This window comes from Neovison vison, chromosome 7, assembly GCF_020171115.1.
Source record: "Neovison vison isolate M4711 chromosome 7, ASM_NN_V1, whole genome shotgun sequence".
NCBI classification, from domain to species: Eukaryota; Metazoa; Chordata; class Mammalia; order Carnivora; family Mustelidae; genus Neogale; species Neogale vison.
Genome location: NC_058097.1, coordinates 21591401 through 21735579, shown reverse-complemented (window position 1 = coordinate 21735579; position 144179 = coordinate 21591401).

Below are 144179 nucleotides of genomic sequence, written 5' to 3'. Positions count from 1 at the left end.
GTAGGGATAAACCATGAAAGTTGGAAAATGATTAAACTTAGAAAAAAAATGTGAGCATTAAAAACTGGATTTGATTGTATATATGATACATTTAGAGTTTCTGTAATATATCCAGGTGGAGATGTATAATAGGCAGAAGTATATACTGGACAAGTGTGAAGGGTATACTACTAGAAGACCTGTAGCATTAAAAGATCTGTGGATGATCTACAGAAGACTGTTCCCTTAACACACTAGCTCCATCCTTCAGGCCAGATACATCCCTCTGTTATCACCTGATAATCCTTGAAGTTTACATGGCTGTCAATTTTGTATTTTTACTTATATGTTATTTGTCTTCTGACTATCTTCCCAAGGAGAGGGCAAGTTCTATAAGGGATGATTCTGTATCCAGCTCATTTGCTATTACATGTTCAGATCCTGGACAGTGCTTGATGCTTATTATTTTTGGATGAGCACATAAATGGTCAATTTGAATAATTTTTATTTATTTGGGTTCTTAAATTTAATTTTATTTTAAAATTATTTATGTATTTGAGAGAGAGAGTACGCATTGAGGGGGTAGAGAGAGAAGGAGAAGCAGACTTCCCAGTGAGCAGGAAACCCTATGCAGGGTTCGATCCTAGGACCCTGAGATCATGACCTGAGCCGAAGACAGAAGCTTAATGGACTGAGCCCTCCAGGCACCACTAAAGATTTTATTTTTAAGTAATCTCTATCCCCAATGTGGGGCTTGAACCCACAACCCCAAGATCAAGACTCCCAAGCTCCACCAACTGAGCCAATCAGGTACCCCTGTTTGAATAACTTTTAAACAAAACCACAATGTTCAACTAAATTTTCTCCTTTTGTGTAAACACAATGTTAAGAAAAAAGGTATCTCGGCACATTCTTTCACCACTAATAACCCAAGAGTGTTAGAAATAAAATATTTTTATTCTATAATGGTGAAACCTAAATATCTACAATTAGTCCCATCATAATTTTGTCTTATCTTACAATAAAATGTAATATATAAATCATCAGAGTTGCTAATTATAAAACAAATACATTAAATGAATATGGCATATCTCCCTGCTATGATATACTACAAACTGACTTACAGTGCTGCTATAAATTAACTCTTTTCAAAATATGAAGACAACCCTGGGAACAATTTAAGGGATAAACTTTAAAAGTAACATATTAAATGAGACAAACAGAATGTTAAATGTAATTTTCACATCCTTAATTATACAAGTTATAGAAGCAAATGTAAAATTTGTATTGAGTAACATATGTTAGCAAATTTATATTCTGTTCTCTCAAATCAAATGATACAGCCCACTTCTACAGCTCTAGGAGTACTTTATTCTATGGAACACTGAACTAATGACCAGATAAAGAATTTTCTGCTAGCTTTAACTTAGCTCTGAAAAGTCATAGCAAATGCAATAAAATTATATTGTATCTTGTATTATTGATATTTGTGTTATTTCCTCTCTTTGAGTCATTTCTTTTTTTACATTCTCACTAAGGTGAGATATGAAAAAAGACAAATCATGCAACCCTCTCTGTCAAGTGTATCTAATGAGAATGAATGAATGCATGGATGAGAAAGGAAACCTGGTCTTCAATACTTCTGACAAGAGTGAGCAGGTACTTTAGTCAGTCCAGCTACATCATTTTATATGGATGTATACTTAGACCCAAGTAGTTGGGAGTGCTGACTCTAAAATCATATGTTTAATTAGTTAAGGATGATACACTAAAACTATAATTCAAGTCATCAGATGAACTTCTCCACTATAACTGAGATACTAGTGCCCGGGAAATGGTCAAGCTAGGAGAGATTGTGGTCTAATACGTTACCTGTGCTTAATGGGTATTTCCTCTATTTTATTTTTTAAAGATTTTATTTATTTATTTGACAGAGAGAGACACAGCAAGAGAGGGAACACAAGCAGGGGGAGAGGGAGAGGGAGAAGCAGACTTCCCACTGAGCAGGGAGCCTGATGCAGGGCTTGACCCCAGGACCCCAGGGTCATGACCTGAGCTGAAGGCAGCTGCTTAATGACTGAATCACCAAGGCACCCTTATTTCCCTATTTAAAAAAATTTATTTATTTAAGTAATCTCTGTACCAAACATGGGGCTGGAATTTACAAACCCAAGATCAAGATTTGTATGCTCTTCTGACTAAGCCAGTCAGGTACCCCTTAAAGGACATTTCTTTAAGGAAGGGAAGCACACTAAGGAGGAGTGTCACTTGTTCACAATTTAGCATTCTCCTCCAACCAAGAAGCTAGTAAAATTTTAGATTTCAGGAAAATTAAAAAAAAAAAATTCTCCATCAGGGGAGTGTTCTGATATTTCTATTATCACAAACAAAATTTACAGCTGATTTCCCCATTCTCCATGAAAGATGGCTCATCATTTAGTTTTCATTCACTCAATGTTTATTAAGAATATACCAAAAGGCATTTGTTAAGCCATTCACAGATTAAAATTTAAACAAAGGACAAACAGTTTTTGGCAAAGGAGAATGTAAACTGAACCCAAAGAAATTAAGTAAATGGCCACATTTTATAATTTTTACTTACAGATATATAATTTTCAGGTATGAAATTTTTCTTTACTAATGTAAATTTAGACATAAAAGACACATCTGCTCAAATCCAAGAAAAATTTTGCTATAGGTTTGCTTTCTGCCATGAGCAACTAGGTAACTCAACAAAATATACTGAAGGCAAATATTTAGACACTAGACAAAGGTCAAAGAAATACTGCAAGCCTAAACAAAGGAATAAAATTTGGGTAAGCCTTATGTTTGTCTTAGTTAATGACCTGGAAGAAATTTTCAAGCCACAGAGAAAGGGAGGGTGCAAACAGAGTATGATGAACTTACTGAGTAGAGGATACAGAGATTAGAATTTGGGGAGGCTGAAGCAACTAGAAGGCTCAGGTGGCACTTCAAAAAACAAAACAAAACAAAACAAAAGAATTGCATAAGCAGAGCACTCTTAAAATTTGAAACTCTGGTTGGGTATTGATCTCTATAAGTTGCATAAGACGAAATTACCCATGGCCAGAGAAAGAGCCACTGCAAAGCAATAGACCATGCATCATCAGAACTCACACAAGCTTAGCAATAGCTGGTGATCCTGGAAGCCAAAGTGGTAAGACCTCTTACAAAATGAGGCATTGGTGGGGTGCCTGTGTGGTACAGTCAGTTAAGCATCCAACTTGGTTTCGGCTCAGGTTGTCTTCTCAGAGTGTAAGACTGAGCCCCCGTTAGGGTCCATACACTGTGCAGAGTTGGCTCAAAATTACTCCTCCCCCTCATTGCTCTCTCAAATAAAATAAATACATCTTAAAAAAAAAAAAAAGAAAAGAAAAGAAAAGAAAATGAGGCATTTGTTAGATTCAACAGAATGGCATTACTTTCAGAGTGGGACTACTGAAATCCCAAAATGAAGGCTCTCTGCAAATGCTGTAACAGAGACTATATTGAAGCAAAATTTTAAAGCCTCAAATTGGTCTAAAGTTGATTATATCCCACAAATAATATCTAATAATCTTTAAAGAATACAACAAAATCCTGTAAACGTTAACATAAAATTTAGAACATTTGATATCAAACAAAAATTATCAGGCATAAAGATTAGGAGGGAAATATGGATATACTAGGAATACTGATCAATGAAAACACCCATTCATAATTAAACTTCTTGTCAAACTAGAAACTACAGCAGTACTTCTTCATTCTACTAAAATACATGAATGAAAAACCAACATCACTGGCCAATATTGAATGAAATCCCAAGCAAAATCCTAGCAACTCATTTTATGAATATTGACAAACTAATTCTAAAGTTTAAATGTAGAGACAAAAAACCCACAGTACTAACACAATACTAAAGGAGAACCAATCTGGAGGTCTGTTGTTATCTGACTTTAAAACTCATTATAGGGGCACCTTGGTGGCTCAGTCAGTTGGGCATCTGCCTTCAGCTTGGGTCATGACCCCAGGGTGCTGGGATCAAGCCCCACATTGGGCTCCTTGCTTAACGGGCAGCCTGCCTCTCCCTCTGCTTGCAGCTCCCCCTGCTTGTGCACACTCTCTCTCTCTGACAAGTTAACAAATAAAAACTTAAAAAAAAATTAAAACTCATTATAAAGCTATAATAACTAAGACGGTGTGATATTGGTCAAAGAAAAGACAGAAAGATCAATGGAACATAATAGAGGGCCCAGAAATAAACCCTCATAGTCAATTGATTTTTGATAAAGGAGCAAAGACACTAAAATGGAGAAAAGGTCATCCCTTCAACAAATGGTACTGGAACAAATGATATCCACAGGCAAAAACAAAACAAAACAAAATTATTTGAGAAAAAGATCTTAGTCCCTTAACAAAACATATCTCAAAATGGATCACAGACCTAACAAAACATAAAGCTTTAAAACTCCTAAAAGATAAAAGGGGAAAACCTACATGACCTTGCAAATGGTAATGCCTTTTTAGATAAAACATCAAAGAAATGATGTATAAAATCATAGTTAAGGTAGATTTCATTAAAAGTGAAAAATTCTCTTCTGCAAAAAGCAATGTCAAGAGAATTATAGGGGCACCTAGGTAGCTCAGTCAATTAAGAGTCTGCCTTTACCCTGGGTTATGATCCTTGGGTCCTGGGATTGAGCTCTGCAGGGGGTCCCTGTTCAACAGAGAGTCTGCTTCTACCTCCACCCTTCTGCCCCAGCTCTCTCTCTCTCTTGCTCTTTCTCAAATAAATAAATAAATTCTTGTAAAAAAGAAAGAATTAGAAGACATGCCATAAACTGGGAAAAACTATCTGCAAAGTGATTACACGTGATAAAGAACTGTTACATTAAATATGCAAATAACTCTTAAAACTCAACATAAGAAAACAAAAAAGCCCAATTAAAAAATGGTCCACAGACTTTAACTCCTCATCAGAGGAGATACAGAGATGCCAAATAAGCTTCTAAGAACTACTTCACATCATATGCCAATAGGGAAATACAAATAAATAAAAAACAAGGAAATACCTATACATACTTATCAGAATGGACTAAATCCAGAACAATGATAACACTAAGTGCTGGACACAATTGGAAATGATAGGAACTCTCATACATGTCTAGTGTGGATGTAAAATGGTACAGATAATTTTTAAGACAGTTTAGTGATTTCTTACATACCTTATGATCTAGAAATCATGCTCCTTAGTATTTATCCAAAGGTGTTGAAAAAGCCCCTGCCCACCAAAAACAAAACAAAACAAGACAAAAACAACAACAACAAAAGAAAACAAAACCTGCTCACTGATGATTATAGTAGCTTTATTCATAACTGCCTAACCTTGCAGGCAACCAAATTGTTCTTCAGTACATGAAAGAATAAATACAATGTGTTATGTCCATAAAATGGAATATTATTTAGTACTAAAAAGTAATGAGCAGTAACTAGTGGGGCCTGCCAGCAAGTTGGATCAGGAAAAGAGTTAGTGAAAAAGAGCCTTGCTGAAACCATTATCATCCCAATGATTGTGCACATGCACAAAACAGCACCATCTGAGGAGTAGCATCATAAGTTTCACATTGCAAAGGAAATATAAAATGGCCTAACTTGTTAAAAAGTACAACAAAAAGCAAAAGTAACAACAAGCCTTAGAGGAAGAGGGATTCAAATCAGCCAAATGTGCTGGATAAATTACCTAAAATGTTTAATTTTAAACACGAAGTGCTAAGACATGCAAAACAACAGGATAATGTGACCTATACATAGGAAAAATTATCCTCTGAGAGAATGCAGCTGTTGAATTTAATGAAAACATCAAAGCAGCCACTATAAATATGTTCGAAGTACTTAAGGAAACCATTACTTAAGCTTAAAGAACAAAAAGAAGGCAAAATAACAATATTTCTTCAACAGAGAATAACAAAGTTTTTTTTTTCAAGATTTCCATAAATGGAAATTATGAAGTTGAAAAGTAGAATAAGTGAAATGAAAAATCCACTAGAGGAGATCAAGATTAGATTGAACTGGTTAAGAATAAGAAAACTTAGATAGATTGATATAGTTTATGGAATCTGAAAAATAGGGGGAAATGAATGACAATAAATTAAAGAGCTAAAGAGAAATATGAGATACAATTAAGAATACCAACATACACATAATGCAAGTACAGGGAGAGAAGAGAAAGAAGTGGAGGAAATATTGAAGAAATATTAGCTATAAATTTTTAATTAACATTAATCTCCACCCCTTGTAATGTCAGAAACCTCAAAAACAGATAAATGCAAAGAGATTCTCACACACAAGGATCATAGTAAAAATGCTGAAAGAAAAATTTGAAAGGGTAAAAAGAAAAATGATTTATCAATATGAAGGAACCCCAATAAACTTAACAGCTGCCATCTCAATCAAAAGAATGGAGGCCAAAAAAAAAAAAAAAGAATGGAAGCCAGAAGACAGTAGGTTGATATATTCAAAATGTTGAAAGATTAAAAACTGTCAACAAAGAATTTTATGCCCAGCAAAACTATCTCCCAAGCTGCTAGCAAAACAAAAACATTCCAAAATAAACATGAAAAGTGATCTCTTTTCTAACAAATCTGCCTTAAAAATATTTTTGATGCTGGAAAGTAAGTGTTCCCAAACTAGAATGCAAATACTTTCTCTTTCTCTCACACTCGCAATTGTGCATGCACACACACACACGCACACACAATATACATGTGTATTTCACCCCTTTCTTTAATTGCTTAATAAGCCATTATAAACAAATATGCATATAATTGTATCACTGGCACTATACCATTTAGAAATGTAATGTATTTGAAAATGGCACCATGAAAGAAGTAAAAATACATCAGCTATAAATCAATTCCAGAAGGATAAATGAAGAGAATGTTAAATGGTAAATGAGAAGGTTAATATTAAAAACACTGTTTACAGTGTATTTGCTCTACTTTCTTCTTTTAAAGACATAAAATTATAGGAGCTAATAATTATAATAGTGCATTATTTTGTTTTTGACACATACACATGTAATCTGTATACAAATAATAGAACAAAAGGAAAAACAAGGGCTAGAGCTCTATAGGAATAATGTTTTCATAACTCAACTGGAATTCAGGATGTATGGTCTCATAAATTTGCATGTATATGATCAAAATTAACTCCTAGAGCAGCTATAAGAAAATAATAAAGACAGTAAAAACATCATTGAATTAAAGAAAAAACTAGAAAATATTCACTTAATACCAAAAAATGCAGTAAAAGAGCAAAAGGGATCAACAAATAAATGAAACATGTAGAAAACAAGAATAAAATAGTAGACACAAATTATATCAATATTAGCATTAAAAGAAACAGGTAAGGCAATCTAGAATACCATAATCCAACTGTATGATGTCTACAGAAGACCAACTTTAAATTCATACTCACTGACCCTTGCCCCAAATTTTCCTTATAAGAACATATAAGTATTTTCAACACTTTTGAAACATTGGTCTGTTGTCTTCCTACAGCTGGCCTCACTGAAATTAATTCCTTTCTTTTTTCACCACTAAAAACAAACACTATAATTTTTTTTTACACTTACTAGAGATAAAGGACACATTTTTAAAGGACCTATTTTACAAGGATAAAGGAATCAATTCATCATAATATTAAGAATTATAAATAAATATGCACATAATAAAATACACCATAACACATGAGACAAACTGACAGAAATAAAAGGATGAAGAGACAATTCAACACCACACTTTCAATAATGGATGTAACAATAACAACTAGATAGAAGATCAGTAAGTTATCAAAAACTTGAATATGAAATAAACCTATATATAAGTTGGAATATAATGGACCTAACATCTGTAGAATATTCTACACGACTGCAGATTATACCTTTTCTCAAGGATATTACCATATGCAAAACGGAAAAAAAAGTTCAATACATTTAAATATTACAGAGCATGTTTCTGGGCCATAGTATAGTGAAATTATAAGGCAATATGAGGGAAAAATCTGGAGAAACTCACAAATATGAGGTATTAATTAGCTAATTAATACCATATATTTCATGTATTTCTTTAAGAGAATCTCCTTATTAAAAATGATACCATTCCAAATGAGTAGAACACACCCCTACTGAGTTTGTGTGTGTGTGTGTGTGTGTGTGTGTTGTTGTTGTTGTTAGTTTAAGATTGAACATCCCAAAGAAGGGAGATCATATTTGAAATGGTAACTGAAAAAGAGCTGGAGTTGTTATATGTACAAATTTGTGAAGATCACTCAGATAAAATTTAGTAGAGTACATAAATTATTTTATAAAGAAATATCAAAATCCAAATATGAATTCTAACTTATATCCTAGTTTCTGGCCAGAAATATCCATTACTGAAAATCAAATATAGTCTGTTGCTAATAAAGAAAAAAAATTAAGTGGCACCTTGGAGGCTCGGTCAGTGGAGCATGTGACTCCTTGCTTCAACTCATGTCACGATCTCATGGTCATGGGATGGAGCCCCGTGCCAGGCTCGGTGCTGAGCATGGAGTCAGCCTGCAGACTGTCTCCCTCCGCCCCGCCCTCCCCTCACAGGCGCTCACTCAAGCGTTCTCTCTCTCTCTGTGTCTCTCTAAAGTAAATAAATAAGTCTTTTAAAAAGTTAAAAAGATTTCCTATTGTCAAATGAGAAAGTTTGTAGAATCATTTGACAATACCAAAGGTGTCCAAACAAATCTTAATCTGCTACACTTCTATAAGCATAGTATTAAAAATGGCAGTGGGAAACCTCGGATACAAGGTCGATGCAGTCGATGCACCTGGTTGGCGCCATTGGTTAAGCATGACTTGATTTCGGCTCTGGTCCTGATCTCGGAGTGCTGAGATCAAGCTCCGTGTCTGGCTCAGTGATCACTGCGGAGTCTGATGAGATTATCTCTCCCTCTCCCACTGCCTCTCCCACTTGCGCTCTCTCTCTCATTCTCTCCCACCACGGTTTGCTCTGCTCTGCCCTCTCCTTCTGAGAAATGCATCATACCATCAATGATCTTTATGTTCAGATACTCTGACAGGATTTCCCACTGTGCAGTTCTTAGCTCCACACCCACATTCAAACCCAGTATCTGTGAAGCTGAGGTATTATTTCTTCCCTATTATGCATAATAAGAATTACAATTTGTTTGTCAATGATTAATTACTGCTCTTCCCAAGAGACAAAATGCTGAGTGTTTTCATATGCTAATATATGCCAAGCTGCCAGTACTAACTCAGTTCTCTAATCCTAAAACTCACCTTAAGTGAAAGATTATCACTGTTTATTGCCAAAGTTGTCATTCGCCTGGAAATGAAATAAATATCTAAGAAGCATTTCAATGATAGATCTGCCTTTCAGCTGCCAGATCACTCCTTGTTATCAAAAGGCAAATATATGTCAAAGTGTGCATTGCTTAAGACTCATGAGATAATTGCTACAATTTGCCTGACAATCTGATAATGTCATCTGCACAACTGTGAATGGTGTCAACACTGAATGAATGTTCTTGAATGATATTAAAGGTGTGAAGCACAGTTGGGGGGAAAAAAAGAAGAAGAGGAAGACTCCTCTTGAAGGGTCTTCTGCCAGATGAAATCCTAGATAGTAAACTTGCCTGCCTTTTCAAAAGTCTGTGTCTTTGACTTAAATTTGATACCGGATTTATCACCAAATGAGAGAAGAGATCCAAGATGCTAGATCTCAGACAACGTATAGGATTTCAATCACTGTTTTTAATTCAAAATTGTATTAATTCACATTTTCAATAATGTCCATATAGTGAACAGGAATCTACAGATAAGAAGCTATATGATGGTTGTGCAAGAAGCTTATGTTCTAGAATCAGACGCTTCTCATCTTGAACCCCTCTTCTACCATTAAGTTTCACGATGTTGGCTATGTTTTGTTTTGCTTTTTAAAACCTTTCTAATTATAGTTTTCTCATTTGCTTAAATGGGTATAATACTATCTATTACTATGGAATTTTATGGAGATTAAATGTGCTAATAAATGAAAAGCAATTATTACTATGACTGGCTCAGGTTAAACATTTAGAATATTTTAACTGTTATTAACGCTATTCATGTATATTCAATCAAGTTATTAACTTTTGTAAGCCTCAATTACTTCATCTATCAAATGGCTCCCATAATAAATTAGATGTAATGCTGATTTCCTTGAAGTGTTGTGATAGTCACATTAGATACATATAAATATCTTAGCACAAAATGATTGTGGGAAAAATGTTTATTTTCTGCAATCAACAATGAAAATACAAAAAAATTATATATTTCTCATATGAAAGCATTGGCAGGCTTCAAAATTAAATGCAATATATTTCTATTTTATTATTCACCTGAGCTGGCACTAGCAACAGATTCTGCCTGGAGTAATTGTTCAGATCAGTGGTCTATGGCCAAGGACAGAAGAAATGAGACTTTTAATTAATACAGAGTGGAAACCAGAGAGATATAATAGTTGGGGCATCTGCTAAACTATAAATCTCTGAATGGAAATGACCCTTTATTTGAGTGCAATTCAATATTTGAAAATTATGGATGCAACATGAAGTTTATCTCAAATAACACATTCTTATTTAACTTAGAATGTAAGCCTACCATGCATTAATGCATGTGCAACTGAATTTTATCATCAGAGAATTTTTAAAAATCAGGCTTAACATATTTTATTCAATTTATGTATCCATCACCAAGCCACCAACTAAAACAATAGTAGATAATTCATTTTTTTTCTTTTTAATTAAAACACTTGACTACTGAAAGAATGAGAAAGAAGATATTTGCACATGAGAAGAGTCAATACATATTTGGAAGATTTTAGGCAATTATATCAATGTTAATTTTCTAAAGGGAGGGTAGAAGATCAGAAATTAGAGGCAGGGATATGTGATGGTTGAAGGATAAGTGAGCAAGAGTCAGCTTTCTGACTGCACTATTCTTCTCAACATAGGTCTTGATGCAGAGACACTAGCCACAGAGACTGGGAGAGGTGTAATTATTAACAGAGGTGCTTAAGTGCATTTCTACTTGCTGAAATGTGAAATTCATCTTACCCAGAATCTCCCTCTGCTATTTAGCTCTCAAGTTTCTGGCAGCCAGATTTAGTGAGCCCAAGTTGGAGATTGGGGGAATTTTGTTTGTTTGTTTTTGCATAACGGAATACTTCCAAGGAAAAAGATTTTAGTTCTCTCCCTTTACCCTATAATGAGTTGCACTGGTTGACAAATACGAACCACCACTGAACCAGAGCTAACTAGAAAGCACTTACTGATTTTTCAATATGAAAAACAATCCAAATATCAGCAGATAGTTACAGGAGGGAATCTTCTATAAGCTGGAGCTCAAAACAAAGAAGACAAAGGAAAGAAGTAAGATTAAATAAACATAGTTTTGAGAAGAAAATCAAAACCTCACAATACTGGCAACACATGACATTTTTAGCAAAAGACAAAATACATATTACAACTAAGAAATATGAAGAAAATGCTACATAAAAGAAATAGAAAATAGGAAACAGTTCTGGGAAATTAAAAATAAAAATTATACAAGTGTTAGGTGATAATGTCAAGGAAATCACTCAGAAAGTGGCACCAAAATAATCAGGGAAGGACATCAATAATAATATACAAAGAAGCTCACTGCAGTGCCTTTTTCAGTATAAGATACTAGAAATAATACAAATGACTAAATACAGTACAGAGTCACACACACACATGCATGTACACACACACACGTACACAACATACTTAACAACTTACTTTCCAATGGCATGTGACAATTCCCACATAGAGGAACTGAAAAACCCATGAAAGACGTATAACTGTTAACAATGGTGTTAACAGTTAGGATATAAGGTAACACATGGTTTTATTATTATTTTTTTTTTACTTATCTTCATTTTTTAAATTGTAGATAATTAATGTATGTTGTGTTTACCTAAACAATCTAACATATAAAATAAAAAGAATTTTTTTCAATTCCAGATTCTGTATGCCCTTTACTAATTTTGTTAATTTCTCCTTTGTTTATGAAGGCAGTGTAAATTTACTGAGCACTTACTATATGCTAGATGTACTAAGCACTGAGAGTAACAGTGTTCACCAAATATGCCAGTTTTTGTTCACATTCTAAAAGAGAAGGCAGTTAAGAAAGATAAAGCAAAAAACCTAAAAAAGAACATCAACTTATCAAAGGTGCCTAGATGGAAAACATAGGTTTATAATAGAGAATATCAACTGGGTGATCAGAAAAGCATTCTCAAGAAAAACTGACTTTCGATCTGAGAAATTAGATTATGGAAGCATACTAAGAAGTGCTAAAGAAGAAAAAGGGACTGCAGACATTAACCTCCAAAGTCAGGAAAGTCTCAAAACAATCTATAAACAAAACAGAGGGAAAAAACAATTAACAAAGAGAAGATAAGTGGGTGTTAAAAAGAAAGAAAGAAAGAAAGAAAGAAAGAAAGAAAGAAAGAAAGAAAGAAAGAAAGAAAGAGAAAAGGGAGAACCAGGAGAAATTATAGAAACTCTTAATTGCCAGGCTCCTTTAATTTAACCTAATATTGATATGATACGTTTTACAAATTTTGAAGATCATTCTGGTTCTCTGGTGGTACATGAATGAGATGAGAGAGCAAAACTAGGAAACACTGAGAAACCACCGCATTACACATGCAAACAGGAGGGCAGCCTTACTCCAGTTACCCATAAAAGATTAATGGTTTCTATTCCTGCAAGACATGGTTCATCATAGAGTCACAAAGAAATGCTGCAACAGACATCTCCTGTTCCAGGTTCTGTTTTAGAAGAAGAGAGAACACAGACCGCTTTGAAGGAGACTGCAGGTACCAGGGCCTGCTCCGCTACCTGGAAACACATGGCTTCTTGCTCACTAAGTATGTACGAAGTTTCGGTAATGACGTTAAGCAGCACAGCTCCAGGGGCTGAGGGGAAACACTGTAAACACAGGACTCTGTTTTCTGTTCCTAATCTAAGCCTATCTTTTCATTACATCATCATCATCATCATTATTACTATTGACTATAGAAAAGCAATGCTACCTACGCAACAGAATCATTTAAGATGTGTTAGAACACAAGTTTGAAGGACCAATTCTCAGACCTGCTGATTTGCTAGGGCTAACCTCCTGGTTGCTGGATTCTAACACACTCATGACACATTTTTCCCTAGTGGTTTGCTAACCTGGCAGATACACTTGATCTTAGCCAAAAGGCCGAGAAGTGATTGCTAACCTGGCAGATAAAGGAACCGTTCTTCCAGGCCACATGGCAGCAAGCTGCCTTAACACAAATCACTCATGTGCCTTCCTTTTTTTTTTTTTTTTCCTTAAGCTTCAACAGTTACTACCACCCAATGCTACGTTAAAAAGTAGAACAGAATTAGGTTTTGAAAGTACTGCCCTTTCCCTATGATTTTGAATTCCATTATATTCAGAATTAATTTAGATAATGATCTCCAGTATAAAATAGGTAAGAGTGTCCTCATCCAAATGGTAATTCAAACTCTTAAGAATAAATGTAGTTTCTTTTGAAATTTGCCTATCTGATCCTGAAGAAAATTCAGAAACTTACTTCAAGTAAATGTTTTCTTAAAAAGGACACTTTGTAAAGAGGAACAAATGTAGCACTCTTGATGTCAACATAATCTCGGTCGTGACACCCTAGAAATCAAATTATTTATTTTGTGTTTGATATACTTTGCCTTTTTTCTTTTCCTCTAAGAGGTAAGGATTTGAATAGATGTTCAGCTGTTCGAGTAGATAAAGCATTACTTTAATGCAGGCATTATAGACTACAAAGAGATTGATAATTCCTGGTCCTAGCCATCAAGGGGAAGACAGCATAATCAAAAGATAGTTCTTACCTTAATATTCTCTGATTCTAAAATTCTACTCCTGTTGCCTGTCCTGGGAAAATCACATGCTCCCTTTCAGTCATTTCAACATATAAAATGAAAGTGGGAGAGAACAAATGCCCATTTAGTGCATTCTATACACAAACACTGTGCTTGGAGCTTTATGTGTGCTGTATCATTTAACCTTTGTTAAAATGCAATATGGTAGTATTATTCTAACAATCTTTCATGTAAAGAAATCGAGTCTTAGTGTAGTTAAATTATTTGGTCAAGGTCATGCAGAACTTATAAAAAATCCACTTTGGCCTATTTGCCTGGCTTATGCTTTTCTTGGCTATGTCAAATTATCTTCCAAAATGAGTCCTTTTTAATTTTCTTTTCTGTAGAATAAACTAAAGACCTTCATAATAAATTCTAATGCTCCATAGGGGCACAGAAAGGACAAAGTTTCACGTGTTGTTTATGATTTCTGCTTTAGTGCAGACCTATAATAGAGCTACACATCAGCCAGAGGAAAGATAGGATAACTTCTGTAAGCAAAATCCTAATTCACCTTACATCACAAAGAATCATGAAGTGCTGAATATTGGGGTTAATCTATTCATGGGATGGTAAATAAGTTGTATCCCTGTGGTAACTCTAACCCATAAATAAAAATTTCCAGGAACAATGTGTAAGAAAGGATCTAAAAATTGTAGAAGAGATTTAGCAGAAAACATTACCAGGATCAATTTGCAAATTCTAACATGGAGGCAGTACGGAGGAATGATGTTTATTTCGGTAATTTCCAGCTCTTTGTTTTACTGGTGTTAAAAACAAGACAACAGGTTATGGAGCTGCTTATACTAAGCCCCAGGTCACCTAACTGAGATTTAATTAACAGTGTCAGCTCTCCCAAAAATGGAATCTTAAGCTAGTCAATCAGCAATCAACTGATCAGCAGTAGTTAGGTAATGTGCCTGATAGACCTCTGCCATCCCTTAAAGGAAATTAACATTGCAATAAGTAACTGACTTTTCTGCATAACTTCCTTGTTCCCACTCCTTCTGCCTATAAAAAAAAGTCTTTCATTTTGTACAGCTCCTTGGAGCTCCCTTCTGTCTTAGTTTAGATGATGCTCAAATCATGGATCATTGCATAAAGCCAATGAGAGCTTTAAAATTTACTCAATTGAACTTTTTTTTTTTTAATATCAATTAACATTTTTTCTTCTTCCAAAAACTCAAATATTTTAAGTCTCACATCCCTGGACCATTCCATTAAACTCTATCTTGTCTCATAGGTTTTGTTTCATGACTCAATCATTGCTCAACATAATATTACATATTTATTTGTTTTCTTATTTACTGTTTAACTCTACTAGAAAGTAAGCTCCTTAATGACAAGAAATCCATCTAGTTTATTCCACCGCTTGAATCTCTGGTAATTATAGTAATACCTAACCCATATATTTAACTTCATATTTTGAAATAATTAAACACTCAAAAGAAGTTGAGAAGAGCACAATAAAGTCATACTGTGTACCTATAACTCAGTTTTCCCTAATGTTACTATCTTACATAAATTTAGTACATTATCATAACAGAAAATTGACAAAAAGGTACTAAACAATTAACTAGACTCTTGATTTTACTGAGGTCTCACCAACAAAGGAATCAATTAATTTTTGCATGCCTTTCTGTATTGCTTTATGATATTTAATTACATTTACAGATTTTAACAACCACCACCACAATCAAGATACAGAATTATTCTTTCATCTTGAAGTACCCTCCTGTTACTTTAAAATCATACCTTCTCTTCCCTGAAAAACTCTGATATGCTGTCATTTGTATTAAGGTTCTCCAAAGAAACAGAACCAATAAAATGTACATATATATGTATATATGTGATTATATGTAATAATAGAAGATAAATATATAATGTGGGATATATATATTACAACCAATAACATATATATGTATGTTATATATATATATATATATATATATATATATATATATATATATATATGTAGAGTTATTAACCAGGAAGCAAAAGGGGCAAATCTCTCCTTCACCTTTTTTGTTCTTTTCAGGCCCTCCACAGATTGGGTGATTCCCAGTCACATAGGAAAGGCAATCTACTTGACTGAGTCTACTAATCCAAATGCTAACTTCATCTGGAAACGCTGGACAGACACACCCAGAAGTCCTTTCAATCTCAGTCTCCCTTGTCCTCAAATTAACACACAAAATTAACCATCACACCATCTTTATAATGTTGTCATTTGAGGATGTTATATAAGTTTAATCACATTAATTTAATCACATTTATTAATTTTAAGACTATTTTTACATAGCATGATACCCTGGAATCCATCCAAGTTATTATGTGTACCAATAGTCTATTTCTATTAATTGCTAAGTATTTTTCATATTTGCATGAATGGTGTCATTAAATAAATCCCATTTTCTATGATCTATGCTGTATTTTTTAAAAACATGTAAAAATTTTTGTAATGTTATCACTTGGGATTAACACAGTAACCTGCTGCTACTCTTGACAAGGACACTGTATATCATTTAGCAAGGGGTGGAAATTCCTAAAAGGAAACTTTGACTAACTTTGATATCAGCTGTCATCCAAAGGAGGTTCCTTCCATCTTAATGCTTCTGATGCTTCAATGTATATGGCTTTTCAGTGTTTCCCAGAGTTGACATACATCAGTGTCAAACACAATGGAACACATTTTCTATTTATATCCTCCTGCTCTTTTTTCCCTTCTTGTTTCCTGATCAGGCTACTCTTTAAGTGGATTCAAGGGGAAAGAAAATCCTCACTAAACTTTTAAGGGCCTATTTAGCCAGAGTGGCCCCACCTTGTTTGAACAGCCATTTTGCTGTTTTTGCAGTAAAACTAAAACTGACCCTGCCCCCCCACCCAAGGGGAACTCACTTAAAAGCAAGTCCAGGAAACCAGTCCCAGGTAACAAAGCCCAAATATAAGGGTGGGTCAGGTCAGGTGGAGATAACAGCCCAAATGCAGGGATGAGTCGGGTCAGGTGGAGACATCCAATCAGTAAAGCTCTCATACTATCTCCCTAGCTACCAAGGAGTATGGGCCCTGCCTTTTGGGTGCCAATTCTAACCAAGGCAATAGGCTAGCTCAAATAGTTACTATGGGGTGAATTGTAGTTCAACTGGCCACCTGTGTGTGACCTAGCATGACTGTGCAGATTTCTCTGTGTATTGCAATCTCATTGGCCACTTGTGTGTGGCCAGGCTCAACCACATGGCCTTTGCTCTATAAAAGTTAGTCTGTGAGGGTGCCTGGGTGGCTCAGTGGGTTAAGCCTCTGCCTTCGGCTCAGGTCATGATCACGGAGTCCTGGGATCGAGTCCCGTATTGGGCTCTCTGCTCGGCAGGGAGCCTGCTTCCCCCGCCCCTGCCTGCCTCTCTGCTTGCTTGTGATCTCTCTCTCTGCCAAATAAATAAATAAAATCTTTAAAAAAAAAAAAAAAAGTTAGTCTGTGAGGCAGGGAGGGGTTGCGCTCTCTGTAAGAGGCATGGCTCCAGCAGGTTGGTTTGATTCTCGATGCTTGGTGTGAAATAAAGCTTTGCTTGACCTTCGCTTTGTATCAGCCATGCTCCTTTAATCACGGACCCATTATTGGGGGACCCAACAAACTGATAATGCAGTTTTATTTTCTCTCTTTAAAACACATCTCAAATTTTTTTTCTTCTTAAAAATACATAATAAGAAGGACAATCCCTAGAAGTTACTATTCAGCAGATTGTAAGAGAGACTCTGGGATATAAATTTTAACATGCTCTTCCAGACCCACAGTCTGAGAATTATTGGAATTATTCAAAAAGCAATCAAAAACAATAACAAAACAGAAACAACAATGACAAAACACTCAGCACTGGATGACAAAGACAAAACTATGCAGATTAAATCCATTTAAGCTAATAATTCTCAAACTTCAATTAGTGAGTTATTTTGGAGGGATATAAAATAATTTTTCCAAGTTTCCTCCTCCAACCCCCCAGTATTATGAACATCACTCATGACATGAGCCTTCTGGTACATCATAATAAGAAGAAAAATTGCAACTATTTACCAAAAAATAAAAAATAAAAATAGAAGAGATGAAGCCATCCTAAAAAGGAAGAAAGATACTTGAACTGATAGTTACTAAATAACTAGTGTTTCTTATCTTACCATACACCTGTCACCATATATACTGCTCGTAAGAGTTCTTTAGGATTCACATTATTTTCCCTATCGTAAGCCAGTAAAATAAGGTTTAGAGATATTCTATGATTTGCCTAAGAGCCCCAAGCAAGGTGGAGGCAAAGCTAGGACTGCAACATTAACTATCTGGCTACCAGCCTTGTATTCCCTCTTATTTACCAACTATCACCTATGCATAGGACTGTTCTCCAGAGAAGAAGACTTAGATTTTTCTGGGTCAAATTCTGTAAAATTTCTGTATAAAATTCCAGAATTTAAAAAAAAAAAAAGGAGAAAAAGAAAACATCTGATCGTAAGAAAACAAAAGCCAATAAAATAATATAAAGTTATTGTCAAAAGATACGAATTTTTTAAAAGGCCTAAAGGACATAAGAGATTTGTCTTCATGCCTTCTACTGAAAAGTTATTCACGACCTTTGTTAAAGATAGTTAAGGAGGGCTTTAATGAAGAGGGAGGTAGTGTAATGGGTTTTGGTGTAGGTAGAGGAAAGAGAGAAGAGTTCAGTTCTGGATACAATAAGGAAAAATGGGCATTTATAGCCACGTGGGGGGAGGAGGGCAGGAAGATGGAAACTTACTAAGAGGTAGGGTAATTCCTGGTGAAACTGCTCTAACAGTTTTTGCTGAGAGCAGGTCAAAGGGTGGAGGATTTTTGTGGAACTGGAGTAACTGGGCCAAGGACAGGATCCAAGGCTGGGGTCTAGTAAGAAAGAAGGCTCTGTTTCATCATCTGAATAATAAAGCACTTGGCCTAAAGGAAGCTCTGTATCATCATCTGAATAATAAAGCACTCAGCCTAGCGAATTGCTAAGCTTTTCTAGATGATGCTCATTTCTTTTGGTATTGGAAATGCACTCAATCAAGATGTATTTAATATTAAATTAATCCCCTTACAGAAACAGAATGTAAGAGAATTCAGCATGACATTTATTTTTCAGTGAGAGATATGTAGAAGAGTTTAAGAACTTAGCTAAGATTCAGAATTGGATAAGGATTCAGTATGGGGGGGGGCCCAAATATATATATATTTGTGTATGTATATACACACACAAATACATATATGCACACACATAAAAACACATGTGTAGCCTCTGATCTCTACCACCCACGTTCCTAGGTTACATGCCTTATTTATCAGTACAGAGGTCAGAATCAACTTCTTCATCTCTGTCCTACTTAGACCCATAGTCTGAGTAAACATCTCACAAGATACTGAGAAGAACTGGTGAAGAACTTCTCTTCACAGATTCACTTTTCCTATTTACACAATTATTCACCTATTTTCCAAATATGCTGGAGAAGCAAGAGAAGGTAAAATTCTACAAGAAAATGAAAACACAGCCACACAAAGTAGAAAGAATGTATAATGCATAAACACAGAAAGAGAAGGACATTGAAAATATAACAAACTGAAAGTAGTGGATATCAATTACACATCAATAATAAATATAAAAATAAATAAATGAAACAAAAGCGGTTTGGATTTGAAAATACAGCATTATTATTTTTTTCCATCTAGAAAATAAATATGTTGTCTAACAAAAAAAAAACATTTCTTGCTTCCCATTAATTTCAGTATGCAAACTTAATTGTATGGCATTCTAGATATCTATGATCAGGTCCTATCTTTGATAATAAAGTCTCCAAATAAAATACAACAAAAAAGCAGCAAAATGGCATAGCATAATGTGTATAATCCTGAAATAGGTCAGTCAGTATCCAAATATACCCTCCAAAATTGTGAGACCCTGGGCATGTTATGTAAGTATCTGTATCTCATCTGCATCAATGTATAGATTCTGCATCTGTAAAATGGGAAAATTAAGAGTATTTTAATTGTGTAAAAGGGCAGCAGAGTGTCAGATTGAATGATCTCATTGTGGGTTGTTGATCTTCTTGTGTGTGTATGCTAATCTAAAGTTTAGCTTTCTCTTGCTTTTCTGAAGTGCAAGACAGATTTCTTGGGACATAGATTTGCTTGATAAACCCCAAATATCTCTCCAGTGGGCTGTTTCAAAGTAAAAACTTGAGATGGGGGGCAAGTTTTATATATAGTTAATAAAAACTTCTGCATATTTTGCAATCAACTCATGCTTTGCTAAAGTGGTATTTTTATATCTATCTCCAGTTCTCTTGCGTCTTATTCCAATACTACCTCTAAATATAAGATAGAGGAGAGTTTCTTGCAACCCACAGAAAGCACTACCATCTTCATCTAAATATTACTGTGAAGATTAACTGTATGAGAATATAAAAATGCACTCAGAACAGCACTGGTTCATCCTAGGACTACAAAGATGGATATAACTTAATGAACATTTAGCCGTACCAAATTCTGTCCATTTTCCCAAGATATCACTCTTATGCACCTATGCATATTTATATATATGATTTTTCTCACCATTTTAAAATTCAGTATTCAAATTCTCCTTCATCTCATTACATTTTAATCAAGTCTATTTATTTGTAAGGAAAAAAATACATAAGAGTTTGTACAAACAGGAAATGTTTGATTGGAGGGTCAAAAGTACAAAATCATATACTGTGGCATCCTTCTCTCCCACTCTGTGTCACACACACACACACACAAACATACACTTACACAAAGAATTCTCTTTTTACTGGTTAGGTGTCTGCTCAACTTTCCTCTCTACAGGTGATATTTTTGTTTATTTTAGTTTGTTTATCCCCTATAACTTATCTTGCATGTGGATTTGGATTACTCTGATGTATACGAGTCCATAATCTACCAGCTATATCAGCCTAATGTCTCAAAGCTACCTGTATCTGTAAGCATGTGTATGTGTGTGTGCACTATGTATGTGACGGATTCTTTGGAAAAGAAAATGGGTTTTTCAAATAAAAATTCTATAGCAAAACTTAAGGACATTAGGAGCCATATACATTTTTAAACATTTTAATTATAAATTCCACATAACAAAATTCCCTAATTTTCACGTACAATTTAAATGTACAATTGGATAGATTTTCACAAATGAGTGCAGTCCTGAAATAAGCACTGTAATCAAGACTTAGAACATACTCATTATTCCAAAAAGTTCTTTGCTGTTTCTCTGTACCCAAGTCTCACCACTGACTCTTCACTCCAGGCAACTACTGCTCTGTAATAATAACTCCTGCACCTCTGGTCTTCGGGTTTAGCTATAGTAGTAGATACAGAGTGGTGGCTAACCATGGTTTTAATTTGCAATTTTCCAACTACTATTAATTTTGAGCCTCTTTTTATGTTCGTATTTACTTTTACATATTCTTTGGCTATGTATATACCTGAGTCTTTACCCATTAGTAATAGATGGCCTTTTTCCCAGGAATAAAAAATGTAAATCACAACGTTTTCACTGTAGTAATGGAATAAAATAGCTTAAGCAAAATCAGAAAGAGATACAGGGCAATATCACCTTCCTTGACTTTCATACACGTGGCTTCAAATATTGAACCTTCTGTTAGAGTTTAAGTTTCACATTTCATGTTTCACTGAACACTGTTCTACATGTTCACAGGTGTGTGTTGGTATGGGGAGTGGAAGTAGCAGGTAATACATTTTTGTTGTTGTAAGCTGACAATGTTACAGTAGTTAGTCAAGCCACAATAAAAAACAAATCCAGGCAAGACAAAATTTTTATTTGTTTGGATTTTGCAGGTCATAAAGTCCTGTTGAAACTATTCAACTCTGTCATCGTAGTACACTATCAGCCATAGACAATATGTAAATGAGTATTTATGGCTATATTCCAATAAAAACTTTTTATAAATAATATTGTGAATTTATATGGCTCATAGGTCATAGTTCTCAGACTTCTAATCTAGAAAAGCTTTGAGTCAACAGATATTGTTTAGGAATTTTTTCATTAACCCATTTGAAAATGGGAAACAACTGGATGGTTTTAGCCATTTCACACTTTAAAAATATACTCCGCCTAATATTTTGATAACGGATAACAGAATGGGGTAAACCAGAGTGAAAACTGTAATTTGTTGATTATTGTAGTTGGTAGCTTCTGCCATGAGGATGATGGTTACAAGGATGATGGAGAATGTGTGTGTGTGTGTGTGTGTGTGTGTGTGTGTGTGTGTTTCCATTCACATGCATAAAACTTCCCTTAGAAGTTGTACATTTTTGACATTTTTGCTTGGTGCAAATAAGCAGATTCTGAAATATTTGTAATACAACTGTAAAGAAAGCGGTTGAGCTTTATCTATGAAGAATGACATCAGAGTGATTAAACGATTATTTCCTGTATGTAGAGGATTTACATGAGTTATAGGGCAGATAATAGTTCTACTGATCGTGTGATTTAATGTTCTCTTCCTAACAACTTGCAAAACATTATGAGATAGTGAGAATGATATCACCAGAGGCATTTTGGAACTGTCTGAAATTGATCACCGCTAGACAATAGCTTCCTTTTTCCCTTGCTATTCTCAGCCAGTGTTGTTTGAAATACTATTTTTGAAAGCCTTTTTATTGGAATGCTTTCTTAGGAATGGCATGGTCTCTTATATAACAAAGTATCCAACCCCCGACAGACACACAGTAGGCATTAAAGTAAAAGTTAGTGGACTCAATCTAATTTGGCTGAAATGAAGTCATTTTTATATTAAGTCTAGGTTTAAAATACTAAAGCAAAGTCCAGAATTATGGTAAAGACCGTATTATTTAGAGCCCAACATTACTTTTCTTAACAAGAAAATATAAAAGGATACGAGAAAAAAGTGTTGGGAGACATTTCTCCATGTGTCTCTAATATTCCTGCAAGTGCTTCTGAGTACCACGGCTCAATGCCCGGCCGCTCATTACCCCAGCCGTTTTTCAGGGTTGTGCTTATAGCAAGTAACTGAGGGGAATGTCTCCTTGACGAATGAAGGTTCACTTATTTGCTGCTTCCTATAAAATAAGTTTCTTAAGCTCACTGTTCGTCCTTTAGAATATAACCCTTGTGTATGGGGGCATCTGTCAAGGCTTTCCATATGGGACTTGGGGGACAAGAGGAAATGATACAAACATGATGATAACCGTCTTACTTACTGTGCTGTGAATGACAGAACCCTTTGTCTCTGACCAAGGAGTTTCATGTCTTCTGCCAACATCTATAAAAAAGTATCAGGCTTAAATTATTAGACTGTAAGTAGAGAATAATCAAATCTCAGTCCTGAGAAAAATGCTTTAAGCTTCATATTTTGCATAGATATTCCAGACTTACTTCTTCTAATTATACATTCTCACACATGCACATACGCACACATAAATACATAACTCAGCTTTATTATTCAAATCTTATTTCATCATGGTGAAATTTTAAAATTTTATGCTAATTACATTTTCCCACATACTTATGAAATAACATCAATGTTAATGATATAAATGATAACAGTTTTGTCATTTGCAAAGTACTTTTTAAAAGTATGTTTTTGATCATCAAACTATAAGGCACATATAGGGTATATTATTACTACAAATATGAATGAGAAGTTATTATTCAGAAGGTTTCTACAATTTTCTCGAAACAGTGTACTGTTTAAAACCTAAGTCTTATACTTACAACTTGGAATTGTCCATTCTCATATACAAAATATCATTAAAAATATAGGAAACTTGGGGCACCTGGGTGGCTCAGTGGGTTAAAGCCTCTGCCTTTGTCTCAGGTCATGATCCCAGGGTCCTTGGATCAAGCCCTGCATCAGACTCTCTGCTCGGCAGGAAGCCTGCTTCCTCCTCTCTCTCTGCCTGCCTCTCTGCCTACTTGTGATCTCTGTCTGTCAAATAAATAAATAAATAAATAATCTTTAAAAAATATATATATAGGAAACTAAAAACTACATCATTTCAAGATGACTTATTTATTCATTCATTCATCTATAGCATTTCTCAAAACTCACTGTATGATAAACATATAACTTTATATAGTATTTATTCTGCATGTGTCAATGTACATTAAGTTTGTGTATGAAAGAAAAAGAAAGAATAAGAAGTACACACAGTGCATAGTACATATTAGGTAAATAAATGGTTAAAATATTTGCATTCATTTTATAGTGTTACCATGTTATTTTTTGGTTGTTAGACTCAAACATGTTTATTGAAATAATTTTGAGAATTTTAATTATGTTGTCAGTGTTTGAGTAGAGAAAAGAGAAAGGAGACCAGGGTAGGGTCAGGAATGAAACTGAGATTCATGAGCTCATATAGATATCTGGGTATCAATTTTAGACTAAACCAAACCTCAAATTCCTTTGTTTTCCTGGGAGGAAAAAAAATCATAAAACTTATTTAAACTGTCTATGCAGGGTCGCATGGGTGGCTCAGTTGGTTAAGCTGTCACCTTCTACTCGGGTTATGATTCCAGGGTTCTGTGACAGAGCCCCACGCTGGGTTCCTTGCTTGGCAGGGAGCCGGCTTCTCTCTCCCCTGGCTGCTCCCCCGCTTCTGCACTCTCTCTCTCTGACAAATAAATAAATAAAATCTTAAAAAAATAAAATAAAGTACATATGCATATGTTCATATATAGCCCGTAAAGCCCTGAATACCTTATTTCAGGTTTTTTTTTAAGATTTTATTTATTTATGACAGAGATCACAAGTAGGCAGAGAGGCAGGCAGAGAGAGAGGAGAAAGCAGGCTCCCCGCTGAGCAGAGAGCTTGATGTGAGGCTCGATCCCAGCACCCTGGGATCATGACCTGAGTCGAAGGCAGAGGCTTAACCCACTGAGCCACCCAGGCGCCCCTTATTTCAGGTTTATTAATAAACTCTGTATGATCTTATTGTGACAGCCTTGGATTCCTTGACGCAGTGACTAGAATTGCCAATTGTCAAGGCTGAGAGACAACTAAAGGACTAAGTTGGTGAACTACTCTAAGCCAGAGACAAATACTTGCTCATCTTTCAGTTCTTGGTGCCTAGATAGCACTATGCCTTGCCAAGAGGAAGACACACACACACACACACACACACACACACACACACACTTACATAAAAATAGAAAAGAGAGAGTAAGAGAAGAGTGAAAGAAGAGGTTAAGAAGACTCTTCAAGATAACTGACGAAGCATGAGTCTTAAAACAACCTTTGGATGGATTCCTCCAAACACGAAAACCCGTCATGCTCAGAAAACAATAACTATTAAGAAGTCTGCAACTCCATAATTACAAGGAGGAAGAGAGTAGTAGAAAACAGGTAAGTAGGTTAGGGTAGGGAGGGCAAGTTACATAAAAAACAAAAGAGGGGCTAAAAAAAGAATTAGGTAAGAAAAAATGGAAACTAAAACAAGTAGAAAGGCGGAGAGGAAGAAAGGTGGAGAGAGAAGCTGGGAAGGAAGGAAGGGAGGGAGGAAGGGAAGGAAAGTAGAGAGGGAGGAAGGAAGGAGGGAGGAAGAGAGAGAGGGAAGGAAGGAAAAGAGTCAAACTTACTTATGCCAGCCTCACTTTCTTTCTACATGATTAGTCAATCAACTAGAGATTCAGCTGAACCTTACCTTAGGAGAGGAGAAAATGGCTGCTTTTTAACCACTTGACTTAAACATGTGGGGCCCTTTAACTGGCAGCTACTGCATATTCCCCTGACAGCACCTGGAAAGGGTGCCTGTAGAACTCCGAAAGGGTGGTGGGAAAATATGACATGTGACACCAGGGCAAGATCTGATCCTCAACAAATGAAATCTGTCAGCCATCTCCTCCAAGGCTGCCACCTTTCATATCCCTGCTTGGCTGAGCTAGCTTTATACAGAGACTTATTGTATTATTCAGCTGGTTTGATTTTCCTTTTTATGACAACCCTCCCCTGGAGACCATCCATCTCTTTACAATCTTGGAGAATGACTCTAACTGAATGATATTTCAATGTAATTTATAACTGTACTGTAAACACAAATAGGGATTGTTCCTTAGCACAGGAAAGAATGCTAATGGCTAGTTTGGGGCCACTATTACTTCGTATGAAATTAGTACCACAACAATTAATGAATTTAGATGGACAAATTGAGTGGGAATGGAAGATAAAAGAAAAATAGAAACAAAGCAAAAGAAAACAAAACAAAAAAGCAAACAAACATAAACAACCAGAAAGAAAAAAAAAATGGAAAGGCTAAGTTTCAGTTTTCTGAGGTCGTTAGTTAATTTTATATCTATAAACGTCACAGGCAGCTGGGAAGAATGCATAAAAATCTATGATTCAGGGTTATTAACAAAGTTGTAAAAATAAACAGTATCCAGAATTGTATCATTTTAAAAACACAAGAAACCTTAAAATGGACCTACTCCATCAGAAGACCCAAACTGCTAAACTTTCAATTCTCCTCCAATTTATTTGTAGATTCAAGACAGTTCCAGTTAACAGAATAGAAGGCTTTTGTTGATTTGTTTCTAGGAGCTGAAAAGATTATCTTCAACTTTATATGAAAATGCAAACACCCTGAAAATAGCCAGGACAATCTTGAAGAGGGAATAATTCAAGGGCTTACAGTACCTGATTTGAAGATCTTTTATAGAGGTGCAGTAATTAATAAAATGTGGGTGGCAGTAGTGACACCAGCGCTGCGCACCAACCTGCCTTTCCCTCATGGTTGCTTTTGGCTCCTGGGAATAACTGATTGCAGGGCTTCCGCCTCTCCCAAAACCTACACCACCCCTGCTGCCTGCCTGCCTGGAGCCCACCTCTTCCAAGGCGCACCTGCGCCGGACCCTTCGTCGCCCTCCCCCACTCCACTCCCTCAAAATAAGTATCACACTGGCTTAGGAACACATACAAGTACAGTCACTTGATTTGCAGCAGAATCATCAAAGGAATCCAAAGTGTGAAGGAAAGTATTTCAAATAAATGGTAACGTAATACAACTGGATATATAACCACGTGTGGAATTTCTGTGTCATCAGGGCTATGCTTTGCTTTGTCAGTAACTGCCAAAGAACTGTACAAAGTGACTGTACCAGAATTGTTAATGCCCCTCATTATTTCCAATATTTAGTACTATCTAGTTCACTACACAGGTAGCTGGAAGGTGCTATCACACTGTAGTTTTGATACGCATTTCCGTGATGATTGATGAGGATGATGACCTTTCCTAGACTCCTCAGTCCTTTGAATCTCCATGTGTGTGAAATGCCTGCCTAGAGTGTCCTTTCTACTTTACAACTGGACCACCTGCTTTTTTTTTCCTGATTGATTAGTAAGTGTATTCTTTTATGTATTCTGAATATAAGATTCATAATGTATCTCCTATCATTCTGCTGGGTTGTTTGGTCACTCTCTTAAGGGATTCTTTGGATAACTGAAGTTCTCAATTTTAATATAACCTATTACACACATTTTTACTTCTTTAATGTTTAACATTTTTATGGACTTTTTAAAAATTGCCTGCTTCAAAGAAATATTGATATTTTCTCATGTTTTCCCTAAAAGATTCATTATTATCCCTTTCATATGTAGCTCTACAATATATGTGGAATTGGTATTTGTTTATAATGTGTGGCTGAGCGTCTCAAACTGCCCCCCCACCCTCCCATGGAGGGTAGGGAGAGACTAAAAATAGAGGCAGACCTCCCCAGTTGTCAGGCAGAGAGTTTAATAACCAAAGGAATTTACATAGGAGGCTTATTTTGAGTGGTCACTCAAAGTAGATCTCTCCTTCTGCTGCCTGAAATCTTAAGAGTTGGTACAGAGGCCCTAACAAGGTTTGGGTTACATATTCAGTCCAGATGACCTCAAGACTATGTCCTTCAACCAGGTCTTACTGTGGAAATGGTCGGTGGAATATATATTCCAAGGACAGGAGAGAGGGCAAGGAGCCTACTATTGCCCAAGTCCTGCACTCAGGTCAGCAAGCGGTTATGTCCTCTCAATGACATGCTCCAACAGAGAATATTTTTTTTGCCCATATAATTTTCCATTGACCCATCACCACTGACTGAAAAAGACTTCCCTCACTGAACTTCGGTGTTATTTTTATTTTTATTTTTTATTTTTTTTTTTTATTTTTTTTTCATATGATTTTACTCTTTATTTTTTTTTCCCAATTTATTTATTTTCAGAAAAACAGTATTCATTATTTTTTCACCACACCCAGTGCTCCATGCAAGCTGTGCCCTCTATAATACCCACCACCTGGTACCCCAACCTCCCACCCCCCCGCCACTTCAAACCCCTCAGACTGTTTTTCAGAGTCCATAGTCTCTCATGGTTCACCTCCCCTTCCAATTTACCCAAATTCCCTACTACTCTCTAACGCCCCTTGTCCTCCATGCTATTGGTTATGCTCCACACATGAGTGAAACCATATGATAATTGACTCTCTCTGCTTGACTGATTTCACTCAGCATAATCTCTTCCAGTCCCGTCCATGTTGCTACAAAAGTTGGATATTCGTCCTTTCTGATGGAGGCATAATACTCCATAGTGTATATGGACCACATCTTCCTTATCCATTCATCCGTTGAAGGGCATCTTGGTTCTTTCCATAGTTTGGCGACTGTGGCCATTGCTGCTATAAACATTGGGGTACAGATGGCCCTTCTTTTCACGACATCTGTATCTTTGGGGTAAATACCCAGGAGTGCAATTGCAGGGTCGTAGGGAAGCTCTATTTTTAATTTCTTGAGGAATCTCCACACTGTTCTCCAAAGAGGCTGCACCAACTTGCATTCCCACCAACAGTGTGAGAGGGTTCCCCTTTCTCCACATCCTCTCCAACACATGTTGTTTCCTGTTTTGTTAATTTTGGCCATTCTAACTGGTGTAAGGTGATATCTCAATGTGGTTTTAATTTGAATCTCCCTGAGGGCTAATGATGATGAGCATTTTTTCATGTGTCTGATAGCCATTTGTATTTCTTGATTGGAGAAGTGTCTGTTCATATCTTCTGCCCATTTTTTGATGTGTTTGTCTGTTTCGTGTGGGTTGAGTTTGAGGAGTTCATTATAGATCCTGGATATCAACCTTTTGTCTGTACTGTCATTTGCAAATATCTTCTCCCATTCCGTGGGTTGCCTCTTTGTTTTTTTGACTGTTTCCTTTGCTGTGCAGAAGCTTTTGATTTTGATGAAGTCCCAGAAGTCTATTTTCGCTTTTGTTTCCTTTGCCTTTGGAGACGTATCTTGAAAGAAGTTGCTGTGGCTGATATCGAAGAGATTACTGCCTATGTTCTCCTCTAAGATTCTGATAGATTCCTGTCTCACGTTGAGGTCTTTTATCCATTTTGAGTTGATCTTTGTGTACGGTGTAAGAGAATGGTCGAGTTTCATTCTTCTACATATAGCTGTCCAGTTTTCCCAGCACCATTTATTGAAGAGACTGTCTTTTTTCCACTGTATATTTTTTCCTGTTTTGTCGAAGATTAATTGACCATAGAGTTGAGGGTCCATATCAGGGCTCTCTACTCTGTTCCACTGGTCTATGTGTCTGTTTTTATGCCAGTACCATGCTGTCTTGGTGATCACAGCTTTGTAATAAAGCTTGAAATCAGGTAAGGTGATGCCGCCAGCTTTATTTTTGTTTTTCAACGTTTCCTTAGCGATTCGGGGTCTCTTCTGATTCCATACAAATTTTTGGATTATTTGCTCCAGCTCTTTGAAGAATGCCGGTGGAATTTTGATCGGAATGGCATTAAAAGTATAGATTGCTCTAGGCAGTATAGACATTTTAACGATGTTTATTCTTCCGATCCAAGAGCATGGAATGGTCTTCCATCTTTTTGTGTCTTCTTCAATTTCTTTCATGAGTGTTCTATAGTTCCTCAAGTATAGATCCTTTACCTCTTTAGTTAGGTTTATTCCCAGGTATCTTATGGTTCTTGGTGCTATAGTAAATGGAATCGATTCTCTAATTTCCCTTTCTGTATTTTCCTTGTTAGTGTATAAGAAAGCCACTGATTTCTGCACATTGACTTTGTATCCTGCCACGCTGCTGAATTGCTGTATGAGTTCTAGTAGTTTGGGGGTGGAGTCTTTTGGGTTTTCCATATAAAGAATCATGTCATCTGCAAAGAGAGAGAGTTTGACTTCTTCATTACCAATTTGGATACCTTTTATTTCTCTCTGTTGTCTGATTGCTGTTGCTAGGACTTCTAATACTATGTTGAACAAGAGTGGTGAAAGTGGGCATCCTTGTCTTGTTCCTGATCTCAACGGGAAGGCTGCAAGCTTTTTCCCATTGAGGATGATATTTGCTGTGGGTCTTTCATAGATAGATGTGATGAGGTTCAGGAATGTTCCCTCTATCCCTATACTTTGAAGCGTTTTAATCAGGAACGGATGTTGGATTTTGTCAAATGCTTTTTCTGCATCAATTGAGAGGACCATGTGGTTCTTCTCTCTTCTCCTATTAATTTGTTGTATCACATTGATTGATTTACGAATGTTGAACCATCCTTGTAGCCCAGGGATGAATCCCACCTGATCATGGTGGATAATCTTTTTAATGTGTTGTTGGATCCTGTTGGCTAGGATCTTGTTGAGAATCTTAGCATCCATATTCATCAGTGATATTGGTCTGAAATTCTCCTTTTTGGTATGGTCCTTGCCTGGTTTGGGGATCAGGGTAATGCTGGCTTCATAGAAAGAGTCTGGAAGTTTTCCTTCTGCTTCAATTTTTTGAAACAGCTTCAGGAGAATAGGTGTTATTTCTTCTTGGAAGGTTTGGTAGAATTCCCCAGGGAATCCGTCAGGTCCTGGGCTCTTGTTTTTTGGGAGATTTTTGATCACTGCTTCAATCTCGTTATTAGATATCGGTCTATTCAGGTTGTCGATTTCTTCCTGGTTCAATTTTGGTAGTTTATATTTTTCCAGGAATGCATCCATTTCATCAAGGTTGCTAAGCTTATTGGCATATAACTGTTCGTAGTAACTTCTGATGATTGTTTCTACTTCCTTGGTGTTAGTTGTGATCTCTCCCCTTTCATTCATAATTTTATGAATTTGGGATTTCTCTCTTTTCTTTTGGATTAGTGTAGCCAGTGGCTTATCGATCTTATTGATTCTTTCAAAAAACCAGCTTCTAGTTTCATTGATACGTTCTACTGTATCTCTGGTTTCTCCCTCATTGATCTCAGCTCTAATCTTGATGATTTCCCTTCTTATGTGTGGAGTTGGTTTGATTTGTTGTTGATCCTCCAGTTCTTTAAGGTGTAGAGACAGCTGGTGTGTTCTGGATTTTTCAATTTTTTTGAGCAAGGCTTGGATGGCTATATATTTTCCCCTTAGGACCGCCTTTGCTGTATCCCATAGGTTTTGGACCGAAGTGTCTTCATTCTCATTGGTTTCCATGAATTGTTTCAGTTCTTCTTTGATCTCCTGGTTGATCCAAGCATTCTTAAGCAAGGTGGTCTTTAGCTTCCAGGTGTTTGAGTTCCTTCGGAACTTTTCCTTGTGATTGAGCTCCAGTTTCAAAGCATTGTGATCTGAGAATATGCAGGGAATAATCTCAGTCTTTTGGTATCGGCTGAGTCCTGATTTGTGACCCAGTATGTGGTCTATTCTGGAGAAGGTTCCGTGTGCACTTGAGAAGAATGAGTATTCTGCTGTTTTAGGGTGGAATGTTCTGTATATATCTATGAGGTCCATCTGGTCCAATGTGTCGTTCAATGCTCTTGTTTCTTTATTGATTTTCTGCTTCGATGATCTGTCTAATTCTGAAAGAGGCGTGTTAAGATCACCTACGATTAGTGTATTCATATCAATATGACTCTTTATCTTGATTAACAGTTTTCTTAAGTAATTGGCTGCTCCCATATTGGGAGCATAGATATTTACAATTGTTAGATCATCTTGGTGGATAGTCCCTTTAAGGATTATGTAGTGTCCTTCTGTATCTCTGACTACAGTCTTTAGTTTGAAGTCTAATTTATCTGATATGAGAATCGCTACCCCAGCCTTCTTTTGAGTCCCATTGGCATGAAAGATGCTTCTCCACCCCTTCACTTTCAGTCTGCGTGTATCTTTAGGTTCAAAATGGGTCTCTTGTAGACAGCATATGGATGGGTCCTGTCGTTTTATCCAATCTGCAACCCTGTGCCGTTTTATGGGTGCATTGAGGCCATTCACATTGAGAGTGATTATTGATAGATACGTTTTTATTGACATCGAGTTACCTTTGAAGTCTTTCTTTCTGTAGACTGTCTCTATATTTCTGTTCAATGCTATTCTTGGGATTTTTCCTCTTTTATAGAACCCCCCTTAATATTTCCTGCAGTATCGGCTTGGTGGTTGCATAGTCTTTTAAGTCTTGCCGGTCTTGGAAACTCTTTATCTCTCCATCCATTTTGAATGTCAGTCTTGCTGGATAAAGTATTCTTGGCTGCATGTTCTTCTCATTTAGTGCCCTGAATATATCTTGCCAGCCTCTTCTGGCTTGCCAGGTCTCTGTGGACAGGTCTGACGTTATTCTGATGGGCTTCCCTCTGTAAGTAAGGAGCCTCTTTGCCCTGGCAGCTTTCAAGAGATTATACCTACAATTATAATTTCTCAATTTGACTATCAGGTGTCGTGATGTTTTTTTGGAGTGTATAATCTTGGGTGGAGACCGTTCAGCCTCTAGTACATGAACGCTGGTTTCATTCGCGAGATTCGGAAAGTTTTCATGAAGGACTTGTTCCACGACATCTTCTAGACTTCTTTCTTTCTCCTCCCCTTCAGGAATTCCAATAATTCTGACGTTGGAACGCTTCAGGGCATCACTTATTTCCCTAATTCTGCTTTCGTGGGATCTAAGCTGTTTGTTCCAGGCTTCCTCCTGATCCTTTCTCTCTATCTGTTTGTCTTCCAGATCACTAATTCTATCTTCTGTCTCAGTTACCCTAGCTTTGAGAGAGTTTAGATTGGATTGGAACTCATTGAGAGCATTGTGGACCTCCTCCCTGGTAGCTTTAAGCTCCGCCCTAACATTGTGAACATCCTGTCTGGTCGCTTTCAGTTCGGCTCTAATCAATTCTGTTTGGTCATCCATGGCTTTCTCCAACCTAGCTATTGCCTGGATAATTGTTAGCCTGAATTCTCTTTCCGACATATTGTCTATGTTGATAGCCGTTAGCTCTGTTGCGGAAGGTCCATCCTCTGTATTTTTCTTCTGTTGGGCATTCCTCCTCCTAGTCATTTTGGTGGGAGAAGACTGAACAGATGTAGCTGGATGTATCAACTCTGGTGCAGTCAAGGTGCACCCTGGAACACTTCCTGATCTCCGTCTCAGAAGCCTCAGTCTGGGTGCAGAAGCTGAATAAATTCCCCCTTGGACGCTGGCAGTGCAGGTTCCAAGTTAAAGACCCTGGGGGCGCAGGATCTTTTGCTCGTCCCCAAAGCCAAGGCAGTGGCGGCTGTCTGGGAGCTCCTGACCGCCAGAGAGGTTCCAAGCAGCGATCGCACACTGAGATTTTGCCGCTGGCCGGGGCTGGGAGTGCCCGGCTTGCGCGCACCTCTTTTCAGAGGCGGCTGTGGGTCGGGCGCGCGTCTGGGGCACTGAGAACGGGGCGCTGGTCCGTAAGCCGCAGGCTGGGCTTTTGCGAGCCTCTGTCCGGGGAAGAGTTTCGCTGGCGCGAGGCTTAGACTTTGAAACAATGGCCCGGGTCTAGAAGCGCCCCAGGGCCTTAGAAACCCAGGAGAGCTGGAGCGACGTGCACGCGCATCTCAAGCTTTGTGGTAGGGCTAGCGCGCGTTCTGCAGACCGGCTCCCATCCCCTCACAGGAGCCGGAACCCCGCGCTCTGGGGCACGCTGGCGGCTTAGGGACCAGGAGCCGGTTTCTCCGCCGCACTCTCTCTGCCTCCGCGCCGGGGAGGCCATCTGGGACCGGGGACTCAAGCCCCTGTCCCTAGCCGCCCCGATTCCCACAGTTTGCCCCCGCGATCCTTTGCTCTTTTGGAGTGCTTTCAACCAGTCTCCGAGTTAATGCTGGTCCCCAGACGCAGGGCACTCTTGCTCGTATCGGGGTATTACTTTCCCACCGGTCGCCTCTGGTGGCTCCCTCCCCCTTTTGTTTATCTTCCGATCTCAGTCCGCTGTTCCCATTCCGCTTTACCTGCTCACTGGCGTCTTCTGCCCCTGTAGAGATCCAGACGTGTATAATTCTGATCTCAGGCTGATTTCATGGGTGATCAGAGTTCTTTGGTAGGTAATCAGCTCACTTTGGGGTACCAGCTGAAAAGACGCCTCTTCCTAGTACCCCGCCATCTTGTCCCCCCCGGTGTTATTTTTAGAGAATGGTATAAGAGGTCAGAAGTGAAGGGTATTGACTTTATCTAGATAGTGCATAAACATATGACTTAACCTAAATAACTTAAAATTCATTAAGCCAGGAAGTAAATGTTAGTGCACTTTAATGCATGTGAAGTTAAGCTTCTGTACAAAAGTAATGGCATATGTGTATTGATATTCATGTAATATTGGCAAAGATGCCTTAAAATAATGGTACATGTCTTTCAATTCTCTCAGGTTATATAAGGATAAAACAAGGTGCCTCTAAGTTGCTGAAAAAACAGAGTTAATAACCTGATAAGGCTTAGTAAAGCTTTTTTGATGTAGTTCCCAGAAATTAAGGAAAATAATGACTTCAACTACTGGGAAATAAGTTTGTTTGGAAGTCAGATGGTTTTCAGTACTTTTCTTCGAAAAAATTATACGTGACATTATGGAGATGTCTATGGAAAGATCACCGAAAACATTTTGGTAATAGAGAACTATGAATTTTTTCATATTGCAGCTTGGATGGGGTTTATAGCATTGAGGGGTTTTTACATGGCAAAATTCTTCTTATTCCCTTCTACTTATCTGTGTACATGGAGTACTTAGAAGTTATCTTTTAAAAAAAAAGATTTTTTTTTCTTTCTCACTCTACCGATTAGAAATACTATTCTGTGAATAAACGCTCTAATTGACAAAAAGCACTGTTCACATTATTAAGAATCCAATTTAGCAAATATATATATGATTGATAAGCTGATTGTAAATTTTACTAATATTAATTGTAACATAATACTAATCTAATTAATTTTACATACTTAAAGACTATCAGCTACCAGATGCTATAATATAAAATGCATTTTAATGCATAATTTTTAAGTATTTTAAAAGTGCATTTTATTATAAAGTGTGATATGACAGAAAAATAAAACACTTTCAGGGATAATCAATTACATTAGGATAAACTTTCGGGAGACAGTGAAATAAGAGTTCAAGTAGAAAGAAAGGGCTATAAAATCTGTTCACAGAAAAAAATAACTTGAAAATTTATAAAATGACAGAATGGTGTATGATATTGTGATTTGTAATAAGAAATACAGTAGTCCCCCTTTATCTAAAGGATGTATGTTCCAAGACACCCCAGTAAATCCATGTACAGTACTGGATTTACAGTATCCTGTATAGACTATTTTTTATCCTATACATCCATACCTATGACAACGTTTAATTTAGAAATTAGGGATGGCAAAAAATTAACAACAGTAATTAATAATATTCAATTATAACATTATACTATATCAAAATTTTTTGTGAATGTGGTCTCACTCTCTCTAAAAACATCTTACTACACTGTACTCACTCTCTCCCTTCCTGGCTGTGGGATAGTAGTTGTCTGCCTCAGGAAATGAAGTGAGGTATATGACGCAGCTTTGTGACGTGGGCTTGGTGATGTAGATGTAGGTTGTTATTGACCTTCTGATGATTCGCCTGGAGAATCTACAGCTTCCAGATAGTGGTTTAGTGGTTGATTGCAGGAATTGAAAATGAGAAAATGAAACCCCGGATAAGAGGGACAACTGTATATACTGGATCTCCCTGCCCATCTCTGGCACAGAAGTACTTGGAATTTCCTAAGTGTGGAGAGTAGTAAAGCCTTATGTTATGTTAATGAGGTAATCAGACCTCCCTTTAGGGCCAGTGCTAGTGCATAGGAATACTAGGTCCCACCCTCCTTGGGTGGAATATCTGGTCCCACCCTCCTTGGTCAGAGGTTTTATCAAGAATGCCTAAGTGAAGAAGCCTTCATAAAGTTCCAGAAGGACAGACTAGAAGATTCCAGGTTGGTGAACACATGGATGTGGGAAGAGGGGTGGCCCTGGAGAGGGCATGAAAGCTTCACATCCTTTCCTTATACCTTGTCTTGTGTATCTCTTCTATTTGGCATTCCTGAGTTACATCCTTTTATATAAGTTCGTAATCTAGTAGGAAAAATGTTTCTCCGAGTTCTGTGAGCCACTTTAGCAAAGGAATGGAACCTAAGGAGAAGGTTTGTGGGAACCTCTGATCTGCCAGTAGGTCAGAAGCAAGGGGGACACCTAGGTTTGTGACTGGCACCTAAAGTGGGATGGGAGGTAGACAGAGTGGTGGTTGGCCAATTGTGTAGGACTGAGCCATCCGCTTACCGGATCTGAAGCTCGGTCCAGGTAGATACTATAAAAATTGAGTTAAATTTTATGATACCTGATGTCTGAAAATTGTTTGCTGGGTGTGTGGGAAACCCCCCTCCACACATTGAAATTAGGTCCGTGACTCCAAAAGAATGGTTATCAACTTACTATATGGCTTCCATTTCCTTGGAATATATTTATAAGAATGACCTATGTGTCTTATTTTAAAATTTTCACCATTTACTATGTGCCAGGAATGAAAACATCTACAACTTTCTACACTTAAAATAAATGTTACAAGCCTATTTAAATATTTGAGAGAGCTGAGGTTTTCATAATCCTTTTGGAAGTTCATAAACAAAAAAATTTGAAGAGTGCTGTCCAAGAATGTAAGAGCAGTCATGCAGACAGTCGGTGCCTGAGAGGCACAGAATTCCCTCTCTCAGGCACAGTCTTTCCAGGGTTCCTCTGCAAATTTCAGGATGAAGTTCATCCAAGAACAAGATATGCATCATAGGACCTAACCTGCTTCTGCAGCCTCATTTCCTTAGTGGTATTTTCCACACCCGTGTAGATTCATACTTGAAAACCAAATGTTTGGCACTTTTCTAAAAGGACCCTACACATCTCCCCGAGGTCGTCTTATTTCTGCCTCATTCCAAATGGAGGCAGAAACTCCTTCTCCTCAAAACTCACCTCAGCATCATCCCGTTTTCTGGAAACACTGCTGGGTGATTACATAAAACTTTGTGCTTTCGTTAGGATTAGACACTTCTGAGTTAAGTTTTCACTGATGTCAAAGCCTATGGATTCCTTCAAAGCAAGGTTGTTGTGGGGTTTTTTGTTGTTGTTTTGTCTTTGGACTTTGAACTTTGGAATACCATCTGTATACAGTACACAAATGAATTTGTAGAACGAGTAAATTTAGGAATAAACATTGAAAATACTTTTCTTTTTCAATAGAGGGAAACAGACTCATTTGAAGTAACTGAGGAAGATATATCTGGATTACCTGAAATCCTTAACTTCATAATACCTGAAAGGTAAATCTCTGTTTTATTTTTAAAATATTAAAGTTATTTAAAAAATACTACATAAATGGAACACCTGAGAGACATGTTAATTATAGAATTAAAACCAGGATAATTCTATAACTATTACTCCTTTATTCTCTCAGTAATATATCTTCCTAAACTGTGACTATTCTTCTAAATATGCTGGCATCCCTTCTGCAAACTTGCTGACTCTATTAACATTTTGCAGTACAGTGTCTCTTCTGATGATCAGAAGTTGCAACATGGCGCAGTCTTAAATATCCCGTCTAGTTGGAAAATCTATAATGGAATAATTCAGTTTGCTCATGATGTTTAAAATTATTGAAAAAGTAAGCAGTAAATCAGAGCAATCTTAAAAGCCAAACAAAGCTAAAAACCTGGACAATACCTCTCTATAGCTAGATTTGAGGACTGACTGGCTAATAGAATTGTTGCTACATTAACAAATGATTTGGATGCCTGGCTGCCGAGCTGAAAGAAGAAGCTTACTGACTTGCTCAATCATTCCCTGGCTCAGAGGCTCACTGGCTGGTTGACTAGCTGCCTCTCCAACTGACTAGTTAACGTGCAGGCTGATTGGTTGACTATCTGCATGAAGGCCAGCTGACTAGCTAAGTGTCTGATTAAAGGGAGGATCGCTTGCATGGGGGCTGGATGCATGGGCTTGAAGGCTGGTTGGCTGATGGTCTGTCTGACTGACAGTGTGCCTGACTAAATTAGTAACTGGTACACAACAATGCACATATTCTGGAGGTATTTTCAGCTGCATACTCACACTCATTCAGACTGTAAGATTATGCAAAAATCCTGACCTTATTTGCGTTGTCTGGGACTGCATAAAATTCACAGTTCCACTTCAGGAGATGTATTGTACTTGAGATATGAAAAGTTCTGACGTTTAATATTGCACAGCGACAGACCGTTAGGGAAAAATTAGGGGCTCTGTGGATGATTTTATGTGCTAGAGCAAAAATAAAAATAATCCCTAGGGTGTTTGCTGCAATCTGGAGGAGCCTAGCCTTAGGCGATGGGCGTGCAGGTGATCATGAGTTAGCTGCTTCCTCACAGAAGGTAGTTTCTTTAGTCCCTTGTTAGTGGGCTGGGTAATTAATTTCCTGTGATGACACAGATTTATATAATCAGTCCTCACTACATCTTTCAGGTGGTAAATCTTATAAAAAGTAATAATAAATAAGAGATTAAAGACAATCCAACCAGCATTCATCTTTCCATTAGGGAACTGCTTCTCGCTATTCCATGTTCTGATAAGACTATATATTTTTCTGCCTTGCCCACTTACCACCTGATGACTCCTGTCCAGACTCTTTCCAAAGAGTTAGAAGATGGATTTAACAAGAAACACTATACTGTGTTCTTACTGAGGAATTCCTCAGCTCTAAAGACCAGTTTGACGTCAAGTTTCTAGAGGCCCTCTTTTTGCCCTAAGGTCCTACCCAACAGAAAGTAAAGACAATTAAAATAAGTAAGAGCTGAGAGAGAAGAGAGGGAAGAGAAAAGGACTAGAGAAGAGAGGAGAGGAGAAAAGGAAAAAAGGAATTCCCAATGGTTCAACCACAAATCTATTCAGACATAATCAAATTTATCATTGGACTTCCCAATAATATGATTCAATTTGCAATAAATATCTTCTTATCCTGAGCTAGTTTTGTCACTTGTAATCAAAAGAGTTCTAATAGAAATCCAATTCCATTAAATTAATGGAGAGACGCTGATTCATTGTTTTAATAAATATTAAACACCTACAGGGTACGGGTAATACAGTGGTGTATACATTGTATTAATGGAAGGTTGTATACGGAAAAGATAACTATTACTATCATGAACTAAAATATATAAATACATAACAATTTATGAAAAAATAAATATCACTATCATAAAAATAAATATAACTTAATAGACCCTATCAAAAACAGAAGTGATATACTGAAGGGCTTTGACAAGTTTGCATAAAAAAATAAAAAAGTTTGTGATGAAAATATTTTCAACAAGACCATTTCTCTTTATTTTTTGACTATGCCAATGAAGTCATTGCTTTTATTTCTTCCACGAAGAAATTAAATATCTAAAGAGTAATCAACACAACAACAAAAATAATCACTGATTTTACATGGATACTTCTACTTTCTGCTATTTTCTCACAGAATACCTTTCCCCACATGTATCTTGGATTATTGTGTGCTTCTTTATCAGTGTTTCTGAGTCCTTTAGTTATCTTTTTCAGAATGTATCACAATTCCTCATAGTAACTATTGTATATATGTTTCTGTGTGTCTCACTATTAGATTGTCTTGGATGAAAGGGATTTATTTTATATCTTGTATTTCTCACGTATTTGTCCAATATTCAATTTGTATCTCATAGTCTTTGACTGCTAATTATATCTTAACTAAATAAAATATGTTAAAGTATATAAATAAATAATATATATTATATATTATCTATAACAATAAGTAAAATATATTAGTTCAAATGCCAAACATGAGCACTCCTTCAGTAATCTGTTTCTTTCATGATTATAGACAAAAACAAAATTAGCTAATGGTAAATACCTGTGTAATTCATAATGGATATAGTTCTTTATCTCTTATTTTTCTTGAGTTTGATTATTTATCTCTTATCTTCCTTGAGTTTGTTACTAATTTAAAAACTCTCTAAGAATAGGGCGGAGGAGTCAAGATGGCAGAGAAGTAGCAGGCTGAGGCTACATCAGCTAGCAGGAGATCAGCTAGATAGCTTATCTAAACACTGCAAACACCTACAAAATCTACACCAACAACAAGACAGAAGAAAGAGAAATCAAGGAGTCAATCCCATTTACAATTGCACCCAAAACTATAAGATACCTAGGAATAAACCTAACCAAAAAGGCTAAGAATCTATACTCAGAAAACTATAAAGTACTCATGAAAGAAATTGAGGAAGACACAAAGAAATGGATAAATGTTCCATGCTCCTGAGTTGGAAGAATAAATATTGTAAAAATGTCTATGATACCTAAAGCAATCTACACATTTAATGCAATTCCTATCAAAATACCATCCATTTTCTTCAAAGAAATGGAACAAATAACTCTAAAATTTATATGGAACCAGAAAAGACCTCGAATAGCCAAGGGAATATTGAAAAAGAAAGCCAAAGTTGGTGGCATCACAATTCCAGACTTTGAGCTCTATTACAAAGCTGTCATCATCAAGACAGCATAGTATTGGCACAAAAACAGACACATAGATCAATGGAACAGAATAAAGAGTCCAGAAATAGACCTTCAACTCTATGGTCAACTAATCTTTGACAAAGCAGGAAAGAATGTTCAATGGAAAAAAGACAGCCTCTTCAATAAATGGTGTTGGGAAAATTGGACAACCACATGCAGAAAAATGAAATTGGACCATTTCCTTACACCACACAAAAAATAGACTCAAAATGGATGAAGGACCTCAATGTGAGAAAGGAATCCATCAAAATCCTTGAGGAGAACACAGGCAGCAACCTCTTCGACCTGAGCCACAGCAACATCTTCCTAGGAACATCACCAAAGTCAAGGGAAGCCAGGGCAAAAATGATCTATTGGGATTTTAGCAAGATCAAAAGCTTTTGCACGGCAAAGGAAACAGTGAACAAAACCAAAAGAAAACTGACAGAATGGGAGAAGATATTTGCAAAGACATATCAGATAAAGGTCTAGTGTCCAAAATCTATAAAGAACTTAGCAAATTCAACACCCAAAGAACAAATAATCCAATCAAGAAATGGGCAGAAGACATGAAAAAACATTTCTGCAAAGAAGACATCCAGATGGCCAACAGACACATGAAAAAGTACTCCACATCACTCGGCATCAGGGAAATACAATTCAAAACTACAATGAGATACCACCTCACACCAGTCAGAATGGCTAAAATTAACAAGTCAGGAGATGACAGATGCTGGCAAGAATGTAGAGAAAGAGGAGCCCTCCTACACTGTTGGTGGGAATGCAAGCTGGTGCAACCTCTCTGGAAAACAGCTTGGAGGTTCCTCAAACTGTTGAAAATAGAACTACCCTATGACCCAGCAATTGCACTATTGGGTATTTACCCTAAAGATACAAACGTAGTGATCCAAAGGGGCACGTGCACCCGAATGTTTATAGCAGTAATGTCTACAATAGCCAAACTATGGATAGAACCTAGATGTCCATCAACAGATGAATGGATAAAGAAGAGGTAGTATATATACACAATGGAATACTATGGATAAAGAAGATGTGGTATATATACACAATGGAATACTATGCAGCCATCAAAAGAAATGAAATCTTACCATTTGCGACGATGTGGATGGAACTAGAGGGTATCATGCTTAGCAAAATAAGTCAATCGGAGAAAGACAATTATCATATGATCTCCCTGATATGAGGAAGTGGAGATGCAACATGGGGGGGTTAAGGGGGTAAAAGAAGAATGAATGAAACAAGATGAGATTGGGAGGGAGACAAACCATAAGTGACTTTAATCTCACAAAGCAAACTGAGGGTTGCTGGGGAGAGGGATTTGGGAGAGGGGGGTGGGGTTATGGACACTGGGGAGGGTATGTGCTATGGTGAGTGCTGTGAAGTGTGTAAACCTGGCGATTCACAGACCTGTACCCCTGGGGATAAAAATACATTATATGTTTATAAAATTTTTTTTAAAAACTCTCTAAGAATCAACTTTAAAAGCTTTTATCCCAGATAAAATCCCAGATTGTTTCATGAGTGAATTCTACCATACTTTCAAATAAGATGGTACCAATTGTCTACAATCTGTTTCAGAAACAAAGCAAAAGCAAACTTCCCAACTCATTCAATGGTTTGGCTAATATAATTTAAGTAGATACTGAGTTCACAAAAGACAGGATATAATTCCTCATTCCTTAAGTGTGGCTATGTATACTGGTTTTTCCTCAAAGAAAATAATACAGAAAGGGAAGACAATCAATTTATAGTGAAAAGACTAGATAAATATTTCAAGTCAGGTGACCAAGATTGACATGAACAATGATAAGTCATATTGATTACAAGTACCCTTTCCACATGGTAATGTAAATGGCACCTTTTTCCCACTGTCATCTTCTCCCACAAATCTGTGCCCTCTATAAAACCTATACCCCAGTCTAATCATCAGAAAATCATCAGACAAAAGAACCAACTGAAAGAAATTCTACAAATACCTACCAGTAATCTTCAAAAATGCCATAGTCTCCAAAAACAGGAAAAACATGAGCAACTATCAAAACCAAGAGGAACCAAAAAGGTTGACAACTAAATGTCATGTGGGACCCTAGAAGAGACTCTGAAAAATAGAACATCAGGGATGATTGCAGAAATGTAAATAAAGTATAGACTTAAAGCTAATAACAATACCAAAATCACCTTAATTGTAATAAATATTCCATAATAAGGTATGGCTTAAAAAAATAGGAAAAATAGGAGAACCTGGGTATGGTTTATAGAAGAATTCTCTCTACTTTCATCCTAATAGCTTTGTACATCTAAAACTATTGTAATTAACTATTTATCTATCTGTCTACCTACCTACCTACCTATGTACCTAAATGTCTAGAGGCAAAGAGAGCTACTAAGGTCAATGTGTGAGGTGAGATTTAGGGGAATAGGAATGGACATGGTAAGAAACATGTTTAGAAGCATTTTGAAGCAAGTGTTTTAGGAACCAGGGGGAAAAGTGGTAAGCCTAGCAAGGGGAGCCAGAGAACAGAGTATGTGGCAAATGATGGATCTGGTGATGCAGGCAAAGGTCATTTAGTTAAGAGTCTTAGAAGCTATTTAAGGGGTTTAGACTAGTGGAAAATATCTGATGGGTCAAAAAAGATAACAAACCTCATCAGATTTTTATGCTGGAAGGATAATGCTGTCGGCCAAACTTGTGGGCAAGACCAGGGTGTAATACAGTTCAAGCTAATTATGATGGGTTGCAGATATGTCTAATGATGGTGGGAATCCAAAAGAGTGGGCATCGAAGAAAAATTATATGTGATACTGATGAAATATTGAATACAAAAAATGAGAGAACTGCAAAATCAAGAATGATGTTCTCCTCTCTTAAACAACAAGATTCAAACCAAGCTTTTAGACAACAATGCCACTGTTCTGTTGGTCCTCCTGCTATGCCACCTATGATGAATATATTTAATCTATGTTGCATTTTATAACCATTGCAGGATAAGGTTTATATGCATGCTGGAGTAGGTGATGGGGAGCAATAGGCTATGTTTATTTCGAGATTTCCACGATATTCCCTATCTCTGTTCCATAGTACCAGTGAGATTTGAGGGCTCTCTCGCTCATACACAAACATTTTCCTAAAGGGACTGAACCATCATTTGTGAAGTATGTTCCCAGTGCCAAGCAAAACATTTTAAAATGTGTTCCCATTTAATATTCCCAGTAAGCTCATTATATGTGTGTGTATGTATATATACACACATATACACATGGTATATGTATGTATATATGGGAATTTGCATGTGTATATGTATATATGCGCATATATGTACACACACACATCTCCATTTTTAGACATGAAAAAGAGAGTATGATAGGATAAATAAATTTGTAAGGAACTGTAGTTATTCATCGTGATAGAGTTTTAAGATTAGTTTTGCCTAACTTTGAATCTTGTTCTTTTACAAAACATCACATTGCCTCCCAGTAATAAAAGCACTTGCAGTTATTTCAAGAACAGTAAATTCAAGGGAAAAGGGTTGCCCCATATAAAAAAAAAATCCTTCGAAATTTTCAATTATATATATTTATGAGTTGACTTAAATAAAGACTAGTGAATAAAGTGCTTTTTCCTTGTCTTAAATGATAGTTCCCAAGACTTGTTCCTTCAGATGACTTGAGCCATTTCTCTTTGAGTGGTTCTTGGCGGAAGGAATGAAAGAGCTTCACGATGACACAGTTCAAGAGTCACTGCATAAATCAGGCAGCATGAACGATCCCATTATCTGGTCATGGATCCCTGGCTGCAAGGAGCTTTTGCTAAAGGTAAATCCACAAATGCATCAACATTGGGAGGACCTTCTAAAAGTCAAGGCCTGATTCTAATATAAGATGATGGGATGTGTGCGGTGACACAGGACAGATAGGAGTCCTCTATGGTAGGAATTTATCACTTCAGATATGGTTTCCCTTTGCTCTTATATAAAGGTGACAAAAGAATGCCATAAAGCAAATAGGAGTAAGACATCCAAGTAATATTAGGAAGAATATGGAGATATTCAAGGGGCAAGAAACATCTCAGGTTAGGTCTCTGGGCCAATGAAGTAAAGCAGAACACCGCATGGTTAACTTAAACATTGGGATTCACTCTTCATTATCTAAAACTTCTTCTCTGACCATAGATTTAATAATATTCCTAATGCAAATGTATTTGTATTTCGATTATTTTTTTCATCCCTAAAATGTAGTTCATAGAACTTGACATAACTAGTATTTTTTGGATGAATTCAGTTAGGTCTGGCATGAGAAATATTGATGCTAAGATTAAATAATAAGATAAACAATAAAGCTAATAAAAGGCTTAGCTAAACTTTGATCAGGATACATGATGATCCAGGTATTATGTTAAATGTTTCATGTGAGTTTTCTTAATCAAAAATTTTAAGTCCCTGGGGTGTGCCTGGGTGGCTCAATTGGTTAAGCATCACAGTTCAATCAGATCATTATAGAGTCAGTAATTTAAAAAAAATGTAAGTGGGGCGCCTGGGTGGCTCAGTGGGTTAAGCCGCTGCCTTCGGCTCAGGTCATGATCTCAGGGTCCTGGGATCAAGTCCCGCATCAGGATCTCTGCTCAGCAGGGAGCCTGCTTCCTCCTCTCTCTCTCTTTGCCTGCCTCTCGGCCTACTTGTGATCTCTCTCTGTCAAATAAATAAATAAAATCTTTAAAAAAAAAATGTAAGTAACATCCATTGTTAGCTTTCTGTATGCCAAGGGCTCTGTATTTTATGTCTTCTTACTTAGGTCATCTATAATACTTTACTAGTTCTTACACATTTGGATCATTGTCCTCTGTTTATAAAATAGCAGAAATGTGTTTTTGAGGAATAATTTTTAAAAATTACATCAGATAGTCAGTAAGTGGGAAAAAAAATTTCTACAAAATTATTTCAAAGTCTATGCCCTTTTCAATATGTCATAAGTAAGAAAGTGATTGGTCCTGCTCCTGCTAGATACTTGATAAAATATGTTTGTGCTTTTTTTTTCCTGTCCTATTTACTTGTATTTCCAAATTAGGGGGGGAAAAACTATGTTTTTTCATCTCATATTTGTATTGTGTGAATATACACAATGTTTTGCATATTGTAGACACTCAATATTAATTAAATGAGTGAATGAGCATGTAATGGAGAGACAGACATAATTCAGTGATTCTGAAGTTTTAATGTTCTATGCAGAATCATGGTCTAGTTTCATGATAAGTGAGTAGTAAGGGTCAGATTAATTTTTTCCCTCCTGCTGCTTCTGTACTGCTAAGTCTCAGAAGGTGAAAGTCCTAGAATCTGTGGCAAACATCTGTGGGAGCTCATATCAGTTGTTCAAATGAGAGCTTTATTTTATTATGGCATTTGTTGTTCTTTATTACACTTAACTCTCTGTCACAATTAAAAATGCTTCTGAATTTTTATGAAGTGTTCTAGGAGCTTTAAAGTCATAAAGATAACACCCTGAGTTCAATTTGTGATTTAGTTTGCTGGTAGTCTATGATTCTCTTGAGCACCTGCTGTTTGGAAAATGTTTATTTGTTGTTATTAGAATATTTTGAATTTAAAATTATGTTATTTTCCAAGGTCCTTAAATTGGTATTTTAATATATATAGATATGTAAAGTTTTTTAAAAGAAAACTTAATATCTGGGCACACAGTTTGATTTTCTTCCTTAAGAAGTATTATTAGAGTATTAGAAGTACTATTAGAAGTAATGTTAGAAGTATTATTAGCTAGTAGGGGCTCAGACAGCCCTGGCAAAGCTTGATGGCTAAGAAGTGTCTTGAGATTGCTCTGCTTGGGTTCAAATTTGCCATTGTCTGTTGTAACCTTGGGCAACCTACTTATGCCCTTTGTATCTCAACTTCCTTCTCTGTGAAATGGATTTGACTGCGGCATATAGCCCAAAGATTAAATTTGCTGCTACACGTGAAGTACTTTAAAGACCATCTTATTCATAACAAGTGCTTAGTAAATGTCAGTTGTTTTGTTACTCCTGTTAGAAATAACCAAAACTCAACTTTTGTTTTGGTGTTTCTTTGTTTTCTGCCACAATAACTCATCATACATGTAACTCCATACTTGTTTAGATCTCACAGGCATTTAAATATTTAAACCTTGTACTAGCTTGGTTATTTTGTTTTAGTTCATTTTACTGGACTTGAATTGCACAAGGTTAGAGTAATCATATTCTCAGTTTATATTAAACTATTAACATCACAACATTATTAAGGCATATCTTATTTATTTTCCCCTTCAAATCCAATCACCTTTCCCTTACATATCTCTAATAGAAACTTTCATCAACTGTGACTTGAGAAAAGGCATTGCATATAACCGTATCTCAATATCCTTTATATAATAAATTGAGACATTTGATGGTTTACTATAATATTCTGATTAAAATATCTACAAATCTAGCATATACTAAGTCTTACCAATGCTTAGTAATAAATAATCATATTAATAATGATGTAACATTATTAATGTCCTTAGTATCCTACCATTTACCAAAGGCTAAATTCTTCATCTACGTGAACATTAATGTGGATGATATCAGACTTATCAAATCATTTTATGTGCATTGTGATATCAGTGTTACTTTTTATTGTTTTGAATGGGTACCCACTAGTTCTCAAAGATGAGATCTTTATAATAATGTTTTTAGGAAGTTTTTATATATCAATTCTATGGTAAGTGCGTTATCTGAAAAAATGACAATCAAAATGAACACCCTGTGTGTTGAATGAAAATATGACTACTATGCTACAAATAATTAAACTTTGCCACAACAATTTTCATTAAAGTGCCCAACTTTCACATAGTTTGATCTGAGATTTAAACTCAGGCCTGCCTAAATCCAGAGCTTCTGTGCTTTAAATATTAGGCAGAACTCATGACCAAGAGCATTTTCCTTCTGCTATAATAACCGTAGAATGAAAGGACATTTATGCAAAGTTTTTAACAATTAGTGGAAGAGAAGAAACAGGCAGCAGAACATTATAAAGAAAAATGTCTTACTGTCTGAGGCTTCCATTTAATTGAAGATTTTTCTCTCTTTCTTTGTTCTGTTTAAGACTGTTAGCTTGCCATTACAATTCTCTTCAGAAACTAAGGGAAAACAAGCGCTAGAGTAGAATTTGTTTATGGAAAGGTGTTCTACAGTGCTGTCAGCTCAGCCGCATGAATTGAAGAACTTACTGTGTGAGTGGGAATTTAATGCTAACACCTTGGGACCCATTGCCCAACCATGGGTTTTGTCAGGCAAACATATGCAGCCGCTGGGAAAACGCATGTACTTTAGCAAGAACTTTTTAGAGTCATAGTTTGAAACTTTCATGGGTCTAAAAGTGTCTTACTGCCTTCTCTTACATTACATGGACAGCAGTCATAATTCATTCGTACTTGCTGCAGAACTCATTCATGATTTGTGCTACATTTGGTCATAAACTTTCTGACATGCTTTTTATTAGAGCTAATATAAATTACTCACTGAAGACTACACTTGGGTTGCAAAATGGTAAGCATATTTTGGTCAAGCTGCCCGTTCATTTATCCTTGTTGTTTTCAGTCTCAGTATTCAGTATGTGATTTTTTTCCTGCCTGGTCAGAATACGGTGCCAATGAATTTTATATCCTGTCACAGGACTACACGTTCCTTGAAGGCAGAGACCAGGTCAGGTCATATGTGCAGAATGACCAGGGAGAGGTCAGTGAAAGTTCAGTGGAGAAATGGAAAGCAAGTGGATGCGGGTGGCCAAAGTTTTAGCTTCGGCTCAGCAGTTATTATATGTGTTATGAAACAGAAATCACTCTTTTCTCTCTACTTTACTCATTCCCCCCAGTGGTAGGTGGGTAGAGACACTAAGTGAGGCCATACTTCCCTAAAAAAGTAAAACAACAACAACAACAACTAAAACGCTTGCAGATCCTAACGCAGTACCTCTTAACACTCTCACCAAGACGTGTGGTCCCAGCAGTGTTCATGTTCTCCTCATCAGGAAGGTCTCTTATTTCCTAACTCGAATGACTCGTTGAGTTTGTGTCAACTCATTCCTTCTCCATGATTTCCACAATAAAACAACAGGAGAAATACTAACAACAAAAATAAATACAAATACAGCTTTTGCACTGCTCAAGTGTTTATAAAGCTTTTTTAAAGAAGATAATCTAAATCACATCCTCAAAACCCAGTAATCCCCAATTGAAATTAGAATAAAATATTTCTCTAATAATATTTTAGTATTAGCATACTAAATCATATTTCTGTTTTTAGAAATCTGTAGGAAATGTATGGCACAAATTATCAAGTAATTTGTCTACTTAATTTCTATGTCTCCTCTAATCTCTCTACCTTCTTCAATCATTTCCCTGCTTTTCCTTGTCCATCCCTCACTTGTGTATCTTTCCTATGTTGTTCTCTCCCCCTTTCTTCCATAGTAGGAATCATATCTAAGCAAGAACAAACTTTATTCACTTATTATCTGTATTGTTTTCCTGTCTATACGTACATTCCTAGTACAATATAAGCCGAAAGAGGAATTTGATTTCTGTCTTTATTTTTCACTTATGGATCCAACTACTTACAATAATAGTTCCTTACTCACAATAATCACTTGGCAAATATTTGTTTAGTGAATGAAGAAACCATTCACTGTTGAGAAATTCTAAATTCTTTTATGCCAAGCAACTCAGGACATATCGTCACTCTACTAAAATTGAAAAAATTAGTCTTTTTTTCTATTTCTTTTCTTTTCTTTTAGGTTTTCTTTTTCCTTAAACGAATGTCACCATTCTTGAAATGTAGTTTGGTCTTGGATAATTTTGTTTATCTGATATCTTTCTTTTTTTTTATTTTAGGTTATTACATGCATAGTGTCTACCTTGGTCTGTGATTTTCAGAATGCAAACACTAATTGTATGCGGGAATGGCTTTTATTTACATGTGAGCACAGTTTCTGCTGAAGTCCTTACCTTAGATGAGCAGCCAACTCCTAATCAACATACTAGTTAAGAGTTGGTTTTGCTAGCCTTGCCTTGATTTGTTTCTTCAGTCTACATGAGGTGACAAAACTCTTAAAAGTTAACAGCAGATGTTTCTGAGTCATAATAAGAAGTAAAATTTGCACTTACTTTTCACCTGTGCTGGAAAACTGACTTTAGCAAGAAGTTCTACCCTGCACACCAGATGTCAGTCATGCTTCTATTATATACCAGCACATTTTCAAGAATCTTTCTCTTCTACCTTCATACATCTGTGAATTTTTAAAAAAATATAGTATGTCCATACATTTGTGGACATTAATAGGGTTTTTTCTTGCATTTTTAATTATTTATCCAAATAATATTATATATTGTATATATATAATATATAACATATATAACATACAACATGTATATTATATATTATATTATCCAAGGATCCTGTAGTATAGTGCTTAAGAGCATGAGCTTTAAAATTATAGAAGACTATGTTCAAATTACGTTTCTGAAGATTATTTTCAATTGTGTCAAAACCAGTGTGAACTGGGGATGCAACCCATGTGTTTACCAATTCCCGTGCACATAACGTAGGGTGAAGGATGTTACATATATCATGGGAGCTTTTTGAGATGTTTGGGTGAGATGATACACATAGAGGTCTTAGCAAGTCACTTACAGCTAAATCTCATTAAGTAGAAGCTATTAGTTTTATAAATATGAAGTACCCCTTTCCGTACTCATTTCGTATCAAAGAAGTATAAATTTTCCCTAAATTTTATCAGCCATTTCAAATAGGGAGTTTACCTCTTTGCAGCATACATGTGTGTACATGATTATGTACACACGACATAAACAATATCAGGTGACCTAATGACTTTTTCTTAAATCCCAATATGCAGAAACCAGAAGCTTAAAATCCTACACATAAACTTTTGAAATAGAAAGCATGAAAATGATGTTGCTAGTTCTTCCAATGAAATGAGACTATGTGGTCATGTCCTAAAAAATGAAGGACAAGATGAAGTGGATTATGACGGATGTTTCTAGCTCTTGGCAAAGTAGAGATCTGAAGTTTCACTATAATGACATTCCTCCCTGATGGATATATGATTCTTTTTTTTTTTTTTAAAGATTTTATTTATTTATTTGACAGAGAGATATCACAAGCAGTTGGAGAGGCAGGCAGAGAGAGAGAGAGAGAGGGAGGGAAGCAGGCTCCCTGCTGAGCAGAGAGCCCGATATGGGACTCGATCCCAGGACCCTGAGATCATGACCTGAGCCGAAGGCAGCGGCTTAACCCACTGAGCCACCCAGGCGCCCTGGATATATGATTCTTAATATATTCTCTTCTCTGGTTTAACTCCTATCTTTTTGTTGTCTTCTTTGTTCATGTGCCAACCTCACTATTTCAGTCTGTTTCAAGCTCTCAGTGCACCATAGTGCTTAATGGCACAAATTCTGATGTCAGATGATCCAGGTTCTAATTCTTGGTTAGTGACCTACTTATTGTGTTACTAGGGTCCATTACTTATTTCTCTCTTTGCCTTAGTTTCCGTATTCATAAAGTGAATAGATCTTTTAGGATGTGTACTAAAGAAAAAAAAATGAGTGAGCATACGCAGACCTCTTAGAAGAGGACAAGCTATGCACAGAATGATAAACAATATAAACTATTAATAGGGTATATTTTAATATCTGGCATGGCAAACTTGACTTCACCAATATCATGCTATTTAAGAAAATGAGTATTCTATTTTGTTTTTTACTGCACATAAGATGTAGACTGTTTATTAAAGTGCTTCTAAATCTCAGTAACCACACTGTGCTTTTAATTGGAATTATATTAAATCTATATATCAATTTGTGAAGAATCAAATTTTCATTGGTTATTAATTACCTCTGAATCTAGCAAGGAATATAGTATATCTCTCAATTTATTAAAATATTTTAATATCCCCAAATTTTATAAGTACTTTACATATCCTCTACATAATTCTTATTAATTTTAATTTTAATCCACATTTTACTTTTTCAGATGAAGTCTTTGTTATGATTTATTTTTTTTAAAAGATGTATTTATTGGGGTGCCTGGGTGGCTCAGTGGGTTAAAGCCTCTACCTTCGGCTCAGGTCATGATCCCAGCATCCTGGGATTGAGCCCTGCATCTGGCTCTCTGCTCGGCAGGAAGCCTGCTTCCCCCTCACTCTCTCTGCCTGCCTCTCTGCCTACTTGCCAAATAAATAAATGGAAATAAATAAATGTCAAATAAATAAATGAAATCTTAAAAAAAAAAGATTGATTTATTTATTTGAGAGAGAGAGCAAGAGTGAGCGTGGGTGGGGTGGGGAGGTGCAGAGGGAGATGGGAGAGAGTCCCAAGCCGACTCAACGCTGAGCGCTGAGCCAGAGGCCAGGCTTGATTCCATGATTCAGAGACTATGACTGGAGGAGAAACTTAGTCTGACGCTCCATCAGCCGTGCTACACAGGTGTCCCTTTATGATTTATAAATGGTTCTTGTAGATGTATAGGAAATAGGCTTTTATCCACATGCATGTTTATTTTTTTCCCCCAAAATATGCCTGAACTTCCTTTTTAATCATAACTGGTTTCTAGTTGCTTCAGTTGCATCTTCTAAGACTATCATACCAACAACAAATACTGATATTTGTTCTATCTTTGTACTTCACATGTCTTTCTTTTCTTACAGTAATGTGCACTGTAAGGATAATGTAAGTTAAAGTACATTTTTACCATCATTCATTTTGTCCTGATTCTAATATGATTATCCTAAATTTTCCTCACCTCCCTTGAATGAAATACATAATTTGATCATTCAGTGTGGCTTAGAAATAATCTATTCCTGCGGCGCCTGGGTGGCTCAGTGGGTTAAAGCCGCTGCCTTCGGCTCAGGTCACGATCTCAGGGTCCTGGGGTCGAGCCCCGCATCAGGCTCTCTGCTCAGGGGGGAGCTTGCTTCCCCCTCTCTCTGTGCCTGCCTCTCTGCCTACTTGTGATCTCTGTCAAATAAATAAAATTTAAAAATAAAAAGAAAATCTATTCCTAATTCTTATTCTATAGGGGAGAAATCAAAAGCTCACAAGATATACAAATAGTGCAAGGCAACATGTGAAGCTGGAGATGTAAATTTACTCATAACCCAGTTTTTCTTAGTTGAGACAGTCCTATTTTTGGTATCTTATTCTGAATCTGCTTAATTTATTGTTTTAGTAAACCACTGTGGTTATTTATGCTTGCAGACACAATAGTAGGAGAGCTTGTTCCCCTTTGTGGTCTGAAAGGGAGACATTTTTGGGCTTTCCCAATTTGTAAACAACATGCATTTTACACATTCATCATCACAAAACATCTAATAAGTAGTGAAATCTTAAAAATTCTCAGAGTCCCGGTTGGCAAATTACCAGAATTCAGAATCTAAGCATCTGAAATTCTCTTTCTCCCTGACAAATGGAACAAGTTAACATGTGATATGGATGGAACTTAAAAGATTTTACTCCAAGGATATTTTTGTTCAAGAAATCAAAGTGTGGCCTTAAGATAAAGTAAATTGGATCAGAGATGTGTAGAGCAAATTGGGCCCACTCAGTACAATGTGTCTCTAGGGTGAAGGGAGTCAGCTGAGATTTCTTCAGGAAATCATATATGAAGTAAAAGAGTTAAAAGTTATATTTTTATTCCACTCAAATTCAAATTATTGAGTTGGCATGGGAATCAATTTTTTTTTAATTGAGAGCCTACTCTGTGACATGAACAGGATTTTTTTTCTTATATAATAAAACTTTTTTTCACGAATAGTTACATGAGTTTTAATACATGTAAAGGTTTATGTAAACTTCAGAACAATCAAGATACAGAACAGGTTCATTGCCTCCTGAATCCATGACCCTCCCATCCCTGTCCCCTAGGAATTACTAGTCTGTTTTCTGTCCTATCTGCAACAAACTTTTCTAGAATGTCTAGGTGCTATCTTAAACATTAGGATTGCAGAAAGTATTAAAAACTATTGGATTATAAGCAATGATTTCCAAATATGGTCCCAGAACCATCAGTAATAGGATCACCTAGAAACCTGCTAGAAATTCAACTTTTTGGGTCCCATCCCAAACCTATTCCTTTAGAAGCTGAGGTTGGAGACTAGCAATCACTGTTTTAATAATCTTTCTAAATAATTATGATGTACCTCAAATTTGAGAACAACTATGCTAAAAGGTTATCAGCCTGCTCCAATTTCTAAGGAGTTAATATTAACTTTTCGTGAGGAACAACAGATAACCATGGGCTTTGCTCGTTTCTCTGAGAAAACTTGTGCTCATGTCGGAGGTTTTAACCCTGGTCACCATGTTAGAATTACTTGATATTTAAAAATGCAAATTTTCTATTACACTGAAATCCTTTGAGGAGGGGACTAGTATTCCAAGATACATATTTTTAGAGGTTATTTCATTATGCCACCAGGGTTGATAAACATCGTGATATGTTACAGGACCATGCATTGTTGATTCCCATGGCTACCTCCGAGTAGTAAAATAAGGCTTAGTTTGTAAACTTTTTCAGTTATTTATTCTTTCTTTTCTTCATTCATCCACTCAATCATTCACCCAGCAGTCAGTCCCTTCGCACCTGCTATGTGCTAGGCACTCTGAATATCAACAAAGCAGTGGAGTGCAAGACAGACACATACTTTTTTAAAAGGAATGCATATTATGAACATGGGGCCATCTCTTCAGGCTGGCCCCACTATTTGCTCTGTCTCATTGTAGTTGGATGGCTTGTATCTGATTCTGCGTGTGGAATATGGAGGATCCATGCCGAGATTTCACTTGTAGGTGGCTGGTCCTCCCAAAGCTCCTCCTAAAGGCCCTGGGAATATGCCAGCCTTTCATTCAAGAGCCCCAGTGAGTGAAAAGAAGTAGGCTTTGGAAGGTGGTTATTATCAGTATGAGAATGGGCAGCCTAATGGCTAACAACTTAGTATTATGGAGCATTATGACTATAAGAATCTCTACACAGTTAATGGCTTTCTTGAGTGACGAGTCGAGTTACTACTTTCAAACACCTACTTCAAATAGATTCAAATACCTTCACTATTCTCTGTGAAAAAGAAATTCAGTGAACTAATGGAGAGCAAAGAGCTAATAATTTCACCATATCTTACGGGAAGGCAGATTCACAAACAAAGGTAGGGACCTGAAATGTTCATTTCCTGTTTGAAAAGGAAAAATCCCAAGTTTGTAGATCACCTGTTCTCAAGGATAGTGGGGTTTACTTTGGGAATTCTCAGGTCTTTTCTCCAGTGAAAAGACTCTGATGACTCCAAACTCTACGTAGAAGGTTTGGATGGAAATAAAGCAAGACCATTCTGAAGATAGAATGGTATGTGAGGCATGTCTCTTGATACTTTGTGATACTTTGTTAAAGCAAGTGAGCTGTGGGCAAGCAAGGGTGACATTGGTACCCTTCAACACTTGGTATAACTACTGCTACAGGAATTACATTTTTTTTTAAAGATTTTATTTATTTATTTTTCAGAGGGAGAGCAAGAGCGAGCACAGGCAGAAGAGTGGAAGGCAGAGTCAGAGGGAGAAGCAGGTTCCCCACGGAGCAAGGACCCCGATGTGGGACTCGATCCCAGGACGCTGGGATCATGACCTGAGCCGAAGGCAGCTGCATAACCAACTGAGCCACCCAGGCGTCCCAGGAATTACATTTTTAAACTTGAGGTTTTTTGTCTTTGAAGATAAAATTAGGAAGATTCAGATAGTCAATGCCAATGTACATATCCTATAAATGAACAATTTTATAATAAGGTCCTTGTGTTCTGGCTAAACAAAGAATGTGTTAATAGAAGCCAAAATTGTAGACAAGACATCAGGAGGTAAGGTAAGAGGTGACATGTCATCAAGAGGCTCATGAATACAGAAATCTTTTGTGAATGTGGATATGCCTTGCATGACGCAATGTATCTCATTAGATGTATCCAACTATCCTAACTCTCTGATACAACCATTATAATTAACTATGCCCAAATTTGATCTATAGAGAAGGGGATAAAATAGGTTTAATCGGTTGGGCAATCTCCCTCTTGTTTTTCTTTATCTAAGAATATCTCCAGCTAACTCTGGAAAACAGCATGGAGGTTCCTCAAAAACTTGAAAATAGAGCTACCCTACAACCCAGCAATTGCACTACTGTTTATTTACCCTAAAGATACAAATGTAGTGATCTGAAGGGGCACATGCACCCCAATGTTTATAGTAGCAATGTCCACAATAGCCAAACTATGGGAAGAGCCTAAATGTCCATCAGCAGATAGATGGATAAAGAAGATGTGGTATATAGTACAATATATATATTCTATGATATATATATATAGTATGATATATATATTGTATGTATATATATTGTACATATATATGTATGTATATATATTGTACATATATATACACATATATTGTATGTATATATATAGTATGATATATATAGTACAATTGTACAATATATATATTGTACTATACAGCATATAGTACTATGCAGCCATCAAAAGAAACAAAATCTTGCCATTTGCAACAACGTGGATGGAACTAGAGCGAAATAAGTCAATCAGAGAAAGACAATTATCATATGATCTCTCTGACGTGAAGAATTTGAGAGGCAGAATAGGGGGTGTGGGGAAAAAAGTGAAAGAAGATGGGAATGGGAGGGAGACAAATCATAAAAGACCCTTAATCTCACAAAACAAACTGAGGGTTGCTGGGAGGTGCGGGGGGTGTAGGGAGAGGGTGGTTGGGTTATGAGCATTGGGGAGGGTATGTGCTATGGTGAGTGCTATGAAGTGTGTAAGCCTGATGATTCACAGACCTGTAACCTTGGGGCTAATAATACATTATACGTTAATAAAAATAATTTGAAAAAAAAAGAGTATATATGGCTAAATAAAAACATTCTATCCCTCCTCTTCCTAATTTTTCACATGATTGTCAACTTTGTGATGTGTATATACATCCCTGAACTCTGACGGAGGTGCTTGTGACATTTGTAAACTCACTCCAGCAATGAATTTGAAAGTATTCCAAGTGCCTGGTAAGATAGAAGGGATCCAGACAAATGATGTTCAAGTCTTTCTAGTACATGTGCTTTCTGTCTTTATCTAGTTAAAACTGCTTGCACTTAACAGTCATTTGCATATTATATAGACATTTCCCCTGATATTTTTAATCTTTGACACCTCGTATCATTATTAAACCAATTACTGTAACACCTACTTCAAAAAATGATACATTATATCCCTTGAGTTTATCAATCATAGAACAATCTCAGTCCATCATCACATGAATTATTACAATACTGTTTGATATGTGTCCCAAAAAGGAAAAAGTAGTCTCTTATCTTTGAACTTTTTAAGACAATCGCGTTAGGGCTGAACTGTACAGCACTCTCATGTCAATTATAAAGACATTATTCAATGGCTCTACTCAATCCATTTGACTTACAGTTAACCCCACAACTTTACTATTAACTTTACTTTCTACTTCTTTTAATATTTGACGCTTACACAACCTAAAAGATTGGTAGGATCTTTGAAATAGAATTAGAAATCAGCTAGCACAGGGTTTTCCAGAGTGGGGGATGTGAAACCAGGGTGTAAATCAGAATGATTTTTAGTGGAACACAAGATGGTTTCAGATGACATGCTGGCAAGGCAATAATTAACCTTGAATCTTGTAGTGAGAAAGTTATTTTCATCTCAACTTTCTTTCATTCCCTCTGGACACATCAAGAAGAATGAATCAGTGTGTTGCTAATGTGTCTTTAACACTTACATGTCTTTAACACTTGCTATTACAACCAAGATAGAGTGCTCCTCAGGCTCAGCACCTTATGCTGGAGCAAGACTAAAGTATGTATTTTGTCATTTTTGAAGTTTTAGTAATTTTCTTTTTATATAAGGTAAGTAAATATAACTGTTGTCCATTATGGTAGTGAAAGAAAACTCCTTTTTAAGTATAATTATAATTTAAACACTAATTCCATTTAAAAATATCAACAAATAAAGACAGTATACAGAAATAGTCAAAATCATGACAATATGCCAATGACTAATATTTGGAAACAAACTGATCTAGGATGACATACTCATTTTATACTTGAAAGACTGAATTCATGAGCAAACAAAGTTGTCAGGGACTGAATTGTGTCCCCTCCAAATTAATATGTGGAAGCCTTGACCACAAATTCCTACAAGTATGACTATATTTGGAGACAGGATCTTCAAAGATGTAATTTAAGTTAAGTAAGGTGGTATGGGTGGACCCTAATCCAATCTAACTGGAGTTCTTTTAAGAAGTGGAAATTTGTACACACAGAAGAGACACAAGGAATATGAATATATAGAGGAAAGGCCACATGAGGACAAAGCCAGAAGGCAGTCATCTGCAAGCAAAGGGGAGAGGTGTTAGGAGAAACCAAATCTTCCAGCACCTCAGTCATGGATTTTCAGCATCCATAACTATGATAAAATGTCTGTGGTATTTTGTTATAGCAGCCTGAGCTAACTAATACAGTAGTCAAAAATTTAATCAGAAGAGGGATGCAATTTGAACATGTTTCCTGATTCCTTTTTAGCCCCTCATTGAGAGTTACTTGTGTGTTCTTCATTTGTGACGCTAGATTGTCTTGGGAAACAAATGAAAGTAAGACAGTCTTTGCCTTGATCCTATTTGAAATATACTAATAACTGATAATTAATAAATATGTACAGTCTTAATAAATACATCTAATGGAAATATAATTTCTTTTATCAACAGTCTCTTGATTATGGGTGATAATTATAATGTCTCAGTAATACACACTATGGTTCTCAACTAGAAGTATTATTGTCCCCCAGGAAACAACTGGCAATATGTGGAGACATTTTTGGTTGTCACAACTGGAGGTGGATGGTGGGGCTCATGGCATCTTGTGGGTTAAGGTCATGGAAGCTGCTAAACATACTACAATGACAAAGCCACCCTCCACACAAAGAATTATCTGGCCCCAAATTTCATTAATGTTGATGCTGAGAAACTCTGATGTAAAAAGAAGAGAATGGTAGACAATAAACCCAAGTTTGTATGAATTTCAGATCCATCCTCTTGTCATGTAATCTAATGTCAATGCAGAACTGAAGACATTAAAAACATGGCCACTTGATTAAAATGTGCTCTCCTTTTTTTCTTTTATAAAACAATAAAATATTTCTTCCATATCAGAGGCATCAGGATGTAATAAAACTTGTATAGGACATGTACAACCTGATGTAAATCATCCATTATTTCAGTTATGTTAAATAGCATAGACTGCCTATTTCTTTTATTTTTAAAAACTTATTTATTTATTTATTTATTTATTTTAGAGAAAGAGTGTGCTAGGGGAGAGGCAAAGGGAGAGGAAGAGAGATAATCTCAAGCCAACTCCCAACTGAGAAGGAGCCCAGGGCAGGGCTCAATCTTATGACCCTGAGATTATGACCTGAGCTCAAACCAAGAGTATGATACCAAACTGAATGAGCCACCCAGATACCCCAAGACTGACAGATTCTATAGAACTAGGATTTATTTATGTTTGTCCCAAGTAGTGGATTTGAAGCTAGATTAAATCACCCAATTAGCAAGTGAGTGGATACACAGAGTGGTACTCAAGTTAAGCAGCCTAATTCATCTCCTGATTTTATTATCAAAGTTTAACATCTACCTGACGGAGGTGGTAAAAATGTAGGCCAGAATCTGACATAGGGTAAGACAAATCTGATATAAAACTCATATTTTTGGTTAATTTTGGTAGATGTTCACTTACACTGAAGTGGTACCTTAGAACACTTGCTTTTGTGAATAAAGACACATACAAATTTATGGTGTGTTTTATATGCTTAATTCATCAATTCAAATAGTTGCAGAAAATATTGTTGAACTGGCAGACAACTCCTTTTTTCTTTCATCTCTTGTTCTTTCTCTTGAACAGATGGTTGGTTTGTGATCCCATTGGGTGCCCCAGTGCTGCTCATTAAAATTCTCTCACTTTATGGGCTGTGTGGGTTCATGCCTCCCATATGTCTACTGAGTAGAGAAGATATCCTTTAATATTTAGCTACACTCCCTAGGACCTACAATTGAATAATGCCACTGAATGACTTCCACATATCGTTAATACTAACACAAACAAAGAAAAGTATACATAAAACTAATTTCAAGCCTACAATGTAAACTCATCTTGGAAGCCAACAGACAACTACTTTTTTCTTCTAATTCTTAATGCATAATTTAAATGTACTCACTAGCAATATTGAATTATTGCTCTACATATACTTGTGTTTGTGAATATAGGTAGATATTGCTTTGGAAAATTCTAGCTAATTTTATTGAACATTTACTATGTGCTTGATGCTGCTAAATGTTACATTTAATTTCATTTTCATAGCACTCTGAAATTTAATGATTACTATTCCAATTTTTAAGAATGAGAAAACTAAGATCAGAATTAAATATTATGCACATAGTTATATAGATGTAAGGTAATAAAACTTTGATTCAAATTCAACATGGGAGTAAAACAAGACATAATAACTCTCCTTTAGTGTCATTTGGACAGTAAAAAAGATAACAATAGGAAATTCTAAAGTAGATAGGTACTAATGTTAAGCCATTTTGTCAGAATTCTAAAATGATACCACATCCTATATCAGATATCAGACCTCTATTTTCAGAGATAATCTATTTCCTCATCCTGTTTGTTGTTCTTGTGCTGTTTCCTACTTTCAACATGACAGTTCTTAAAAAATAAGCAGAAAAATGGATGCATCAGTCTCCAGTTTGATAATAAAGTGTAAACAATAGGCAATTGAGTGTGTCCTATAGAATTACTGAAACCTGAGCTCAAATTCTGAAAACATCATTTATTATCTTCGTGTCTCTGGAAAGTGACCTTCTGTTTTTTCATAGTGACAACTAGCAGTAATTGTTAATAAAATATTTGTGTGAGGAATTAACTGCTTAAAACTAAGACAAAACAAAACGTAGTGTCTGATGTATACATACACAGCAAATGCTCTCTGAAAGTGGCTGGCCTTTCATGCCCCATACATCTAACTCAGGTACTTCCCAATCACCTCATTGAAATCCTGCATATATCCTTGGTGAGATTAATTGTCTCTTAATGCAGGAAAACTGCCAACATGGAGGTAACAAATCTAAATACATAATAAACCTTAAACTAAAAATCACCTCTGCCCTAACAGGAGTTATTCAGCTGCTACTTCTGTATGGATTTTGGACAGAGCTCTGTTGTCCTGAGGGAGACATACAGCATTTAAAACCTTCACCAGCATTTGCTGGCTATATGTCTTCTCTGTCTCTCAGTCTCTTTTTCTCACTCTCTCTATATAGTTATATTTACATTTTGAGTCCACCTTAATAGTCAAACAGTCGTTACCTTGTGATATCAGTAAATTAAGAGATGAATTTAAATAAATTACCTAACTGTTGCTGCCAGAGGTGTTAAAATTTATTTTTTGACTTGAAGAAGTGAGAAGTTCCGTGACATAAAATGTGACAATAGCTTCGATGGTGTTGCACTTGAGGAAACATAATACACCAGAAAGGAATTAGTCCTGGGAGTCAACAGCCCTGGGTTCTTATTCTAACAAAACTCACTGAACGAAGAGAGCAGAAGAAAAGGAGAACTGTGAATACTGGTTAAGAGCATAGGCTCTGAAAGCAGACTATGTGGGTAATATGCTATTTCACTCATAATATTTCTGTGACCTTGAGTAAATTCCTTAGTATGTCTGAGCTCAGTTTCCTCATCTGTAAAATGAGGACAGTGATAATATCCTCATTGTTGTTGTTGTTGTTTGCAAAGGTAGATGGCAATAATGGATATAAAAACCTTAGGACAGTAGGTGGAACATGAGATCTCTTTCATAATAGTATTGTTGTTGTTGTTATTATTATTATATTCCAAATCTACTTTATTTGAAATATGAGAGAACTTGGGTTGACAAACACTAATGGAATGTTCATCTGTTATATATACTGTGGTCGCTTGCTTACTTGCTTGCTTCCTTCCTCTGTCTCCACCCTGCCACCATCTCTCTCTCTCTCTCCCCTTCACTTTTTTCCCTAAAAATCCACTTTTAGTTATCAGAGCCAGTGTAGATGGATAAGGATTTTTCCTGTTTACTGATGACTTTTACTACTGAAAATAGCATCTGGTGATATATTCAATAAATATCAATTGAATGAGTACAAATTTATGGGCACCAAGTGGACCTAATCAAATCAACATCTGAGACTGATACTTAGAATTTTTTTTTTTTAACGACCTTCTTAGGTTCCGTTGTGTTCAACCTGTGATCTACACTTAGAAAAGCATAGTTTTAGTGAATCTAGTATGTGGAGATAATTAGACTGACCATAATATACATTGTCAAAATGGGGACAATTTTAAGTGTAAACTGGGATCTTAATGATAATTATGACAACAAAGGAGACATAAATCTAGACTTTATTCATCATGGAGAAATGCTAGAGACACCCTAAAAGTGATAGTGTTTCAGGCATTAAGAGGATGAATGATATACAGCTGCTGACTAATCCCAAGGAAACCTTTGTAAATGCAGATCTCTCTAAGTGTATTCTCCTGAGCTGAGGTTTTTGGAAGCCACTAGAGATGGCAAAGTTATAAGACTCTGATATGACCCAGAGGTGGGGACTCATGTAACTATTACATTCTTAATTTTTTAAATTTTTTTAAATTTTATTTATTTATCTGACAGAGATCACAAGTAGACAGAGGGCAGGCGGGGGGGGGGGGGGAGGGCAGGCTCCCTGCTGAGCAGAGAGCCAGATGTGGGGCTCCATCCCAGGACCCTGGGATCATGACCTGAGCCGAAGTCAGAGGCTTTAACCCACTGAGCCACCCAGGTACCCCTATTACATTCTTAATGTAGATATGTAAGATTTTGTAATTATGTAATCATATAATCATGTAGATATGTAAGATTATATAAGATTTTTTAATAATAAGCAATAAGTGATGCAAGTGAATTCAGTCAATCTTGCAAATTTAACACAAATGATTTTTTTTTAAATTTCAAGGTAGGTTTAAAGATACTACATTTACAAAAAGTATTCATATAGACCAGTACTTCCAAAATCCTGCTTAGTACTTCTGTAAATTCAGGCTCCTCACTGGCACTTGGAATGAGAATGTAAAGACCCTCTCCCCATCAGAGCCCAGGCTGCCTTTAGCAACTATTTTTTTCTTGCTGTGCACTCCCTCCAACTGAAATATCAACAGTTTAGTTATGTCCTTTCATCAGTCATGATTTTAGTCTCACTCAAAAGGGGGATATGTGATACTGACATCAGGTCTAATATTAGTTACCTATACTGAAGAGAAGAAGATGCAGTTGGGGCTAACACGAAACTATATAAAAAACATCAGGAATGAAGTTAATACTGGTATCAGGTTCTAAGTCAGGTATTCTTTGTTTGGAATGCCAAAGTAAAAGCAAGGAAAGCAGGCAAATGCAAGCATAATAATGCAAAATCAATTCAGCATTCAAGGGACACTCCAGAATATTTAAGATGTACACAATGAGTTGGCCAGATTCTCATCCTAGTGGGTACTGCTTACATCGTATGTGGATGTATGTGTGTGTGTATAATTACTTTGGTTTCCTACTTTCATTTTAGTATGCGTAAGTGTGTTTCTCTTTTTCTGCTCCCAAGACTTTATTTCACAATGAGCCAAATAAGGATGTAGAAAATGTTTTCTCATGGTCGTGAGTCTGAAAAGAAAAAGGGGAAAAAAAAAAAAAAGTGAAAAGAAAAGTGAAGCCCACTGCAAAAGGCATACTCAGGATACCCAGACAAGACAGGGGTGATTACTGGCCACTTCAGGCATCTGGATGTTTGGTGTTTCAAATAGAATCATCATTCCTCTGCAGAGTGTGTCTCTGTGTCTAGCAGCTACAAATAGATCCAAGACTTGCCAGAGTTTCTGTCTTCTGATCTCATTATACAAACCACTAAAATGAGCAAAGGAATAACTCCCAAAAGCTTTCATGTAGTTAATGGCAGCAGGGGGAAGTCTGCCTTTGATATTCACCTGTTCGGCATACCTAACTCACTTTGTGCCTCTCTTTCAAAAGCTATTTAAGGGGTGGGGGTGGGAGGGGTATCTTTCTTTCAAAGGCAGTATCATAGGGATCTTATTGGCCAGTTTCTATGTGTGTGTGTATGTGTGTGTGTGTGTGTGTGTGTAAAAGAAAAAGATGGAGAGAGAACTGAAAACAACTTCAATTTTTAGGATAAATGGTATTGTGTTTGCAAAATCAAGTTTGTAATTAAACCATAATAATATTGTCCAAGCACATGCATCAGTACGTTTTCTGGGTATGTAATGAGAAGCTGGAGTCTACAATCAAACTTTACTGTTATGTCCTACCCATACATCTATTTAACAAATATTTCCTAATATTTAAATTTTATAATGCCTTGCCGAAGAGTGGGGTGACAGTTAATCAAGAGGTACCCAGAAGTGTGAAACAAGAGGTAGTTTCTACTCCTAAAGAATTTATGACTAAAGAGGGAAACCCAACCTCCCTGCAGCTATGATAAAAATTGGGATGAATAATGTTAAGTCCAACGAGTCAGCAAGGACTGTGAAATAATTCTGACTGGGTGTGGAGGCTGGAAAGAAGGATGCCAGAGGAAGTTTCACAGGAAAACGGTCCATATCACCAGGTGAAATGAGTAAGTTTGATCAGGAAATGATGAGGGAGAAGAGCCTTACAGAAGGGGAGATAGAGGCATTTGCACTGGGCTGAAATAGTGGGTTGAAAATACAATAAAAAGGGAAAAATAATAACCATGTTGGTGTGTTCTAAGCCTTGTGAACAAATTTGCTAGAAAAGATGATACTAGAATTACTTAGAATTAAGTTTGGAAAGGTCCGCATTAGAAAATAGGGTGAAATTTCATAATTTTTCTGTATTCAAAGTGATATGATTAATTTTTCAAACAGGCGAGCTGTGTTGGTGTTTATTCTTTTTCAGGTTCAGAACACTGTGTCTTTGGAATTTTATTTTTGTTAATGTTATTGTGTTCCCACTCATGGGTTACTTGGTTAAACCTCCATGGCAGTAGAATTTTTGTTTTGTGATATTATGATGGGTAGTACTGGAATCATGAAGTGGGGCTTTGATGAACGAATTGAAAACCAAACGAGTACGAAACAGATAGCTTCTGCTTCTCTCGGTACTTCTGAGCATTTGCTGGAAGTCAAATACCATTAACAAATCGAGTGGGTGCTTCTTGGTACTTTATTTTTCAATAGTCATCTTAATTGTTAATAATTCCTAAGAGCACTGGAGTGAAATATGAATGGGTAGCTATTTTGAAAAAATCAAGTTTTTACAAGGAAGCCAAGACCTAGAAATATTTACTAAAGCTCTAGCATAATGAAAGGCAAAACTACAATTTAAAAGTGAGATACAACTCATTGAATATTCATGCCAAGGATGGAACTTGACCAAAAAAAAAAGTATCATTGCCATTGCCTGGTACAAATATGTAGACTCATCAGGGCCAGAGGACTTTTAATGACCTCAAGGATTAGTGTGCAAAGAAAGATGATGATAATGATGGTGATGATGTTGATAATATTTCTCAACATTCCACATATTCTCTCTGTAACATTCGATACTATTCATAACTCTCTGTGGTAGACCCTATTATTAATATCTCCATTTGACTTAAGAGGAAATTGAGAAACAAAAGAGGCTTAGTAATTAGCTCAAGTTTTCACAGCCTTTAAATGCAGTCCCGGCAGAACTAGATTTCTAAGTTACACAGTCTGGTTCCAGGACATGTCTTTAAATCATGCTCTGCTGCTCTCAGTGAATCTGGGTGTAGGGCACCTAGCTAATGATATATAATAGCTAACATGTATCTAGATGGTGCATACACCAGGGACTATACTATAGATTTATACAAACACTTAACTTATTCGATCCTCAAAACACACCTGTGAGGTAAATACCAACCCACCTCACCCCAATCCACTACAAATATCAATGATGCTCAGAGGTCTGATAATTGGTCCACAACCAATGAATATGAGAAACAGTTTTCAATCTCATAACTATTGCCATTGGCAATGGTTTGGCAATAGTTTGTAATGCTTTACTTCCATAAATGAATCCTGGCCATGCATCTCAGAGACTGTGCATTATATCATACACTAAGAGACCAAACTTGGTCATTTATTTTCTAAGCTGTTTCCCTTTTCAGAGTGAAATGAGAGGGTTGTCACAATTATTTTGAGATAGTAGCCCAAAACTGGATATTTCCTAGGTAAAGCTTCTAGAATGTACAGACTTTCTTCATATAGAGTTGTGACAGAGCACTGGACCCTAGATCTAAAAATCTGTATTAGTAACCCACAGGTAAAATCTACAAGAGGTCATTCAATCCTGAATGAATTTTCTGTTTGGATCTTCATGTCCTCACCAAACAAAGAGAGGGGTGATGCCTTAGGCCAGGCTACTATAACAAAATACAAAAGACTATGTGGCTTATAAACAACAGAAAAGTACCCCTTGCAGATCTCGAGACTGGAAATCCAAGATCCGGGTGCCAGCAGGATTTGCTTCTTGTGAGACTGTTTCTTTGGTTTATAGACTGTTGACTTCTCATTTTATTCTCAATGCAAAAAGAAGGCAAGAGAGCTTTCTGCTGTTTCTTTTGTAAGGACACTAATCCCATTCATGAGGGCTCCACGCTCAGAACCTAATTATCTCCCAAAGGCCCTGCCTCCTAATCCCATCACATTGGGAAACAGGATTTCAACATTCGAAGTGTGCAGGAACACAAACTTTCAGTCCCTTGCAGTTGGCAGGATTATTTCTTTATTTTTTTTTTTCAGATCCACAAATTCGTCTCTAGGAAGTCTTCCCTAAACGCTTTCTCTTCCCTCTCTCCTTTCCATCTTCTGCATCCTCTGCCTCCCTCCTTTAGCTCCAATCAGACAGTACTTGTATTATGTGGGTACTTGTTTGTCTCCTCAGTTAGACCATAAGGTTTGGGAGGCCATAAAATGTCTATCTTAGTATTTCATCTGCCTAGTACAATGCATGGTACATAGTAGGAACCCAATGCATGTTTAAATGAGGGAGGGGAAAAATAAGGTTTCTTGGTGACTAAGGTATTTTCATATATAAGCTAATTTTTTCTTCAGTACTACATCAGAATGTAGGGTCAGCTTTGGCAAGGAGAGACTTTCTGATTAGGGCATGAAATTACCATGTATTAATTTATTCATATGTTCATTCACTCAGTCTCTCATTGTAACTGCCTGCAGTCTTTCAGGCAGTAAATGATGAACCTGCATTTGATTAAAACCGTAGTCCAATTGTGCAATGTGGTAGTGAATCCATTCTAAACTACCTCTGACTGGGAGAAAGGTTCCAATCTCTTGAGTGATAAGGTGATTTGATTGGCTGAGCCACCAGAATGACATTAGGGGGTGGTGCTCCAGAGTTTTGCGATCAGGTACTGTATTGGAGTGAGTTGGCAGCCTCCCTTGGTAAAAAAAAAAAGCCAGCATTCCTTTGGCTATATAGGTTCTGGTCTATTTGTTTAACAATTAGTGACATTATGTTTCCCCATAACCTTTATTAGACCCCATTCAAGCGTTTAATCAACCTGTGCTTAAAGAAGAGCTCCAGGAGATTGTGTCCTGTCCCACTGCTGCTTGGGGGAATGGGAGTGGCACACAAGTATTCAGTATACTCCTCAGTAGTCAGCATTCTGGGGGTCTTTCCTGATAAATAACTTGTCCTATTAAGTCTTGTCTTTTCTTTCTTTCTTTCTTCTTCTTCTTCTTTTTTTTTTTTTTTTTTTTTTTTTTTGTATGAACAAAAGAAACCATTTGTGTCTGGTTAGATAAAGTCTCTTAAAAAGTTGTTTTTCCTGGGGGATGTGGGTCCCAGGAGACTATAAAGTAGTAATTTCATTTGAATTATTCACAGATACCAAGTAACATTTAAGTAAATTAGGCTATTACCTCAACTTGCAAATTAGAGACAAACATACTTTTCAAGTCAATAGAAAAGTTCTATTTGTTTGAGATAATATGGTTAACTCAATACATATTACCAGTTATTTCTTTTGGTTGTTGTTCTATAGCTGAACCTAATAATCCCAGCCCTCATGTTTTATGCCTAATGTCCCACTGCATGAACAATCCGTTTGGGCATCCATATTAATTTTCTATCCTGTTTACGTCTGTATATTTTTACTTTTATTTTCTTTAAAAGTGCATTCTTTTGGAGAGCTTTCCTGTCCCCTCCTACCAAATCCACTATAGGCTTAAAAATTCTAGTAAATTAAATTTGTGCTAGCAAGTAGACAAAATAAATAAATGGCTTAAAAACATCACAATCAAGTATGATAATAGCAAAGTGTTATACTTTTAATAAATGATTAGGAATGGTTGTAATGCAAAGATTTATTTCACAGAACAAAAGCACTTAAGCAGGAGTTTATATGGCTGCTATGCTTCAGTGATGATAACATTGGGACTTCAACCTGCGTAGCTACAATGATTAATTAACGGCCTTGTTCGGGATGAGTGAGCACCATTATTGTTCTTAAATAGGAAAAGGCAGATAACCATTACTGATTATTCCTCAATTCCCAGTCTTACTTGTTAAGGACTAAAGGATGCTAAAGTAGGTTGTACAATTTCAAAGCTGCTATGAGAAGCAGGAAATAATAGAATTTCTATACTATGTATATAGGTGAAAGTTGGATTAGTTAAAAAGATTCAAGTTAGCAGTGAGATTTATCCCGAAAGGTCTGAATATAAAATTTATTCCTATTAATAACATTCTAACTGCTTCAAGAAGAAGTAATTGAGATCTCCAAAATATGGTCAAGCTGTATTTCTATGTCCAGGGAAACTACCTCTCTTCAAAATAAAAATAGTAAGAAAAAGAAATAACTTACTGATCGAAAATCATAAACTTGGTCAATCTAATGAAAGCAGTTTCCAGAAGCATGGAATTTGTTCACTTATTATTTTTATTTTGTTTTGTTGTTTTCTGGGGTATAAATGGGTGATATCAGTTCTTTCATTCCTTCTTTTTTAAAAATCATGTGACTGCATTTATATTTCTGAGGCAAATTTATTTGGGCAGTTCAACAAAGTTTAGAGACAGTTTCTTTCTGCATCTTGGAAATACTTCTACCAAGTCTCCTCTGGAAATTCTCCAACTAATTTGAAGAGGGAGAAGTAAACACTTCTTTAGAATGGTTCTGAAGGAATACCCTCTGGAATTCTGTGGCTGGCAGAGCATACCAGTTATAGCCATTCAGTGCTGTTGAGGGCTCCTAGCACTCCTCTGAGCTGAGATGTCCTGACTGTAGAGCAATATAGAAACATGTCTTTTGCTTTGCCCACCAGACAGGATGTTATCTGTGACTATCTGAATTCAACAAGAGTGCTGCCTTGATAGTTGCCACAATCATCACTGAAAAGACTCCAATGAGAAGAATTTGACTGATTTTACTTAAATTAAAAAAAAGGAAAAAAATATATGTATGATTTTTTTCAGTATTTGAAATATTCCTTTATACTTCTGCTATTTAAGAAATAATGTTCATTAATTAATTTATTTGAGAGAAAGAGAGAGAGAGCATGCACACACACCCATTTGCACAAGCTAGGGAGGTGCAGAGGGAGAGGGAGAGAATCTCAAGCAGACTCCTTGCTGAGTGCGGAGCTCAATATAGGGCACAATCCTAAGACCCCAAGATCATGACATGAGCTGAAATCAAGAGAAGATGCTTAACTGACTAAGTCGGTTATCAGGCGCCCCAATAATTTTTTTTTAAATATTTTATTTATTTGACAGAGAGAAATCACAACTAGGCAGAGAGGCAGGCAGAGAGAGAAGGAAGCAGGCTCCCCGCTGAGCAGAGAGCCCGACGCGGGGCTCGATCCCAGGACCCTGGGATCATGACCTGAGCTGAAGGCAGAGGCTTTAACCCACTGAGCCACCCAGGCGCCCGGCGCCCCAGTAAATTTTTGCTCTTTTCAAAGAATAGAGTCACATATTTTTCCTCCAGGATCACAAAGTTCATCAAACCATTTTGCAGAAGAGAGAATGGACCCTGGGAAGAATTCATCCTCTCTTGCACATCCAATAATGAAAAGACAAGACTCAGACTTAGGTGACCTTCATAAAGTCGAAGGTTAAGAATGTGCTCTTCTTCTACAATGTGTAATATGACCAGAGAAGATGGTTTTATTTGTTCAAAAGTCACACACTATCTAAGTGCTGTGAAGTGTGTAAGCCTGATGATTCACAGACCTGTACCCCTGGACTAATAATACGTTATATGTTAATAAAAAAATACTTAAAAAACACACACTATCCAGTTCTAAAGCATATTAGAAACTATTTATAGACTATGACTATTAATAAGAATGTGGATTATAAAAATAGCAAAGACTTCAAAGTATCTAATTTTTAGAGAAACAGTTAATTTGAGTACATTCATACTATGGAATTTTATATAAACATTACAAGTGAAGAGATAGATCTGCATACCTCACACTATAAAAATTTTTATACCAGGGTGAATACAGGTATCAAAGATGTATTAACTAAGAAGAGCAAATCACCTGATAAGATTGAATGTATGATCTTGTGTATATGTTACATTGTGTATATATGTTAATGTTCTTATACATGTTCATGATCTGAAGTATTTTATGTTTGACACTAAACTATAGATACCTAAGGCATGTTCAGCCATATAGCCATATAGCATCCAAAATATTAAAGGTGGTTCGTTAAATTTTAGTTCATATTCTATATTAATCTTCAAAAACATACTTTATCTTTCCTTGAAATTAAGGACAAACAAAAAAAAAAAAACAGTAGCCACCTCTATAAGAACCACTTTTCATACAGAATACATTAACAAACAAGGTTACTTATTCATAACAGTCTGTACAGTTCTCCCTCTCTCATTAGCCCTCCTTGTAGCTCTACATTGCCCTAATGAAATACTTAATTTTATCATATTTTTTATATCTTCAAACTTAAAACTTTCTCTCAACCCAGAACCCTGCAGTTGGAGTGTTCTGGCTAACACAGGGCACTAGCTGAAGAAATTTTTGAGAGTCTGACCTTTTTCTGCCTGGTCTGACTCCTAGTCAGTGTTTTCCTAATGATATTTTGGGTATTAACAATGATCCCCCAAGTCTGGCTATACTTCAGAATCATCTGTATTGGGAGCCACCGGTAGCTGTCAGTAATTTAATTTTCTGGCTGGAAGGATATTTTGAACTGAAGTTGCTTTTTCTTTCTTTCTTTTTTTCTTTTTTTTAACATATTAAAAATCATTGACTTTCAGTTATTTGAGGGACTTCAGACTATCCTTCAATCACTTAATTTGACAAATATTAAAACTGAGGTTCAGAGCAGTTAAGTGTATTTTCCAAGGTCACAGAGCAAGTTATTGGAAATCATTGTTACATATATCAGGACACTCTCCTGCCTTGTTAGCTACAATCTAATGAGCACAATTTAATCTTTCTGTGATCCTTAGGGCTTTTGCCGGGCCTGCAATCATTAAGAACATCAGTGATTAGCATATAGGAAAGTGAGCTGAAAGATGGGTTAGTGTTGGAATTTTTTTCTCTCGTCTTTCAATATTTAAGACGAGGATTTGTTTCCCCACAACTACTCTTCTTGCCAGTTTATCCTTTTCTCCTAAATACAAATTTGAAAAATAGACTGTTTTTAAATACCAAAGAAAGTTCACAACGGTCCATGTTATGGGAATTTGACCTTCTGTTGCTTTTTAATTTAACTTCATAGAATTTATAGTTACCATTTGTAACACTGACTTTTGGGAATCTGTTCAGTTCCTTTAACTCTTTGCTCCTTCAGATACTCTTTTATAATCTTTTCCAAAATAATTAGTTTTTTCTTCCAAGACAACAGGTAGTAGTTGTGGTCAGGCTTCTAAAAAGTTCAATGGACCCAAAATCTAACACTTTTATTCTGCCTCGGGGTCTCTGCTAGTCGAGAATGCTTGTGATGATGAAGAATGAGGACCTATGGGAAGATATTTATCTAACTCTCCAATGTAATTTTTCTAGAAAATACAGAAGAAGGAAGGGCAAAACTTATTTATAAATATATTTTTCAAAATAGATTGGCATTTTCAGCTACATGCAGAGGTAAATATATAGTTGTATTCACATAGTTATCTTTATGGATACCAGCTAATTACAATAGAAATGGTCCATGTTTTAGTTTTAAATAGACAAAAAAATAATTTTTTTTAAAAGATTTTATTTATTTATTTGACAGAGAGAGATGACAAGCAGGCAGAGAGGGAGGCAGAGAGAGAGGAGGAAGCAGGCTCCCTGCTGAGCAGAGAGCCCAATGCGGGGCTCAATCCCAGGACCCTGAGATCATGACCTGAGCCGAAGGCAGCAGCTTAACCCACTGAGCCACCCAGGCGCCCCAACAAAAAAATAATTTTAATGAATGCTGTAAAATAGATTTATAAAACGTAATGGTTTCTGTGCCTGAACTTTTTATTTGTAAAAAAATAAAAATAAAAATAGCTTATCTTTTCCATCACTGAAAAGAAAAGAAAAGAAAAAAAAAGACTTGTTCACATATGCTGAGATTTCATCTGCTAAATCTCAGCTATGTTTGTCAGATGTTGGGCTGCGAGGCTCACACCAACTCAAGTAAGTAGGCATTACGAACCTGTACCCATCAACTCAACTTTTGCTCCCTCAGATTCCCACTTCTTAGTTTTTAATTAATCCCCACCTCCCTAATCCTTCAGGGTCATATGAGTGCTATAATTGTTGTAATTATTATGTATGAGCACCTGCTTGGTGCAGGGGCCTGTGTTCTGTGCTACATGAGACACGAGGGGCCCATAAAAAGGTTCGCACCCCTAAGACCATGTAAGAATTATTTGGGTCAAACTCAGGATGGAAATGAAGAAAGCACACTTCTTCCTCTTTCATGGTATGCAACTTCTCATCTCTTGTGTTCTTTGCCTGTCAATCAGAGGTACTTCTAAAAGGCAGCATTTAGAGACAGTTTAAACTCGGATAACTAGGACAGAGGTATATGATAGAATTTAACAACATTTGCGTTTTTGCCTACAATTAAAGGATATTAGCCAGCTTGAGTACTTTAGTAGTGACAAACTTGATATATTAATATCCACACTTTCTATTTAGCCCTTTTAGTCTGTCAATTGAGAGTCTTTGAATCAAACTTGATAATGTTCACATAAAGGACAGTTTAGAGTTTAGAGTAAATTAGATCCTTACATGAAATAAATAAATTAGATTTATCTATTTATTATTATTTATTTATTTATCTCAGTAAATTAGATCCTGTCATGAAAACTGTTGTATACCTTCTGCCTTTTGGAACTGGACATACATGGAACTTGGTACAGTTATCAGTGTAGAAAGTTACTTTAAAAATCCCAACCATAAGTGGACAGAGATACTCCACAGAAGACTGAGGACTCAGCAGTCAAGACTAGAAAAATCCACCTGCAAGTAATGGTCTTGGTCTATTTTTCTTTTACGTCATCCATTTATAAATCACAGAATTCTAATCAGCAGAGAAAAAGGAGCAATTGTGCCCGGTGTATCGCGGTGAGGGGATGAGCAGGTCTGTGAATGAATAATCAGTGATGTGACCGAAACCCACAGGGCATGACACAGACGGAGTGGCTAGATCTCAAAGGACGGATTGCAGTGGTGTTCCTGTGGTCTGAGAATGCTAAACGCTGGGCTGTTTCTTGACCATTTAGATGCTTTCGTTTGAAAAGGCGCTGAAAGCCTTAACTGCTGTATCAATACACTATTTTATTCCTTAATGCAGAGAATGGAAAGGGGAAGGAGAGAAACAAGGTAACTCATATATAAAATTTGTATCAAAACACTTGATTATGAGACTCTTTAAAGTTTAGAACTCTGGCCGTAGTATTGCTCAGTTAAGGGACTGTTCCAAGTTACCCCAGATAAACCACCCGAGAAAACAATATGTCCTCCCACAATCTGCCATTAATGAGGCCTCCTCTGAACCCACTCTTTCACTTGCCTTGATTGGTATGTGCTCAGTCTTTTACAAAAGACTTTAGTCTTAGTCTCTTGCTGAACTTCAGAATCTTTCTAGATTCAGAAAATCAACTCTTCTACTTCCCCCATACCCAAGGCCATTCTTTATTTTTGCTTCACACTTCCTGACTTAACTTTTTCTTTCTGTGAAAAGATTCATGTATACTGAACCCCCATGAGCAATACTCTTTAAGACTAATACTCAGTGACTACAGTAGTGTTTTCCCTATTGTAGAAGCTCACTATGTATTTATTAAATGGATGAATGAATGCAAATTTCCTATATCCTATATTCAACAGTTACCAGATGAGTACTCTCTTGTTGCAGGCACAGTTCTAAGTGCTGGAGGGGATGAGAAACTTGAAGTGTGTTTATAGAGACATCAGCCTGGCTTCCTTAGACCATAAGGGTAACCCACATGGCTTCTGCATATAATCCTTAGGTGGATCACATCCTCTTCCTTTTTAATTTCCACCTTCCTCTCTGACATGGTGCTGAAATGACATGGCTTTTGAATACAGAAGCACAGAATGAGCTAAAAATGAAGAAGATCTGATATTCTATCTACCAACACTTGCAGATTGAAGTAACTGTGCATCTAAAAGGTAAAGGAAGTTTCCCAGAATTATAAGGCCATTTTTTGGTCTTATTGGTAGAATCTTCAATGTTTCACATCTGGGTCCTAAGACACTGAGGCTCCTGACCTTCTCATTGTTTTTTTTTTTTCTGGAACCTGAGTTCTAATTCCTAATGGTATTGGCTTATATCAGTGACCAGGTAACCCCTCATTTTCTTTAGCCAACAAACTTAACAGAAACTGTGCCTATGGTTAGCCTTGATATGCCAAAAAGCTCAATGTTCCTCTGGGCTCTGTGGCTTCTTTTCCCTCCTGAAGCAAAAGGGTTGCCTGTCCTATGATTCAGAGATACATCTCAAATCCTGTTTATGAAACTGAAACTCAGAATTAATTTTGGATTGGTATAGGCATTGCTATATTCCTCTTTTTTTTTTTTTTTAAAGATTTTATTTATTTGACAGAGAGAAATCACAAGTAGGCAGAGAGGCAGGCAGAGAGAGAGAGGAGGAAGCAGGCCCCCTGCTGAGCAGAGAGCCCGATGTGGGACTCGATCCCAGGACCCTGAGATCATGACCTGAGCCGAAGGCAGCGGCTTAACCCACTGAGCCACCCAGGCGCCCCACTATCTTCCTCTTTAGTTTTAGTTCTAATTAAAGGCAATCAGAAAGACTATCTAATGTGAAGGCTGAAGGCATGAGCTTTGAAACTATCTCTGCAATTGGCTGTGAGACCTTGAGTAAACCTACTTTTATCTCTGAGTCTCAAAGTTGGGATCTGTAAAATGGGAAGTAACACAGTGTTATTTTTTGGAATCAAATGAGAGACCACATGGGAATATCAAATACACATGTGCTACAATCAGTGTGTGTGTGTGTGTGTGTGTGTGTGTGTACATTTAGAGAGAGAGAGAGCCTGTGTGAGCACGAGCTGTGGGGGAGGGGTACAGGGAGGGAGAATCTTAAGCAGACTCCGTGCTGAATGCACAGCCAGACATAGGGCTCGAACTCACAACCCTGAGATTTTGGGCCTGAGCCAAAACCAAGAGCTGGACACATAACCAAATGAGCCACTCAGGTGCCCCTCACATTTTTAAAGCATCCATACACTCATTTGCCTCTGGTGCTCCTAATAACTTCCTGCTCATTCTTGGGAAACAAAAATGATCTATACTAGGTCTGTCAATTTCATGGAACTGATTCTAAGCCTTGCCTTTGTCCCCCACCAAGGCCGCATTGTTTATTCCTATCATACCACATGTCCCTTACTCCCACCCCACTGTCCCTAGTGACACGTTTCTTTCATGTCACGCATTACACATAGCCATATGTGAGACTTGTCTACTGCCCACAGCAATACTTTGTATGGTCATTCTCTTGTGTCATTATGATACCTTCTGGAAGCAGAAGTCATTTATCTGCTTAGCACAGTTTATTCAGCATAGTTTTTATCACAGTAACTCCCAAATAAATCCTTACTGATCAATGAATAAATTGTTCCTGTTTGCCAGGACGTGCTCTAATAGTTTGGGACACCGGCTTGGAATTTTAGAGATAGAACACAATCAGCATGGCGTATAAACTCTTAACCTAGAGTCAGTCTACCTGGCTTCTATTTTTCGTTCTGCTACTTATTTCATGGAAATATGAGGAGGACATCTAGCTTCTGGATGTCCCAAATAATTACCACAAAATAACAGATTAAGGTTAATCATGTACAGTATATGCAGACACTTATCCATCTATTTATCTATGTGATGGGGATGGATTCTGGTTCCAGATTTAACTAATTAGGGCTGAAAAAACACGGAGGTTTTTTTCACTCGTGTCCTGGGAATAAGAGGGCAGAGTAGCCATGCATATGTGACATATTTTTCAATCCTGAGCGCTTTATTTCACTAATGTCAAGTGTTAATCTGTTTCTTTTTAAAAATAATTACAACTGGACTCCGAGAGATCATACCTCTTGGACAAGGTTGTATACAGAATATGTAAATATGTATTTCCATAGTATGGACTTCAGTGTGGAATATCACAAGGTAGCCATAGTTTTGTGTTGTTGATGTTGTGGTTGTTGTTTTCTTAACATGGATTCGTTATCTCTACTCTTCCATTCTACATGCCACAAATAAAAAGATCATAAACAGAAATTCTATTAAGAGTATCTTAAAAGAGATTCCTTCGTTTAAAAACAAAGGTAATGAGGAGAGAAGGAAGAAAAGGTGGTCAGAATTGGGCAAGTGGAAGCATTTTAAAATACAGCTTCCTACAAAGCGGCAAAAGGTAGAGACACAAACGTAGGGATGGTTCCTCAGGGGTCAGAATGCTTCACTCTGCCTTAGCTTTGGAGTTTGCGGCCGCTTAGTTGTAAGCCAGCAGCACCATCTAGAGGCACAGAGGAACCCTGCACATGAAACAAACAGAATGGAGCCCGTCTATTTAATTTGAGCAATGGCAAACCATTGCTTCATTTTTCAATATGTATATATAGCCCCTTACAGAAGGCCTGCAAAGGAATTGCTTCCCATTCCCATCAAAAGATGACTGCAGAGTTCATTACTGGGAACACTCAAGGCTTCACTTCAGAAGCTAAAACTTACCTCCACAACTTCCCTACTGAGAAGAAAGCCTCCGACTTTCAAATTAGTTAATTCATTCCATATATCTAACTGGATACCTGCCATGCCTCAGGCTTTGTGCTAGGCACTAGGGGACACTGACAAGGATACATTACTGACTGGCCCTCTATACATACCCTAGCCTGCGTATCTACACCTAACCACAAGGATAAATCTTCTTCTGTCTTCTCCTTTTAAAATGGTTTCTGAATACTGAAAGTAGAAATATTTTAAAGCAATCATTATATTTTAAAAATACTTGTTCTGTGTAAAACCTCCAGAATGTCTTGTGTGAAATCATAGGGGTCCTACAGTCTTAAGAGCAGTCATTATCAAACTTTGGTGTCCATGAGAATTACCTGGTAGACTTTTTATTACAATACAAAATCCTAAGCTCCAAGCCCCAGACATTCTAATAAGGAAAACACATGTGTGGCTCAGGATATTTTATTGCATCTATATATGTTTATCTGGTTTTTATAACGGAAGTGAGAAATGGGCCAGGCTTTCAAAGGAAAATGCTCTAATTTTTATTTGCCGGGAAGCTAATGCCAGCACCACAAACCAGAGGGTATCTTTCCTTATATTTTTCTGATTTCCTTAACGGCCTTTATCTATTGTTTAGACTAGAGAATACCTAAGAGCCACACCTATACTATAATCTGGCAGTGAGTGCCAAGGTTTTACCTACGATCCCTTCTCTTTACATTATAGCTCTAATTGTCACAACTGGGTCATGGCTACATACTTAATTAGAAGATTTGAAGAACCATTTTGTTAAAATATAGACCCTTAACTTTATGAGGATCCACATTTTGATCTAGGTTTTCTTTACATGAAAACATGCTATAGAAGAACATTTGCACAGTAAGCCCCTTGTTGGATTAAATTGGGGACCTATTATATTAGCAAACTCACAGGTGTGAGGCTGTGTGGGTGCAGGAGAGCTGAAAATTAGAAACTTGAGTGGATTTCAATACCTAATTCCACACCAAACATAGGCAAATTAGAGCTGGGGGAAAAAAAAACACAAGTTGAAGGCAATTTAGCTTTCCACTCTTTTTCATTTCAGCAGTCCCTGTTTTGAAATATGTCCAACTGTAAATCTTTGGGATTTAAAGAACTAAGCTTTTCAAAAGAAACTTGTAAGAAATCTGTGATAATAAATATCTTTCATGGATCTTCTCTTCTCTGTTCCTCCTTGCATTGCCATGGAAAAGGTCCCCATTATATCTCAGTGGAACAATAAAGTACCTTAGTAACAATGACATTCTCAATCTTCCAAATCCCCATATTTAACTACCAGATCTCCACCAGGGCGATCTTTCTACACTGTTGATTTGATGGTGTCACTTGCATAAAATCTTCCAAGGTGCTGCGCTGATTCAAGAAACAGAGTCCGAAATGGTAGCACTCATTTGTGATTTCACTTCATGCCTAGTTCATGGATCTTAACTCCAACATGAATGCCAGGCATGCTGAAGACCCCAATTATTATTTTTTTAATGATTTTATTTATTTATGTGACAGGGGGAGGTGGGATGGTAGAAGCAAAGGGAAAGGGACAAGCGGACTCCACACTGAGCAGAGAGCTTAACATGGAGCTCCATTTCACAGCCCTGAGATCACAACCTAAGCTGAAATCAAGAGTTGGCTGTTTAACCAGCTGAGTCACTCTGGCACTCCTGACGTCCCCAATTCTAGCAACTCATTTCTGTGACTTTACATACACATTTTGTCCTACTAAACTTTGACTTGTGATAATCACCAGGATAATTTAGTTCAGCCATTATCTGCCCAATGGAACAGTGTTCTCAACTCTTCATGAGTTTAGATGGCCCCCGTCCTGAATTTCTCAGAAACCTATATATTCTATCATCACAGCAGCACAGCACAGAAATGAGATGTGGGGCTTAACCCTAAAAGTCTTAAAAACCACAAGATTTATGATTCTTACTTGCAATTATCATTAGAATTCATCAAAGTTATTCATCAAAGTTCATCAAAGGCAGAGAATACGATTAACCTTATATTCCCTTACTTTAATCTCAGTAATTACTTGTTGAATGTGCTTATGAACACGCCTGTATAACTATTTACCTAAACACTAATAATCCTAAAACAATTGAGATGATTTTCTATAGAGTCAAACTTATTAATAAATAATTTGATCTGTGACTATTGTTTAAAAATCAAGTTCTAGAGATACAAATTCAAAGGGGAAAATATGACTCAGGGAAATATTGAAATCACGATGGATGGAAGATACCTTAGTTCCAAAGAAATATTATTTAAAAATTGTAGAATTAGTAATGTGTTGTTTAATTATTTTGGAATTATTTATTTTGAAAATTAAAGTATAATTGGTATAATTTTAATTTTTATTGGCATAATTTGGACTACAAAATATATTTTTCTTCTTGCATCCAGATTCACTTGTTAGAATATCCAATTGCTCTGGGTAGCCAAAACCATTCAGAGTATTGCTATTGTCATTTCAAAACGTATTATAAGAAATAGAGCCAACATCTCATCTGCTAAAACAGTCCTGTTTCACATATAAACTACCAAAATTGAACCAGGAAGAAATAGAAAGCCTGAACAGACCCATAACCAGTAAGGAGATTGAAACAGTCATTAAAAATCTCCAAACAAACGAAAGCCCAGGGCCAGATGGCTTCCCGGGGGAATTCTACCAAACATTTAAAGAAGAACTAATTCCTATTCTCCTGAAACTGTTCCAAAAAATAGAAATGGAAGGAAAACTCCCAAACTCATTTTATGAGGCCAGCATCACCTTGATCCCAAAACCAGACAAGGATCCCATCCAAAAAGAGAGCTATAGACCAATATCCTTGATGAACACAGATGCAAAAATTCTCACCAAAATACTAGCCAATAGGATTCAACAGTACATTAAAAGGATTATTCACCACGACCAAGTGGGATTTATCCCAGGGCTGCAAGGTTGGTTCAACATCCGCAAATCAGTCAATGTGATACAACACATCAATAAAAGAAAGAACAAGAATCATATGATACTCTCAATAGATGCTGAAAAAGCATTTGACAAAGTACAGCATCCCTTCCTGATCAACCCTTCAAAGTGTAGGGATAGAGGGCACATACCTCAATATCATCAAAGCCATCTATGAAAAACCCACTGCAAATATCATTCTCAATGGAGAAAAACTGAAAGCTTTTCCACTAAGGTCAGGAACACAACAGGGATGTCCATTATCACCACTGCTATTCAACATAGTACTAGAAGTCCTATGTACTAAGGACTAGTACTAAGTCTAGTACTATGTTGACTGCTATTCAACATAGTACTAGAAGTCCTAGCCTCAGCAATCAGACAACAAAAGGAAATTAAAGGCATCCAAATCGGCAAAGAAGAAGTCAAATTATCACTCTTCGCAGATGATATGATACTCTATGTGGAAAACCCAAAAGACTCCACTCCAAAACTGCTAGAACTTATACAGGAATTCAGTAAAGTGTCAGGATATAAGATCAATGCACAGAAATCAGTTGCATTTCTCTACACCAACAACAAGACAGAAGAAAGAGAAATTAAGGAGTCAATCCCATTTACAATTGCACCCCAAACCATAAGATACTTAGGAATAAACCTAACCAAAGAGGCTAAGAATCTATACTCAGAAAACTATAAAGTACTCATGAAAGATTAAGGAAGACACAAAGAAATGGAAAAATGTTCCATGCTCCTGGATTGGAAGAATAAATATTGTGAAAATGTCTATGCTACCTAAAGCAATCTACACATTTAATGCAATTCCTATCAAAGTACCATCCATCTTTTTCAAAGAAATGGAACAAATAATTTTAAAATTTATATGGAACCAGAAAAGACCTCGAATAGCCAAAGGGATATTGAAAAACAAAGCCAAAGTTGGTGGCATCACAATTCCGGACTTCAAGCTTTATTACAAAGCTGTCATCATCAAGACAGCATGGTACTGGCACAAAAACAGACACATAGACCAATGGAACAGAATAGAGGGCCCAGAAATAGACCCTCAACTCTATGGTCAACTAATCTTCGACAAAGCAGGAAAGAATGTCCAATGGAAAAAAGACAGCCTCTTCAATAAATGGTGTTGGGAAAATTGGACAGCCACATGCAGAAAAATGAAATTGGACTATTTCCTTACACCACACACAAAAATAGATTCAAAATGGATGAAGGACCTCAATGTGAGAAAGGAATCCATCAAAATCCTTGAGGAGAACACAGGCAGCAACCTCTTCGACCTCAGCCGCAGCAACATCTTCCTAGGAACATCGCCAAAGGCAAGAGAAGCAAGGGCAAAAATGAACTTTTGGGATTTCATCAAAATCAAAAGCTTTTGCACAGCAAAGGAAACAGTTAACAAAACCAAAAGACAACTGACAGAATGGGAGAAGATATTTGCAAACGACATATCAGATAAAGGACTAGTGTCCAAAATCTATAAAGAACTTAACAAACTCAACACCCAAAGAACAAATAATCCAATCAAGAAATGGGCAGACGACATGAACAGACGTTTCTGCAAAGAAGACATCCAGATGGCCAACAGACACATGAAAAAGTGCTCCATATCACTCGGCATCAGGGAAATACAAATCAAAACCACAATGAGATATCACCTCACACCAGTCAGAATGGCTAAAATCAACAAGTCAGGAAATGACAGATGCTGGCGAGGATGCGGAGAAAGGGGAACCCTCCTACACTGTTGGTGGGAATGCAAGCTGGTGCAACCACTCTGGAAAACAGCATGGAGGTTCCTCAAAATGTTGAAAATAGAACTTCCCTATGACCCAGCAATTGCACTACTTGGAATTTACCCTAAAGATACAAACGTAGTGATCCAAAGGGGCACGTGCACTCGAATGTTTATAGCAGCAATGTCCACAATAGCCAAACTATGGAAAGAACCTAGATGTCCATCAACAGATGAATGGATCAAGAAGATGTGGTATATATACACAATGGAATACTATGCAGCCATCAAAAGAAACGAAATCTTGCCATTTGCGACAACATGGATGGAACTAGAGCGTATCATGCTTAGCGAAATAAGTCAAGCGGAGAAAGACAACCATCATATGATCTCCCTGATATGATGGAGTGGTGATGAAACATGGGGGCTTAAGTGGGTAGGAGAAGAATCCATGAAACTAGATGGGATAGGGAGGGAGACAAACCATAAGTGACTCTTAATCTCACGAAACAAACTGTGGGCTGCTGGGGGGAGGGGGGTTGGGAGAAGGGGGGTAGGGTTATGGACATTGGGGAGGGTATGTGCTTTTGGGTAAATTGGAAGGGGAGATGAACCATGAGAGACTATGGACTCTGAAAAACAATCTGAGGGGTTTGAAGTGGCGGGGGGGTGGGAGGTTGGGGTACCAGGTGGTGGGTATTATAGAGGGCACAGCTTGCATGGAGCACTGGGTGTGGTGAAAAAATAATGAATACTGTTTTTCTGAAAATAAATAAATTGGAAAAAAAAATTTCAAAAAAAAAAAAAAACAGTCCTGTTTCAAATACATCTCAGTAATACACAGAGTCAGTCTTTCTACTGAAGAACAGGAAACCCCGTCACTGGATAACAATTAAGCACGTGATGCAAAACTTGGGCTTGTAAATACCTCCTCTCTGTTGGATTTGAAAAGAAGGCAGTGTTGATCATCCCTTCATGCACGTTTTAAAAAGAACTATAACTTCAGTTTCACAACATGGTATATTTTATATTCTTTAGGCTCCTGTTAGCTGTGAATCTGAAATTTATGCTAATTGACATTGTTGGTTGTTTCTCCCATCTCCCTACCTCAGCCCTAACCTCAACTGTCAAATTTCTCAGTCTTTATCCCCTCTTCCTTAGCCTTTCCCAGGCTACCCTTCTGTCTGAAGTACCCTTTCTCTCCGAGCTTCCTGACCAATACCTATTGCATTTATAAAAAAGCAATTTGGCAATATGTATTAAGACATTAAATATGTTCATATGTATCTTTGCATATTCATTCTACTGTAATAATATGGATACAAAAAACCTTATAAGTAACAGAGATATTTAGGGTAGAGTTAAAACACATTTTACTTAATAAATTCAAAATAGCAAAAAGATAAGGTAAATTAAAAATTTATTAATCCTCAGTATAGAAAACTAAAAAGTCATGAAAAATTTATTATAAAATAGCCAAATGCTAAGTTGGCAAAAAGAAGACAAGAGATGTGACAGTATATTAATTTAAAAAATAACAGAATGCATAAATATACAAAAATAAGAAAAGAAAGAAAAATCATAAAAAAATGTTGAGAATTCTCACATGGTTACTTATGGATCTTTTGACAATGAGTGATAATACTTTCCTTCTAGAATTTGCCCCCAATTTTCCTTTTTTTTTTTTTTTTGAGATTTTATTTCTTTATTTGACACAGAGAGAGAGAGACAGCAAGAACAGGAACACAAGTAGGTGGAGTGGGAGAGGGAGAAGCAGGACCCTGGGATCATGACCTGAGCCCAAGGCAGACACTTAATGACTGAGCCTTCCCTGCCCCCAATTTTCTATATTGAACAGTTGTTACCTTTATAATGACCAAAAGGAAACAAAGAAAATACTATAATGAAATTAAGATACAAAGCAATAGGGCTTTAAAAAATTGTGTAGGGTGAGAATATCAAATTAACATCCAACTCGGATTTTGTGACCTAGTCCCAAGATGCTATTTACTTATCTGTGCAACATATTTGTATCTATCTCCAATCACCCTCCCCATACCTGCCTTTCTGGACCCTTCATTAGCCACTGGCCAGGTCATTTTTTAAAACATTATTTTTTTTCCTCTGACGGATGAATGAATGTGCTTATTAATTGTTCTTTGGGCACATGTGGGATATGGCATATCCTACTGGAAAGTGTCTAAACTATTGGAAGCCAGCACCAGAATTAAAATATCTTTGACATTTATTAAGGTGTCTGGACACAACTTGTTTCATCTCACTGAGCTGGAAGTTTGTCCAGTAAAATTGGGGGTAATGCATCATACCTTCTAGTGTTATAAGGAACACAGGTTTTTTTTTTTTTTTTTTTTTAAAGATTTTATTTATTTATTTGAGAGAGAGAGACAGTGAGAGAGAGCATGAGCGAGGAGAAGGTCAGAGAGCGAAGCAGACTCCCCATGGAGCTGGGAGCCTGATGTGGGACTCGATCCCGGGACTCCAGGATCACGCCCTGAGCCAGAGGCAGTCGTCCAACCAACTGCGCCACCCAGGCGTCCCAGGAACACAGGTTTTTAAAAATTTAAAAAGTGGGGGCACCTGGGTAGCTCAGTTGGTAAGTGGCCAATTCTTGATTTTGGCTCAGGTTCTGATCTCAAGGTCCTGGGATGGAGTCCTACAGGGGGCCCTACCTCTCAGCACGGAGTCTGCTCAGGATTGTCTCACGCCTCTCCCTCTGCCCCTTCCCCTACTCATGCCCTCTCTCTCTCTCTCTCTCTCTCTCAAATAAATCTTTTTAAAATTTTTTTTAAAAAATGAACACAAGTCAAAGTCTCTAGCATAAAGGAGATCTTTCATTAATCAATGAAAGTTCTGTCCCCTTGCTCATTGGGCCCAGTGTATTTTAGGGTCCAGTGTGTATTTTCCATTAGCAGGTAGAGAACAGGTGTGAATAGGAGCAGCTCCACCAAACTGCAGATTCTGATTCTTTTTTTTTTTTTAAAGATTTTATTTATTTATTTGACAGAGAGAAATCACAAGTAGATGGAGAGGCAGGCAGAGAGAGAGAGGGAAGCAGGCTCCCTGCTGAGCAGAGAGCCCGATGCGGGACTCGATCCCAGGACCCTGAGATCATGACCTGAGCCGAAGGCAGTGGCTTAACCCACTGAGCCACCCAGGTGCCCGCAGATTCTGATTCTTGAGGGACTTTCGGGATTACTCTTGTTCCTTTATTTTATTGTATGCACCCAGAATCTCACAAACTAAGAAAAGAATTGCACATCAATAAAAGCTGAAAATGCGATGATACAGTTACAAATACTTTGTCAGCATAGATCAGAGAACTTGAAATAATATATTAATCTTTTATTTTGATCCTCATAGAAATCTTATATGGAAAGCAAAGAGGACTTAAATTCCCACTTTATCAATGGGAACACTGATTCTATTTGCTTTTCTACAGGCTCACAAACCAGCGATGGTGGTAATAATGCTCTATCCATAATAGTAATAATTATAGTAGTAACTGATAGCGATAGCAGTGATGATAACCAGAGATAAGTGTTTTCTATTTGTTCACCTCTGCTCATTGTTTAATAGGTACTGACTCATTTAAAACACAACTAAATTATGTACTAGTATTATTCCCGTTGGGCCAGTGACTCACCTAAAGCACAGAAAGCTTGAGTCAAGTACTCAAGGCTGCCTAGCTAGTAAGTAATGACACCAGATTCAAAACAAGTGTTTTGATCCTAAAACTTCTGCTGTGGTACCTCTCCAGACATGACAGTATTAGAATAAACTTCAATCTAAGACACAACGGAATGTCAAGATTAAATAAAACTGCAAGGAAAATAGCTTAATGGATATGAAGGGAGCCAGACTACACAGGTTTGAAATCCAGGGTTACTTACTGTGTGACCATAAACAAGTGGGACTGTTTGCTGGAACTTCAGTCTCTTCCTTAGTGACATGGAGACAACAGTAGCACCTATGGTATAATGATGATATGTACCACATTAAGAGCTGACATACATTAAAATGATCAATGTATGGGGCACCTGGGTGGCTCAGTGGGTTAAGCCGCTGCCTTTGGCTCAGGTCATGATCCCAGGGTCTTGGGATCGAGCCCCGCATCAGGTTCTCTGCTCAGCAGGGAGCCTGCTTCCTCCTCTCTCTCTGCCTGCCGCTCTGCCTACTTGTGATCTCTGTCTGTCAAATAAATAAATGAAATCTTTAAAAAAAATAAATAAAATGATCAATGTATTCCATCAAATGTTATCATGGCATGTTTAATGCATATAATTAACCCCAGGCTGAGAGTAATGTGGTTATTGTTTTGTATTGTTTTCTGTTCTTATCACAGCATGCAGACAGCAATAAGTATAAAGTAAATGGGTGTCAAATTTTCTTTAATTGGAGAAGAAACTGATCTAGGAATGGTAGCAGATTTTATTGTTATTGTTGAGGAATGTTCAGGTAAGGCTGTAAGTAGAAGCATGAAGGAAAGCAATCAAGTGGCATCCTCTGAAGAAGAGAAGTCTGTAAGCCCTCTCTGCGTAGCAGAACAGGCCAGTACGTTTGGGATCCTGTGGCTTGCTCCTATGGCATTTCTGCATAGCGACTGTTACAGTTTATTGTAATTGTTCATTTGTCATCTCCTTCACTAGGCGCTGCATGTAGTTATTAGTTAGCTTGCCTGGAAACAAGCAGACCCTTCAAAAGAATTTACCAAATAGATAAAAGAAATGCACGTCAATGGATCAGTACAATGTAGCATGGTGGTACTAAGACTTTATACTGACTATATTGCAACAGGAGCTATGGAAGCTCATGGAAAGGCTGCCCAACACAGCACCAGGTATACTTATCAGAGACTTCCCGGAGAAAGTGACTTTAAGTTGGATTCTGAAAAAAAAAAAAGAGAGGTGTGGAGACTTCGGTAGGCAGAGAAGAAAACTGTAACTCTGTGGAGGGTGGAAGATGGAGAGGGCTCGTGTCAGCCTGCATGTGTCTGTGGCTTTAGTGTGGAGTCCACAACAGGAGGGCACCCAGAGGCAGGATATACAGCTGAGGGGGGACTGCAGGCACAGGCCAGACCAGGAAGAGCCAGAGATTCTGAAACTCAACTCAACTAAAGAAAGCATACCTCCCGCTTCAGAAAGCTTGTTTAAAAAAGTCCCCCTCTAGGGCACCTGGGTCGCTCAGTGGGTTAAAGCCTCTGCCTTCAGCTCAGGTCATCATCCCAGGGTCCTGGGATCAAGCCCCACATCGGGCTCTCTGCTCAGCAGGGAGCCTGCTTCCTCCTCTCTCTGCCTGCCTCTCTGCCTACTTGTGGTCTCTGTCTGTCAAATAAATAAATAAAATCTTTAAAAAAAAGTAAAAAAAAGTAAAAAAAAAAAAAAAAGCCCACCTCTGAGCCCTTCCTTCACAAAAGAAATGGCCAGGGAAGTTGCCTCTTTGTTGTTGTTACAAATTGATCAGGTTATTCTGATTCATGGATCTTGTTGGGAAGGTACTGCCTGATGAGATTTGTTTTAAACTCAGCTACTAATATTAGCTTGTTATATGCCCTTTGGATATTTTGAAAATATGTCTTTCTGTGCACATACTCACAATTAATCCTTTTGTCAACCTAATAAAATAAGGTGCATTTTCAAAATATTTTCTAAACACTACACACTAGATTCCTTTTACAATTTTCTTTCCCTTTATAGAATTTCTCCAATACAGATGATTCTTTTTCTTACCAAGTTTCCCATAAGGAAAAGCTTGACTCTTTTTTTTTTTTTTCTTTTCCCCTTTTCTCAGCCCTTTGACTTATCTAAGCTTTTAAGTTTCAATCGAACTGGGCTCAAATGCTATCTCTACAAATAGCCTGACCTTGCCAATCACTCTTCCTCCTTTTGGATAACATGTGGCACCTTCTCACACCTCCTCACTGGCTGCCTTTGACAATCTCACCAGGGGTTTCCCCTGACTTTGTTCCTCAACCCAGAAAGATCCCCATTCTGCGCTTCTTGCATTTCCCAGGGTGAAAAGCACTCTGTGTACCTGACTATATTAAGAATGAAATGATCTCTACTTGAAGAGACACATCAATGGCATGACATTAAAATGAATACAGATGGTGGAGGTGAGGCTTCAAAGATGCAGTCCAGTTGGCATACCTACTTGACAATGTAGGGTACTGAATCAAAACAAGGTTTAAAAACCTGCACTTCTATTCTGGGAGCTGGAAGTGCTCTTTACAGGCATGTTAATTTATGCCCCTTATTTAAACAAACAATTCTACTTCGGGGGCGCACATGGAGTTTGGTACATTTATACTCCTTCTAAGGGAGATTATATTTGTGTAGACCTCAGGATAGGGAAGAAGTTGGAAAAGGAATGGAATTAATATTTACCAATATCTGTCTCTCCAAAATGTAGTATTATGATCCAATGGAAGGCCCATGAAAAAGAAATATTACCTGTTTTGTTCACTGTGTTATCTGTTTCCTGGGTCAACGCCCTAGAGTGGTCTCTAATCAACATATGTTGCATAAATAAATGAAAAAAATACATGAAAATCAAATACTTAAATTACCTATTAAAAGGTTTGGCTTATATAAGATCTTCAAATGGCAGTCATTGCCTTTACTACAACTAAAACTACTTTAATACCAAAATACTACTATAATAATTATTTCTACTTGAATGATTTCTATGTACAGCTATTACTTTTTTTTTTATTTGAAAGATAAATGAGAAGTAGTCCATGGTAGCTTAAATGCATTATAATAAGAAAAAAGGATGTATGTGAGAATGATCAGGTATATCAGATCAAAATTATAAAGGGCAATTTATATAAGATCAAACTCCACGGACCTTATATAGCAAGCACTTAATATTTTCTGTGTCTTATTGATGAGTGTGACACACAGAGATGCATGCACAGGAAAGGGCTCTTCCAGCAATATGAAATCCAATGGAAGGAAGGAAGGGAGGAAGGGAGGAAGGGAGGAAGGAAGGGGGAAGGAGGTAGAATAGGGCAAGAATGAAACAGAGTAAGGCAGAGATGATGAGGACTAAATAAAACCAGAGGGAGTAAAATTTTACTATGGATTTAAATTTCTAATGTTTTTTGAAGTTAACAAAATAGATTATTAATTATACTATTTGCATCATCACTGGTACAACATACACAGAAAGAGAGTAAGATATTAATCTTAAATGGAAGCTCTATCTTCCCAGTCTATTCTAAATTCCGGTTCTAGAAGGTCACGCCTGAATCAAGGTGGTCTTCACTTTTGTGTTAACAAATCCATCACAGTTTCCTAAGGCAAAGTAACCTTTACTCTACACATAAGATTTAACAATCCCTTCACCATGACACACATGAAGAAAACAGCAACAGGTTCTGTTTGACATTCAGATGTATAAAGCAAATTAAGAATCGTAACACTTGAAACAATTTGGGAGGAGTTCAGCTTTCCAAATTCTGCTCCAGTTATGGAGCCAGTTCTACATTATCCTGAGAAGTAGAAACATGGAATGTCTCCTTGAATATTCTCGGGGCCAGAAAACTGACAACATCATAGAGCCGCCAATTTTTCCACTGACTATCTTTAAGTAGGACAATGACTCGTTTGGGCTGAAATATGCCTCCTCTAGAAATTCATCAGTTTTTCTCTCTTCTCTCCTATAAAAACCCACTCTCCTTATTCTCTTTCTTAAAAGTAAACATGCCCAGTTCTTTCTGCAATATTTGAATGGCAGTGATTTCTGGAGCCTTGGCCAATATTACTATTGGCCTTCTCTATTTGTATTCTAGGTTGTCAATATGTTAGTAAGTAAATGTAATGTGAGAACTTGGAAAGTTCCAATCTGGTCCCTTCCTAAATCCTTTGGCACAGAGAAATTGAGTTGTTCTTCTTAGAAGACAAATCTTGTCACGATACCCTCCTACTAAAACTCCAAATAGCCACATAACACATTTTAGCAAAAGGACCCAAATCTCACCAACCTGAAATGACCTGAAGGCTCTGATCCACCTTTACCTTTCTCTTAAGCTCCATTTTGCAGGACAGGTCCCACTGTTACATTATAATTTCAGTGGCCATCTCTGTGCCTCATGTCCTTCAAGCTCTTCTCCAAGTCAGCACATCTGTACCCACACTGTTCCCTCTATCTCATTTATTTTGTTTGCATATTGTAAATTATCTATTTAAAAATATTTATTTATTTTAGACAGAAGCAGAAAGAGCACGAGCATGGGGAGGAACAGATGTAGAAAGAGAGAGAGAATAAACAAGCAGACGCCCCTCCCCCAACCCCCACAACCCCACCAGGCATGGAGCCTGACCTAGGGCTTCATCCTAGGACTCTGAGATGCACTTCAGGCAAAATGAAGAGTTGGAAGCTTAACTGATGGAACCACACTGGTGCTCCTTTGTCTTCTTTTAAGCCTCATCTTAAAAACAACTTCACTGACACCTCTAAACAGGCGGTTGTTGTATTGTTCTACAATGCCTCCCATTAATTCTTAGTACTTAGCAGTGATTAAAGTATTATTCAAAGAAAGTACCCTTAGGACTTTAAGAATGTGTGCCATCCTTCACTTAATATCCTTTTTACCTACTGGTCAGTTAGCTCTATAACGTAAGACATAAATGTATTGTGTTCCCCAGAGCATCATAGGAAGAAACACACTTCCAGAGAGATAGTAGAAATTCATACATATTTATTGAATACATCAAAGTTAATATTTTCCTCATAAAACCATATACAGATCATTACATATGAAGCACAATAGCATAATGTATAAGACTTCAGATTGGGGGTGAAATGCTATTAACCACCTAACAGCTGTGTTTTTGGGAGAAATTACTTAAACTTTAAATTTTCAGTCTTCTCTTAGGTAGAACAGAGGTGATAATCATGACTCTCTCCTAGCCATAGTGTGGCAATTAAAAGAATAACCTGTAAATCTCTATGCACAGTCCATAGTACAGAGTAAGCTGTAGTTAGCTACGGTTATTTGTCTGCCACCAAGTCCTACATGGACTGATAAATATTGGGTGCTTGCTAAATGGTTGCTGGGATGAGTGGATCCCAGTCACAATGTACGGATGCCCAAGGGAAAGTCTGAACTGGAAGTCCAAATATGTGCGTTTTACTTTCTTTTTCACCAAGAAGTATCTCTGTTGCACTGTGCAGTAGGATGAATATCTTTGAGCCTGAATTTCCTTAAATACAATAAAAATAAGTTAGAGTAGAATCTCTCAACCGTTTCTTTCAGTACTGCAAAGTTGTGGGTCAAATATGCTTTGTAGACAAGACCTTTAAATCTGTAATATTATTTGAGGCACGTTTGGTATCTACTAGTCTCACAGTTGCCCTAAGGCTCTGTTTATGCAAGCAAATTGAAGAGGAGACAGGAGGTTATTATAGAGCAGAATCTGGGAAAAGGGGACTCATTTGACCTGAACTGTCTCCATCAACATCCATACTGTGGTGATGGCTCAACTCCTCATTTGACAGTATAGACAGAGCCTGAGGATGGTTTGAGGGCAAATACAAATTGAGATAGTGAAACTTGCAAAATACATGCTCACTGCAAACTGTTTGATGATGGGGGATTGCACGCTGGCTGAGAGCATCATGTTTTGATGTAATGTGGTTTAATTTGCTTAGCTCTACTTAGCTGGCAGTATCTGCCAATGGTTTTGATTACACAATCAAAATGGAAGTTTTCATGAAGAACAGCAAATTTATGTGTGGAGTGCATGGCAATGTGAAGCTCCTCTGAGTCCCAATTTTTTCCTACATCATGATGCATCAAAATGGGAAATGATTTTATAAATTAACAAATCAGAGCTATGGAATCAAAATTCAAGGACCACTTTCTTTTATTTTTTAATTTTTTTTAATTTTTTATTAACATATAATGTATTATTAGCCCCAGGAATACAGGTCTGTGAATCGCCAGGTTTACACACTTCACAGCACTCACCATAGCACATACCCTCCCCAATGCCCATAACCCAACCACCCCCTCCCTACCTCCCGTCCCCCAGCAACCTTCAGTTTGTTTTGTGAGATTAAGAGTCTCTCATGGTTTGTCTCCCTCCCGATCCTATCTTGTTTCATTTATTTTTTTCCTACCCCCCAACGCCCCATGTTGCTTCTCGAGATCATATGATAGTTGTCTTTCTCTGATTGACTTATTTCACTAAGCATGATACCCTCTAGTTGCAACCACATGGTCGCAAATGGCAGGATTTCGTTTCTTCGGATGGCTGCATGGTATTCCATTGTGTATATATACCACATCTTCTTTATCCATTCATCTGTTGATGGACATCTAGGTTCTTTCCATAGTTTGGCTATTGTGGACATTGCTGCTATAAACATTCGGGTGCACATACCCTTTGGATCACTATGTTTGTACCGTTAGGGTAAATACCCAGTAGTGCAATTTCTGGGTCATAGGGTGACTCTATTTTCAACTTTTGGAGCAACTCCATGCTGTTTTCCAGAGTGGTTGCACCACCTTGCATTCCCACCAACAGTGTAGGAGGGTTCCCCTTTCTCCACTCAAGGACCACTTTCTGAAGTTAGGTCTTACATAGAGTGGTTTTATAAAAGTTCTCAAATATATTCTAGTACCATTCCCTTTTCTCAAAACTCTCAAGCTGTCCTGGCCTCCCTAATAATATTCTTCAGTTACACTATCTTCCTAACCACTGTCTGTTATACTGGCTCTTCTCTCTAGTTAGACCACTCTCTATCACCTCCACTTTTTTTTTTTTTTTAAGTATCCTGTCAATTTCCATTTAACATTTAGGTTTTAATTAAATTCTAATTCCTCAAAATTGATTTTTTTTCTTTTTTGGGGGGTTCTGCTCCAGCAATCCCCTTAATATGCCATTTCAACTTATAATCATTTCCCTCCAAAATACCACAGTTATAGTTTATAATTACATATTTAGTCATTAAACATATCTTTAATTTATCCCCCCCATTAGACTAAAGATCCTGCAAACACAGAATTATTTATGCTTTGCTCAGAGCTTCATTCCCATCAAAGCACCAAAAAGGTACTTGGATACCTATGATTCCTTAAGCGCGGGGTGGTTATATTATATGCAAGGCCCAAAGCAAGTTAATCAATAAAAACATTCTTTGAAAACATGTTTTCTGAATGTATTTTATTGTTGTTTTCCTAACTGAAGACAATGTTGAATGGAATAACTCCCCATGTTCTATCATGCAGAGGCTGAAGTAGTTATTATTTTCTGATTTCTGGAGAACTATTTTGTTCTGAAATGGATCAGCTTCCTTCATTATTGTCCATTTACACCCTGTTTGTGTCTCTAAGTTACTAACAATAAAATAAGTCTGTTCATTTTCTTCTAAAAAATTTCAAAATGTAGTAATAGTATATTAGAACACATTCTAAATTGAAAATTCAGAAATGTGTTTCCTAAGCTTGGTTCTATCTCCAAAGGATAACTGATATCAGGTCAATCACTTAACATCTACAGTGCTTATGTAAATGTGCTCTAGTCATATGCAAAACGAGAAATGATAACAGAGACACTGTTTTTGTTCTGTCTTAAATTTCTCAAGTTTCAAATTGTTTTGTAACTAGAGCAACCAGGCAGGAGGGAACTGGAACACACATGGTTAGTTCTTGCTGATGGTGACAGGGCCTTGGGAAGTGACAGAGGTAAAGGACCTATTGCTAGTGAGACGTTGCTCCTGGCAGTGTCAGGACTCTGGGGAAAAGGGCTGAGGTTGAATCTGATCACGGACAATATCTGAATCTGGTACAACCCAGGGCAACTGGGAGTGGGGGTGCTTTCTCACTTCTGCACACCTGTTTGTTCTCTTTGTGAGCAAATATTTGATTGGTTGGTCTGTCACTTTGATGTTTATTTAATCAGATGTACTTAGGTAACTTAGAAAAGGCAGGTAAATCATACCCTAAAGTAATATGACAGCAAAGACAAATTACATGTCCCTGAATATTCAAAGCTTTTTTTTTTTCTGATGAGGCAAGTTATATGAGAAAATGTAAATTTGTTTATTCTTTAAAAATATCAAAATGGCAGTTTGTGTAAATTAAGTGAATGAGATTTCCAAATGTAAAGCCATGGGATTTTATGATTCTAACTACATTTTAATCAAGAAGAGAGATCCTTCAAACAAAAGTCCTTTAGTTAATTTAGGTGTAATAAGAAACACAAAAATATGCCAATGTTCACTGTAAATTCCACACTAATATTTACTTTATGGAATAATTTGCTGCTATAACAAATAAAGAAACAGAGCAGAATGAGTCAGTATTAATACCACTTCTTTCACTATTGCTTTTCCCAGAATTCAAGAACAAACAGAGGAGAAAGAGATGCCCCTGAAGGCATCCAGAATTTGCATTCATTTATAGAAGAATTAGTTTAATAAATAAGAAAATCCTTATCTCACCTCACAGAGTTGTCTTGAAACTCTCCTGATAGAAGCAAAAAAAAAAAAGGAAAGGCGTTGAGAGGTTTCCTTATACAGAAAATACCAGTTTGAAAAAGGCTCACGCCTTACTCCATTTCAGTGTCCAACAAGTCCAACTGGGACTTAAATTCAAGTCTTGGTGAGTAAATTAGAAAAACAGTATACCAATGAGAAATGAGAGAGATGGTCATTGCACATGGACCTGAGAGGTACAAAAAAATATGATGGCAACTGTTGTGCTAATGTTTGCCGGAGGTGTCCTACAAGCCTGAGCAAAGTGAATTTCATCTCTTGAAGTCTATTCCTTAATTGACACAAAATGCAAGTCCCTGGAATGAGACTTGGCTGCAACCTTAAGGGCTGTGGGTGCTTTATCTTAATGTTTTATTGATGGAATTCTGCCGTGCCCATCACTGGGACGGCATCAGGAGACTCATTAGTGAAACTTGCTCTCAGTTCCAAAGATCCTTTACCCATCCTCTTTGCTGGTTTAAAAAGCAGTAAAGAGAAAGAAAATGGTTTGAGCAGTGGCTAAAGGGTTGTTTTCTGCAGGAAGTCATGAACTGCTTTTGGCATTCCCTTTTTGTAACTAGTATTTTATTTCATTTTCTACTTTTACCTGTGGTTCCTCAGGAAGGAACTCTCCTACAAATTGAATCTCTCTGCCTTGACAGATTTTTTTTTTTCCCTCTTAAGTCGTGGCCAATAATGTACACAGACTCAAATGCACTGAAGACACAACTTTCTGAGTAATCTACTTTCTCATCTTAGATAAGGCAATATTCTAACCTGTGAAAATTAGGGTTTTGCTAATAACATGTATGTTCAGTAGATATGTGTCCCTAATTTTCATGGGCAACCTTTACCCCATAAACAGATAATTTTTTGAAAAGGATAAGTCATTGCCTAACTAAATTTTCTTTGATCACTTTTATAGGATTCTTCCTATATAATCCAAAATTAGAAAATAAAAATAGTTTCATCAAGTAATTTCTAGAATTTTACTTTTTAAAAAATATTTTATTTATTTGCAAGAGAGAGAGATAGCAAGTGGGAGCACGAATAGGGTGGTGGTGGGGACAGGAAGAAGCATGTTCCCTGCTAAGCAGTGAGCCCAATGTAGAGCTCTATCCCAGGACCCCAGGATCTAAACTAGATCTAAACATGACCTGAACTAAAGACAGAAGCTTAAATGACTGAGCCACCCAGGCACCTCTCTAGAATTTTACTTCTGAAAATTTCATGTGATAATGTTATACTTAAACACAATGCTATTATTATTTCTTATGAAGCTATTTTTATTTGACAGAGAGAAATCACAAGTAGATGGAGAGGCAGACAGAGAGAGAGAGAGAGAGGGAAGCAGGCTCCCCGCTGAGCAGAGAGCCCGATGCGGGACTCGATCCCAGGACCCTGAGATCATGACCTGAGCCGAAGGCAGCGGCTTAACCCACTGAGCCACCCAGGCGCCCTCTTATGAAGCTTTTTTTTAAAAGGTAGCATGCACAATATGCAAAAGATACAGAGAGCTACACAATTATACCTATCTGTGGGTTAAAGTTCAAGAATTATTTCTCAAAATATTATCTCTGTACAGGCTATGTCAGCTTCAGAGGAGTGGTACTTTCTCAAAAAACATGAACTGATGCATGCTTATTAATATCATTATTCAAGCATTTTTTAGCAAAAGGAGGTGGAAAACATAAATGGATAATTTATTTAAAATACGTAAGTCCTACTGGACCACTCTGTATATGAGTCTAGTGAGTGCGGTTGTATTCCCCAGATCCAGTTTCTTGCCACTGCATGATGTAGATGAACACGCTATGGTTTTGTTCTGTTTATATTTCCTAAAAGACAGTGGTTAACAGTGATAATTCTGACCATTCTGATTCCTTATTTCAAAATCAGTGAAGCCTTTGGGCAATGTACTTATTACTTTGTTTTCATTGACTTTGTATCAATACAATAGAAATTATAGCATTGTTTATGTCATAGTATAGGGGTAAAAACTGATAGAAAGATCATTTTTATTTCTGTGATTGATATGTAGTAAGCATTAATATATTATTGGTAGCTATGCTGGTTATTATTAATGTATATACTACCTATCATCAATGCTCACACATCTTCTCTTAAGATACTGACTATGCTTATTCTTTATTTCATGATCCATCAAAATTGATTAGATTTTTCTAGTTGTTATGTATCTGTTTTTATCTGGAACCTATTATTTCAATTAGGGTACATAATTTGTATGTTTACTAAACTCCATTTCTTTATGAATCCTGCTTTTAGAATGACAATGATAGTTTGTCCCAGGAGTGCAGGATTATAATAGTTCCAAATGCTTATGGTAGGAGAGAATTCAGATAAAATATTTAACTTTTTGATTACAAAATTGTTTAAAATACAAAAGATCTTTTACAACATTCTATTCAAGTAAGTCATATTTTTGTCTTTCTTTTGTATCTTCAGAATAGCCTGATTTTTTAAAAAGTATGTCTAAAATACATGAAGAAAAATGAAAATGTAAAGACACTGGTCCAAGATCTTTGCGATGCATTAAAAGCACTTCTAAGAGAAAGTTTGTTTGTTCTTTTTTCCAGGGCTGGGGGGAGCAGGGTAGAAGAGGGAGAGAGAGAGAATTTTAAGCAGGCTCCATGCCCAGTGCAGAGTTCAAGGCAGGGCTTAGTTTCACAATCCAAGATTGTGACATGAACCAAAATCACAAGTCAGATGCTTAACTGACTGAGCCACCCAGGCACCTCTTTAAAAGCAAAGTTTATAGAAATATAGACCTACGCCAAGAAGAAAAACCCCAAATAAACAGCCTAACTTTATACCTAAAGATCTAGAAAGAGAAGGACAAAGCCCAAAGCCAGCAGATGGAAGGAAATAATAAAAGAGCAGAAATAAATGAAATCGATACTAAAAAAGGAATAGAACAATTAAAAACAGGAGCTGATTCTTTGTAAAGATCAACAAAACCGATAGACCTTTAGTCAGACTTCTCAAAAAGAAAGAGAGAAAACTCGGGTGCCTGGGTGGCTCAGTGGGTTAAGCCGCTGCCTTCGGCTCAGGTCATGATCTCAGGGTCCTGGGATCGAGTCCCGCATCGGGCTCTCTGCTCAGCAGGGAGCCTGCTTCCTGAACTCTCTCTCTCTGCCTGCCTCTCTGCCTACTTGTAATCTCTCTCTGTCAAATAAATAAATAAAACCTTAAAAAAAAAAAAAAAAGAAACAGAGAAAACTCTAAAATCTGAAATGAAGGAAGAGAAACAATTAACTCTACAGAAATATAAAGATTATAAGGGAATATTATGAAAAAATATATAAGTGTGTGTGTGTGTGTGTGTGTGTGTGTGTGTGTGTGTATCACCTTACGCCAGTTAGAATGGCCAAAATTAACAAAACAGGAAACAACATGTGTTGGAGAGGATGTGGAGAAAGGGGAACCCTCTTACACTGTTGGTGGGAATGCAAGTTGGTGCAGCCTCTTTGGAGAACAGTGTGGAGATTCCTCAAGAAATTAAAAATAGAGCTTCCCTATGACTCTGCAATTGCACTCCTGGGTATTTACCCCAAAGACACAGATGTCGTGAAAAGAAGGGCCATCTGTACCCCAATGTTTATAGCAGCAATGGCCACGGTCGCCAAACTATGGAAAGAACCAAGATGCCCTTCAACGGATGAATGGATAAGGAAGATGTGGTCCATATACTCTCTCTCTCTCTCTCTCTCTCTCTCTATATATATATATATATATATTCTCTCTGTCACACACACACACACACACACACACACGTCAATATACTGAACTTGAAAGAAATGGATAAATTCCTAGAAATATACCTTCCAAAATTGAATTAGAATAAAACAAAAAATTTGAAAAGACCAATTACTAGCAGTGAAATTGAATCACTAATCAAAAAACTGTCAACAAACAGAAATCCAGGACCAGATGGCTCCACAAGTGAATTCTACCAAGCATTAAAAAAATAGTTAAAACTCACTCTTCTTAAACTATTATAAAAAATAGAAAAAGAAAGGAAAACTTCCAAATTCATTCTATGGGGCTAGCATTACTCTGATATCAAAACCAGACAAAGATACTGCAATTAAAGAGAAATAAAGGCTAATATTCCTGATGAACACAGATGTACAAATCCTCAATAAAATATTAGTAAACTGAATCCAACAATACATTTAAAAAATCATTCACCAGGTACGAGCTGGATTTATTTCAGGGATGATTTAATATTTGCAAATCAATCATGATATATTCACTAGCAAGACTATAGCATAAGGCCCATCGTAGTGCACTCCTCATCATACACAGGAAAGTAAAAGAAGTCCTTATACCTCCAAACCAGATCCTCTCTCCAGCTTTATTCCCTACATCTAATGGTGCAAGAAGTAAATAATAAACTTTGTATCATCCTCAAAAAAAAAAAAATATATATATATATACATATATACATACATATATATTCCCCTCTCCAACCCCCAGTGGAAAATGGGGAACTGTCAAAGGATGCAAACTTCTAGTTATAAGGTGAATAAGTTCTGGGTGTCTAATATACAGCATAGTGATTATAGCTAATGAAACTATATTATTACTTAAAAATTTCTAAAAGAATAGACTTTAAATGTTCTCACCACAAAAATGAAATGTTTATTATGAGACATGATGGAGGTATTAGCTCATGCTATGGTGGTAATTATTTTGCTATACGTGTAAGTATAGCAAATTGAACTTAACAGTATTATATGCTTAACAGTTATATATCAATAAGCTGGATAAAAAGAAATTAGAAAAGTTAATCTCTGTAATTTGTAAATTACAGAACTAATCCAATGAGAGGCATAAATCAAGGAATAAATCAAATATTGCATTCTGGAGTTTACAAAACAGGATTATCAAGAGCAGATGAGTACTAACTTCTGCCTCATAATTTATATGGGTTTTCAAATATACTATCCAATTGCCAGACCTTACCAATATATAGTATCCCCAATTAATTACACATAACTTGTAATTGGTAAAGTTAATTTTTATGCACAAGTATTCTGATTCTATAGAAATACTTAAAAAATAAAATTCACTACAATTTTTTTTTAAAGATTTTATTTATTTATTTGACAGAGATCACAAGTAGGCTGAGAGGCAGGCAGAGAGAGAGGAGGAAGCAGGCTCCCCGCTGAGCAGAGAGCCCGATGTGGGGCTTGATCCCAAGACCCGGATATCATGACCTGAGCTGAAGGCAGAGGTTTTAACCCACTGAGCCACCCAGGTGCCCCAAATTCACTACAATTTTATAAGTGAATGAGTGAATAGATATAAACAGTATGAAAACTCCTAGTACTACTTCAAGTATGAAGGAAAAGAGAAACCAACAACCACCTATGGCCTATTTTTTTTTTTTCCAAGTAAAATATTTCTAAGATAGATATGCAAGTCAATCTGTGACTCAGGAATTCATCATACAAAACATAATCCTATCTATTTGAAGTATTTTCTCTTTACTTTCCTATCCAAAAATTTACTCTTTTGCGGCGGCAGGGGGTGGGGTGGGTTTGCTGGCAGCCTATGCAGCTCTACTAAGTAAAGCAAATATTCCACATTCTGAGATTTTTGGAAAAAACAACTAGCACTGTATTAGAGTATTAAAAATACCAGACATGGAGAATATAGAATGTTTGAATAGAACTTAGAGGGTTTAAAAGAAGCACATTAGCAAAGATTTTCATCCACTATCCTTTAACAAGAATATATCAGAAGTTATTACATCTATAGCTATATATGTATTAATAATAAAACTAAGGTTCATTGGTTTGCATATGATTCAGACATCCTCACTTAATAATCATGAGGTATTAATGAACTTCCAAGATAAATAGTGTCTCTAGTCATTGTGATATATTTCTAGGTACCTGGACTTTTACATCCAGACTATTGTGTCCTCATGAGCCTATTATCAGACGCATAAGACACAGTAAGCTGATTTGAGATAGGCTATTCCTGTCAGAGGATATATGATAGATAGATTAACGGTCTCCCAAGGATGGCCATATCCTAATCCCCAGTATATAGCTATGGTTTACTTGCCTTCTATGGCAAAAGAGACTTTTCAGAACAGATTAAGGTTACAGATCTTGAGTGGGAAGATTTATCCTAATCATACCAGTCCTTAAAATTGAAAAATTATATTACAGAGATACGAGAAAAACTAGACTCATTGTTGTTGGCTTTGAAGATGGAGGAATGTGATGAACATGCCTTCTTTTATAAGAAGCAAGAAAAGCAGGGATCTGGTTCCAACAGCCCCAAGGAGCTGAATTATGCCCAACAACTCAATGTTCAGGAAGAAGATTCTCCCCCAGAGTCTTCAGAATAGACCATAGCCTGCTAATGCCTTGATTTTAGCTTGGTAACATTTGTATCAGACTTCAGATTTACAGAACTATATGTAACATATTAAATCTGTATTGTTTTAAGACAATAAAGTTGGGGTAATTTCTTATGCAGCAATAGAAAACTAATATAGTACTATATATATATAGTACTTTTGCAGAGTGGAACTTGCACTGTTTTCTGAATATCCCATGGTAAAGAATTTTAATATAGGTCTACAGTAAAAGTATAGTCATAAAATATTATCTCTCTCTATACGAATTAGTAAGATTGATAGAGTTGAAGTAGAGTGTCAAGGACTAGGCTGAGTCTTCTTTTGTTCTTTTGGTGTTCTGTGTAGCTGATGGACCAACTATTAAAATATTTTTAAACAAAGAAACATGGGGCACCTGGGTGATTCAGTTGGTTGGGCATCTGCATTTTGCTCAGGTCATGATCTCAAGGGTTGAGACTTGTGTTAGGCTCCCTGCTCAGTGGAAAGTCTGCCTCTCCCTCTCCCTCTCTCTCTCTCCAATAAATAAGTGGGGTCTTTAAAAAAAAAAAAAAAAGAACAGAGGAACAGGATTACAAGGAAAGCTAATCATACTGAAATAAAATTATCAGTGTTTTAATCATGACACAAATATAAGTGCTTCCTCATTAACACATTAAATACCATCTCTTAGTGTCATTTTTAAATAGTGTGTATTAACAATATTTCAAGATACAAATTTAGGATTGTTTGTTCTAGGTCTTTGAAAAATACCGGTGGAAATTTGATCAGTATGGCATTGAAAGTATAGATGGCTCTAAGCAGTACAGACATTTTAACAATGCTTATTCTTCCGATCCATGAGCATGGAATGCTCTTCCATCTTTTGTGTCTTCTTCAATTTCTTTCAGAGTGTTCCGTAGTTCCTCAAGTACAGATCCTTTACCTCTTTGGTTAGGTGTATTCCCAGATCTTATGGTTCTTGGTGCTATAGTAAATGGAATCAATTCTCTAATTTCCCTTCTATATTTTCATTGTTAGTGTATAAGAAAGCAACTAATTTCGGTACATTGATTTTGTATTCTGCCACATTACTGAATTGCTATATGAGTTCTAGTAGTTTGGGGGTGGAGTCTTTTGGGTTTTCCATATAAAGTATCATGTCATCTGCGAAGAGAGAGAGTTTAACTTTTTCTTTGCCAATTTGAATACCTTTTATTTATTTTTGTTGTCTGATTGCTGTTACTAGGACTTCTGGTACTATGTTGAACAACAGTGTCTAGAGTGGACATGCTTGTCAGGTTCCTGATCTCAAAGGGAAGGCTGCCAGCTTTTCCCCATTCCTAAAATTAGTATGGAACCAGAAGAGACTCCAAATTGCTAAGGAAATGTTGAAAAAGAAAAACAAAACTGGGGGCACCACATTGCCGAATTTCAAGCTTTACTACAAAGCTGTGATCACCAAGACAGCATGGTACTGGCACAAAAACAGACACACAGACCAATGGAACAGAGTAGAGAGCCCAGATATGGACCCTCAACCCTATGGTCAAATAATCTTCAACAAAGCAGGAAAAAATACACAGTGGAAAAAAGACAGTCTCTTTAATAAAAGGTGCCAAAAATATTGGACAGCTATGTATAGAAGAATGAAACTCAACCATTCTCTTACACCATACACAAAGAGAAACTCAAAATGGATAAAAGACCTCAATGTGAGGCAGGAATCTATCAAAATCCTAGAGTAGAACATAGGCAGTAACTTCTTCGACATCAGCCACAGCAACTTCTTTCAAGACATGTCCCTAAAGGCAAGGGAAACAAAAGCTAAAATGAACTTTTGGCACTTCATCAAGATCAAAAGTTTCTGCACAGCAAAGGAAACAGTAAACAGAACAAAGAGGCAATCCACGGAAAGGGAGAAGATATTTGCAAATGACACTATAGACAATGGCTGATATCCAAGATCTATAAACTCCTCAAACTCACACACGCAAAACAGACAATCGTGTCCAAAAACAGGCAGAAGATATGAATAGACACTTCTCCAAAAAAGACATACAAATGGCTAACAGACACATGAAAAAATGTTCATTGTCATTAGCCAGCAGGGAGATTCAAATCAAAACCACATTGAGAAACCACTTTACACCAGTGAGAATGGCCAAAATCAGTAAGACAGTAAGCAACAAGTGTTGGAGAGGATGTGGAGAAAGAGGAACCCTCTTACACAGTTGGTGGGAATGCAAGTTGGTGTAACCACTTAGGAAAACAGTGTGGAGATTCCTTAAGAAATTAAAAATAGAGCTACCCTATGATTTCTACCCCAAAGATACAGATGTAGTGAAAAGAAAGGCCATTTGTACCCCAATGATCATAGCAGCAATGGCCACAGTCACCAAACTGTGGAAAGAACCAAAATGCCCTTCAACGGATGAATGGATTAAGGAAGATGTGGTCCATAAACACTATGGAGTATTATGCCTCCATCAGAAAGGACGAATACCCAACTTTTGTAGCAACATGGATGGGACTGGAAGAGATTAATGCTGAGAGAAGTAAGTCAAACAGAGAGTGTCAATTATCATATGGCTTCATTTATTTGTAGAGCATAAAGAATAACATGGAGGACATTGGGAGATGGAGAGAAGTGAGTTGGGGGAAATCAGAGGGGGGACGAATCATGAGAGACTGTGGACTCTGAGAAACAAACTGAGGGTTTTGGAGGGTGGGGGATGGGAGGTTGGGTGAGACTGGTGGTGGGTATCAAGGAGGGCACGTATTGCATGGAGCACTGGGTGATGTGCATAAACAATGAATCTTGGAACACACACATCAAAAATTAAATTAAAAGAAAACAGTATTTCAAGATATTTAAAGAACTATAAAATTATCTGTGATAGCCACAAATGACAAAGTTATTAATAACTATAATTTGTTTCCTACATTAAACATAAAATGCTAAGTTAGGTGTTTTGTTTTTCCTTCATTAATTCATTGGGCCCCTGAATTCTACTATAAACACATAGATATAAATTCCTCCTCTTGGTCAATGGGCTGATTAGACTTTACATTAATCAATAAAAAGTGACCTGTTAGAGAGGAGTCAAAAGTGAGTATGTTTTAAAGACTATGAGCAATTTCTCTCTGAGTCACATGAACCAGTGACATTCTTATGAGCAGTTAGAAATCCTTTTTCCTCAGCTCCTGTAGGAACAGTAGATTCTTCTGTCATATTGGTAGGTTAAACAATATGAAACCTTGTTTTACCTTTTATTTATGCTTGCTAAATTGGATTTTAAAAATTTTAAATATCTCATTTTCTTCTACCATCTTCTATTAATCACAAAGAAAAGTGCTCTAAATCAATAATAACAAAATAGATGCTGTGTACTGTGACATAGATATAATTGCACTCAAGATGCTCACAAATTAAAAGGAAATTAAGCACATAAAAGAAATAATTGATAACACAGCAGATATACCAGAGGTATAGTCATTTGTGTGGGTGAGGGAACCAGTGTTGAGGCTGGATGGGTGGAACAAGCCAGAAGTAACCAGAGCTGTATGAATGAGATTAAGAACTTGTTCAGAGAAGAAGGGATGGCAGAGCTGGTTCCTGAAGCATATGTGGCCTCAAAATCAAGGTTTTAAAGGTTTTTTTTTTCACTTCACATTACTGATATTTTGGCCTAAAAAAGCCTCTGTCATGGTAGGCTGTCCTGGGCATTACAGAATGTTTATTAACATCCTTGGCCTTTAACTACCAGATGCCAATAGTGTCCCCCCAACCATGGCAAATAAAATGCCTCCAAGATATTTAAAAAAATGTCCCTGGGGAGAACCATCACGCCCTGATTGAGAACCAATGTTCTGAGACCACACTATTCAAGGTGCACTACCTACCTCAACACTGTAAGCCCACTTCAGAATTATTGAATCCAAACCTACATTTTAAACAAGATTCCTTGCTAATCTGAATACACAGTGATTTTGAAAAGCATCCCTTTGGGCTGCTGAGGCATCCCAGAAACAGGAATAACATGTACATTGGCAAGAATGCATGGCAGAGAGACCCTGAAGTCATCAGAGGGTAGAACAAGAAGAGGAGACCAGACTGGAGAATCAGGCAGGAGTCAGAAAAAAACTCACCTGGACAAGCTCAGAAAATGATCATATCTGGGGAAATAAAATCAGTGAACAGTTCTAATCAGAGAGAGAATCTGATCAGATTTGCCTCAAAAAAAAAAAAAAAACTGGTTACGTTTGAGCAGCGCTGTTGTCAATTTAATTATATGATTAAAATAAGGAGTGGTTTTTTTAAATTTATTTCCTATCACACTTCAAATTAGCAATTACTAGCTTTCTAGTTAATCTGAAAATCTGACCTTTCCCTCAGATCAAAGAGGGACAATACTGTACAAGCAGTTGTCAGGGAAAAATGTAGCATAGTACTCAATATTGCTGTAAAAAGGAAATCATGTATAATGGCTGGAAAGACATCAGGTTAAGATTAAATCTTTATATCATATTTAGATGGGTTTCCTGCTGTTCTAGAAATTAATTTGAGTTAATCATGATCTTCCACCCTTTGTCATCCTTTTTTCCACAACTGAACTAGTCCATAGCACAGCAGCCTTACAAACTGGGAGGCCTGATTTTCGAGTTTGGCCTGGGGATAAGAAGTCAAAAGCTGGCAGAAGACGGATGCTTTGCAGAAGTGACCAATTTAGTTTCCTAGAGAAAGTTGCTGACTGCAATGTTCCAATTGGAGTGGCTTATCTGCCCCCCCCAGATGTTGAAATAATGACAGATGCTTAGAGAAAGCTTGACAAGAGGAAGAAAAGAACTTGCTGAAGAGTCCAACCTGTTTGTATGCAGGAAAATAAAAGTAACACTTATTCAGATCTGTATTCTGATGAGGTGTGTATGTACATCTTTATAGCCAAAACATGGTATCACTGCAGGCAAATCCACATAGAAAATTAGAGGATTTTGTGTTCTTAGAGATATAGACAGTACAGAATTAGGATTCTTTTCTTCACAGGATTAAGAAATCATTATATCAGTTTATTAAATATGAAATGGCCTCTGGGTATCTATATTGAATGACAGGACACCAGTTTATAATGACTGGATGTGCAGGAATGTATTTTCTACAGCTGTGGCAGATGGCTGAGTTTCTCAATGTTTGCAAAAATTTTTGGCATTTAATTTTAAAATGTTTTAAGACCATTAAATTAATACTAGATAACCTAAATGAGATATACAACCTAATACTTAGTAAATAAGTACAAAAACAAATCTGTTTAGCAAGTTGAAATTTCATCTAGTTGCAAAGAACTCCCAAGATATGGATATGATAAAGAATAAACAAGTGATAAAGAGTAAATAAAAATACGAGATTATGTTTTATTGGACTTATTTAAAATGCATGCAATTATATAGTGATTGAAATGTCAATTATAACTTCTGGCGTGCATGCGTAGAAAAAAAATTGTGGTGCTTTGTGTGTGTGCCCTTTTCTGTATTGTTATATCTGGTTTTTGTGATTTTCTTTAAAAGAGGTCATCAGGGGCGCCTGGGTGGCTCAGTGGGTTAGGCTGCTGCCTTCGGCTTGGGTCATGATCTCAGGGTCCTGGGATCGAGTCCTGCATCGGGCTCTCTGTTCAGCAGGGAGCCTGCTTCCCTCTCTCTCTCTGCCTGCCTCTCTGCCCACTTGTGATCTCTCTCTGTCAAATAGATAAATAAAATCTTAAAAAAAAAAAAAAAAAAAAAAAGAAATAAAAGAGGTCATCAACCTCCTGTGAGAAACTTGCTCTAACCAGAGGAAAACTACCCAGTTGTGAAACATGGTCTGCAAGATGAGAGAAATGTTTCTCCCAACATTTCACCATTCCTAAGAGATTTCTTTGCATCTTACTTGGACTATTCAAAGAACATTTTTTACAGTACCCTCTGCAGTAACTTTTCATTCATGGCTGAAAAGCACTTGTTATTATGAAGTTCTTTCTGCACTGAGTTGAGATCTAACTCTCGAAAGGCGTGCTCTGAGCCACACTCCTCAAGTCAATCACTGTATGCTCAAGTCAGTCTGAAGGCTGTAATCCAGCTAAAGGAATGGGCATATCAAACAGTGGGCATGGGGAATTCAGCAAGTGTGAATGAAGAGTGGGTGGTAAAGGTTTAGGTTTTATACCCAGACTTGGATTCAAAACCAAAATTCTGTAGCTTCCTAATGGTTTTTTGGAATGTGACACTTCTCAGCTTGCTCTAAGTACATCTAAATGAGCTACAGATGAGAGAGCATGTTCACATTACATATATTTACACACACCTCTGGTCTGAATGATTTTCATAAGCAAGCTAGCATCCCTGAACTTTTATGAGGGTGTAGCAAGAGTTCTTCAGCCAGAGATAATAATCTTCCTCAACACTTAATTTACTACTTAGGAAAAATACAGTCATTTGAATCTTCTGAAGATCCACAATAAAGCAAGTAACACAGATGGAAAAAATTCTGATTTTTAAATTTCCTGGTGAGTACATCAGAGAATATGCTTATGTATTCTTTTTGGTACCCACTCTCTACATCATTGTTCGGGAAATAAGATACAGGTTATACAAACTGATGCAATTAAAAAATATGGTTCCTGGAGTGGCGGGGTGCCTCAATGGGTTTAGACTCTGCCTTCAGCCTGGGTCATGGTCTCAGGGTCCTAGGAACGAACCCCACATCAGGCTCTCTGCTCAGAGGGGAGCCTGCTTCCTCCTCTCTCTCTGCCTACTTGTGATCTCTCTCTCTGTCAAATAAGTAAATAAAATCTTAAAAAAATATATGGTTCCTTTAGGAATAGTTCTGTTGCAGGATCTGTATTTCAAAATAATGGTCAGTTAATAAGCCACATTTTCAGTCTTTGGTAATATAACAATAAGCTTGTTTTAGTACGGTTGCATAGCCATTGGCCAAAATGCAGGTTTCCTTTTTTTAATAGCAAAAAGTACATAAGACATTGCTGTGCAACAGGTCTCCTAGAATTTTCTCATCTTGCAAAACTGAAACTCTTTATCCATTGAACTTTGACTTCTCATTTCTCCCTTCTGCAGCCCAAGAAACCACCATTCTACCTTTGTTTCAAAGAGTGACTGTTTTGGGTATCTTATATAAGTGGAATCATGCAATAGTTGTCTTTTTGTGGCTGCCTTATTTCACTTAACAAAATAAAGTTTCAACAAAGTTTTAGCATATGACAAGATTTTCTACCTTCTTCAGGCTGAAAAATATTCCATTATATGTATATACCACATTTATTTAGCTGTTCATCTGTGATGGGCAAGTTTCTTCTACCGCTTGGCTACTGTGAAAAATGGTAATGATGAAGGGTGTGCATATATCCCTTTGAGATCATGATTTTGATTCTTTTGGATAGATATCCAGAAATGGGACTGCTAGGTCATATGGTTATTCTAGTTCTAATTTTTTTTTTTTTTTTTGGAGGAAGCCCATACTGTTTTCCATAGAACTGCACCAGTTCATGTCTCACTGATGGTGTACAAGGGCTTCGTGTGCTTACTGGCCATTTGTATAACTTTTTTGGAGAAATGTCTGTTAAGGTTCTTTGCCCATTTTTAATCAGCTTATTTTTGTTGTTCATACAGTCTGGATATTAACCCTTTATCAGATAAATGGTTTGCAAATATTTTTCCCATTCATAGGTTGCCTTAGAATTTTATAGTATTTTTTATTTTATGAATTATCATAACTTTTATCTTGAGTTTTTATATTGCTAAAAATAATACAAATCTATTATCAATGTATTTTAATGGTTTAAGACTGAGTACAAATATTCCTATAACTCTTCTACCTCTAACTATAGATACACAAGTCATCTTTCTCTCTCTCTCCCCCTTCCCTCTCAGGCTCTTCCTAGTATTTCCTAGCTGTGTTGAATTCTATCAAATTTCTACTTTCTCATGAAGTTTAACTTTATAGAAAGACATATGATGTGAATGAAAATACTTCACAATTGTATTTAGGAAATAGCCTGACACTATTGAAATTTTATTTGCAACAATCAGAAACAAGCTAGGATACAGTGTAGTTTTTATGGCTCACACTGCATTCTAAGATTGGATACCATACTTATATACCACATTGTCTGATCTGAAAGTGTCTTCACAGAGTGTATTTGTGTTTCTTTAGAAAGCAATAGTACTTTGGGATCAAAATTTTGGAACATTTTATATTGACAGACCTAGGATAGACTATTTAGGACACTATGGCTCACAGAAATTCCAGGCTCTATAAAAATGTATAAAAATTGAAAATAAAATTCAAAGAATTACCTGAATTCATTAATAGCAATAGAAAATTTACTGTTTCTGTAACTATTATAGATGCTTTCCTTGCATTATATTGTTTCATTTACACCATAATCTGATAGAATTGACAGTATCATTCTCATTTTGTAAATGAGAGCTTAAATGCTAATGAAACATGTCCATGTCTACAAACATGGTAAAGAGGAAGTGGATAGATTTGAACCTGGGGAGTTTGACAAATTCTGTGTTTTACTACACCACAATCTTACATCTTCTGTTTATATGCTCTAATGGACTGAATATTATTTATTATATCAACATATACATATATTTATAAAATTTTTTGATTGAAAAATATGAAATTAAAAGTATTTTGTTAACCTGTCCTTGGAAAGGACACAGGCTTGTATCTATTTTGTAAGTATTTAATATCTAGGAGTAGATCACTTTTGACTGGAAAAGAAGGTCTTATTTTCATTAGAACCCTAGTTTGGGATAATCTGTCTCTTTTTATAATGAGGTAAATGGCCAGATACACCAAATTGTGTTTCATGAGACCTAATTAAAATAAGGTGAAAGTGTAAGCATGAGTCACCACATTGTTTTTAATAAAACGGAAATTAAATGGGACTAATTAGAGAGAGTGATAGCCTTCATTAGATTCCTTGGAGACTGCAAAATGCTATGGTTACCTTTCCTGGATATCCAAGAAAAGATAAAATTTGGAGTTCATCTTTAGTCCCTAAAATGTTCCAAATGCAGTAATAAACAAAATCCAAATTCTTTACATATCTCTGTTACCCACTACCTGTGGGACCTCATAAGAGTTACATTAGGCCATTTTCTCTACTTATGAAGCACAGCATTTGGATTAAAATATGTTTGTAGCCAAAGAGTTCTGTGTCAGTCATGGTCCCCATCCTATGAAAGATCCCTGACTTCAAAGTGCTCATAGGCTAGTTGAGGAAGAAAGATAAGTAATTCTAAAATAGTCACCACAATAACTGTCCATACTTTCCCAAAGAAACTGATGTTGGTCACTGTGGCTGTATGTTAATGAAAATTTACCATAAAGGCCTAGGAAAGAGTAAGGATCAATACTGTTTTCTGGTTTAGCTAAATGATAACTTCCCTGAATGTAATGTGGGATGTCCCCAAGACAAAATTACTTACATCTTGCACTTTGTTATCTCTCTACATCCAGTGAGCAGATCCAGCTAGGATGAGGTCAGGACCTTTATCATCCACTGTCAGAGTCCCATTTCATATCCAGAAAGGACTAATTCAAGAGCCACAGATGTGCTATAGGAATTCGAGATAGTTATGCTGCCTTACTTGACCACAGTTTCCTCATATTTAAATTTAAAGGGTTGATATAATTGAATATAATTTAGCAGTAAAAAGGAGACCCATTATTTACTTATAGTGTGGATGAACCTCAAAGGTATTGTGTCAAGTTATAGAGAAGAAACATAAAAGACAGCATGTTGTATGATCCTACTTATATAAAGTGTCCACAATAGGGAAATCTATAGAGACAAAAAGTAGAATAATAGTTATGTAGGCCGAGAATGGGAACAAAGACTTACTGCAAGTATGAGGAGCTTCTTGGATGCCTGAAGGCTCTAAAACTGAATTATAGTGATGACTGTACATCTCTTTAAATTTACTAAAATTATTGAATCAGACAATTAAAATGGATGGATTTTATAATATTTAAATTGAAAGTCAATAAAACTGGCATAAAAAATAGAAAGTTTGACCAAATTGGATAAATTCTCAAAAGCCTTTCCCAGGTCTCAAAATCCTCTGATTCTGTAATTCCAAGAATAATTTTCTTAATATTTTTGTTTGTTTTCATCTTACATTAAGTGGTGAGATCCTCTTTATAATGATCTGGCTCCCCAAAAAATGTTTATTTCACTGTTCTGAACACTATGTCAACACTTTGCATGGCACTTTTCTACTTAGCTCTAAAAATGCTCACTGTAGCCATCATTCTATGTACCACACAGTTTACTCTGGCCAAATAAATGTCCTCTGAATTGAAGAGCTAGAGATACAAATATTGATTCCACTCAGTCTTCTCATATCTTCAAAGTTGATCAAATTCTTAAGATTTTGGCAGATTTACCCTTTCTGAAATAATCTGTGGGGGTCTACATCTTGTAAAAAAACTGGTATATGAAGTATCATTATTTAGGTCTTTTAAAGGAAATGAGTCCTATTTCACAATAATCAGTTTCTTCTAGGGACAATGAGCAGCATGAACCACCAGTGTGCTGAGTAGAAGTTATTTTGCCTGTTCAAAAAGAGCATATGCACCTTCATCAACATCTTCTTAGAATATTAGTACTTCTGTTGAATCAGACTTAGAAGGAAAAAAAGATATGGAGAGCAAATGGTCAGATTTTATAACAAAGCATCTGTGTTCACACACCTTTTCCCAACCAAATGCTTCTTTCATTTATTTGATACTTGAAATCCAGTGGATCCATACAAACTCTGGTAGCCTCTTACCTGCAGGCTTTCTCCACTCAGGTAGGCTTCTGACCTTTTGCACTGAATTTTCACCCCCCCCCAAATCTTTCACATACTCCTTAGCATAGTTTTCATAAACAAACATTCAATGAACACATCATTCTATCTATCTTATTCTTTAAATATAGAAACATCTCAGACTTTTCCCTTTTAACACTGAATTACTCCACAAGTCTGTCAACTCCATTGTCTATTCAGTTGATCTTTGAACAATGTGGGTGTTAGATGCACTGACAGCCCACCTCTCAGTTGAAAATTCCCCTCTAACTTCAACTCCCCCAAAATGACTGATAGTCTATAGGTGACCAGAAGGTTGACAGTTGGTTAACACATATTTTACATGTTTTATGTATTATATACCGAATTCTTATAATAAAGCTAAAGAAAATGCTATTAAGAAAATCATAAAACAAATTTCCAGTACTATACCGTATCTTTTTAAAAAACTTTGGAGATCTGTGTATAAGTAGACCCACACAGTTGAAACCTGTGTTGTTCAAGAGTCAACTGTAATTTTAAACTCATTTTTCTTCATCTCAGCTGCTCTGGTCAGACTTCATAAATCTATGATTTGGCGACTGTATTGGTATCTTAAATATTCTACTTCTCTCTCTAAAATTTATTATACTTGATGCTTCCAGAGCAAAGTTATCTTCCTTTAACACACCTCATGTTATCCTCTGCTTTCCAAAACTAGTGGGTATAGAAAAAAACAAAACAACTTCCCTCAAAATAGCCTACTTTAGACTCCTTCAAGTTGGAAACACAATTTCTCACAGAATTTGACTCTAGCACCTGTTTCCAGTGTCCTCTTTCTCTATCCCATTCTGTGCTACTCAGCTTACTCCATGGGTCATTTTCTCTAATCGTTCTGATTTTTAGACCTCCCAGGATCTGTATATGGCATGCTTCTGAACTCAAATGGCTTTCTCCCCTGCATTCCTAAAATTCCCAATCATCTACCTATTCAGAAGCAGGACTTTTTCCCCTCAAAATGCAAACTCCTTGGTGAACCCTTACCCATACCCTGCTTCTCAGGTTTCAGCAGAGGAATTAGAAGTTGATCCATCCCTTTTCAATTTTGATTATGTGATCAATAATAAGGTTTGCATTACACTACGGATTTCATTGAAAACTTACCATTGTACCCATTCCTCCAAACCACCAAAACCACTGACTGAATCATTAATTACAAGTGAATACTGGAAAAACCAAGGGTACAGAGAATAGTTACTTTTTACAGACAAAAGTTCCAGAAATCAGATTGGAACTGGGATGTCAGAACTAATCAGTAGAAGTCCATCTTTGTGTTTCTCTGTATCATAAATATAGCTTACAAATAGTTTACTACCCCCATAATATATAAGAAACTTTTAAAATGAATATTCAGTGTGATTTGTGGAAAGACAGCTCAGAGGTGTTTATCTTGCAATTAAACCATTCTTATGAAGTATTACTGCTCCTCAAATATATATACCATTCTGTCTTTTTAACATACTTCTCATCAAAACTTTTCCAATAATTGTGACTGGAGAATATATACTATGTAATTGCTATAGACAATTTAATACTGTAGGTAGAACCAGAACTTTTTTGGCACCTGATTTATAACTTAAAGAGCTACTAAAACTTTTAACAACCAGGAAGCCCACACATTATAAGCAACAGTAACCATGGAAAGTCTCGAGGATACGTGGTAGGATATTGTATCCTCACATAATAAAGCAGGTTATTAGATTTCCTAAAATAAGCATTCCCAAAAGAATGGCCACATATTGCTAACTTCATGAGTCACCCTGAAGACCCAATTCTATTTAGAGAGTGAATCTCTTGGATTAGGAGATTTGCATTTAAATGGTCTACTTCCCCCTTGTAGCTACAGGTTTCTATACAGGATAATACTCCTCTTTCTTCCTGCAGCATAGACAGAAAGGGTCCTAATAAGTCACACAATAGTGGTCATGGGATGATCCATGAGTTTATCAAAGGACTTTTATGCTATTTAACAGACCCATTTGAAGTAGGTTTTCCTCTATCTCCTTTTGGGAGTTTCAAAATATATTTAGGATAATTAGCTATTTCCCTGCAGGCTACCTTTATAAATTTGAGAAAAAGGCCAACCATTTTTCTTAGTAAATTAAAGAAAAACACAATTGAAAACTAAACACTAATTTCAATAGAAAAAATAGACAATAGTTTAACACTCATAGAAGTCTCTTCCTAATACTATGTGCCTCTTAGTCCAGAGTCCTGAAAAATTAAGCAAAAGAAGACCTAAAGGAGATATTATCTACAATCTTGGAGTTGAAAATTCACATTTAAAACCTTAAAACTACCCACTCTTTCAGATCATGTGGTGTAACATCCTAACTTTAGAAATTACTTGTCTAATTTGCAGAAAGGGAGAATCATGACTAGAATAATTCAAAGATATGGCAAAATTTGTGGTATGTTATAGACATTTTATCTGTATCAAATGCTTTCAAGGCCCTTCTGAGACTTAGTCCGATGTGTTATTCATTACAATGAAAGGCACATATAATGAAATGTCTGTATAATGTGGATGAGAGAGGAGTAAGAGCTTTGTTCAGGTATCCCATCTCCATGGTGTGTGTGTGTGTTGTGTGCAGCATAAACCACTCCCAAAGACACAAAAGTAAGCCTGAGTAAATAGAATTGAAATTGTGATGTGCTGAGACATAGTAAGAGCAGTCAGGATGTGTCAACACATCACAATTTCAGTTCTCATTAATTTAACCTATTAGTTTATTTTGATTCCAATACAAATATGAATAAGATTTATATCCTTAGGACTACGCAAGATATACTAAACAACAACTTAGAAAAAAATGTAAAAATTCCTAAGAAAACCCGGTGTAGAAAGAATAAGAATAGTAAGTGTAAAGGGTGTGGGTATATCCTATCACATAGTAAACGTTCTTCATAGATTGTTACTCAAAGAAAGAATAACCCAAGGAAACAATGTACTATGGCTACTTAAGTAGACAAAACATTGAAATAGAACAGAGTCTATAAGAATTCATAACTACATATGAAATCAAGTTTAAGTCAAATATTTCAAAACACTGATGCAAAGTTAGCCTTTTAAAATTAGTCTGTTTAAAATAGCTGGAGAAGATGTATGAAACTAGGAATGTGATTACATCTCATTTATTTATCACACCACATACAAGAATGGATTCTAGATAAAATGGGGCAGGGGGAGGAAGCAAGAAAAAACTCCTTTAAGTACTAGAAAAATTATGATTTCTTATAAACCTGGGAAAAAATAAAGATAAAGATTAACCCTAATGTATTGAAATACTAAAGAACCAACAGCCCACAAGTTATACAAAAAAATGTCACAACTATCAAATACAAATATTAAAATGGGCAGGAAGTATTTAAATAGGTAAGGCTTCATATAAGAGAAAAGGAAATAAAAAGAACATTCACGTTTTACATCTCACCCATCAAATTGGCCAAACTCCAAAAATTTGATAAAACACTAGCTTGCCTAGGCTGTAAAGAAACCTACACTGTGTGTGCATTTATCCTTTGACCAAATAAGTAAGCTCCCAGGAATTTATCCTGATGATGTATCCTCAGCAATAAAAAATAAAATTATACAAAGTTATTCCCATGTCTTTTACAAAAATTGCACTATATGAAAAGGCAACACTTTTCAAAGGACCTTAACTGCTCAGACAGTAGAGATTTTGTTGAATAAACTATTTTGCAAATATAACGTGAGTACAATGTTGCTTTGAAAATAAGAATGTCTATGCATGTGAAGACAGTTGCATAGTAACAAAGTTCCTATGTTACTAAATTAAGAAAGCAAAGTGCACACATATATATTGCATGCTGCCTTTTGTTTATGAAAGAATGGAGGAAAAAGGTGTAAAAAAAGAATGAAGGAAAACAACGAAGTCTATAGGAAAGAAAAGTTGAAAATAAGATTTTTTAGTGTGCCACACTTTTATAGTTCTACAGACATAGAAACTCTGAAACTCCTTTATGTGTAGTATATAACTTAGCAAACAGATATGTGTTACTATTGTTGGAAGCTAGGGCTCTTACTGAGAAAGGAAGCAGCCACAAACATACGGAATTGTGATTGTGTGTGTGTGCATGTTTATATGTGTTTATATTATGCATGCATGTGTGCATGTATTTGATTCTTCTAGTTCTATTTACCTACTGAAACAATCTAGAAGAAACAATTCTCTAAGTAATGGGAATGGCTGGCATAGAGATCTTGGCTTCACAGTATTGCTCACTCCCAAAAGGAATCAATTCTGAGAAATCACAGCCAAATCTGAACAATTTCATCATCTCAATGGATAAAGACAGTGATAGATTCTAGCCCTTAACGTAAAATGAGAATGTGTGATTTCACTTTGACAATAAATTGATAGAAGATAAATAAATATGTACATAAAAAAGCAGGGGGGGGGAGACAACATCTTTACAGTGCCATGTTTCTTAAAGATGAAGTGATTGGCGGGGTTGGAACATCACTAGTTTGCAATTTTCAGTTAAATTGTTCCTGGCAAACACCATTTGGAGTGACGGTGGATACTGTATCATCTCAACAAGTCTCCACACAAATTGCTTATTGTGTGAAATGGGAAATACAGCTGTGTAAAGTGGAGAAACAGGATAATACCCAGACCAGAAGATAATAATAAACATTACCCAGAGGGACAATCAGATACCAAGTATCTCCTGGCATGTGAGATACACAAGAAATGTTTCTGCCTTATCTGTGCCATAATCTAGCCATGGATACACAACTTGCCTCTAATTCCCAGAAACATTAAAGAACTTCAAAATGGGCAACAAGCTATATGATAACAGATTTTTTTTTTTTTTTGCACATGCCCATTACATGAAAGACGAAGTAATGTTGGAAGACAGTCCCAAATTAAAGTCCAAAGACACAAGACAACTGTATGCAAAGCATAGTCCATGATAGATCTTAAATAGATAGACCTTATATATATAGGAGGAAACTGCTATATTAAAGTAATATTGGAACAATGAATATCTAACTAACAAGTAAAGTATGGAATTATTGCACCAAGATTGAGAATGAACTATTAAGTCTTTTATATCATCTGAAACTAATGCAATACGTGTAGTTGACCAAATGGGCAACTCTCACACTATGTCCAAAAATGAGAAGTGACTCCTGTTAAATGCTTGCTGGGAAACATGCCAGATGCTTTACCACTATTATTGCACATAATCTTTATGACTGTGTTAAGAAACAGATATCAAGGGGAAACTGATGTTGAGAAATGATAAATAACTTTTCTAAGTAGCCAAGATTCTTTTAGAATTGTTACCAAAAAAAGAATTTTTGGTTTCTACATTTAAACTGATGACTACATTTCTGCAAATAGTAAAATCTTAAAAACCCAGTGTTTTCAAGTGTTATAGATAGATCTCTTTTAGTAAACTGGCCAAGAACTTTGTATTTGGATTACTTGTAACCATCTTTGTTATGTGTTTTTGTTTTGTTGTTGTTTTTGCTAAAATGTTAATATACAGAGGAAAAAACTGTTTGATGTAAATGCATATTTACCAATCAGGAATCCTCTTGGACTCTTAATGAAAAAACATGTAAATAAGAAAACCAAGACATGAACAATTATGTAGAACAAAGATTTTTTTAAAAAGGACAAATTTTAGTAGTTTATAGTTCTAATAGAGAAGATCTATACAATGCATGCTTTAAATATGAATAAGCTACCTACCTTTTTTTTTTTAAATCACCTTTATTTCAGTGGAAAAGTCAGTCTTCTACAGTATTTAGAGAACTGTAAACATGGGCTTAATTCCCAACAGAATATCTGATTTGAAAAATAAAATGATTCCAGTTTATGTAATTCAACTAACTTTTTTTTTAAGAACTCACTTCCTTTGACTTTGCTGTCAACCTCTAGGTGAAATGTTTCAAAAGTTTGCATAGTGATTTTTCCCATTAAAATGCAAATCAGTTTCCTTAGTGACAAATATTAAATTAAAACCCTAATATAAAGTGGAGATATGCCTTAATGGCTGCAAATTTAAATCCAATCCTATGTTAAGCGCTGAGTTATAGAGTTCTATCACAAGTAAAGATTGAAGAAATGGTTTCTCCCACTATTTCATGCCTGATAATGTGATCTTAACTGTTCAAAGAAGTATTTCTAACAAGTAACAGATTTTAATTGTTTACACTAACAGATCATTAGCAAATAAACAGATTTGAAATGATTGCTTGGCTTTATTTTGAAATTTAACATATTTGCTTATAACTTTGATAAATAGCATCAAAGAATTTGTCAGTAAAACCTCACAATGTTGTGATTAAAAAGAATCCAAGATCTTGAAGAAAAGCAGGATTAAGAATAATAATTTGACTATGATATCTTGCCCCTGAAGGATTTTGACATAGTTTATCATGTTCCTTAAAAGCTCAAAATAAACAAACAAACAAATAAAAGCTCAATAAATGCAATATGGTGTTCTGGATTGGATAATGGGATGGAAAATGACACTAGTGGAAAAACAGTGAAATTCAAATAAAGTCCATAATTTTTTTTTTAAAGATTTTATTTATTTGACAGAGAGAGATCACAAGTAGGCAGAAGGCAGGCAGGGCGGCGGGGGTGGGGGTTGGGGAAGCAGGCTCCCTGCTGTGCGGAGAGCTGGATGTGGGGCTCGATCCCAAGACCTTGAGATCATGACCTGAGCTGAAGGCAGAGGCTTCTGAGCTTCTTAACCCACTGAGCCACCCAGGTACCCTTAAAGTCCATAATTGAATGAAAATACACAATGTTGTATTTTCACATTGTATTGTATTGCAATGTATATGTATCATAATGTATTTCACATTCACATTTCACAATGCCAGAACTCTTGTGACTGAAAGTCTCTAGGCTCGGCTCAGTTTATTATAAAAATGGAGCCATTATGAGTTCATATCAAATCAGATTTGGTATGGGATAAACTTTTTTTCCCCAGTTTCCTCTGTCTGCCTTTACTCTCCTTTACATATTCTATAGAGCTGTAATTTTCATATCCTAAAACTAAATCTTTATATATTCCACTAAATGGCCACTGTCAGCCCCAATTTCAGTACTAATCCACTTGACTTTCCAAGGCAGGAAAAATGTATCTCTCACCTCTAATATCTATGTATTAAAAGTGCTAAAGGTAATAACATCTGTTTTGGTTATTTACTCATTTTTGAAGTGATTACTGGGACTGTTCATTTTGGCCAACCAAACTGATGTGATGAAACCAGAACCAAGTGCATTACCAGAAACAAACACACTAACACCACTGTTTTTTGGGGGGGGAAATCGATGCAACTGAGACACCGATACTTAAGATCTCATACAGGAGAGGCTATCATTGCTCCGTGACCCAAACCAATCCATATATTCTTCAAATTATTCTAAGTCATTTCAAGTCTACCATCCTCATAAGATCATTGGTGACTTGAGCTACAAAATCATGCCTTGAGACTCATCTATCTCCATGGTTATTTGATACTAGTAAACACAAAATATTTGATGTAGGCATAAAAGAAATCAGACAATACACACACAAAAAATTATGTAATATACTGATGCTCATTTTCTTCAGCATTTTAAGCAAAATTATTATTTGATAGAAATATTAGATTTTAGCCCATGCCTTTGGTTTTATTGACTTGAGGTATAATTGACGTGTAACAAGTTAGTTTCAGGTGTACAAGGTAATGATCAAACTTCGTATATACTGCAAAACAATCATTACAATAAGGGTAGTTATTATCTACCACTATGCACAGTGACAAATTTTTTTTTCTTGTCCTGAGAACTTTTAAAGATCTACTCTCACTAATTTTCAAATACACAACACAGTATTAACTATAGCCACCATGGTGTACATTATATTCTTATGGTCTGTTCATTTTATAAATATAGTCTTTTGCAGCATAGCCCCTAAACACAGCTTTTCCATCTTTTTTTTTTTTTTTTTAAGATTTTATTTATTTATTTGACAGAGAGAGATCACAAGTAGGCAGAGAGGCAGGCAGAGAGAGGAGGAAGCAGGTTCCCTGCTGAGCAGAGAGCTCGATGCGGGACTCGATCCCAGGACCCTGAGATCATGACCCGAGCTGAAGACAGCGGCTTAACCCACTGAGCCACCCAGGCGCCCCTAGCTTTTCCATCTTTTTTAAAAATGATTTCCCAGGTACCAAAACAAATACGGAACTACAGCAACTGAGCCCTTTGGTAGTTTCCTCAGAATAGCACCGGAGGCAAAATGACCCTTTTTGCCCCTTGCTGTCTTTTTTAAACACACATGTTAGAAGGTGGAGGAGGCTCAGTTAAGTATCCTCCGCACTGAGAAGTCACTGGAGACTGAGAAGCGACACAAGGCACTCCCGCTGAGGGTAACTTACGGTGTGAAGAGTCGAGCGACCGGACGACAGACGACAGCCTCACGCGGCTGCACCGGCGCGCGTCCTCTGACGAGCCGGGACCGTCATCCCCCGCGCTTACAGAACGAGGCGCACAGAGATGAGGTCACCGAGCAGCTCTCTAAAATGGCACCGTCTGTGAACCCGGCCCTCTCTGCTCATTATATAAAGTGGGGCCTTCTGTGCACTGGCCATCTCGACTAGTTGCCCGAAGTGGAGACTTCTGTATGTCGCTTCAGGGAAGACCCAAACGAGCCCTCCCGCAGCATTCTCGTTACGACACGCGTTAACCTACCCGGGGCCTGAGGAACCAGGGGCTGAGGGAGGCCTTTGCAGAGGCATGAACACATGGAGAGTCAAAGACAGAGTTAGTGTTGTCAGCACTCCTGCAACACGCAGACATGAAAACACCAACGCCCGGCCTTTGTCTTTCCCACAAATAGACACTTTTCTTGGCAGTGGTCTGGTTTCGGGACAGCCATTTGATGGATGGATGGACTCTGCTATTTAAATCAAGGCCTGCAGGGTCTGTGCTCTAATCTTATCTGTTACGTTTTTGTGTTTGTTTTTATTTTTAAAGAGTAACTACCCTTCATCTTTGTTACCATTTCTTCCTTGTAAACCGTTAATGTTCTCCATGGTTACCTTTTTAGAGAACATCAAGGCTCTGCCCTAGAGCGCTTGTTTCTTAACACAGATTTCCTTCAGTTAGGCCTGACAAAAAGAATGTGACTTCTTCTCATTACTATACTCAGTGTGTTGAAAATCAGCCATGGTTATATTTGTCACAAACAAGACTGATGATTTCATTGGAGAGGTATCTGTGGCATACTAACTTCTGGTTCCATCTCCTCAGAGAAATCATCAGGCAATACTTTGTATGTAGGACACAGTGTTTTGTTTTGATTTTTGCCATGTGGCTCTAGCATCATGGATTTAATTCAGTGGGTCATGTTTTATAATATAACCTGAGGCAGTGATTTATAGGTTAGGCATATAGGTCGATAGCCTATGGGGTAACCTGTATACAAAATCCGCCTAATAAGAATACTCAGAATGGGCCATGGTAGACTTAACAACAAAGGATTTTTCTCTGAACAATGCTGTATGTTGGACTCACAGGAAATATGGAAACTAAACAAGAAAAAAGGAGACCAAAAATACAGAGAAAATTGGATGTAAATATAAACTGATTCACAAAAACAATAATAATAAAAGCTAACATTTACTGAATGCAAACTATGTTGCATTCAATAGAGTAATGATTTTAATTGTACCATCTCATTTAATACTTAACCCTATGGAATTATTACGATTATCATTATATAGATGAGGAAACTGAGGATCAGAAACAAGTAACTTGACCCATTTTATAGATCTACACAATTGTAGAATTGGACTCAAATCTGGTGCTCCAGTCTAGAACCCGTATCTTATTGTTGCTGTTTGGGGAGCAATATGCACTTGTTCCTGAGGTCACTGGAAGCTTTATGGAGTTCTTGGAATAGTAGCACTATGATTAATGTCTTAGATCTCTAGGAGCCACTCTATGCTTTTTTCTCCTCATTCCTTTATAACTTAGGCTGCTCTAACAAAATGCCATAAACTGGGTGGCTTGAATAACAAAATTTATTTATTTCAATTCTGAAGCCTACAAGACTGAGATCGGAATACCAGTCTGATGGAATTAGAAGATGGACCTTTCCCTGGTTTACAGACAGTTGTCTTCTCACTGGGTCCTAACATAGTGGAAAGACAGCTTTAGTCTCTTCTTCCTATAAGGACACTAATCCCATCATGGGGGCCCTGCCTCTAAATACCATCACATGGAGGGTTAGGGTTTCAACATTTTCAGGGGACGTACAGATTCAATCCATAATATCTTACTTCCATAAGAGTCTGACAACCAGGATGATCATTTCCAAACAAATCTGTTTGAAAGAGCCCAGCACATACAGTGTTAATTTCAGTAACATCGCTTTTCTTATAAATTCTGTAGGTAATTTTTGTCAATGAAATTCTGCAAGGTAGAGATGGGAATGTAGGTTGTTATTTGTTCCATTTTGTTTTAAATTCAGTCTTTTGGGGTGCCTGGGTGGCTCAGTGGGTTAAGCCTCTGCCTTCAGCTTGGGTCATGATCTCGGGGTTCTGGAATCGAGCCCCGCATCGGGCTCTCTGTTCAGCGGGGAGCCTGCTTCCTCCTCTCTCTCTGCCTGCTTCTCTGACTACTTGTGATCTCTCCCTCTGTTAAATAAATAAAATCTTTAAAAATAAATAAAATTCAGTCTTTTTCTTTTCTCTTAAGCAATTATGCTATAAAAACATTTCATCTTACTGCTGGTTAGGCCCTGTACAATGTCTGCCTTTGCTTGAGGGACAAAATGAGTGAATGAAAGGAATATGATAATAATTATGACACTTGCATGTATATGGAGTTGCTACTTCATGCTTATGATAGCTTATGATAGCTACTAAACACAATATACTAATCATGGAATACATGATTTTGTCCTAATATCGCCATATCCAGAATCCAAAGATGAAACAAGATTCATAGTTAGGAAAAAAATAATATGAGAGAGGAATTGTGTTAGAAAACTTATTCCCATTACTGAGGGTAGACAGTGGGATGTACCTGATGGTGAAAAAGAATGTGTATCAGTTTATTGAATGCTATCTACAAAAATTGCATTTCTACCAAGTTTGACAACCAAAAGAGGGTGAGCTATTAAACACTGTGTTAATGACTTTGGTGATAGAGTCCATAAGAGATCAGTATGCAAAATTCTGAGACTCCAATTGATGCCTGTAATGAGAACTTTTATTGTCCATTGAGTGATCAAAATGTTTCATTTAAACACTTGTGAAAGCTGAAATGTGAAGAGCAAAATATCAGCGGTTGTTAGCAGTAATGATTTTTAAATCAGGATCATTAACCAAACCGATTTCTGAAAGAATTGGGGATAAATGGGGTTGCAATTGCAAATCAGTTTAGAAGGGTGTTTAGAATGAAAAAGAAAAGAAAAGAAATATTGACTGACGATTGAAGAGTTCAGGCTCAAAAACACTGACTTCAAACTTTTAAGTAGATGCACCATTGACTGGGATCCAAATTCTCAGTGCATTCCTTTTCCTGGAGAAGTTGAACTCAACTTAGCTCATACTGAATTCACAGGAGCTTCAAGGGAGTTCAGATTAGCACAACAGGGGGGCAAAGCAAGATCATATTGTGGCCTTTTAATGCTCTCTGTGTTCAGTGCCTCAGAAGTCAGTGGGAATGCTCAGTGTGGAGAAGCTCAATAGGAGTGATGAATAAAGAGAGTACATCTGTATCTTTTTTCTGCCTTGCGTGGCAGACTGAACTCAAGTATAATGAATGAGCTAATTCATCATTCTGAGTTCATTATTAGAAAGCATTGTATAAGCAGATTATTAACAATTTAAAGTTTGTAACTTTTCAACTCCAAGAAGTGCTCATTTTATCACCTTGTCTAGAAATACTCTGGTAAACCAGATTTCTCATTTTCTAATTTTGAAGCAACGTGCAACTTATCAATTCTGACTTCAATACCTACATCATAAAATAGATTTGAGTATCAATGTATTAGCATACTTATCGTGCCTTCCTTTGTAACCAGTGTGAAAATAAAACTCAACAAATGCTCTATTTTTCCCAACTATTACTTTATTTATAATACTGCACTTAACAAATGCTGTATTCTTAATCCTTTAGGATTCAAACTTCTCTAATATTGGCAAAATTAAATGTAATGATTCCTTCAAAATCAGAAGGATAAAGTATCTTGAGATGTGAACCATATGATTATTTTTCTAATGCACTAACTTTAATAGCCATATAGTAACTGTATTGTAAAGACTTTCAAAAAACTAAAATGGAGAGATCATAGAATGTATTCAGTTCAATATCACTGAAATTTGTCAATGAGTCCATGAGAGAGTGGGTAATCTAGGAAAGATTCCAAAGACTAATAAAAGAGCACATTTAGTAATCTTTTCTCAAAGAAATATTGGGGAAACTCAAACTCTTTTTCTGACCATAATGTTTTGAGACCCTATAATCTAAAGACTGTCAGTTAATTCTCATAAAAATTTATCCTTTTGTCAGTTGAGGGGGCAATGATGCTATTCTAGTGCTGGTCATCTGGAAAGCAAGCGTGGAGAAAATGTGACAGTAGTGGTGATGAGAAAGGAAATTTAGTCAAAGAAAGATATAAAGCTCCATAGTGCCATGCTTCATATTCTGACCACTTCCTCGCAGATAGCTTCTGGGATACCCAGCAGTTCACTTAGTAGCTGTGTTCATGTGGCTTTTGCAAGTTAGGAAGAACTACAGGAAAACCTGTCCCTCAAAGCGGTCTGTAAAAGAGAGAAAGGAACAGGAATTTACTTGTATGGATATATCCTATCTGCCACTTACCACCAGGCAAGTTTTATCCAACAGGGAATGTACTCCACTGCACTTACGAATTGTTTCAGGCGCCCTTTGATGGCCACTCATGAAGACCCATGGATTTATACTTAAGCCTAAAAGTAAAAAGGCTATTCTGCATGGATGGAACTTGACACATGAGGCCCAGAATTTCAATGTGTGCTTATCTACCTCAGGAAACTCAGGAAAGCAGTCATTCACAAGTTGACACACGTTTTCATTTTTAGCACCCTTGTCTCAGAAATCTTTGCATGGTGCCCCAATGCAAAAAGAAGTAGCTAATAATGCATATTACTGCAAAGTTAGAGACAAACAGTATAATAAGTATTTATGTCCTAAACTTGGTGATCTTTTTTTTTAAAAAGGTATGTAAACTAAAGGAAAATATAACATTATAATTTCATCCTTAAAAAAAAAAAACACAATTTGGGGCACCTGGGTGGCTCAGTGGGTGACCCCTGAGCCTTCGGCTCAGGTCATGATCTCAGGGTCCTGGGATCAAGCCCCGCATTGGGCTCTCTGCTCGGCAGGGAGACTGCCTCTCCCCTCTCTGTGCCTGCCTCTCTGCCTGCTTGTGATTTCTGTCTGTCAAATAAATAAATAAAATCTTTGGGAAAAAAAAACCCATACTAGGGTTACTAGGAGGTGTGCTGCATAATTTTTCAAGCCTTGGAATTACACTCTATACCACCATTGTTATTACCTATTGCACATTGAGTTTGATGGTATTCTTGCAAAGATATGACATCATCAAAGGTGTATGTGTATATATACACACTTATAGTTTAGTTATATATATCCCATATCCTCTCCTTCACTGGGAAACATTCCCACCCACTCCTCCAGGACCCATTTTCCTGATTCTCCCCCTGGGGACTTCCCTAATCCTACATGGCAATACAAATTTAAAAAAAAGGAAGATAAAATAATCTGGAGTTTAAATTGTGACCTACTCCAGATTTATAGATTAGAGGATATCTGACAAATGTCAAGAACTGCTTAAAAGTGTAACATGTCCTGCAGAACTTCTGTGCAGTTCTGTAATGTTCTAAGGCACCTTGTCACATGGTTTAGAAACCCTTGATTCCTTGATGCTAGCAAAGGCAACACAGGTAGCACACTATAAAACCAGGGGTTGGATAACGGAATGTGAGATAGTTCAACAAGCCTATGTCCCATCAGAATTATTTCTACTTTTTTAGCGATCAAGATCCTCAGAATTACCAAATAAACAAATAGCCAACTGTATAGCACTGTAGAATATAGACTCAAAGTAGGATATAGCTCTGGATTCTGACCCTTTGAACAAAATCTTACTTGTTTAACTATAGAAAGATTTTCAAAGCCTGAGTTTGCTCATCTATAAAATGAGATTATTGGGAGACTCACCTTCATGAATTTTCTGGGAATATTAAATGAGCTATTTCTTTAAAGCACTTTGCCCAGGATCTGGCTCATAGTAATTTCTCAGTGAATCTTGCACTGCTGTTGCTACTGGTATCCTGATGATCCAAGAAGCCCAATTCCCCTCCAGCCACTAATACCACCATTTGTTAGAATCTCTATCTTGAATTTGTGGGTACCCTTGCCTTCACTCTGTTCCTGAGAACAGAGGCAGAAATATTCTGGGTAAGAGGATAAGAACAAGTTCTAGGAAATTTAGAGAGGTTGACCACCACATCTGGAGTAACTTGGACATAGTGTTGTTGAAAGCCCTGTGTGGTTGCTTGAAAACCCGTGCTGTTTCAATTATAGATCACCAGTTACTCTAAGCAGATAAAGTACAACTCCAAACACACAGGGTCTAGTTAAACTCAAAGTACAGTTGAAAACTACAGATAATTCAGCATCTTGATGAAACTTGTGTATTGGGTTTGTCCCAACTGTTTACCTTAATATTTATGCATATGTTTCAGCAACTGGTTGTGTTTTTGATCCCATGTGTTAGATTATCATTCACCCTTGGACTTTTGTATGTTGTTCCTTCTCTTTGTGCATGGGATATCTTGCGTGAGTGTTAGACCTCAGATTATAGACGAGGGCACTGGTTTTTTTTTTTTTTTTTTTGTCTAATACCTTAGTCAAAGGCCATCCCTAGTCTCCAACAGGACTGTTTATTCAAGGATAAGCCAACATGCCATGATGTCACTAAATGCACCATGATGTGCTGAAAGTAATGGCTAAAGTCATATAATCTCATTTGGAAGCAAGCTCATGGGTCTACAGTCCAAAGTTTAATTCACTCAACATAGTCTGCCAAGTGAACATACATATGCCCAGTAAAGGGAAAAGGGAATAGACGTGAATCAGTTAAACTAAATCCCATGCAGGTATTGATTAGCTGAAAGATGTGACACTCAGAACATGTTACATGGCAAAGTTGCTTTAAAGTCATCAATACGTCAATAATTATCTCATCTCACTCTTCTAAAATAGAGAATTTGGATGTTAAAAATTATCAGTTTATGCATGTGTGATGCAAGAGAGAAGTAGAGAAAGAAATAAACAAGGTTAGAGGTGGGGGAGAAATACACACACACACACACACACACACACAATCTAAGAATATCCCTCTTTCTTAGATCATTGAAAATGCTTACAGTTGAATATTCACAGCAATTCAAAAAGGAGCTGACATAAAACCAGAAGCAGCCATGTAGAAACTTGCCATTAATATAGTCAGATAATACAGGTACAGATTTACTTTTCTGGAAATATTAAAATATCATTGTTCCTTTAATCCTGGATTCAAGTGAAATTTTTTTTATTTTTTTCGTTGGGAATGGAATTTTATTTCTTCTAGTCCTAATCTGTCTCTAGTGGTCTTATTCCAAGGAGATCCATCCACAAAAGCAAAATGAATTGTAAGCAGGTTTGCCATATTTATGCATTTGCTTTATTTCTCTAATATAATACCCATTCCATTCTACTTGAATTATGGTGGCTGATATATTTGTCTTTCCCACTAGACTTGTAAGTCTCTTTTGGCCAGAAGTCATTAATTTATTTTGCCTTCTTGATTTAAGGAGATTAGAACCTCAAAAATATTATTATATTTCTTTGACGTGTAACATTTTACAAAGTGCTTACATGTACATTAAGTGGTTGACATTCTCCATTTGATAAATAAAGTCAATGGACTATGTGCCATTATTTCCATTTTATTGATGAAATAACCACGACTTATGGAAAGCTTTCATAAATATGATGGAAGGACTATTATTTCAACTCAAATTTCCAGAACCAAGTCCAGTATACATTTTTTGTACCATGTTTATCTCAACATACATTATTCCAGAAACATCACATGATACGTCCTTAAATATATTTTGATGTATATGAAGACTTTTAAAAAGTCCTTATGATATTTTTCAGGGGAAAAAAATGGTAAAACTAACATTTTTGAAAAAGAGGCTATGTCTTCAGACATGAATCCCTCCAAATGACAAAGAAGATACTGGTAGAGTGTGAAACTGCCCTAGCTTTTCTAGTGTTCACTTTTCCTGGGTCTAATTATACATGAAATATGCAAATCACAACTTTCTGAATGTACACAGATTCCACAAACAAACACAAGTGCATTTTCAAGAGTGACTTTAATTTTCCTTCTTTTCATCCTAATTGACAACATTCATAGAAGGAACACAGTTTGAGCAGTAAAAAAGTCAGGAAAATTAAATACAGAAACAGTCTGAACTGTATAATATGTCTCCTCTTTCATTAAAAGAATGAAATATTGTCAGTGCCCTTTATAGTTTTAATTAAGTATGTCAGTATAATACTTAATTGAGAGAAGTATGCAAATGATTGTTGCTTTATAAGGCCAAAGCTAAATAAACACGGCATACTGCAAGCACCCATATCATTCTGTCTATACAGAAGTCTTGTGCAGATTAAGTTATTATAGGTGATTTTTTTTCTTTTTTAGGTGATTTTTTTTTTTTTTACCTAAAAAATTATTCCTAACCTTTTCATGCTTAGGGATCGGAATGAGAAATACTAGCTAATTTGCATATTATCATGCAATATTGTCATGCAATATTCTTTTTGGGGAGAATGAATACGAATGATTCCAGTGGCCGGCACATTCCATCTTTGTGAACTGGCTTCCATGGAAGTGACTACAAGGAATAGATTGGGCTGCTTTACCATCTCTCCCTGAGTACCAAACTAAACATGACTGATCTAAACTTGCAAAAGTGAATGTATCACGTCTTTCTAGACACTAAGAACAAGCAGACACGGGAGATACTTAAAGACTGAGGGCTAGGACGAAACTTGTTATATATGGATTACTGTGTTTAAACCATCACAGTCAGATGCATGTTGCAAACCTAATCTATCTTCTGCTGCTCCCTCTCCACTTCCCTGTAGTTAACCCAAGCCATACTACTAACTCTTCTTCACTATTCATATTCCTCTGCCTTTACCCTGTGTGTGTGCAGTAGTCTTTGAGAATGTCCTGTCTCTTCTCTGCCTCTTGACATTTTACTCTTTTCCATCTAGTTTAAATATCTTGACTTCTACAACCTTCTCTGTTTCCCTCAGAGATAATTTGTGCCTCCTTCTTTATGACTTCTTTAGCCCTATCCACTTACTGGTGGTGTAACTGTTATTATAATACTTTGCCATTAATTTGCTTTGTAATGCTATCCTCAACCCCTCCACAGCGGCTGCAAAACTGTGATTTTTTTTTTTTACCACTCTGAAGCTATTGTTATTCATCTTTTTATGGTCTAATCCCCCTGTCCCATGGAAATTTAATAGGCATTTGATAAATACCGGCAATTTAAAGTTCCTTTGTGTGACACCTTTATTGCTAAGTGTCTGAGACATTATTGATAAAGATTGTAATAGGTATTGTTTTGGGGAAATATTCAAATATTCATCGGGCAATATATTCAACAGGATTAAAGTAATTTTCTATGCATGCAAAGGGCTAAAGAAATATGTTTTGACCTTGAATTTTTTAAATCATTGATGACAATTTAAAACATTCCTAACCATTCTAGGCATCCTGACAACCTTTTCCTCATCATAGAAGAACAGTCTGAAATGCTGTGTCCTATGTGAATCTGATGAAGGGGGTCCGTTCATAACCTCTTACAAAGATAAACCCCTGTTAGTAGTCAATGTAAGTAATTATTATTATTAATTTATTTATTTGACAGAGAGAGATCACAGGTAGACAGAGAGGCAGGCAGAGAGAGAGAGGAGGAAACAGGCGCCCTGCTGAGCAGAGAGCCTGATGCAGGGCTCGTTCCCAGAATCCTGGGATCATGACCTGAGCTGAAGGCAGAGGCTCAACCCACTGAGCCACCCAGGCGCCCCAGTAATTATTTTTAATTATTTATTTTTTCATGCTTTTCTATAACAGGAATACCTATCCCATTATTTTCAGGCTGAGAAAGAAGAACTGATTTCACTGATATCCGGAATGGAACAAATTTCTTGAACCCAGAAGGAGCTCTCTTTACAGTGGGTCCTGGCACATGCATTCCCTCAACCTTACTTGCTTTTTCCCTCCTTCTTCACCTGTGTAGCTCCATCTTGTCTATCGATAGGCATGGTAACCATCACTTCTCTTTTACAAGCCTTCTTGGACTGCCCCCAAATACTTTAAACAATGTCCCTAATCTATGCCCCAATAATATGGTCTCCACTCCTTGTTTTCATTCATTTATTAATCTTTCCACTCAACAACTATTTTCTGAGAACTGCCTTTATGTTTGGAAGTGAGGGTACAAGGGTGTGCAGTAGAACCCAGGATGTCTTTCCTGCTGGAGTTGAGTCTGGTTTAGGAATTCCTCTCACAGAAGACATTTCAGACTGTATTAATTGTGTTTGCCTCCCCTGTTAGGCTCTGAGATCTACTCTGGGACAGAAGCTTCATCTCTTATTGCATCCTGAGCACCTGGGGCTTGAAAAAGGGGGTGCTTAGTAAATGTTTGACTGGATGGGTACCCATTCAGTGCTTAATCTCATTCTCACTCCCTCGACCAAGAAATATTTGGTAAATGCCTCAGTTGTCAGGGGTACAGAGAGAGTTGGAAATATATTTCATATCTTTCTGCAATATTCTGTATAAAACCAGAGCTTGCTGAATGTTCTTTATTTAGTTGAAGGCCACTAAGAATTTATCTGTATACTGAAATACCTATGAACAAGCGTAGTAACTGGAGAGGCTGTTATTGTATCACCATTTGTGGTGTGAGTCTCTCCCATTGAGTATTTAATCACACCTCAGCCCCTCAGCCCCTTCCTTTCCTTCCTTTACCTCCAGGAAAGTAAGGCCTGTTCAATATTGGGGCCCAGACGTTAAGATGAACAATATAGATCAGTGAGCATGTATATAAGTGCAACTTCCAATAACTTGATTCATGCTGTTAATGCATAATTTCTCTCTTGCCCCAACAATTGATAATAAGATTGAAAGCCATTCAATCAATATTTGGAACATATTGAAGATGCCTCCCAGTAAGTTCTTAATGGGTAAGGGTGACACTAGTCTTGTTCTTAAGTAAGGGCAAGTCCATTCTAATGGTGAATGAGAACTCAGCGAGTGGTTGTACTCCTCCTGGCATGTACAATGAAAGCCTTCTGTAGGGGACTCGGGCTTTGTGGTTCACTAGTCCACTTACTTCCAAGTGGACACCAAATGCTTGACACCAGAGATAAAAATACCAGACACCCAAAAAGCAATTCTTACAGAACTTAAAATGTGAAAGATGATGCAATTATAAGTACATATATTTTAATTTGCCAAGAAATTCAGGAATTATCATCATCTCTTACTTACTACCTATATTCTATCTTCTTTTCAGAAGAGCACCTTGGAATAATTTATATCTGATATTAACAAAATGACTTTGCAACTCTTAGTTGTCCTAAAAGTAATTAGTGTTATATGATCTAAAATAAGTAAAGGATGCATTTGCCACCATTTTATCCATGAAGAAATCTAAGCTTGAACAGTCTTTTTTTTTTTTAAAGATTTTCCCCATTTATTTGACAGAGAGAGATCACAAGTAGACAGAGAGGCAGGCAGAGAGAGAGGAGGAAGCAGGCTCCCTGCTGAGCAGAGAGCCCGATGCGGGACTCGATCCCAGGACCCTGAGATCATGACCTGAGCCGAAGGCAGTGGCTTAACCCACTGAGCCACCCAGGCGCCCCAAAGCTTGAACAGTCTTATTAGACAGACTCATGACTGGAAACAAACAATAGAGACGTGGGGACACCTCCCATTCCCTAATCCTGTTATTACTGGATACTTCCACTTACAAGGCTGGAAAAGCTTATGCACGGCCCCACTTCTCTGCAGCCGGAGTGGTGACCCATTTCTCTAGTAATATGGTTAACAGTGTGTATTCTGAAAGCAAATTCTTCAGTTTAAGTCCCATCCCTCCAACTCACTAGCTATACAACTTTGGGCAAGGAATGACGTCAGTTCCTTTTTCTTTCTACTGAATGGTGTACCAGAATATCTAACTCGTGTACTTACAGCAATGTAGATGTTTAAATGAATTACATATAAAGCACGCTTAGAATAGTGCCTAACATATAGTAAGTGTTCTATGTGTGTAAACTATCCTTATTACTTTCATTGTTGTTGTTAACCTTGTCAAAGGAGGTAGAACTGGAAATCTGCTGAGACATTAAGAAAACTTTTTTACTTTCCTAATAAAATAAAAAGTTGTAGTTAGTATTACACTACCTCATGTGACTTTAATGCCAGCAGGGAATGGGGAAATGATATCTGTCACTAGAATAGATGGGACGGACATTATAGAGCTATAAAGATTTGGGAAAAGTTCAAGAGATTTGGAGAGAAGCCAAATTTGAACCCAAACCAACAGCCACCTACCACCCCCTCCCCAAAACTAGATGTTTAAACCTCTGAAACCAAGTTTTACGTTAGCTAAACTCTAAAGCCTTCTTTACTGATATACTGGTGGAACTGTTCTGACAGCTAAGTCTGATTACAGCCAATATTATATAAAATGTTCTCTGCTTATCAAAGTGATCAAAGAGAAGGAGCAGATTTTATGAAGTACTTCACACATAGCCTCTGGAAAACTTAGATCTTTCTGGGTCAGAAGACTCCATCCCATAGTTAACATTATCTATCACTGTCCATTTTGCTTATGACACTATGTTAATTGTCCAGATCATGCGTGTTGAGAGAGCAACTTTTTTTCTAAACTACTGAAGACCTTGGCAGCTTCTTATGGACTTCTTATGGACTATTCTTCTTCTTATGGACTATTTTATGTTAGCTATGACATTTAAATTTCTCTGTGGATATGCATATGCCTGGTCCTTGGGCCAGCCAGGATGGCCCCACTCATATCCGTCTCCCAGGGTTCACATCTTCGTGTTTCCTCCCATGCGGTACCAGAATTGGACTGTGTGACCAATAGCATTTTTATATCATGTGCTCAACTGGATTATAAATGATGCGGTTTCTGTCTTGGACTTTCTTTTGCCAGCCAGCTCTCTTAGATCCCTTACTCTGGGCAAACCAAATTGCCATGTCATGAAAGTACTTAGGTTTCCTCGGGAGAGGCCCACATGGCAAGGAACAGAGGTCTCTGTCCAAAAGCCAGCAAAGAACTGAGACTTGACAGCAGTCACAGGAATGAGCTTGGCAGTTAATTCTTCAGTCTCTGTTAAGCCCTGAGATAACTGTTTTCCAGCCAACAGCCTACCTGAAAATTCCTAAGAGATTCTAGATTCAAACTACTCAGCTAAACCACCCTTGCAGTCTGTCCCTCATAAACCCCCACATGAGATAATAGATGTAGTTGTTTTAAGCAACTTCTTAGGGTTTTGTTTTTGTTTTGTTTGTTTGTTTCAGCAATACATGGCTAGTATTTGCTAAAATAAAGTGTAAGGCCTCAGTCTTAAATAATCTTGTTACAAGAATGTGTTCAAAGTCTGTAATACCCCAGGTGTGTTTTGTGAAATCTAAGTCATACTCTGCTCTGAAAAAGAGGTACGGGTATGTATATAAATATACACTCAAGTATCTATATAGGTATGTGTATTCATAAATATACATGTCTGTGTGTAACAGTAGTCCACAGAACCTAAGTGACAAATACTTCAGTGTATTATATGATAAAAGAGAGGCCATGTACCTCGAGTCAGATAGATGGCAGGACTCCCTGAGTCTCCAACTATATTACAAAGAGATTCTTTTCCTAACTTTAATTCCAGAAAAGATCCAATAAATCCTAACTCATAGAGATATTAGAAAAGAAAAAAACATGATGAATGTAAAATACCCAGGGCATAACTTGGTGCATTTTCAGTGCCTTATAAGTGTGTGTCTCCTTCTTCAAAAAACCAAAAAATCAAAACAAACAAATCTGAATTATAATTTAAGGAGACTAAAAAATTATTTTGCTCATATTCTAAAACTATGCATGTCACCGTTTAACCATTGAAAACAATTATTTATTCTATTAAAAAGATACCTTAACAATCATGTATTATATATACTATATATCCATACTATGAAGGCAATTTACTTTCATTCATATATATTGAATGTTAGGGAGCTACTCAAGTAAAACATAGTTGTAGTTTAATCTAACAGTGATGAATTACTGGAGTGAATTCATGCAAACAGGGAAATTGAAATTAAATTCATCACACCAAGGAAAACACTTCCTACCCATGTAAATTAGCAGCTTTTCCACTAAAATCAATTTGTTTTGGTAAATTATGCAAAAATCCTCAAAGGGCTTAGGTAAGTAATTTATTATACTCTTGGCTGTTTCATAATGTTAGGAAATAAAATGTATTCACACAATATTAGATGGCATAAGCTGAGAGCTTTAGTGACAATTTTTGTTTATTACAATTAATCTAACTTGACTGCACTGTCAGAACACCCACATTATATGGGACATATAATTTTTGTGCCGGTGCTTAGAAGATGTTGCATTAAAAAAATACTCTCTCTTTTTAGAGTGCTGATTATTTCCTGAAACATTTTATGGCAAAGGTCAGTAACTTCAATGAAAAAATGCCCTGAATTCTGTGCATTCTGTAGTTCTGAGAGGGAAAATCTCCTTCCTAATTCAGCACAAGAATACAGTTTTGTACAATGCTGTTGTGGAATTTTGAGTGTCATGTAAAGAAAATGTGTTTGTTTAGCAGAATATTTTATGTTGGAGTATCACCTGTAGTCACATGCTACATCTAAGAATTCTTTTTTCGCAGAAAGGTAAAATTGTTTGCTATCTTTAATAATCTTTCACCTTTTTTCAAAATTTTCAGGTTATGTGAATCATTTTAATTTACATATATTTACTACCCTCTGTTCTACTATATATGAGAGCAATTTTAGAAACATAATTTCTTATCTAAACTACTGAGATAGTCAAACTAGTGGTCTTATCTCTCTCATTTTATTCCCCTAAGTCCCTTTTCCACAGGGTTTGCTTAAAGAAATAAGTCAAAGAAAGCCAAATACCATATGATTTCACTTATATGTGGAATCTAAAAAGACAAAACAGAACCAGACTCGTAAATACGGAGAACAAACTGGTGGTTGCCAGAAGGGAGGGGAATGGGAGTAGGCAAAATAGGTGGAGGAAATGAAGAGGTACCAACTTCCAGTTATAAAATTAATAAGACATGAGGATGAAAAATACAGCTAGGAAACATGGTCAATAATATTGTGATAATTTTCTGTGGTGATGGATTGTAACAGTATTTATCAAGGTGAGTGTGTAATAATGTATATAATAGTCAAATAGTCATGTTGTACACCTGAAACTAATATGCATTGAATGGCAATTATACTTCAATAAAAGTTTTTTAAATGAGAAGAAAACTTGAAAATAATAGCAGGAAGTGGTATAGCGGCATGGGGTCATTTAGTGGTTTACTCTAACGGCAGTATGAATACTCACCTTATAGAGTATCCCATAAGACCCATTACATGGTTACGTTAAGCTACTTGCCAAGTCTTAATCCTTCCTCTAGAGTTCGGTCACAACAAATTCCTTGCCTATTCTAAAACATCATTATTTTTTTTTTCACAGTACCTCATTAGTACAATGAAATATACTCTTCTGTTCACATGGTACCTTTCTTTTTAGATCAATAAAATTTAGAAAATTTTACCCTTTTTTAGTCTTAATATTATTAAAGCACCTAAAATTAAAACCTTTTGATTTTCTGTTCTCTCTCCCTAGTACGTAACTTCTAAGAAGCTTAGCAGCATACATACTAGGTTCACCAGTAATTCTATGTGTGCTTGTGTGTGTATGCATATGCATGCATTTCAAATAATAAAAACTCTTTTGTACTGGCTACTTATTTCCTCATATGGGCTTCTGATGTGCTTTACCTTTTGACCACAAACCTTGGAACCTCCACAAATCATGTGGAAATCTCAAAGGTTTCCACTTTATCAACTCTGATTATTTGCTCTCTTGCTCACATAATTTAAGAACTTAAAATCCACTTATAATTTTATGTATCTCTCAGAGAGATTATATATCATATAATCAAGATTATATAATGAAAGGTGATGAACGTCTTGAAAGTTACCACTGGAACCACGTTAGCTTATGTACAGGTTAAGATCATTTAACTCATGTTATTTTTGTGCTTTTGATAATAAATGAGGTATGATATATTTTTGTGTACATTTGAGGAATCAAGTGGGTTTAAAAAAAAATGGCTGGGGCACCTGGGTGGCTCAGTGGGTTAAAGCCTCTGCCTTTGGCTCGGATCATGATCTCAGGGTGCTGGGATTGAGCCCCCAGTCGGGCTCTCTGCTCAGCAGGGAGCCTGCTTCCCCCTCTCTTTCTGTCTGCCTCTCTGCCTACTTGTGATCTCTCTCTCTGTTAAATAAAAGAAAAGAAAAGAAAAGAAAAAAACATTAAAAAATGGCTACTTTGAATGACCCAGTGGTTTCAAATTACCTTGGAATCCATTCTCCATATGACCCTTATAAAGATATAGGGGTTGAATTAGGCCAAGACTCCTTTACCTCTGCCCTACTCAACAGCAAGGATATGACCTATTGTGTAATGCAAATATCTCTTTCTTGATAACTGGAAAAACTGAGATGTACATCTAACTGTTTTGATATAGCATATGATATTATTATAACATATATACTGTTATATATACTATACTTATCATATATCAGTAAGCCATATGTTTAACAAGATTAAAATGTTGAAATGACAATGTTTCATATTCAAGGAACATGGATTCAAAGTCAAGCACTCAGTGGTTTTACTGTTGCTTTGGTGGAATTTGTTGTCACTGATTTGTTTGTATGTGTTTTCTGGTTGAATTTACTAGGTAGTTAATAATTTTCTTCTTTGCCATGCATTTCCTACTGTGGTTATTTTAAGAATGTTTAGATTTAAACATTCTTTCTTTTAGAATCAGTACTTCAGATATATGAAATAGAACAACTAATATCTTCAGCAAAGGAATTGATATCCAAAAGAGGTTTTAAAATTGATTATTCCATATAAAACTTCATTTTAAACACTTTTTTAAAAACATCAATTTTGATTTTGAGGTGTCTTTTAAAACAATATCATTTTCAGACTTCACATTCTGTAAAGTTCATTGAGAAAAAGTAATGCATCTAAAGTGTGTAGTGTAAAAATTAAAAACACCTGGTATTATCCAAAAGACCACGATATTAAGAGTTAAGTAGCTGTTAAGTGGCATGGGAAGTTTTCTAAAAACCCAAACCTATGTTTTTATTCCGCACTTCTGGCTTTCTCAGCTTCTCTCATTAATCTTGCAGTAAATGATGCTAATACAGGAGTTGCAGGGTGCATCGGAGTCTGCTTATTCTCTGTTTGTGGTCCCCAGTGGGTGTGAGGTTGTAGCAATTAAGGCGGTGTGTATGCTGTTTTGAGGCACCACAAAGATAGATTAATTAGGTTGCAAATGGTCCCAACGACATTGCCAACAGAGCCTTTGATGGGCTTGGTCCAAGGTGATTGAGTCTGAGGATATTGACGGATAGAGGATCTCAAAAGAAGGGAATTGCTATGGGAAGTAAACAGGAAGCCTGTTACAATGAACAAGCCATGGCTATCACTGCCAGAGACTAAAAAGGAACACATCATTTACCAACACTAATATAAGATAAAGGGGATAATATTAGTACTAGAGAATTTGAATTTCTACTTAAAATCTTCACAAAGAAAACCCCAGTCCCAGATTAGAATTATATGTTATATATGTCAAATATTCATGGAACCAATAGTGCTTCTTATCCAAGCATTTTTCTAATATAGAGAAAGAGGGTAAAGTTTATTACTCATATTTTGATAACTTGCTGCTGAAAGAGAATGAAGGACTTTCCAGTCAACAGGTGTAGAAAAAGCTTTGGAAAAATTCAACAATCTTGGCAAAACTTTCTGCACTCAAGGAATAGAATGTAACAGACTAGAAAGAGAGAAACTTCATTTAAATGAATAAAGGGAAACTATGAGTGTGGCCAAGATCATAGTTAGCAGCGACATTTAATCCCTTTTCTCTTGCTAGCAGAAGAAAGTGCCATCCAATAGGGCAATCTATAACCACATGTAACTATTGAATATTTAAAATGTGGACAGCTCTGGGCACCCGGGTGGCTCAATCGGTTAAGCATCTGTCTTCGGCTTGGGTCATGATCTCGGGGGTCCTGGGATCGAGCGCAGACATGGGCTCCCTATTCAGTGCAGGGTTTGCTTCTGCCTCTCCCTCTGCCTCTCTCCCACCCCCTGCTCATGTACTTCCTCTCTCTCTCTCTCTCTCTCAAATAAATAAATAAATCTTAAAAAAAAAAAAAGACCAAGAAGTAAAATGTGACCAGCTCAGGGCTCCTGGATGATTCAGTTGGTTAAGCCTCCAACTCTTGATTTCATCTCAGGTCATGGTCTCAGGGTTGTGAGATCGAGCCCTGTGTCAGTCTCTACACTAGGCATGGAGCCTAACATTCTCTCTCTTGTGCTCTCTGCCCCAACCCCCACCACTGCCTGTGCATGCTTTCTCCCTAAAATAAATCAAATAAATGAAAAAGAAAAATGTGGCCAGCTCAACCAAGATGTACCATCAGTGTAAAAGAGTGGATCTCAATAACTTACTTTGAAAAAGAAATGTAAAATAGTTCATTAATGATCTTAATTTAAGGTAGAAAAATTATATTTTGATATATTTTACTGATGAAATTCACTGTTAAATTGCATCTTTTTTTACTTCTCTAATGAGGCTACTACAGTAATTAAAATTATATATATAATTCACGTTATTTTCTCACATATTTTTATGGCACAGCCCTGTTCTAAATTTTACTTGCCCATCTAATTTTATGAAGCTCTGAAATGAGATGTGAACCAAAGGGATTCTCAATATTGAAACTTAAAAACGTTATCTTATGTGATATTCCCTTTTCCTTATATTGGAACTGGCTCAAGTTGGAACCTACATTTATAGTCAGTTACATAAGTCTATGGACCACCCTTTAACTAAAGTGTAAAATTTTCTTTAAAATTATTCTAAGGCCAAAACTTTCTCTCTAGCACTACCTTTTATGTAATAACCTTTAGCATTTTGTGACCTCCCAGAAGGGTTCTCTTTTTTCCTAAACTTCTTTTCTACCTGCCTGCTTTTGTTCCAACTATCTGGTTTATCTGAAATATCTTTTCTCCTCTTATTTATTTATTTTAGCATTACTTCAAATATCAGCTTGACCCATCTTTGAGAACTGGACACTCATGCTTCTGATCCTACCTGTCCTACCTCCAATTTTGAGCCTGTCTTTCTAAAACAGGGCTTATTTTCTCTTTATTTCAACATTACAGTGGTGTGTCCTATAACTGACCCTTCACTAATGAACTCTGTGATTACTGGGACCCTGAGATTTCCTGCTTGCCTCATCCTTAGCACCGAACCTGGTTTGCACATGGTGGCTGTTCAGGACTTGTTTTTCAAAATTCATTTTCATTTCTGTGGGCATGTGTATTTATTAATTTATAAGAGCAATTTGTGAAGATGTGATGTATTCATGGGTTTATTTAGAATGCCTCTTTGGAGCTGGAGTTGCCTCATTAGCAATTCACTAGGGTACTAATTGCATGTGACACCATAGATGTATTGTGTCCTATTTTCTAAATCCCTGGATGGAAATAGAGACAAGGATTGCATCTAAAACAAACAGAGTATATATAGACATTTCCTTCCTGCGCTATAACTACTAGTCTGAGCAAGTAGAAAAAGTCCTTACCTCAAAAAGTTCTTACCTCGGGACGCCTGGGTGGCGCAGTTGGTTAAACGACTGCCTCCGGCTCAGGGCGTGATCCTGGAGTCCCGGGATCGAGTCCCACATCAGGCTCCCAGCTCCATGGGGAGTCTGCTTCTCCCTCTGACCTTCTCCTCGCTCATGCTCTCTCTCACTGTCTCCCTCTCTCAAATAAATAAAATAAAATCTTATAAAAAAAATAAAAAAATAAAAAAAAATTTAAAAATAAAAAAAAATATATTTAAAAAAAAAAAAAAAAAGTTCTTACCTCTTCCCTTTGAGACTCCATCGGATGTGATCTTTTTTCTCCTGCAGCTTAAAACTTTTCGTCTTAATCAGACTTAAGAAGTGCCCCTGATTTCTACTTTAATGTTGTTAGCTAAACACATGGTTTTTGAAGAACTAATTTTCAAAAGAAATAAAGGTTGCATAACTGAAGGGAGACAGAGGATCATAGAAGACAAAAGCAGCTGCTTCGCAAGTTTGCCCAGTACCCTCTGTCTGGTTCTTAATTACCCACTACCCGCAAATACCCCATCCTTGATGACTCTCTCCATCCACAGTCCCTCTCAATATCTTCCCACAATAGACCTTATTTATTTTAAATAGTTACCTTCTGTGTGTGTGCAGTATATACTCATGCAGTGTTTCATGAAGACTGAAAACTCAATCAAGATAAAGTACATAATCACTTGCTCAAACTATACTCTCATCTTAACCATCCCAGCGTCAATTTTACTGTCAAGCAATTAAAAAAAACAGTTTAAGAGTTAACCACTCCAGTCTCTTGATGTCATAAATGGTGTGACTCTCTTATAAAAGTAGTGTCTTTGTAATATTAACCCGTATTTAGCCAAAGTTTTAATTACAAACAAGTTATCTGGACACCCACTCCAGCCCTTTCTCCACCACTGTCGGGCCTAGAAATTTCTTTTTTTTTTTTTTCCACATTGTGAGCAAAGTTCTTCAATCATTTTATATCCTAGCTCCCCTCTTTCCCATGTCATCTCTGACTCCAGAGTCCCCTCTGCTCCTTGCAACCACAGTTCAAAACTAGTCTTACATTATAATTGACCAATATCAGTAGAACTGCCTCTTTGTTCAGTGACGCATTGCCCTGTCACCCAACATAAATTAATATGAGCCTAAATGAAAAATCACTGGTGACTTTTCAGAGGCAAAGAGAAACAAGATTGAATTGAAATGCTCTTTGACAAGACAAAGCCCTCTAACCAATTTATTTTTTCATGGACATAACAAATATATTTGAGGGAGAGAACACTGTGTTAAACAGTTATATTAATTAAAACATTTTTATGGCCCTTAGTATGTTAATGCAAATTGTGAATGTCCCTGTTAAGAATATGGTTTAACACTTTCCTATCTTTGGCAATAAAAATTTTTATACACACATGAGTGCAAGCATGTAACACGTACACACAACAAATTTGTGAATATCAAATGGCTAGTGCCAGTGCTCCATGGAACACAGTTTGGGAAATGCTATTTTAGAGAAAAAAAAAAAAAGAGAAAGTCTCTTCCAGCTCATAAGAAAGCTATTGTTTAATAAGAGAGATGAAAAATGTTCCAAGAATATATCATCAAAGATTAAGCGTTATAAAAAGAAATATGGGCATTTATAGATCTACAAGAATTTGAAGTGTTTTCACATTGAAGGTGAGAGAAAAGACAGAAGCCAAAAGGCATGGAGAGGTTGGACAGATAAAGGGAGATTACAGAATATAGTAAGAAAATAGCCAGAAGTTTGGTTCTCAGAAGGAGTTCTCAACTGTGGTTGGCTTAGCTCCCCTCTACCCCAAGGCATATGGCAGAACCAGTGACATTTTTGGTTGTCATGTTGGAGATGAAGATGGACATGGGAAGCTGCCAAGCATCTCACAGAGCACAGGAGAGCCTGCTATTACTGCCACTACCATCATCACTACAAAAACTTATCTCACCCAAAATGTTACCATCGTCACCATTAAGACACCTTGCCCTAGAGTATGATGTGTGTGATGGGTATGCCAGCCACAAGAATGTGGTCAAGGTTAAATATGAAATATTTAAAATTCCAAAATAAAACATGTCTTCCAGTTGGCAAAAGGAACCAGGATATTTTTCCTGTAGGCAAGATATTGATAGTTAAGTCTAAGCTTCCGAATTTTTACAGAGGTTGAAGCAGAGGTAGAATGGAGAAAGGAAAATAAAATAGTGGGGATACAGCTCAGGTGAGATGTAGTGAGGCAGCTCTAAGTACGAAAAGTAGCAGTCATCAACAGTCTTATTATACTTATCAAACCATGAGCAATATCTGGGTATTTAGCTTCCCAAAATTGTAAAAATAACATATGATACTATGTCACTTCATATTTTAATATTACAGTGTTGGGGCGCCTGGGTGGCTCAGTGGGTTAAAGCCTCTGCCTTCGGCTCAGGTCATGGTCCCAGAGTCCTGGGATCGAGCCCTGCATCGGGCTCTCTGCTCAGCAGGGAGCCTGCTCCCCCCACCCCCTGTCTGCCTCTCTGCCTATTTGTGATCTCTGTCTGTCAAATAAATAAATAAAATCTTAAAAAAATTAATATTATAATGTTTATGATGAATTTAACATACAAGGTCTGTGCTATTTGTGGTATTTTAAAATCTATGATAAATACTTGTATACTTAATTAAAAAGCAATATATATATATAAGCATATATATATATATATATATATATACACACTATATATATGTGTGTGTGTGTAGTGTCAGGATTCTCACTTTGTAAGTATATATATGCTTAAATAGCTGATTTCACTCCTTAGGTCAGCATAAGGGGCCTCCATAATTCCTTTTGACTGCCTATTGGCTTGCAGTTTTCCACATTCCTGGGAAGATACTTTGTGTCCTTGATTTGGCCAGAAGAGGAACTGCATGATAGCATCCTGCCCACAAGATGGCAGTGGCCAGACAGTGTTTTGATGATAGAGGTTATTGGTGCCTCAGTTTAGGGGAAGAAAAAAAAAGCTTGTTTGGTAATTCAATTTGTGTCTGTCTATCAGAAGAGGATAAGGGGATTTCAGAGGCAGACGGCAAGGGGAAAGAGCATTAGTGGTACAATTTCTTTATAAGAAATAAAAAAGAGCTGTTTCTCTGTATGCCACAGACCTGCTCATCTTTTTCTCAAAGTGAAAATATTTTCACATAATTGCAGCACTATATTTAATAGCTGTGTGTCTCTTAGCGAAGCCTTGTCCTTATAGGGCAACCCCCATCACTCTCTCTTCCCATGTATACATATTTGAAAGTGGTATTTTTATTTGTGTTTTGTTTTCCCCTTTGCTTGCAAAATGTCCCAATTTTCTTTAATTGTATACACTGTAGGCATTACTTTACTGAAAACTGATAAATATTCTTATTCATCTATAGTAGCAGGTTAGTGGTGATGACTGCTGGCCAACATATGGATAACTATTGACACAAAATTATTTTATTTGAGCCATATGATATATCACATTTTCAATAAATACCTTGCTGGGTGTCAGCCATCCCTACTACCATCCTCATTTAGCTTGAAAGAAATCCAAATTGGTCTCTGTCCTTATTCCCCCCAGATTTGCTAACAGATTGTTTTGTTATTAGCTACAGTTATCAAAATAGCTGTTAAACCTGAGTAGCACATGATAAAGTGTAAAACTTTTTTTATAGAATAGATAAATGAATGAAAAGGGAAGACAATCATTATGGTGAAGTGATTGCCATAAAAAAGGATCAAATCAATGTAAAAATTTAGAACTATTATAAGTTCATAATAGACATAAATAAAACTCTGTGTGCATTATTGGAATGTTTGTAAGTGTGAAGATTTATATAGTTGCATTATTGCCTACCCCAAATAGAGCATTATTTTGTTGCTTTTGTGTTTTATAAAGACATTCTGGATTTCCTGTTTTGAGGTAGGGAAATTTATTCCATTACTATGCCTGCTTGCTTCCTTCCCTCCTTTCTTTTTCTTTCATTCTTTCTCTTTTTCTCTCCCTGTTTCCTGCCTTCTCTGTATGTGTGTTTGGAGAAGATAGGATCTATAGTGGCTCAAGCTTCTGGGACAGCATGAACAAAGTCTTTAAAACTACATGCAGCTTTGCTTCCTGCCCCCACCCCCCAATGAAATAATAGTAAGTGTTTGGAGCCTAAGAAGGCAAGAAGAAATAATATAAATTGAGATTGGAGGAGCAGATCACATAAGATCACTGGGGTTTGAAAACA